This window comes from Babylonia areolata, chromosome 9 (assembly GCF_041734735.1).
Source record: "Babylonia areolata isolate BAREFJ2019XMU chromosome 9, ASM4173473v1, whole genome shotgun sequence".
NCBI lineage: Eukaryota > Metazoa > Mollusca > Gastropoda > Neogastropoda > Buccinidae > Babylonia > Babylonia areolata.
The window spans coordinates 3677509-3821687 of NC_134884.1; the positions used below are offsets into that span (position 1 = coordinate 3677509).

The 144179-nt window shown below is 42.2% G+C and overlaps 4 protein-coding genes across 8 annotated transcripts in view; 1 reads left to right on the plus strand and 3 right to left on the minus strand.

Moving 5' to 3' along the window:
- Positions 1-3915: 3915 nt before the first annotated feature.
- LOC143286009 (protein Jumonji-like) lies at positions 3916-48882 on the minus strand. 3 transcript variants are annotated; one of them, XM_076593505.1, is made up of 21 exons: positions 48783-48882; positions 47076-47200; positions 45955-46238; positions 45113-45264; positions 43351-43559; positions 38446-38853; positions 29123-30116; positions 27420-27687; positions 25622-25706; positions 25018-25143; positions 22509-22658; positions 21688-21780; positions 19993-20111; positions 19025-19095; positions 16749-16863; positions 14012-14120; positions 11723-11905; positions 11125-11246; positions 9370-9565; positions 6269-6376; positions 3916-4825 (listed from the first exon to the last, which is right to left on the minus strand). In XM_076593505.1, exons 2-21 carry the CDS (start codon positions 47178-47180, stop codon positions 4706-4708), a joined length of 4017 nt encoding a protein of 1338 aa, XP_076449620.1. In that variant the 5' UTR covers positions 47181-47200; positions 48783-48882; the 3' UTR covers positions 3916-4705. The 3 variants fall into 3 exon arrangements, with proteins under 3 accessions (XP_076449620.1, XP_076449621.1, XP_076449622.1); XM_076593506.1 differs by having other exon boundaries at positions 3917-4825; positions 9391-9565; XM_076593507.1 differs by having other exon boundaries at positions 3920-4825; positions 38749-38853.
- Positions 48883-49091: 209 nt separating this feature from the next.
- LOC143286011 (GPI-anchor transamidase component PIGT-like) lies at positions 49092-69104 on the plus strand. The gene is made up of 10 exons (XM_076593513.1): positions 49092-49290; positions 52094-52271; positions 53828-54065; positions 54661-54747; positions 54942-55029; positions 55631-55725; positions 56337-56541; positions 57816-57965; positions 58542-58788; positions 59773-69104. The coding sequence occupies exons 1-10, from the start codon at positions 49095-49097 to the stop codon at positions 60146-60148; spliced, it is 1860 nt and encodes a 619-aa protein (XP_076449628.1). The 5' UTR covers positions 49092-49094; the 3' UTR covers positions 60149-69104.
- A 1851-nt stretch (positions 69105-70955) lies between these two features.
- Positions 70956-144179, minus strand: part of LOC143286014 (protein NDRG3-like) — a 201009-nt gene continuing 127785 nt past the window's right edge. The window contains exons 1-15 of one of the 3 annotated variants that reach the window (XM_076593515.1): positions 101748-101781; positions 100331-100404; positions 96461-96565; positions 94348-94447; positions 92214-92334; positions 89786-89824; positions 87218-87280; positions 86240-86300; positions 83497-83583; positions 81063-81140; positions 79452-79552; positions 76622-76687; positions 75540-75639; positions 74465-74552; positions 70956-73032 (exon numbers count right to left, since the gene is read on the minus strand). In XM_076593515.1, coding sequence (XP_076449630.1) covers positions 72938-73032; positions 74465-74552; positions 75540-75639; positions 76622-76687; positions 79452-79552; positions 81063-81140; positions 83497-83583; positions 86240-86300; positions 87218-87280; positions 89786-89824; positions 92214-92334; positions 94348-94447; positions 96461-96565; positions 100331-100369 — 1143 coding nt within the window. In that variant the 5' untranslated portion in view covers positions 100370-100404; positions 101748-101781 and the 3' untranslated portion in view covers positions 70956-72937. Of the gene's footprint in view, positions 73033-74464; positions 74553-75539; positions 75640-76621; positions 76688-79451; positions 79553-81062; positions 81141-83496; positions 83584-86239; positions 86301-87217; positions 87281-89785; positions 89825-92213; positions 92335-94347; positions 94448-96460; positions 96566-100330; positions 100405-101747; positions 101782-144179 lie in introns of those variants that run through there. The other 2 variants (XM_076593516.1, XM_076593517.1) reach the window with 2 other exon arrangements.
- The window catches only part of LOC143285686 (uncharacterized), a 37410-nt gene continuing 4288 nt past the window's right edge, over positions 111058-144179 (minus strand). The window contains exons 5-20 of the mRNA XM_076593086.1: positions 141987-142824; positions 141204-141422; positions 140577-140631; positions 137494-138159; positions 135709-136067; positions 133858-133934; positions 132500-132641; positions 129995-130130; positions 128211-128366; positions 126887-127059; positions 125530-125638; positions 119899-120008; positions 118274-118360; positions 116977-117084; positions 115047-115219; positions 111058-113147 (exon numbers count right to left, since the gene is read on the minus strand). Of these exons, the coding sequence (XP_076449201.1) occupies positions 113030-113147; positions 115047-115219; positions 116977-117084; positions 118274-118360; positions 119899-120008; positions 125530-125638; positions 126887-127059; positions 128211-128366; positions 129995-130130; positions 132500-132641; positions 133858-133934; positions 135709-136067; positions 137494-138159; positions 140577-140631; positions 141204-141422; positions 141987-142824 (3526 nt within the window). The 3' untranslated portion in view covers positions 111058-113029. The remainder of the gene's footprint in view (positions 113148-115046; positions 115220-116976; positions 117085-118273; positions 118361-119898; positions 120009-125529; positions 125639-126886; positions 127060-128210; positions 128367-129994; positions 130131-132499; positions 132642-133857; positions 133935-135708; positions 136068-137493; positions 138160-140576; positions 140632-141203; positions 141423-141986; positions 142825-144179) is intronic.

Sequence of the window (144179 nt, forward strand, 5' to 3'; positions counted from 1 at the left end):
GTTGAGGCCTGTGATGTTTTTACACCAGCCTCAAACTTCTTCACCAAGCCTTTTCAGCCAATGGGATTTGAAGAAAATTAAAGAAAAGGAAAAAAACTACAACAGATCTTGTGGGAAAGGGATAACAATGTTGTGGCTGTGCCTGTCAGCCAGAAATAAACAGAAGGGTTAAAGACAGAATGTAAAAAGGTTCAAAGTTCCATAGCCTTTCATGGCCATCAGGTCGGTGAATTCATGTTCACTCTGTCTAGGGCTCAGCATTGTAACCCTCCACAACCAACATCAGGTACCCATCACACCCGGAGAAAGGAAAATCAGAGTTAAGAAAAAAAACAAAACAAAACAAACCTTTCCCAAGGACACTACCAGCAGGCTGAAATTGGTCCTCGAACCCTGATCACTGGTGAACACTGGACCACAAGTCCCATGTCTAACCAATGTTGCAAGGGCGCATCCTTGGAAAGTATAAAAATCACAAATACCCAGTCAGTACTTTCTAACTTGAGTCCTCGACAGTTGACACAAGTCAATCCCCACGCCTGGGTTAAAACACATCCACTATGTATTGGACAAAACAGGCTCTTCCTCAATTGTCAAATTTGTAACTTGTACGATCATTATATGATTTCCATGCTGCAATAAATCTCCCCCCCCACCCCCACTCCACCCCGAACCTAAACAAAAAAAAAAGATCCTATGTAACAAACAGCATATTAACAATTCATACAACAGTAACAAAAGATTTTAAAAATTCAATTAAAAAAAAAAGAAGAGGATACCTTCACTGATAAAATAAAGAAACTTCAGTGTACAGACACTATTAAAGACCGCATTCCCAGTCAGAACAAGTGGGTTATTTCACTTGCATATGATCAAAATTAAAAAACCCAATTCTGTAACGGAAATAAAACCTATTAGAGCCCCACCGCGCTTGCAGGCAAAACAAAACTTTTCACAATCCATATTACTTGAATACTGTACATTAACAGAGGCAGACAGTACAGAGCTCTTTTTACTGTCTTTGCAAAGAACTAGAACACAGAAATCAAAATGACAGAACAGGACACCCTCTTCATCAGTTAGCTTGGCCACAAAACGGGTTCTGACAGACAATGTTTTTCAGTAACCAATGTTGCAAGGGCGCCTCCTTGGAAAGTGCAAAGCAACATCACTCTCTACAAAATCTTTTCAATGGATCATGTTAACATTTTTTCTTTTCATGTTCCTATTGTTCATGAAAAAGGTACTCTCCAAACTTTCCCCCACCTGAAGCAGGTTGGTCCACCGGTGTTATAATCAAAACTTCGACCGTTTGTCTTCCAACTGTCAGGTTTGTAACCTCCTGGTGTGATGTTATAAAAACTTGGGCTGAGCTGTATTGGCGATCTTTCTCTTTGGAGTTCTAAGTTTGTACTGTATTGTAATGTGTTGTCACAACAGATTTTAAGAGTGCAGTTTTCTACAGAATTTTGCCAGGGACAACCCTTTCGTTGCTGAGGTTCTTTTACATGGACTAAGTGCATGCTGCGTGTTGGAGGTCGATTCATTGTCTCATTCTAATAAATAGCATCCTAACCACTACTCAAGGCCTAGTGCAGAAACTTCTGGCAAGCATGGGATTTGAACCAGTGCGCTCACACTCTCGCTCCTGGTGGATGCCTTACCACTAGGCCACCGCCCAACTCAATTTTCCTAGATCTATGGAATTAGCATAGACAAAGCAAACTCAGCACCATTCACATCACTTATGCAACCCAACTTGCAACAGTGTCTTCATTCCACAGTCACTTCTTGGTTACACATCCCGTTCTCAATTTCTATGCTTCAAAGACAAGGTATAACCGGTTACGTCCATTCACTGGCTGAAATTCTTTACTCTTTCCTTTTACTTTTCAGTGCCTTTTTTCTTTCTTTCCTTTTAGGGCACACCTCTCATCTCTTTTGGGATAATCTAGATTCATTTGAGGATGTGAAGCCTTTCATTTTCTAGACTTGTTTGAACAAGTTTACATGGGACATAAGTTGAAACGAATCAAGAGACAAATGTTGATTTGTCCGACATGCTCATGCAGTTCCCTACTGCCGAGATATTTGGTATTTCCACTTGATTTGATTTGCCCAGAAACGGACTGCCAGCAACTGCCCCAAACGGTGACCAGGAAAGACGAGAAACAACAACAACAAAGTTATAATGTGTGACCCAGGTCTAGTGCGTGAACAGACACACACACACATGCTCCTCAACTGATCCACACAAGGCTCGTTTCACTGCAGTCATGCGCAGACAGGTTCCCAGGAAGTCCACTGCATGTCGTCTTCTATCAGTAACAGGCTGGGCTCAGCAAATTCTTTATCATGACCTTGCCGGTCAGCTTGTAACGAGGACTGAGGGAGCCACCATCATGAACACTGGCCCAAAGCGTTGAAATACTGTTGTTGGATGTCCTGTTCAGACATGCTCTAGTATTCCATTCCTTCTTGTGCACAGTGAATGTTTTCATTTAGCTTGCTGTTGGAAAGAATACTAGTGACATGGAAGAACGATAACAACACAGACTGATTCATAATGTCTGGAATCTGGGGCTGATTCATAATGTCTGGAATCTGGGGCTGATTCATGTCTGGAATCTGGGGCTGATTCATAATGTCTGGAATCTGGGGGCTGGTTCATGTCTGGAATCTGGGGGCTGATTCACAATGTCTGGAATCTGGGGGCTGATTCATGTCTGGAATCTGATTCATGTCTGGAATCTGGGGGCTGATTCATGTCTGTAATCTGGGGGCTGATTCATCTGGAATCTGGAGACTGATTCATGTCTGGAATCTGGGGGCTGATTCATGTCTGTAATCTGGGGGCTGATTCATCTGGAATCTGGAGACTGATTCATGTCTGGAATCTGAGGGCTGTTTCATGTCTGTAATGTGGGGGCTGATTCGTGTCTGGAATCTGAGGGCTGTTTCATGTCTGTAATGTGGGGGCTGATTCGTGTCTGGAATCTGAGGGCTGTTTCATGTCTGGAATCTGAGGGCTGATTCATGTCTGGAATCTGATTCATGTCTGGAATCTGAGGGCTGTTTCATGTCTGTAATGTGGGGGCTGATTCATGTCTGGAATCTGAGGGCTGTTTCATGTCTGGAATCTGATTCATGTCTGGAATCTGAGGGCTGTTTCATGTCTGGAATCTGATTCATGTCTGGAATCTGGGGGCTGATTCATGTCTGGAATCTGGGGGCTGATTCATAATGTCTGGAATTTGATTCATAATGTCTGGAATCTGGGGGCTGATTCATAATGTCTGGAATCTGGGGGCTGATTCATAATGTCTGGAATCTGGGGGGTGATTCATAATGTCTGGAATCTGGGGGGTGAGTCATGTCTGGAATCTGGGGGGTGCATCAAAATGTCTGGAATCTGGTCCCCTCCCTGTCACCTGCTGATGACAGGAGAGTCACAGTGAACCACCAGTTGTCCCTAAAGACGGGTTCCCCTGAACAACCACATGTCCCTACACACAGGTTCATTTAGCTTGCTGTTTGACAGAATACTGCTGTGACATGGAAGAACGATAACAACACAGATTGATTCATAATGTCTGGAATCTGGGGTTCGATTCATAATGTCTGGAATCTGGGGGCTGATTTATAATGTCTGGAATCTGGGGGCTGATTTATAATGTCTGGAATCTGGGGGCTGATTTATAATGTCTGGAATCTGGGGGCTGATTTATAATATCTGGAATCTGGGGGCTGATTCATGTCTGGAATCTGGGGGCTGATTCATAATGTCTGGAATCTGGGGGCTGATTCATAATGTCTGGAATCTGGGGGCTGATTTATAATGTCTGGAATCTGGGGGCTGATTCATGTCTGGAATCTGGGGGCTGATTCGTAATGTCTGGAATCTGGGGGCTGATTCATGTCTGGAATCTGGGGTTCAATTCATAATGTCTGGAATCTGGGGGCTGATTCATAATGTCTGGAATCTGGAGGCTGATTCATGTCTGGAATCTGGGGGGTGCATCAAAATGTTTGGAATCCGGTCTCCTCCCTGTCACCTGCTGATGACAGGAGAGTCACAGTGAACCACCAGCTGTCCCTTCAAACAGGTCCCCCTGCCATCCAGAACAACCACATGTCCCTATAGACAGGTCCCGTCATCCAGAACAATCACCTGTCCCTAAAGACAGGTCCCCCTATTATCCAGAACAATCACATGTCCCTATAGACAGGTCCCCCTGTTATCCAGAACAATCACCTGTCCCTAAAGACAGGTTCCCCTGTCATCCAGAACAACCACATGTCCCAATAGACAGGTCCCCCTGTCATCCAGAACGACCACATGTCCCTGTAGACAGGTCCCCCTGTCATCCAGAACAACCACATGTCCCTATAGACAGGTCCCCCTGTCATCCAGAACGACCAGCAACCCTCTCGTTTCCAAACCCCACCGTCTCCCTGACCAGCCCACCACATGTCTGTAATTCACTTTATCACTCTTTGTCACAGCAGACGTGTCAAGTTCCGGCTGCTGTCCCCAGGGAGAGCGCGTCGCTACAACGCAACGCCATCCTTTTTTTCTCCCCCCTCCCCTGCCTGTCAATGCCCTTGTTGCCCAGTCCACGTCGTCACAATGTCTCCCCACAAGGGTCAGGTGGGCAGAGAGCAGGTGTCACAGCGTGTCATGGTGTGTCACGGCGCGTCACCTTCATGACTTGCTGTCCTGTTTCTTCAGGGTTCGCTTCTTGGCCATGACCGAGCTGCCGGCCCCAGCAGTCAGCGCAGCCAGGCGCTCAGTGGTCGACTGCACCAACTCCGTCAGCTCCTCCTGGGCATGGGCAGAGAAACGATATCATTATTATGTCATTATATTACTATTATCATTATCAATATTATCATTACTGATACTTACAGTAGCGTTTATTAACTCCTCCTGAGCATAGGCAGAAAAGTGATTACTATCATTATCATTCGTAGTTATACAGTCTTTATTAGCTCTTTCGGAGGATGGGGTGCAAAACTATTATCAGTTTTGTTATTTCTTATACTTATATAGCACTTATTAGTTCCTCCTGAACATTGGCAGAAAACTATTACTGTTATCATCATTATTATTTTCACTGATACATTATCATTACTGATACATTATTACTGTTGATACTTACAACAACATCTATTCCTCCTGAGCACAGGAAAAACCGATTATTCATATCATTATCATCATCATTATCATAATTATCATCACTGATACTTATATAGAGTCTATTTGTTCCTCCTGAGTATGGGCAGAAAAACGATTACCATCAAAATTATTACTGATACTTACACAGCCCCTACTAGCTCCTGACCACGGGAAGAAAAGCAATTACTATTACCATTAACTTACATACTGCCTATTAACTCCTCCTGAGGATGAGAAGAACAATTAACATTTTCACTGATACTAATATAATGCCTTTTAGCTTCTCCTCAGCATGGGCAGAAAAAACAATTACTATTACCATTAACTTGTATAGCGCCTTTTACCTCCTCCTGGGGATGAGAAGAACAATTATCATTATCACTGATATTTATACAATGCCTTTTAGCTTCTCCTCAGCATGGGCAGAAAAAACAATTACTATTACCATTAACTTGTATAGCGCCTTTTACCTCCTCCTGGGGATGAGAAGAACAATTATCATTATCACTGATACTTATACAATGCCTTTTAGATTCTCCTCAGCATGGGCAGAAAAAACATTTTCTATCATTATCATTAATACTTAAACAGCGCCAATTATCTCCTCCTGAGGATAAGGAGAACAATTATCACTATTATTATATTGATACTTATACAATGCCTATACAATGCCTTTCAGCTCCTCCTGAGGATGGGTACAAAAACAATTATCAACGTTATCATGAATGATACTTACACAGCACCTATCTTTGATCAGCGACCATCACGTCAGGACAGTTAGGTTTTGAGCCCAGCCAACCGCAAAGTGCTGTGGATTGAGGCTAGAAATGACCGGTTCCACAGCCTAGTGGTCAGACCACTGGACTTATCCTAGTGTCGTAGGTTCGAATACCGGCTATGTCTTGTACGTTAAGGGTGAAGACTGAAGTACACAAAAAGTAGCATCTGCGCTCAAGACTGAAAATTTTCGGTTTCAATTGCTTGAAGCAGACAAGAGAGTATTTTTGAACTGCACTAAACTGATGACTCCTGCCACACTTTTCAGCCGAGCTCAGCAGGTAGAAGGACAGGGAGGGAAGAAGAACTCACCTCTGTGTACCTGTAGAAGAGCTTGGCAGCCTTGACGTGCCGTTTTCGCTGCACATGCCGCAGTCCGTGCTCCAGACACAGAATCTGCTCGTCATGTTCGTTCAGCACCTGCCATGGACACACCGCTGCTGTAAACCGACGTCTGTTAACCATTCTGCTCTGTTCACGTCGACATGGTCAAAATGTGTACACGGAACGCATGGAGATATCTATGTTGTTGATACAGTACTGGTTTTACATAACACATGGAGATATCTATGTTGTCGACACTACTGATTTTACATAACACATGGAGGTATCTATGTTGTCGACACTACTGGTTTTACATAACACATGGAGATATCTATGTTGTTGACATAGTACTGGTTTTACATAACACATGGAGATATCTATGTTGTTGACACTACTGGTTTTACATAACACATGGAGATATCTATGTTGTTGACATAGTACTGGTTTTACACAACACATGAAGATATCTATATTATCGACACTACTGGTTTTACACAACACATGGAGGTATCTATGTTGTCGACATAGTACTGGTTTTACACAACACATGAAGATATCTATATTATCGACACTACTGGTTTTACATAACACATGGAGGTATCTATGTTGTCGACACTACTGGTTTTACATAACACATGGAGATATCTATGTTGTCGACATAGTACTGGTTTTGCATAACACATGGAGATATCTATGTTGTTGACACTACTGGTTTTACATAACACATGGAGGTATCTATGTTGTCGACATAGTACTGGTTTTACATAACACATGGAGATATCTATGTTGTCGACACTACTGGTTTTACACAACACATGGAGGTATCTATGTTGTCGACACAGTACTGGCTGATGACTATATTGCACAATGATTGTCTAGAAATTGCACTCGTTTTTTTCCATGTTCACAAGTCTCAATGGATGTTTTCATATGTACCACCACCAAAAATATGAAAAAGGTAAACACAACCCCTTGCACCCCCCCTCCCATAAACTGAAAGCACTTGACAAAATCAGATATGCCACCTGTACCCAGTGTATGTGTATGCAGGGGAATGGAAAGTTTTATGAGGTTCTGGTTTCATGTTCTACTTTCCCCCAAAGAAATAAGTTTTCATTTTTTCTTTAAAAAAAAATCTTTTATATTTATTATTAGGCACATATGGAAACAGAAACTCAATAATGTCAGTGTGCTTAGGTACAAGTAAGTAAATAATGTGTGCTTTCAGAAAGAAGACAGCCCACTGGCCAATCCAACATCCACTGGCAAACTGATACACACAGTGGATCACCAATGACCTTTTCTTTACAGTAAATGTTTTGAGCACAAGTGCAATGGTGTAATCAAACCAAGTCATATATCATAATGATAAAGCACACCACGTAGATTTGATTATTACAAAACAGGTGCACATCACAAACTCAAGATGTTTTGAGTGCACAAGAACAAGTTCCTAAAGTCTCCAAACCACAATCACCATTCTCCCTCTCTCCCACCTTTTCAAAATACAGTTCAGTTAGGTTTTCTTTTCTCTTTTCTTTTTCAAATTCTTTTCTCCCAGCTCAAACTCAATCCATACCCACTGGATGAAATACTGTATCACTGAAAAGAAAGGTCTCAGTGAGTAAGTTCCAAGCCACTGAGAGTTCTTCAAGAAATGCCAAACAAAGGTAAAGGTGGCAGCAGGTCACAGACAGAGTGTAAGGCACAGGGAACGTAATGTAATGAAACCTTAATGCACAGTTAACATTATGCTTTGCTGTAATGAAACCTTAATGTTTCTAAGTCACAGAAAAGTACATACAAAAATAAACTGAAAAAGGAAAAAAAAAAAAACATGGGGAATAGCAGACAGTGGGAGAGAGACTGTACGCATGGGTACTTGTGCACGGGTAAGATGTAGCCGTTGTTGTCATTCTCTGAATTGATACAATGCGTTCATGTGCTTCAGAATAAGGAAACTGATAAACATGTCAGCACAGATCCATATCATATGATTAATGGATGGTGGTGTTAAAATATCTATACTGTAATTTATTTCTTATTCTTCTTTCTGTTACACTAACAACATTGACCTGCTGACGACTCTGTTGTGGCTGATGCATGCTGGGTATTTTTGTGCTTCCATAACCCACCGAAAACACTGACACTGATTTCCGGGTATCTAATGCGCGTATTTGATCTTTTGCATGCGTATACACACAAAGGGGGTTCAGGCAATAAACAGGTCTGCACGTACGCTGACCTGTAGGGTCCAAAACATTTCCACCCTTCACCCACAAGGTGCACGGAACCAGGGATCGAACTAAGAACACTCAGACGAGAATCAACCACTCTATTCATTCGGCCACTGAACCCATCTTTGGATCTGAAAGAATAGAACCTTTGAGGGGGAAAAAAAAAAAAAGGGGAAAAGAACTGCTAATTGTTGCTTATAGTCCAGCCAACCGCACAGGACCACATCAGGACTGTCACAACAAATGTTCAACTGCGTCAACACAAAAAAAACAACTATAAGATAAAACAGTTCATGACACATTATCCTAACCATCTAGCTCCTTATGACAGAGTGTTAACCATTCCACTTATCATCTCCATATTACAAAAAATTGTTAAAAAGGAAAAAAAACTTCTAAGCCAAACAAAAAAATACATAAAGAAGGCCATATATAGGCAAATAACATTGCAGAAAGGACAAAAAAATACATAAAGAAGACCATACATAGGCAAATAACGTTGCAGAATGGACAGCCAGTACCATCCCAGTGTTTAAAATTTCACTACCTAATTGCCAGAGCAAAACAGCACAGATAGTACATCATACACTGCAGAAAAGAGAAACAGTGTTAAGACTTTCTTGAAAAAAAAAAAACCCAACAGAAAGCGAAATGGACAGGGAAGGCAGAAAAAAAAAAGAAAAAAAAAAGAGAGGCAGAAACAAAGACAGCCATACAAAAGAGATTTCCAGCACAGAATTTTCCAACAGGCAGGGATGCTGTTTCTATAGACAGACCCCTGGCATCCCCCAGCCGAGGAAAAGGAAGAGGAGACAGGTGTGGGACAAAGTCCAAAGCAGCCAACCAACTCACCCTGTCCTTCCTGCCACCTACCATGGACAGGTAGCAGATGCGGTAGCACACCTCGCAGGCACTGTCCTCCGTCAGGTCGTGGGAGCGTTTCCGTGCCAGCGAGGCCGAGATGCCGGGCGAGTCCTCCACCGCCAGACGGCGCTCACACTTCAGGCCGGCCAGGGACAGCTGTCGACGCTCCTCCAGCTCTCTGTCCCTGTGACAACCCAGCGCACACAGCTCTGACTACTGATCCCTCTTCTGGAATCATTCCCCTTCTTCGTTCTTGGGCGACGACTCCCACGTTCATACTTATACACAACCGGTCTTTTTTACGTGTATGACCCGTTTTCGCCCCAGCCATGTAGGCAGTCACACTACGTTTTCAGGGGAACAATTTATCCCTTACAACATCATGAAAGGCATCTTTATCAGTTAATCTCATTCTACTCCACATACGAGTTAACTCACACTAGGATTACTTCCCCTGAGACGGCGCAATCGCCGAATGGTTAAAGCGTTGGACTTTCAATCTGAGGGTCCCGGGTTCGAATCTCGGTGACGGCCCCTGGTGGGTAAAGGGTGGAGATTTTTTCAATCTCCCAGGTCAACATGTGTGCAGACCTGCTAGTGCCTGAACCCCCTTCGTGTGTACACGCAAGCAAAAGATCAAATACGCACGTTAAAGATCCTGTAATCCATGTCAGCGTTCGGTGGGTTATGGAAACAAGTAAACACCCAGCATGCACACCCCGAAAGCGGATTATGGCTGCCTACATGGTGGGGTAAAAACGGTCATACACGTAAAAGCCCATTCGTGTACATACGAGTGAACGTGGGAGTTGCAGCCCACGAAAGCAGAAGAAGAAGAAGAACTTCCCCTGTGGACCAGGTACTAGTGTTCTCATACCCACACACTGTTCTTGTTGAGTTTATTCTAGCTCAGACCCCAAAAAGTGCTGAATGATCAGTATTAACAAGACAGTGACTCTAAAGAGAATATCACTGTGTGCACCCATAGCAAGCACATGTCTAGCGGGCACTGACGGGCACTCAGTTGTAAAAAAAATTGCAGATTTTTTACAGGCACTTAGGCGTAACACGGGTTAATACTGAAACAAAAGTAAAATAAAGCAGAAAAACAAACCAATACTGAAATCTTTATAAAGAAATACACCCATCCATTTTACTGTATGATAATCCTGTCCTACTACGACCGTCAGAACAGCAAAGTAGGCAACTGCTGTCCTGACGACCTGGGCTATGATAGTAGGAAAAGTCTCGCCCAAGTTACATGCCCACTCTTTCAGCCATGAGGGCATAAAGACAGTGGGCACTAGGATAGTCACCAAAGGCCAATTAGCCTAGTTTGAAAGACACACTCAAAGTCCTTCACAAAGACTGCATGACAGTCAGTCGTGTTCTACTATAACCATAAGAGGAGGTAACTGCTGTCCCTATTATCTCGGCTAGAACCTGATCATAGTGGAGAATGTCTTGCCCAAGTTGCATCCCCACTCTCTCGGCTAAGAGAGTTTTCGGACAATCGGCATTGGAATGGTTCCCAAAGGCCAACTAGTCCCCAAGGCTGCAGCACTAAGAGCCAGTGCAATTTTGCCTCCTAGTTTGACAGTCACAGTCCTTCAAAAAAAAAGACTAAACAGTAAATGATTTCCAATTCCGAGAAACCATTTATACACGAAGCTGTGAACGAATCCCAGTGCAGTGGAGGAACCAGGGACGACCCCCCCGTGCCCCATGCAGCAGACAACTCACACAATGATCTGCAGCAGGGGCAGGGCGGCAGTCAGGGTGTCCAGGTCAGAGGAGTCCTGACACAGTCCACACACCAGGGTGTCCACAGAGAACAGCTCCTTCTCCCCGCTCTGACACAGTGCCTGCACACACCACACAGCAAGGGCACACAGTTTAGCAAGGGTACACACACCACACACTATAGCATGGGTACACGCACTTCAACAAGGGTAAACGCACCAAAAACACTTCAGCATGGGTACACACACACACACACTTCAGCAAGGGAAAACTCACACACTTCAGCAAGGGTACACACACACACACTTCAACAAGAGTACACACACACTTCAGCAAGGATACACACACACTTCAGCAAGGGTACACACACCACACACTTCAGCAAGGGTACACACACACACACACATTCAACAAGGGTACACACACCACAAACATTTTAGCAAGCGTTCACAAACACATTCCGCAAGAGAACATACACACTTCAGCAAAGGTGCACACATCACAAACATTTCAGCAAGGGTACACACACACTTCAGCAAGGGTACACCCACACTTCAACAAGAGTACACCCACACTCCAGCACCCACCCAGCACCCACCTTGGCAGCCTCCAGACCCACAGAGAGCCAGTCTGTGGTGGCGTAGTGCACGGACTCCGACACGTTGTAACCACATGACACGGTCGCCGTGTACACGTCAGGGAACACCACCACAAACTGACGCGGCTGCTGCACGCAGCGCACTACACGCACCCCCTTCGCCTTCAATGTGTCAGGGTTCACCTGGCAACCACAGCAGACGCAGTTCACTACATTAAATATGCCAACACTCCCAAGGATGACCTGACAATGCAGTTTGAAAATGTTTTACTACACAATTCTATTTGACCACTTGACAGTGCAGTTTAGAAATATTATCAACACAAATTCTAGTTCTCTATCTGACAATGAGGTTTGGAAATATCATCAACACAATTCTATTTGTCTACCCGACAATGCAGTTTGGAAATACTATCAACATTAATTCTATTTCTCGAACTGATAATGCAGTTTGGAAATGTTATCAACAAAATTCTATTTCTCTGGAAAAATAAAACAAAAAGACAACAACAAACAAAAAACGAAACTGCCACTCAAAAAACAACGGTGCAATGATGTTTTTGAAATGTTTGTGTCATCAAAAAGTAACAAGAGGGGTGAAGTCTTCTTCTTCTTCTTCTGCGTTCGTGGGCTGCAACTCCCACGTTCACTCATATGTACACGAGTGGGCTTTTAAGTGTATGACCGTTTTTACCCCGCCATGTAGGCAGCCATACTCCACTTTCAGGGGCCTGCATGCTGGGTATTTACTTGTTTCCATAACCCACCGAATGCTGACATGGATTACAGGATCTTTAATGTGCGTATTTGATCTTTTGCTTGCGTGTACACACGAAGGGGGTTCAGGCACTAGCAGGTCTGCACACATGTTGACCTGGGAGATCGGAAAAATCTCTACCCTTTACCCACCAGGTGCCGTCACCACGATTTGAACCCGGGACCCTCAGATTGAAAGTCTTCAATGACACACATCACTGTCAAGCCTGACCCCGGTGAAAAATAACCACACATATTACAGAACTCCTTTCCTTCAAAGAGATCTGATCATCACATCAATGGACTGTGGTGTGATTTAGAAAGCTGTCCATACTTCTTTCCAACTCAGAATTTGCAACACAAGCATGCATGCACAGAAACACACACACACACAGAGCTCACGAACACACAAAAAACTGACCAACAGAACACAACAGCGGCGTTCCTTTCAAACAGAACACATGCACAGAGATGCCAACCCCTGTCAAGTGTTTGTAGGAACAATCAGGAAATTTGGTAGGAATATTTTGAATTTGGTAGGAACACTCGCACTCTGAGCCACATCAGCAAAAGGAGGAGTTTGTATTATACTCCATGTTTGGTGTTACATATACTTACCATGTCAAACTGATGCAAACTAGGCCTATCGGTTTGCTCTGCTTGGCCAAATTTCGCGTGGCTAACAGGCAAAATACGAGCAGACTTGGCCCGTTCCGCTCTCAGCCAAACGCCTCTAAAAGCTATAAGCGCTGAATCATTCCTTTGGCCAAGGCTCTCCACGCCATCTTGTCAGGTTTACGCTCTGTCTCGTCTTACGCTTTTTTTCGGCTATTCAGCGTATTCATTTGCTCGGACTCTGAGCCACATCAGCAAACGTACATTTTAGCCACAAGGCATACGAAACAATGTAAACACGCACGTAATTAGCTGAGCATCATCATCAGTCATGACTGCCCCAGCCTCGTGATCGATAGGTCCAGACTGGCTAATGTCATGACAGGAAAGCATGTGGCCATGCTATGTAGTCGTCTTCTTCTTCTTCTGCGTTCGTGGGCTGCAACTCCCATGTTCACTCGTATGCACATGGGCTTTTACGTGTATGACCGTTTTTACCCTGCCATGTAGGCAGCCATACTCCGTTTTCAGGGGTGTGCGTGCTGGGTATGTTCTTGTTTCCATAACCCAACGAACGCTGACATGGATTATAGGATCTTTAACGTGCATATTTGATCTTCTGCTTGCATATACACACGAACGGGGTTCAGGCACTAGCAGGTCTGGGAGATTGGAAAAATCTCCACCCTTTACCCACCAGGCGCTGTCACTGTGATTCGAACCCGGGACCCTCAGATTGACAGTCCAACGCTTTAACCACTCGGCTATTGTGCTGTTGCGCTATGTAGTCGAGAATGAACTCTTCGGAACAATTCTGACGTTGGGCGTAACGTCGGAACAAAATATGATCAAGCGTTACAAAATACAGCGATAATAGTTGGCATCTCTGCATGAAGCGAAACACAAGAAAGCGGTTACCATGGCAGTGTCCTCGCTGAGCCAGATGGGGTCGTTGTGGATGAGGGTGGGACACAGCTCCCTCATGGTCTCATGGAACTTCTCGCCCTCACTCTTGGGGATGCAGTACCTGGGACATCACCTCACCTCATTACACGACTGCTCACAACTCTTTTACTTCACTCTTGTGCCGTAATCAGTCACCTCACATCACCTCATCACACGACTGCTCAATACTCTCTTTTACTTCACTCTTGTGCTGTAATCAGTCACCTCACCTCACCTCATCACACGACTGCTCAATACTCTCTTTTACTTCACTCTTGTGCTGTAATCAGTCACCTCACCTCATCACACACCTGCTCACAACTCTTTTGCTTCACTCTTGTGTCGTAATCTGTCACCTCACCTCACCTCATGACTGCTCACAACCCTCTTTCACTTCACTCTTGTGCCGTAATCAGTCACCTCACCTCACCTCATCATACGACTGCTTCACATGATCTTTTACTTCACCTATTTACTTTAGTCATTCATATGTCTCTGCAACCCCTCCCCCACTCACCATCATCAACACACACACACACACATACAGAGATAAAGAGAGACTGACAAAAAAAACCAACATCCCAAAAAAACAAACAAAAAAAAAACCCCCCCACAACTCCTTTCACAGTGAACACAGCACAGCCATCTCACAGCTGAACAAGTTGTCCCCCCCTGTGCCTCACCAGACACAGCAGAACAAGTTGTCCCCCCTGCCCCCCCGTGCCTCACCAGACACAGCAGAACAAGTTGTCCCCCCCTGTGCCTCACCAGACATAGCAGAACAGAACAAGTTGTCCCCCCTGTGCCTCACCAGACATAGCAGAACAGAACAAGTTGTCCCCCCTGTGCCTCACCACACACAGCAGAACAAGTTGTCCCCCCTGTGCCTCACCAGACACAGCAGAACAAGTTGTCCCCCCTGTGCCTCACCAGAACAAGTTGTCCCCACCCCCCTTGTGCCTCACCAGACACAGCACAACAAGTTGTCCCCCCTGTGCCTCACCAGACACAGCAGAACAAGTTGTCCCGCCTCACCAGACACAGCACAACAAGTTGTCCCCCCTGTGCCTCACCAGACACAGCACAACAAGTTGTCCCCCCTGTGCCTCACCAGACACAGCACAACAAGTTGTCCCCCCTGTGCCTCACCAGACACAGCACAAGTTGTCCCCCCTGTGCCTCACCAGACACAGCACAACAAGTTGTCCCCCCTGTGCCTCACCAGACAGCACAACAAGTTATCCCCCCCTGTGCCTCACCAGACACAGCACAACAAGTTGTCGCCCCCTGTGCCTCACCAGACACAGCACAACAAGTTGTCCCCCCTGTGCCTCACCAGACACAGCAGAACAAGTTGTCCCCCCTGCCCCCCCGTGCCTCACCAGACACAGCAGAACAAGTTGTCCCCCCTGTGGCTCACCAGACACAGCAGAACAAGTTGTCCCCCCTGCCCCCCCGTGCCTCACCAGACACAGCAGAACAAGTTGTCCCCCCTGTGCCTCACCAGACATAGCAGAACAAGTTGTCCCCCCTGTGCCTCACCAGACATAGCAGAACAGAACAAGTTGTCCCCCCCCTGTGCCTCACCAGACATAGCAGAACAAGTTGTCCCCCCTGTGCTTCACCAGACATAGCAGAACAGAACAAGTTGTCCCCCTCTCTGCCTCACCAGACATAGCAGAACAGAACAAGTTGTCCCCCCCCACCCCCCTGTGCCTCACCAGACACAGCAGAACAAGTTGTCCCCCCCCCCCCCCCCCGTGCCTCACCAGACACAGCAGAACAAGTTGTCCCCCCTGTGCCTCACCAGACACAGCAGAACAAGTTGCCCCCCCCTTGTGCCTCACCAGACACAGCAGAACAAGCTGCCCCCCCCTTGTGCCTCACCAGACACAGCAGAACAAGTTGTCCCCCCTGTGCCTCACCAGACACAGCAGAACAAGTTGTCCCCCCTGTGCCTCACCAGACACAGCAGAACAAGTTGTCCCCCCTGTGCCTCACCAGACACAGCACAACAAGTTGTCCCCCCCCTTGTACCTCACCAGACACAGAACAAGTTGTCCCCCCTTGTGCCTCACCAGACACAGCAGAACAAGTTGTCCCCCCTTGCCTCACCAGACACAGCAGAACAAGTTGTCCCCCCTGTGCCTCACCAGACACAGCAGAACAAGTTGTCCCCCCTGTGCCTCACCAGACACAGCACAAGTTGTCCCCCCTGTGCCTCACCAGACACAGAACAAGTTGTCCCCCCTGTGCCTCACCAGACACAGCACAACAAGTTGTCCCCCCTGTGCCTCACCAGACACAGAACAAGTTGTCCCCCCTGTGCCTCACCAGACACAGCACAAGTTGTCCCCCCTGTGCCTCACCAGACACAGAACAAGTTGCCCCCCCCTTGTGCCTCACCAGACACAGCAGAACAAGTTCCCCCCCCCCTGTGCCTCACCAGACACAGCACAACAAGTTGTCCCCCCTGTGCCTCACCAGACACAGCACAACAAGTTGTCCCCCCTGTGCCTCACCAGACACAGCAGAACAAGTTGTCCCCCCCTTGTGCCTCACCAGACACAGCAGAACAAGTTGTCCCCCCTGTGCCTCACCAGACACAGAACAAGTTGTCCCCCCTGTGCCTCACCAGACACAGCAGAACAAGTTGTCCCCCCTGTGCCTCACCAGACACAGAACAAGTTGTCCCCCCCTTGTGCCTCACCAGACAGTGCTGGCCCCGGAGTGGAGGTACTGGACGTAGGGCAGGCGGTGAGGGTCAGTGGACCAGCATGACGTGGAGAACAGCATCCCCACGTGCAGCGTTGGGATCGTCGCACCTGACATCATCATCATCATCAAGCAACTCTGTCAAACCACGTGACGGGAGCAAACGCCCAGCGGTTATCTCACTCAGTACTGCCAGTTAGCTCCCCTGACTTTCCACACAGATGAACCATTTTGCATGGGTAAGAAATAAAATCGTCCAAAAAACAAATGTCAGAATTTATGAACTGAAAACTTCCAAACTGATCAGTAACATAAAAAGTTAGTTGGGGACAAAATATAAAACTTCTTCCCTTCTTATGCTTTCATACGGTGAGACGATGAAAGTATCCATATTTTTTTCTCTCCAAAATTTGCACACACTGATAACTTGTAAAAGAATCCAGGAAAGCACAAAGAGTTTGTAACAGATTAAATTCAGAACGTTATATAACCACGATTGGGCCCCTTTGCCTAATTCTGTTGTCTGCCTTGTGAATGAGACGATTCTGGGTCAGACGCCATTGTCGACACGCACTGTTCACGTGAACCAGCCACCGTGAAAATAACTCTCCTGCTCGTGAGCACAGCAACACACACCGCATTTATTGGTCACAGTGGAGTGTGGAAAGGTCAGTTAAGATACTCTTAGCTCATAATGTCATTATGCAAATTAGGTGCCACTCTGACGGGCGCAATAGCCGAGTGGTTAAAGCGTTGGACTTTCAATCTGAGGGCCCCGGGTTCGAATCACGGTGACGGCGCCTGGTGGGTAACGGGTGGAGATTTTTACGATCTCCCAGGTCAACATATGTGCCGACCTGCTAGTGCCTGAACCCCCTTCGTGTGTATATGCAAGCAGAAGATCCAAATACGCACGTTAAAGATCCTGTAATCCATGTCAGCGTTCGGTGGGTTATGGAAACAAGAACATACCCAGCATGCACACCCCTGAAAACGGAGTATGGCTGCCTACATGGCGGGGCAAAAAAACGGTCATACACGTAAAAGCCCACTCGTGTGCATACGAGTGAACGCAGAAGAAGAAGAAGAGGTGCCACTCTGAAAATTCAAAACTATCTAAGGCCCTGATCAGCGCCCTTTGAAACGGTTGCAAACAGTAGGGCCTCCATCCGGGCCCTTCGTCTGGAGTGAGTTCAAGCTGTGGACTTTCACTCCAAGGGTACTGGGTTCAAATCATAAAGGGTGAACATCTTTCTGGTTTCCCAGGTCGACAGATGTGCAGACCTATCACTGCCTGAACCCCCTTCATGCCAACATGGATGTATAAGACAAAATGTGTACATTAATGATCCTGTAACGTGCGTGCACATATGCACAAAATACTGAAGGACCTGAACTGTCTATGCTGTGCTTTAAAGTTGTGAACTAATGAGTTAGTGCTTATTTTATTATTTTTTAAATACCTAATGCAGACTTCAAAATTTAAGAACAAATCATGTGCACCAGTGGGTCATGGTAAAAGTATGTATAATTAAAAATGTGAATAATCCCAGGATCACTCCATAAAAAACAACAAAAAAAAAACAACAACTCCAAACAAACTAATAATCAAAGAACTTGAGGTTGCAAAAATGCAGCAGAGTAAAGTCATCCTAACATTTCCTTCTTCTAAAAAAACAACAACAAAAAAACGTGGCTTTTTCTTCTTCTTCTAAAACTGTATAGAAAAATAACTTAATAAGCCCTGCCCCCTTCAACACAACCACTCACTCTCACACCCCCTTCACCCTGAGGGGCCTAGGCCTAAAATGAATAAACCATCTGAATCTGAATCTCTCTGTGCGTCTCTCTCTCTCTCTCTGTATGTTTGTCTGTGTGTGTGTGTGTGTTTCTCTCTCTGTCTCTCTCTCTTTCTCTCCCTCTGTGCATCATTACAAAACAGTTTGCTGTTTACCTGTATAAAGCGTTTAAAAAACGCAATACATTATGTAGTTAATTATCTGTTGTGTATTCTCAGCTTGTCGTTGAACATTTACTGACATGTATTGCTGTTAGTATGCCTTTATTGTTGTGAATTGCTGTTCACTGTACCCCCTTCATGAGGGGCCATGGCCTTATTATTGAATAAACCATCCGTATCCGTACCCCCTTCACCCTCTTCCCCATCCATCCACCCAGAAAGCTACCCCCTCCCCTCCCCTGCACCCTCCTTGCCCCAACAAGGACTTTGAGCACCGTTTCACCAAGGGCTGTGGTCCATCTCTCACCCACCTGACACGGGCCCCAGGCACTTCAGGATGCACTTCTTGTTGTCAGGCAGGTTGTTGAGGTTCCAGTTGTGTCTGCACACACACAGACACAGACACAGAGTTAAGCAAAAACCATTCATTGTGTATGTGTTGTTATTTCTTTAAACTTGTTTTTATTCAGTTCATGTGTACAACATGGTAAGCAATCACATTCATTTGTCTTTTCTTGAAATGAAATAAAATAAAATAAAATAAAGATAATACTACATATAAGCGGGAAAGGGGGGGGGGGTAGTGCACGTGCATATTTGTATGGAGAAAAGACAGACAGATGGACAAACAGACTTAACAAAAAGAAAAGACAGACAGATGGACAAACAGACTTAACAAAAAAAGAAGAAAAAATAGGGCTTTCCAAATAACTGGATCATTTCATGTATGAGTGGGACACGATAACATTAAAAAGGTGAACATACTGAATGCAATGATAACACTTCATTTTCTGTGGAAGATACAATGTGGGGCCTTAAGGATAAACACAACGTACTATGGCAAAAACTCTGGTCAAACGAAAATTCAAAAACACATTCCAGCAACAACATAGCCATCCACCTGATGACCAGATGCCTCACCTGCAGCGATTCCAGCAGACAATCATATTCCGACTACGCACGGGGCACTGCCGCCTGCGAGACCACATGTACCGAATGAAGCTGTCACACACTCCTGACTGCCCATGTTAAGACAGGTCCACAAACCCCGGAGCACATCCTGCAGTCCTGCCCCCTGTATCAAGATGCACGGACGCAGCAGTGGCCCTATGGAACCACACTGGCAGAAAAGCTCTGGGGCACCAAAGAAGACCTCATCAAGACCACCACCTTCATTTCCAGCATAGGACTGCAAGGCTGAGACCATGATCACGGGGAACGCAGAAGAAGAAGAAGAAGTACTATCCTTAAAACAAACTGTCATGTCAACAGGACGTACCTGAAGTAGGGACTCTCCCGGCGGAGGGGGAAGGCGGTGGACTGCGTCCTGGTGTTGACGTGGGCACACTGCACTGCCACGTGAGACTTGCCCTCCTCCACGATCTTCCAGTACGCTGCCTGTCGGGGTACAGTCAGTCAGTGTGGTCTTTGTTGTGCAATGTTTCTACTTTTGTGTACATGTATGGAAAGGTATTGTGAAAGCCTCCATTTCTTTTGTTTGAATTCATCCTTTTAATCATGCTGCATAAAGAGACACTGAGCACTGAGCAGCAGGTAAATCCTGTGTCATGGCATTTAGTTTCCTCACATTTGGCCTGAGAGAGTCATTTCATAAATGGGGTGTGGATGTACAGAGTATGGAACTGTACATTCACTGTACTGCTTCTTTACACATAAATGGAGTCTGGAATTAGTGGGAGGAAAAATACTGAAAGTTATTCTGTAGAAATATCTAAAATCTTCAAAGTGAAATGGAGTCTGGAATTAGTGGGAGGAAAAATACTGAAAGTTTTTCTGTAGAAATATCTAAAATCTTCAAAGTGAAATGGAGTCTGGAATTAGTGGGGGGGAAAATACTGAAAGATTTTCTGAAGAAATATCTAAAATCTTCAAACTGATCGTGTCAAATAAACTGAGACACAACTCCTCAGTTTAATTCCAGCCATTGGAGCAAAGACGACTCAACATATCTTTCAACTGATCATGTCAAATAGACTGAAATACAACCCTTCAGTTCAGCCATTTGAGCTGAGACGACTCAACACATCTGAGATATGACCCTTCAGTCTAATTCCAGCCATTAGAGTTGAGACGACTCAACACATCTTTCAACTGATCATGTCAACGGGCGCAATAGCCGACTGGTTAAAGCGCTGGACTTTCAATCTGAGGGTCCCGGGTTCGAGTCTCGGTAACGGCGCCTGGTGGGTAAAGGGTGGAGATTTTTCTCCGATCTCCCAGGTCAACATATGTGCAGAACTCCTAGTGCCTGAACCCCGTCTGTGTGAATACGCAAGCAGAAGATCAAATATGCAAGCTAAAAATCCTGTAATCCATGTCTGCGTTCGGTGGGTTATGGAAACAAGAACATACCCAGCGTGCACTCCACCCCTCCAAAAATGGAGTATGGCTGCCTACATGGCGGGGTAAAAACTGTCATACACGTAAAAGCCCACTCGTGTACATATGAGTGAATGTGGGAGTTGCAGCCCACGAACGAAGAAGAAGAGGAGAAGAAGAAGATGTCAACTAAACTGAGATACAAAAACAGATTTCAGCCCCTCAGTTCACTTCCAGCCATAAGAGCTGAGAGGACTCAACACTTCTTTCAACTGATTGTGTCAAATAAACAGATCAACACAACCCTTCGTTTTCCCATTAGAGCTGAGAGGACTCAATACAAAGGAAAGAAAAACAACAACAAAAGACAAAGACAGCCCCACAACAAAAGACAAAGACAGACACAGCACAGATGGCAGCCCCACAACAAAAGACAAAGACAGACACAGCTCTGACGGCAGCCCCACAACAAAAGACAAAGACAGACACAGCACAGACGGCAGCCCCACAACAAAAGACAAAGACAGACACAGCACAGACGGCAGCCCCACAACAAAAGACAAAGACAGACACAGCACAGACGGCAGCCCCACAACAAAAGACAAAGACAGACACAGCACAGACGGCAGCCCACCTCCACCATCTCGGGGTTGGGTTGTTCCTTGAACCACATGGACTGCACGTTACGAGCGATGCGGCTGAACGTCCCCAGCGTCATGGACTTGCCCTGTGTCACACCGTTCACCAGTCACTGTATTAATTTGTATAGCATTGAACTGTATTGTATTGCATTGTATTGTACTGCCTTGTATTGCACTGTATTGTATTGCATTGCATTATATTGCATTGCATTGTATTGTGTTAATCTTTTGTCACAACAGGTTTCTCTGTGTGAAAATACCAGCTGCTGTCCCCAAGGAGAGCGCATGGCTTCATTTCTTTTTCTCAAAAGCATCCTCAAAACCATAGCTTGATGAAAATGCATCCAATGAATCACATTTTCTCTTGCTCACATATCTGTCCTCCAAAACAAAAACTTTCCAGTCCAAATATACATATACACTGAAAATATAAACACCCTCATATTCACCAACACTAAAAAAAAAGAGAGAAAAAAAAAAAAGAAAAAAAAAAGAGGAAGACAAAGCTTGCATGTGCATGCATACACACATACTTGTGCACTCATGCATGTCAGTACACACACACTAACACATAGCTTCAAACACACACACACACAAACAACATTCTGACACCCAAGTGTGGAAAACACACACATACACACACCCACACCCAATCATGCAGCACTCATACACACACACACACAAACAAAACACCCACACCAAAAAGCGTGCAACACACACACACACACACACCCACCAATGACACCCACACTCAAACATGCAAGACACACACACACACACACACACAGTGTTCCACCGCCCCCAAGCAAGTCACCTTGAGAATAGCATCCTCCTCGGCACTGCTGAGCTCGTAGTGCATCTGAGCGTCTTTCTGAGTCTGCTGCCTCTCCGCCTCACTCAGCATGGCAAAGGGCAGCACGAACTTACAGTACACGTCATACAGCCGTGTCACTCGGTCGTGGGCCTGCACACACACACACACACACGCACACACACACACGCGTTCGTTTTCATCTCCTTCACCATGTATAGAAATCACTTCACAGCGGCAAATATTTAAGAATAAGAATAATTTTATTATCTCCAACTGGAGAAATTTGGTCAGGTGCATTATCACAACACAGACAAGTAAACAACATGGGGACCATAACTGTAAAAGTCAACAACAGTTTTTACGAATATTACGAAGACACAAATGTAAAAAATATCACATACACCGTTTCATACATACATCCACACACTGCAGGTAATAACTAGTATTCTTAACGTAAAAACAGAAAGAATTAAGAAACATTATTTTGAATATAATTATAAGCATAGCCTACTATATTGCACATTGATTATAATAGACAGATAAGAATAAAGATAAATTGCGGAAAACCACAACCAGGTAAACAGCACACACCCGCACCCACCCACCCCACACACGTGGATTACTTGATTAAACAAGAGTAATAAACATATGTTCTCAAATAAAAGCATTTCACATATTCGCTTTTAAAACACTGCAATCAATTATTACATCGTAATTATTAACAGAAATATATTTAGAATAGGGATGTTAGCATTAGACATATTCCACATTTCAGACATGTTGCTTTCAAGTCATAGGCTTCGGTTCATGTCAGGACAATACAATGGACCTGCTCACTTCAAACTTGGCCAGGGGGCAAACGTTAGTCATTGTTCTATTGGTGAGGGGGAAACTGGCTCCAGCTGTCATGCACTGTTACAATGTCAACAAGAGAGGCAAGGCCTTCAAGACTCACTTGTGATAAATTAGCATTAATTACAGAGTAATTTCCCTTTTTTACTAACTGCCCCAAAACGTTTGCAAAATAAATAAAAATTTGATGCTTAGCAAAAGAAGTTCCTGTTTGAACAAAAAATGATAATAATGACTCCTCTTGTTGTTGTGTCAGAATAAGAGGTCAAAGTGCCAAGTTTAGAGAATACACAAAATATAACAGTAAATGCAGTTTGCATATAATTAGGCTTCTTTTTTTATTTTTTTGTGCCCATCCCAGAGGTGCACTATTGTATTAAACAAGATGACTGGAAAGAACTGAATTTTTATCTATTTTTATGCCTAATTTGGTGTCAACTGACAAAGTATTTGCAGAGAAAATGTCAATGTTAAAGTTTACCACGGACACACAGACACACACACAGACAACCGAACACCGGGTTAAAACACACTCACTTTGTTTACACAAGTGAGTCAAAAATGGTCTGGCCAGCATGAACCCTCAATGTCGACTAAAGGAACCCTCAAAGTCGACTAAAGTCGCCTATGGTGGTGCACTGTCTTGTCAACTGAAGTCACCTATGGCAGTGGAAGAGTTAATAACTATGTGTTGTTGTTGTTTTGTTTTCATCTGTTTGAACCTAGTTCTCATGTGCTTTCAGTTAACCAGACATACGCACCACACCATGATATACAACATGCACACACTGCATCTCCACACTGTAGTTTGTTCCAAGTATATAACAGTGTAGTTCGTTCCAAGTATATAACAGTGTATTGTTTTATGTGGTGATGGCATGTTGAATTAAAAGACAAATCAAATGTTCATCAAAAAACATAAACAACCCCCGCACCCCCCAAAGAAAACCCATGATTCAGAATTCACTCTAATGAACAACAGAAGAGGACAGAAAATCCCAGCAGACAAGGTCAAAATAAATCCATAGTTTCAAATATCATGAAAAACCAAAAAAGTCTGAAGTCTGTAAGGTAACAACAACACCAGTAATGACTTTTGTAAAACTGAAAAGGGAAGCATTCCAAGAATAATAAGCACCTGTGTTTTAGATATCATCGTACAAATGTTGTTGAGCAACGCCTGAAAGCAGCTGAACAAAACAAGCAACATGACCAAGTAGATAAAGTCTGAAAGTCCAGAATGCAAAGAACAACAAGGCATCTCCTATTCAATTCACTGTCACAGGCCAAGAAGACCAGAAAGTCTAAGCTCTTGAGTAAGATGCCAAAAGCTGCAGGAATACCAGTTCGGGTGTGTTTATATTTCACATGAACACTGCAACACAATTTCGTTAACTATCGTCTATCAGTATAATATGGTCAGCTTGTTTTAATGTTTTCAACTGGTTCCACATTCACCAGCAGAACCAGAATAATGCCAATTTATTTTAATGAGTAATCTTCATTTCAATGGTAAATTTGCAGGGTTTTACTCTCGTAATGTTTCACTGCATGTGCTTCTGCATGTACTGGATGTCTTGTACATGTTATTTTTCATTCTCATTCATACATAATATATAAACATACATGTATTTCTTGAAGAAAAACACCAAATTACCGCTTTGGGGATTCTCATTGCGTCAGCAACCTTGACCCACTGTTTCTTGTCAACGATGTTCTGCAAACCGCCAAGGTCACGGATCATGTGATACAGCTGGGGAAGGTCGACCTCCACTCCACCGATCTGGTCAACACAGTATCGTCTCGGAAGGTCATCATTACACATAACTTTTTTTTCCCCTACATATTTTCACATCATAAAATTTCAAATCATCATTTTCTTGTTTGGAATATTTGTATCTGTCTGCATTAATGGGCTGCAACTATCCTGTTCACTCGTATAAATTTACAATCGGCTTTTACGTGAATGACTGTTTTTAATCTGACGAACTGCCAGCCATACCCCATTTTCTGGGTATGTTGATGTTTCCATAACTCAACGGACTGCGACACAGAGTAAAGAGTCTATAACACGTGCAGAAAACACACGCACCACAGAGGCCAAGAGAAAACGCACACTGTAGTACACTGGGTTATGTCCCCCACAGTTCTACTTTTACAGCCTCAGCAAAATCAATAATGGAACAGTTGCTATTATATACATATAGATATATATGTATCATGTTCTTGAAAGCCCTCCCCCCCTGCACGATGTGTCTCACCTGTGGTGTACAGGAGTTCTGGGGGTTGATAATATCTCGGAGGTGGTGGACAATGGCTCGGGTCTGCTCCACAATGGATCCCCATCTGAATCAAGCACCCCACATTCTACAAACATCCAACTTTTCATTCTTTTCTTTCTTCTTCAATGCTTGTTTGCTTTACAGAAATGCATTCCTTCCAAGAGCACAATCTCAAGCATGATTTACCACCAAATGTGATGGGTGTTTTTCAGGGTTCAATACTGATCTTTGATTAAAAAAATCTCAAGCATGATTTACCACCAAATGTGATGGGTGTTCTTCAGGGTTCAATACTGATCTTTAATTAAAAAAAATTTCAAAACTTTTCAAGCGTCTTTCAAACACAAAAGGCCAAACATTCTCAAAGTATAAACTATTGCACCAGGAGCCACCAGAAAAGGGTCCCCTTGAATGGAACACTGTTTATAAATAGATACTTCCAGGATCAGTGTTTAAAAAAATATTCTTTTTAACTGTTTTACTTTCAACTTGAAATCCAGGTGCAATAGTTTGCTCCTGTGCTTTTCACCACCGACAAAACTGATAGGAAATTTTCTATCTAAAACTACGTTTAAATAACATACTTACAGTGACCCAACTAGTGCAGACTCTGGCAGGGGTCTGACATTCCTGTCCTGTGCAAACTACTATTCGCCTATGCGGAGAAAATGAAAGCAACTACGGCCGATAACCTCCCGGAAGTAGGTAACCTCCCCTTTGTCCTGCTAGCTAGCGCCCTCTTTTGACGGCAGCCATCTCGACACCTGTTCCTGTGCACTGCATACGGCTAAGTTTTTTTCGTATTTTCTATCTGTCTATCGATTCTTTGGCGTCCTTGTTGTTTGTCTAATTATGCCTTCAAACAGGTCACATGATTATGTAGCTCGATTGGGCGATCGGGCTAAAATTAAGGCGCGATCGCAATCGATTCAAGGACACTGGTCAAACTCCAAGCCAAATTTAAAATAAATAAATAAATGTCAAACTGGTTATTTCTTAAAAAGGAAATTTTCTTTCTAAAATTACATTTAAATAACATACTTACCGTGACCCACTAGTGCTGACTCCAGCAGGGGTCTGACATTCCTGTCCTGTGCAAACTACTACCCACCTATGCGGAGAAAAAAGAAAGTAGCTACGGCCGATGGCATGTCAAAAAAAAATCTTTATATAACTTTTTAGGCCTGTATGAACCTTGTCTTTAAACATGCCTGAGTATGCACCAGTCTGCACAGGTGGGTCAAGTTATTGCATGTGTATTTGAATAACACTCTATATTGAAGGGGGAAAAAAAAAAGGCAGCTCACAGTGGAAGTCAGAATCAATATATTGTATTCTACTATACTGTATTGTATTATTCTTTTTTGTCCCAACAGATTTCTCTGTGCGAAATTCAGGCTGCTCTCCCCAGTGAGAATGCTTCACTACATTAAGAGCGCCACCAATTTTTAAAATATTTTTTCCTGCCTACAGTTTAAAAAAAAAAAAAAAATTTGTTTTCCTATCAAAGTGGATTTCTCTTCAGAATTTTGTCAGGGACAACACTTTTGTTGCCACGGGTTCTTTTACGTGCGCTAAGCCCATGCTGCACATGGGACCTCGGTTTATCGTCTCATCCGAATGACTAGCGTCCAGACCACCACTCAAGGACAAGTGGAGGGGGAGAAAATACTGGTGACTGTGCCGGGATTCGAACCAGTGTGCTCAGATTCTCTCACTTCCTAGGCAGACGCGTTAACTCTAGGCCAACAATCAACATGTATCAACCCCCAGTCACCTGTTGAACAACCGATGCAGGTGCTGCGTCTGCGTGGTGAAGCGGATCTCCTCGTTCACCTTGCTCTCCATCTTCCAGCTGGCAGGGGGGACAATCCGACACATGCCGAACGCCTCCGCCTTCTCGCTGATGCTCTCGATGTAGCCGATGGGGTCCAGGAACTCGTCCTCCGTGGGGTGAAAGGTCGGCACCTGCTCCAGGTGGGACAACCCCACCTCCGGGGATGAGGGGGCAGCCGGTTTCTCCGGGGTCGTCTTCTTCGGCGTCACTGGAGAATGTATGAATGATAATTGATATGGATACTCACACAACGTCTTATCCTCGGTCGGAGACCAAACTCTAAGCGCTTTACAAACTTGGGGTCATTTGAACAACAGGCTGCCTACCTGGGTAGAGCTGACAGATGGCTGCCTTTGGGCACTCATCATTCGTTTCCTGTGTCATTCAATCAGATTTCAGGCACACGCACATACACACTCGGACAGACATGCAACATTTTTAGTGTATGACAGTTTTGTTTATTCACTTCAGCATGAAAGGAACCATACTACGTTTTCAGGGGTGTGCATGCTGGGTATGTTCTTGCTTCTATAACCCACTGAACGCTGACATGGATTACAGGATCTTTAACGTGTGTATCTGATCTTCTACGTGCGTATACACTCAGGAAAAGTAAAAGAGAGAATGAATGAATGAATCTTTATTTTCCAACGGTGAAGATATTAGCACTTTGGCCGACTTACACATCTGCCGTTGTCCTAAGAGACACACAAACATGTACGCATATAAATGTAGTTATACTGAATACTTAATACATGTATAATGTACGAGTATAACACAGCGTCAAACTGAGAGACACAACATCGCTCACATCTGTACGGAACGGAAGCGAGTAACACACACACGCACACACACACTAACACACACACACAGAAAAGATCTTCATTTAACCAATCTTTTGACAGTTTTCTTTACATATGCTTTTCGTGTATGACAAAAGAAATGTTTCTTTACTGTAAAAAATAAAGATAAAATAAAATAAAATAAAATTGTGAACAAACCACACACAGCGCAGTCTTTTCCACAACGTTACCTGATAAAAGGTACTGCTGAACAGCTAATAAATCCTTGATCATTCCTCTTTCCTTATCATTCATTTCATTTTTTGTATTCACCGTGATGTGGACCCAGATCAAAATAAAGACTCTTGCCATGAAGCATTCAATGTTAAAAAAAGTGCTGAAACTTTCACTGAAGTTGTGTCCATTTGCAAGGGCGACAGTATTGAGTATAGTTCCGCATTTGTTTGGTGTTTATGAATAATGTTAACACACACACACACAAATTCTGTATCACTGCACACACACACACTCACACATTCAGTATCAGTCTATCACTGTACTGTGTACACACACACACACACACTCACAATTTGTATCACAGTACACACACACACAATCTGTATCATTGTACGCACACACTCACACAATCTGTATCACTGTACACACACACACACACAATCTGCATCACTGTACACACACTCACAATCTGTATCATTGTACGCACACACTCACACAATCTGTATCACTGTATACACACACACACACACTCTGTATGATGTGTATCACTGTACACACACACACAATCTGTATCACTGTACACACACACAAACGCACACACACACAGAGCAAAACAACACTCACCTTTCCTGGCCTGCTGAGGGGACGCAGACACAGCCTTCCTCTCTCTGGCGCCGCCGCCATGATTCCCTGGGGTCCTTCCCACCTCCCTGTCCCTCCCCTCCTCCCTGCCCCCCTCCCTCTTCAGTCGCTTGGTCTCGATGATGGTGGCCAGAGCAGAAGGATCTTTCCTCCCTGCACTGCTGCTGCTCAATGGTCGCTTCAGGGAGACACCACCACCACCACCCTTCTGCCCCTCTGGTCTCCTCTCCTCGCTGTCTTTGCCGACGCTCAGTGATCGTTTCATGGCCAGCAACCCACTTCGGTCTCTTTCCGATGCTCTCCTTTCCTCTGTTTCTCTCCCTGTTGATGATCTCCTGCCCTTTTCTTTGTCCTCTGTCTCCTTCCCCGTGGCGGTGGAGCTGCGAGTGGTCATTCGTTCCGGCCCCTTGGCTTTCTTCGAGGCGGCCGCATGCTTGGCACTGGCCCTGGCCCGGGCTTCGGCCTTGGCCTTGGCCAGGGCCGACTTGGCCGCCTTCTTCTTCTGCTCCTCCTCGTACTCTTCCATGTCGGCGTAGCCCGACAGCACCAGCGAGTAGTTGGGGCGCTTGCGGCCCAGGATCTTGGCCAGTGTCTTCAGACGCAGGCTGCTCCGTCTCTTGGGCTTCACCTTGGGTGCTCTGATGCTGCTGCTGTTGTTCTGTGGTGTCTTTCTGGCTGATGATGATGTCCGTCTGCTGTTCACCTTCCTTCTTGTCGTCGTCGTTGTCCTGATGGTGTTTGTTCTGTGACTGTTCCTGGCTCGTTCATCCCGCCTCCTGTCCAGACCCCTCCCCCCTGTCGTCGTCGTTGTCGTCTTGAGCGCCCTCTGTCGTGTCTCCGGCCCCTGGGACTTTCTCAGTTTTTTGGACGCCCCCTCCAGGACCCGGCGCACTGGGGAGGAGCTACAGGACCGCACCTCCCGCTTGCCCCTCGACTGGTCCGGCTCCACCGGCTTGAATGTGCCTGTGGGCACCCTCTGAAAGACACAGTGAAACATGAACGTCTCTGAAAGACACAGTGAAACATTTACGTGCCTGTGGGCACCCTCTGAAAGACACAGTGAAACATGAACGTCTCTGAAAGACACAGTGAAACATTTACGTGCCTGTGGGCACCCTCTGAAAGACACAGTGAAACATTTACATGCCTGTGGGCACCCTCTGAAAGACACAGTGAAACATTTACGTCTCTGAAAGACACAGTGAAACATTTACGTCTCTGAAAGACACAGTGAAACATTTACGTGCCTGTGGGCACCCTCTGAAAGACACAGTGAAACATGAACATCTCTGAAAGACACAGTGAAACATGAACGTCTCTGAAAGATACAGTCAAACATTTACGTGCCTGTGGGCACCCTCTGAAAGGGACAGTGAATCATGAACATGCCTGTGGACACCCTCTGAAAGGGACAGTGAATCATGAACATGCCTGTGGACACCCTCTGAAAGGGACAGTGAATCATGAACATGCCTGTGGACACCCTCTGAAAGGGGCAGTGAAACATTTACGTGCCTGTGGACACCCTCTGAAAGGGACAGTGAATCATGAACATGCCTGTGGACACCCTCTGAAAGGGACAGTGAATCATGAACATGCCTGTGGACACCCTCTGAAAGGGACGGTCAGTAAATCCATATATCTGGAAATGAAGTGCAGGTTCTTGTATGTGTGTCACTTCAAAGCTGTTGTAACTTGTATTCAATTGTATTGCATTACTCTTTTGTCACAACAGATTTCTCTATGTGAAATCAGGCCTGCTCTTCTCAGGGAGAGCACGTCACCACAGTACAGTGCCACCCAATTTTTTTTCCTGCCTGCAAGTGCAAGCCTGTTTATTATAGCAAGGAACAACCATTTTGTTGCTGTGGGTTCTTTTACGTGCGCAAAGTGTATGCATCACAAAGCGCATCAGTTTATGGTCTCAACTGGCTGGCCTCCAGTCCACCACCAGAAAATACTGCCTGGTGTTGGGTTCAATCCTGCCTTCCATTATAATTTACAATACATGCACTCACACATGCACAGACAAGCACATACAATTTCTTTTCTCTTTAGTCGATCTCTCTCTCTGTGTCTCACATCCAATAATGGGAAAAAAAAAGGGAAATTAAAAAACAAAACAAAACAGAATTCTAACAACACTCAGCAGACAATCAATGCTATAAAATAAGCATACACAAACCTAAAACAAAAAAGAAATAAAGAGGAAGACATTTTCTTGTTTTCAAGGCAAACTGAAACCAAAAACAAATAAAAAGATACAGCAAGATTATCAGGCGCAGCAGAGGACAGAGCATTCCTTGGCGTAAAAACACACTACATAATCCAAATAAACTTTGATGTGGTTAAATAGTTTTTATTTGATAGGATCTGGTCAAGACAATCAATCAAATCACTTCCAAAAATCACACAATGAAATGCCGTCAACCCACAATACCAAAGGGAATCAAAATTCACTCCGTTCTTTCAATTATCAATGACATGCACGAACGTACGCACAGACACACGCACATACACAATATGACCCAAGATTAAAAAAAAGTTTTTTTGTGATAAGGTGATTGTGGAAAGCAGACAGTAAACAAAAGTGAACCCCAATGGAATGCAGATGTGCAATATTAAAACAACAACAACAACTGTAATCAGTGTAAACCTATGCGAAAGACAAAGAGCAAGGACGGAGAAGTAAGTACAACAAACAGATCATGCAAACAGATAATGTGATATCAACACTCATATCAGTACATACATCAAACAACAACAATGAACCAAGCAGATTACACTGATTAATAGCCACCAACATGCACAGTAAACAGGTCTTACCTTCTGATGAATCACTTATCGATTAACTGACATTCACTGAGGATTATAAAAAAAAAAAAAAAAAAGAAGAAGAAGAAGAAGAAGAGAAAACAACAGAAAACAAAAGAGTCTAAATCAATATGTGTATACTTCACACCCGGTGTACTTATTCATGGTGAAATCAAGCTTGCCACAAACAGGAACACAGTATCTCCTTCAATTTCTTGCAATAATTTGCTGTTTGACTATGAGAAAACACTTCCTTTCCCTCTTTCAATTGCAATTTTTTTCTCTCTTTGTCTAGTTTTATTCTTTTCAAATTTTTTTCTTTATTTCTAATCATTTTGCAAATCATACGAGATTGATGTAACGAGCTGAAAGAGAAAATTAGTTTAGACAAATTAAAAAAACAACTATTTCTCATTTCTTATCCCATCATTACTTTTTGCGTGCAAACACTTGTCTTTTAAAGCTTTGTAACACCTCAGTCAATGTCTCTGAAAGTTTTGTAGATAATAACACAATATCATTTTAAATTGCATCCCATCCCTCTCATAAATGATACTGTCTCATTTTATACCCGTGTACCTGCCCCCCCCCCCCCCCCCCCACACACAATGCACAAATACACAACATGCACGCATGCTAGCAACTAATGCAAGCAACGCAAGACACCACAAACTAACAGGGGTACCTGTCTGTTTAATAAGCACACATTGTGGTGTGTGTGTGCGTGTGTGTGTGTGTGTGCGCGCGGCGCGCAGATCAATGTGTATGTGGGTGCATGCACTTAGCATCTCCACACATAACCTGTGTGCCAGCATGCATGTGTGAGTGACTCACCGAGTGCCGACAGAAAAAAAGGAGAGAGACCGTACATGTGGCAAACAACAAACCAAGAAAGCAAGCACACCATTCACATGCAGTCAGTTTCCCTTCAGTTTTACGCCACAAATACCCCCCCACCCCCACCACCCGCAAACACAAAGGTAACAAGACACAGACACCAACAACAGAAACTTCCTCCACTGCTTTCTCCCTCACTTGTCATGTTCACCCTCAATAGCTTACTTCTTCACTGAGCGGGAAATCTCTCAAAACACTGCCGGATACTGATCATAGTGTGTTCCTGTCTGGTCAACAGTCTAAAAAGTTCTGAACAGTGGTGATTTTTGGGGGTTCTGTTTTTTTTTTTCTAAAACAGCAAACCAACAAAGGGTGAAGAAGAGGAAGAAGAAGAAAAGTAAAGGAAAACTGAAAAGAGAAGAAAAGAAAAGAAAAGAAAAGAAGAAGCCATGCACAACCAACCTTGCAGCAGAGAGAAATTGGGGAGTGAGAGGAGGACGGGGGGCTGGGGGTAGAGGAGGGGTGTCCTGAACACTTCACTACTGCCGCTCCCCCCACCACACATCCGTGGGAGCAAACTGCCTGCCTGCCACGTCCAGCCCCTGGTCAATGCGTCGTCCACCCCATGGCTGGAGACAGCGTTCCTGTTGGACATGAACTTCAGGGAAAGACTGGACGGCTGGGGAGGGGGTGGTGCTGTCACCACGCTGCATCCCTCCTGTGCCGTCAACACCATCCCTGTCTGGCTGGGTGTGACCACAGTGATCCGTCTGCTGTCTTTTGTCCGTGAAGGTTCAAACCCTGTTTTTGTGGCTGACAACTGCCACGATGGACTGATGTCTGTGGGGACAACGTTATTCACAGCTTCCAGCACCGGTCGGTTTCTGGAAGTCTGCGGCTGATCGCAGAGCTCATGTTTACCACCTGCCGGTGACTGGTTTACAGTGACATCACTCTGTAACGTTTCCTGATTTCCTACGGATTTACCGATACTTTCTTGGAGGGGGGATCGTTTTTCTGATCTTGTTCCGTCATCTACCTGTGTCCTCTCTGCTGCACTGATATGGGTCAGCTGTAGTGACTGGTTTTCCTTTCCCATGGATAAAGGCATTTTACAAGATGGACAGTGGTCAGTCTCTGGCAGCTTACTGCCTGCACAATCCACGTTTGTCTGGCTGAAGTGCACACGACAGTGTCCACACATACAGGTGAAGGCTACCTTCTGGTAGGATGGGTACGACGGATCTGAACAATACACGTTGAAGCTACTGAGTGGGGAAGTGTTGACCTGAACAGTGTGTGACTCTCCTGGTTTTCTGTGTGCAGTCACTTCATCATGGACACTGCCTGGTTCCAGTCCTGTCGGGGAGGACTCTGGCTGGACAGTCTTTTGCCCGCACACCGTACCTGAACCTCCGCCCTCCTTTCCCCGTTGTGAAGAGAGGCGTTCACTGAGACCCTGCAGAACACTAAAGGAAGACGACGTCAGAGCAGGGGAGTAGAAATCTACTGCGTTGTCATCCGAACCTTCTCCGTCCTCGTCTGTTCCGTACGCAATTGTGGCGTCAGAATCATAGCAATCAGTGGCATTCTCTGAGGTATTGTCTTCATCAGCAAATTTACCACCGTCACCATCCTCCTCCTGACCATGAGAGACAGGTGTTTCATCACCGCCACACACCACATCAGCAGAACCAGGCGATGGTGTACTGTGGGTTTCACAGAAAACTCCCACACCAAACCCTGGTGACTTGGCTGGTTGTGGGACTGCTGATGATGCTGTTGTTGCTGATAATGCTTGTGCTGATGATGGTGGTGTTGCTGATGATGTTGGTGTTGCTGATGATGGTGTTGATGACGATGTTGGTGTTGCTGATGATGTTGGTGTTGCTGATGATGGTGTTGATGATGTTGGTATTGTTGACAATGTTGGTGCTGATGATGATGCTGGTGTTGCTGACGATGGTGCTGGTGTTGCTGATGACAATGCCGGTGTTGCAGTGTCTGTTGATGACTGTGTGTTCCCCCCTCCATGCGGACAGCGAGAGACGACAGGTCTGTGAGCGAGGAACAGCCCACCCTTCCCTCTTGACAAGGCGTTACAAGTTCCCACACTTTCTCCACCTTCTGTACACAACACACAGCCGACAGACAGCCTGGCGAAGGCACCAGTCAAAGAGTCAACGTCACAGATACGATGCGGGCACTGGAGGAACCCATGACGCTCTCCCTTCCTGGGCTCCACATCACTGGCTGGATCTTCGTCAGAAGGACCAGCGTCTGTCTCGTTCCTGTCCACCTGCAGAGCCGAGATGACAGAGCTGCCATACCTCACGTCGCAGTCCACCGAGCCGCACCCCTCACACGACGGCCGGAACACCTGCTGAAGGCACCGGGGGGCGGTCTGGGAAAAGCTCATGTGAGCGACCATTTCTTTGAGGGTCCGCTTCTGTTTCTCAAACGTCTGTTGCATCTTGTCAAACGCTCTACCTTCCGGCTTCTTACAGCCCTGCGTTTCTAGTCGTGATGAGTACATCATCATCTTTCTGTAAGTCCTTTTGATCCAGCGGCGAGGCACGCTTCTGCTGCTTCTCTTCTTGATGCATTTCTTCAGTAAGCGAATATGTTCAACAAGGCTCTTGCTTGCTTTCTGTATTTTCTTCATTCGCTTTTTGTGGTCTCTCTGTAGGTTCTTCATGACTCTAGTTCCGTTCTGTGTGCTGTGCTGATCCACTGTTGTGCAGGCTGGAGTATCAGTGTCCTGTGAGCTCTGTCCCGTCATCTCCACAGCACAATGCCCCTCCTGTGGCTCGGACAATCCACTGTCACAACCACCATGCTGCTGTCCGGGGACTGGACCTTCCTGCAGAGTGGCGCTACTTTCCTCCCTTTCTTGTCTCCCACCTGTGAAGTCACTGCCAGTACCGTCCTGTCCCTTTTCTTGTTTTACACCTGGCGAATCACTGCCATTACCTTCCCCCGCTTTCTCACAGGACTGCGAAGACAGCTCTGTTGTGGTCACTTTCTTAGAAATACGGGCCAACCTCTTCTTCGCAAACCGACCTGGAACTGCAGGTTTTTTAAACACGCCGTCTGAAGACATTCCACCGTTGTTCATGCTATCCAGACATGCCTGCTGGGCCAGCTCACCAAAAGAGATGGCCTCCACTCTCCAAAAGGGCTTTCCCAGCTCCTCTGCTGTGCTTCCTGTCTTCTCTGGCCTACGTTCTGGTTTGTTACCCTTGACAGCACCACCTTCTGATTCACTGCCACTCTCCTCTATCTTTATCTTCTTTATACCCACGGTAACCTTGTCAAGATGACTTCTGGCAGCCTTCCTCTTCATCTCAAAACCGCGCTTGCTCCTTCCTACTTTAGACAACTGAAATTATGCCAACACAAAGCCATGTAATGGTGATTTTTTTTTCTTCAATATATTTAAAAAAAAAAATACATATTTCATTTGACAACATAATATTTGACCCAGAATACATACTCTGTTATTGTAGTTGGTTTTTTTTCCATTTCTCATAACACAATATTAGATATCATTGATCTGATAAACTACGAAAAGCAGTAAAAAAAAAAAAAAAAAAAAAAAAAAAAAAAAAAAAAAGCAACAAAGAAGAAATACAAATAAAGCTGAAGCCAGTGAAAGAAAGCTATTTCTAGATATATAAATGTTTTACAACTGATGATTACAGTAGTTGTTATATTAAATCATTCAAGAGGATTTTCCTGAGTAAATCCAAACACCTCCCCCTCCCCCTTATAAAATAATACACTACGGTGGGACAGTATGTTTGCCCAAGAACATTAGGTAATTTGTAACCTTGGGCAAGTAACATAACCCCTCTTGTGCCAAGTTCCTTCCAATTTCAAACTATCAAAGACTTCAAGTTAAACAAGAGAAACCGTTCTTGTCATACAGACTGATAACAGCAAATAATACAACAATAATCCATATCCAGGCTTCTCTCATCCAAAAAATGAAAATGTGTATCTGATCACTTGGCATTTTGTCCCATACAATATATTCACTACCATAATTTGAATTTTGTCCCATTCAAAACAATTTCATGTTTTTATTTTGTTCCATACAAAGTATTCTTTGTAATTTTTGAGAATCCTTTTTTGCTCTCCAGACTTTGCTTGAAGAATACCAATCTGTAGATAAATATATATATATATTTCCCCATTATTTTGTTCCTTTTAAGTTATATTCGTAAACTGGATTTGCTACTTTGATCTGCCACCCTCTAGTAACAAAAGTAAGTGCTGCCAACCACCTTCATCTAAATTACTTGAGTAGAGAGCTTATTCTCCCTAAACTTTGAAACTGTACAGTTACATTGTTATCTGTACTGCATTACAACCTTGTCTGCATGCTTTTAGTAAACCCTGTTTGGAATGAACACAGAAGGGGCTAAACAGTGTCCTGAGTTTGTGACAAATCATCACATGCTATCTGTCATTACTGTTACTGCATTTTCTGACAAACACTGAGGGACTGATTTGTACATAATTTATACTCGACTGTTTATTCTCATGTACTTAAAATGACACCTACCAGTACAGGTACCAACACATACCCCTTAATGAAACAACGTCCACCCCTTACCTAAATCTTCACTAAGCCATGCCATGATGATAACATGCAAGTACTCACACCACACAATGCACAGTTTAAGTTCCAAAATAAAACACACAACGGAAACGAGCACAAAAAAAGCCAGCTGAATGAAAAGCAGACAACAGCTATAATCAAGAGACCTATACACAGAAAAGCAGAATAAACTGGGCGTTATTGTACTGTGCAACCAGGCAAGCTACACCAAAAAAAAGAGGCAGACAGTGAAAATAAGCCATTCCCATGGGAAAGAGTTTGAAAGAGTGCTAATGCTATACAAGGGCTACTCAGTTGCCGCACTTTTTTTCTTTCCCTTTTTTTCATTCAATTCTTTATGCTTTTACCAAAGCAGAGTTACTGCCAACCACATGCTGAGAGTTTTTGAATAAAAATTTATTTTTCTACCCCTGGAGAATGGTAAATTGTCTTAACTCTGCCACAACTCCTTTATCAGAATCTGTATTGATCCATGGTACTTTCAAACTGAAAGTGTAACCAGAGGAAAAAGCTTTTTTGACCATTTCAAACCTCAGATTTCACAGTATGTACTCAGTTCATTCAAAAACCTCGGTTACTTGTCACATTGTCAAGCCATAGAAACACAATGTTCTTGTGTCTTTTTTTTGGTTTTTTGTTTGTTTTGTTTTACATAAAACTTTAAATTAATAAGAAAATACTGAAATGTAAACTGTTGTTCCAGATCAGACTTCATACAAATAATGTCTCAACTGATATACTTCTCATGGAACTGCACTTGTTCCTTTTCAAAAATAACACTATTGTTGACTCACAGGACAAACTTTTCTCCAACGTCTTAAAGCCCTTATCTATCAGTACCTAACTGTTCCTTTCATAAAAAAACAACAACAACAAATGGAAGCCAAGAACAGATTAAGCAAGGTCACTGAAGCAAGCACACAGAACACAAACAATAACAGCACATTTTTTTTTTTTTTTTGGTGTTTGTTATGACTGGAAATAGAACTGTCTCCACCGTGCAAAGCGTTACACGAAAAAAGCATACCTGTTGCTGCCCTTGACCCTGGCAATGACTCCCCCTGATCTTACTGGTGCGCAGAGGGGAGGGAGCAGCAGGGGTTTTGTATGGGGTTAGGCCGGGTGAGTTGCCGTTTCGCTCAAGCGCAAGCTTCCCCGCGGGAGAAAACCTTAGAAAGCTGGAAGGCAAGCATTTGACGGAGGCCGATTTTTTAGCGGGCGTGAAATCCCCAAACACAAGCCTGGGTCCCGAAGGCGAGGGGGTCTTTTCCGGGGTGTAGAGGTATTTCTTGCTATGCTGGGAAGGCGGGGTGGAGCCAGAGTGAAGTACCTTTCGGGTGAGGCCCTGACGCAGGCTGACGATGCCCCTAGCCGTCTCTGGGGTGCCGGCGCTGGCTCTGGCTGCCTTTCTGCTGGCCGCCAGCAGTCTGAAGGGCTGTGACCGACACAGCAACACAACACACTGTATTATGGGTTCTGTGCTACCGCTGATATGTATGGGGAAACAGCACACTGTATTTTGTGTTCTGTGCTACCGCTGATATGTATGGGGAAACAGCACACTGTATTTTGTGTTCTGTGCTACCCCTGATATGTATGGGGAAACAGCACACTGTATTTTGTGTTCTGTGCTACCGCTGACATGTATGGGGAAACAGCACACTGTATTTTGTGTTCTGTGCTACCACTGATACGTATGGGGAAACAGCACACTGTATTTTGTGTTCTGTGCTACCGCTGATATCTATAGAGAAACAGCACAGTGTGTGTGTACTGATATCTATAGAGAAACAGCACACTGTATTTTGTGTTCTATGGTACTGCTGATATCTACAGAGAAACAGTACACTGTATTTTGTATTCTATGGTACTGCTGTAATCTATAGAGAAACAGCACACTGTATTTTGTGTTCTATGGTACTGCTGATATCTACAGAGAAACAGCACACTGTATTTTGTATTCTATGGTACTGCTGATATCTACAGAGAAACCGCACACTGTATTTTGTGTTCTATGGTACTGCTGATATCTACAGAGAAACCGCACACTGTATTTTGTGTTCTGTGGTACTGCTGTAATCTATAGAGAAACAGCACACTGTATTTTGTGTTCTATGGTACTGCTGATATCTACAGAGAAACAGCACACTGTATTTTGTATTCTATGGTACTGCTGATATCTACAGAGAAACCGCACACTGTATTTTGTGTTCTATGGTACTGCTGATATTTACAGAGAAACTGCACACTGTATTTTGTGTTCTGTACTACTGCTGATATGTATGGGGCAACAAGACAATACACTATATTATGTGTTTGGCACTACTACTGATATTTATGCGCAAAACAACAGTCTGAAGGGCTGTCGCGGACACAGCAACATAACACACTGTTATGTGTTCTGTACTCCTACTGAGTGATATCCATGGGGAAAACAACACACTGTATTATGTGTTCTGTACTCCAGCTGATATCCATGGGGAAAACAACACACTGTATTATGTGTTCTGTACTCCAGCTGATATCCATGGGGGAAATGACACACTGTATTATGTGTTCTGTACTCCAGCTGATATCCATTGGGGAAACAACACACTGTATTATGTGTTCTGTACTCCAGCTGATATCCATGGGGAAAACAACACACTGTATTATGTGTTCTGTACTCCAGCTGATATCCATGGGGGAAAACAACACACTGTATTATGTGTTCTGTACTCCAGCTGATATCCATGGGGAAAACAACACACTGTATTATGTGTTCTGTACTCCAGCTGATATCCATGGGGGAAACAACACACTGTATTATGTGTTCTGTACTCCAGCTGATATCCATGGGGGAAAACAACACACTGTATTATGTGTTCTGTACTCCAGCTGATATCCATGGGGAAAACAACACACTGTATAATGTGTTCTGTACTCCAGCTGATATCCATGGGGGAAACAACACACTGTATTATGTGTTCTGTACTCCAGCTGATATCCATGGGGGAAAACACACTGTATTATGTGTTCTGTACTCCAGCTGATATCCATGGGGGAAACAACACACTGTATTATGTGTTCTGTACTCCAGCTGATATCCATGGGGGAAACAACACACTGTATTATGTGTTCTGTACTCCAGCTGATATCCATGGGGGAAACAACACACTGTATTATGTGTTCTGTACTCCAGCTGATATCCATGGGGGAAACAACACACTGTATTATGTGTTCTGTACTCCAGCTGATATCCATGGGGGAAATGACACACTGTATTATGTGTTCTGTACTCCAGCTGATATCCACTGGGAAAACGACACACTGTATTATGTGTTCTGTACTCCAGCTGATATCCACGGGGGAAAACAACACACTGTATAATGTATTCTGTACTCCAGCTGATATCCATGGGGAAAACAACACACTGTATTATGTGTTCTGTACTCCAGCTGATATCCATGGGGGAAACAACACACTGTATTATGTGTTCTGTACTCCAGCTGATATCCATGGGGAAAACAACACACTGTATAATGTGTTCTGTACTCCAGCTGATATCCATGGGGGAAACAACACACTGTATTTTGTGTTCTGTACTCCAGCTGATATCCATGGGGGAAACAACACACTGTATTTTGTGTTCTGTACTCCAGTTGTTATCTATAGAGAAACTGTACTCTTACTGATATGTACTTAGAACCAACAAGACAATACAATGCATTATGTGTTCTGTATTCCTACTGATATTCACCGGGGAACAACAACACAACACACTGTTTCTATTTTGTGTTCTGTACTCTTGCTGATATGTATTGAGAAACAGCAATACACTGCATTATGTGTTCTGTACTCCTACTGATATCTATGGGGGAAACAACAACATAACGTACTATTTGTATTATGCCTACTGTACTCCTACTGATATTCAAAGTGAAACAACAACACAACACACTGTCTGTATTATGTGTTCTGTAGTCCTACAGGTGATCATGGGGGAAGCAACGATACAACCAACTACCATGCTGAGAAAGTTGCACATGTCACAACGAATAAGTCATAAATCTTTATAAACAGAAAAACCAATAACTTAAAAATACTATTCCATAAAAAAAAGAAAAAAAGAAAAATGTTGTGTGCTATCCCCCCAGCTCAGCTGCCAATACAGACAGTCTGTGAGGGTGTGGGTTCGAATCCCGCTCTAGCCCTTTCTCCCAACTTTGACTGGTAAAATCAAACTGAGCGCCCAGTCTTTCGGACGAGGCGATAAATCGAGGTCCCTTATGCAGCACGCACTTGGCGCACTTCTTCTTCTTCTTCTGCGTTCGTGGGCTGCAACTCCCACGTTCACTCGCATGTACACAAGTGGGCTTTTACGTGCATGACCGTTTTTACCCCGCCATGTAGGCAGCCATACTCCGCTTTCGGGGGTGTGCATGCTGGGTATGTTCTTGTTTCCATAACCCACCGAACGCTGACATGGATTACAGGATCTTTAACGTGCGTATTTGATCTTCTGCATGCCTTTACACACGAAGGGGGTTCAGGCACTAGCAGGTCTGCACATATGTTGACCTGGGAGATCGTAAAAATCCCCACCCTTTACCCACCAGGCGCCGTCACCGTGATTCGAACCCGGGACCCTCAGATTGAAAGTCCAACACTTTAACCCCTAGGCTGCCTGCATGACGAGATAACTCGTCATGGCAAGCATGTATGCTTCGCTGCCTGCATGACGAGATAACTCGTCATCGAAATATTCTGACTTTTCCCTGGTTTGCATTCACTTCCTTGGCAAAAAATGTGGTAGCGTTAGCCTGGGGAATCTCTCTAGATTCTATTCATAGCTAGAAACCCCATCTACGTCATGAAGCAGTCCTTTATTTGAACGTTTTGGTTGGGTCACTGTCCAAGTGTTTGCCTGACTTCTCTCCTCGCTCGCTCAACAAAATGTCGGACTGACGCCGTGCTCAAGACGTGCGATCGTGACGAACTAAATCAACCATGATTTCTTTCTTTAGCTGATGCTCAGAAAGAATTGAAGCGTAAATTCGAAGGAGAAGATAGAGATGAACATTTATAGGACGATCTGATAGAAAATAAAGGGAGTAATCAAGAGAGTGGCCAAGATGCGACTGTCAGTGAGTGATGCCGGCTGTACAGATGTTAGCAGACGACAGATGACCGAATTAGCAGCAGAGCGATATTCTTGGCACACAGCCAACGCGGTCTGATGAGAACTGAATCAAGTGACCGTGTGAGAGGGGTGAGGAGGAAGGGGGTGGAGACTGAGGGGGCGTGGCCTCACATCCATCTTATCACTTGGAGAAGTCACAATGTATTGTGTATCTATCTCTTAAAAAAAACATATATATTGTGGTTGTTCTAGTATGATTTTGTGTTTGCAGATATCCATTTGTCCAGAAAATATGATGTTTTTGTGCAAATTACCTGACTAATGTTTGTAATTAACAAGTTGAAAATGTGACAAAAAACAAAACACTGATTTCAAAACAACAGCATGTCACTAAAAATATATAAAATGGGAAAACAGCATGTGTTTTGTATTCTTTATTCATTTACCTTTCAGAAAATATATACTTTTATGGGTCTTTCTCCAATAACAAAGAGCACAGAATTTTTGGAAAATTTATACCCGTTTTTTGTGAAAAAACCCTGGCAAATAGATTTCACTTAAATCTTATTTTCCTGGCAGCGAAAGGGTTAACCACTCGGCTATTGCGCCCGTCACTTGTCTTCCGGAAAAAATTATGTAAAAAGAAATCCACTCTGATAGGTACACAAATATATATAAGCATGCACTCAAGGCCTGACAAGCGTTATGCTGCTGTCAGGCATCTGCAAAGCAGATGTGGTGTAGCGTATGTGGATGCGTCCGAACATGGTGACGCCTCCTCGAGAAAGTGACACTGAAATGGACGAATACCGTGGACAAGGGGCTGGTTATCTCCACCAGCTCCTCGTTGACGTTGCTGCCGCTGCTGGACGACTCGGGGGTGCTCTCTCTTGTCTGCTCGCTCTGCGCGCCCTGTTCGCCGGGGACCGGCGTGCGGGGCCGACTGCTGCCCTCCTCCATGGACGACTCGTCACGGGCAAAGTTAAAGTAGTCCAGGTTGGGAGGCAAGAGGCGAGACCCTGGGCAGAGATCGTTAATGAAAATAAAATCATCTTCTTCTTCGTTTGTGGGATGCAACTCCCATGCTCACTCGCAACTACACGAGTCGGCTTTTATGTGTATGACCGTTTTTACACCGCCATGAAGGCAGCCATACTCCGTTTTCGGGGGTAAAATATAATGAATCACCAAATTCTGCCCCTCATGATTAAAAACATATATGTATGCATATAAAATGATGCATGGATGGAATCACATTAACAAATATATATATATAATATATATATATACAATCTTTCAAGAGAGGAATAATTTTTGTAAGCTGTCTGAAGAAAACAAAACAGAAAAACAAAAACAAACAAACTTAGTGATCATAAAAAGTGCTTAAACAGTTTCAGGGCTTTTTTTCTTCTCTCTCTCTCTCTACTTGCATATATTTCAGCCAAGTTAACTTTATATTCTGTTAACTAAAATATATTTGCCTGAAGAAAAGCCCGAGGCTCAATATGTTGCCTCTTTTATCCTATGTAAGTCAAATTTTACCAAGATTCTTTTAGTCTACCTATATCGAAAGCTTGACACTTTACTGATGTATACATGTGTGGTGATATTGACAGTGACAAGGCTGTACATGACAACAGATGACTGGACACATAAAACCAAATGGAATCATATATAACATTGACAAGCACTTTGTAAAATTTCATGATGTTGGCACACAAAAAGCAGTACTGTTGGTAAGAAATTTGCATTTTTTGTGGGAAAAAAAAAGAAAAGAAAAAAAAGAGCAATTCAAATTTAAGAAAAGATGTATTCTCTAGAACTTGTCAAAACAAAGTTTTCATCAAGTCCACAGTCCAATTATGTACCAAATTCTCCCATTCAAACACAGACACACACTTATATTCGACAGTAATTTGAGAGGTGTATGTAAGTAAGTTACCAATTTCTTAAAAAGAAATAAGCTGTAACAGAGGGAAAGAATAACCCCCCCCCCTCCCCCCAAAAAAACCCAACAACAAACAACAAGAAAACAACAGCAACAACAAGACACCACTACACTTGTAAGATAGTACTAAGCTTTCCCATCACAAAGTTTCAAAGTGGAGATCTTCATTGCTGTGCACTGCCAGCCAATAATAAATCGATTAATCAAATCATTTCAATGTCTTCATAAAAAAGACAAAGAAAATTGCTTGTGGGCGATAAGATAGCATAGTACACACTGAATAACAGAATATATAAAACCACTCCAGAAAATATCATTTCTTTCTCTTTATAACATAAACTCTCCCACCTAACCCCCCCTGCCCCCAAAACACCCACCCCCTCTCTTTCAACCACGCCCCATTTCTCCACCATCTTTCATAATTCCCACACATACTCCAACCGTTCATATCACAGCAGTTTAAAACAGTTTCACACACACCAAAGGTTATCGAATAAAACACATTCTTGTTACAAACATTTAAAACAGTTTCACATACACCACATGTTATCAAATAAAACACATTCTTGTTACAAACATTTTTTCTTTCTGCCACCATCTGATCACTCTGGGCGGCAGTCATACCTCTGAGACACAGGAAGGTGAGAAAGTCCTCTGTCTTGGGCACCCTGTTCAGCAAACTCTGGGGGGAGTTGGGGGCCTTCTTCCCAGGGGAGCCCCCAGGTGTCGATGGCAAGGAGCACCCCTGAGCAAACTTTCTCTGGGCATGTATTTTCCTGTGTGTGTGGGGGGGGGGGGGGGGAGGGGGGGGAGGAAAAAAAGAGCAAAAGTTCGCTTTTAACTTTCTTTCTCACACACTGACACACACTCAGTGAAACAATGCACCTCTGTTATGCCTTTCTTTAGTTCTGTTTCGAGGAATCAGTACCCCTCATATACTACAGAAAACATTTCCATTGCCTTGTTCAGTTACTGACTTCAGATGGTCTTTGAGTTTTTCACTTCTAACTGGTTTTTTAATAACTGTGTCACATGTGAGTGAGGTTGGTTTGTGTTTACAATATATACAAGTAACATACGTGTACAATATTGTGTCATGTTATCTGCCCATGCACAAATGATTATACATCCATTTTTATCTCTGCTGTGTTGTTTCTATGTAACATTTAATATAATCCTAAATCAAGTTGAACTTCAGTATGTTTTAAAGTTATCCGCAATACAAAACACTCACACACACACACACCCCCACATGCATGCACACACATTGACTCACAGTGAATCACACATACGCAGTCTCTCTTTCTTATATTACACACAAACTCAAACACAATGACTCTTACAGTCTTTCTCACACACACACACTCTCTCACACAGACACATTCAAACACATGTGCACAAAAAACTTACGCACACAAACAGTGACACTCATAAAGAGTCTCTCTTTCTCACACACACACACTCACTTTTTAAACTCATGGGACGACGCCACAGACGACAGAACTGAGTCCTGGCTGCTCTCATCCATGTTGTTTGTGCTGGACGCTTGGCTGCCGTCTTTCACCCCTGCAGGGTAGGCCTGTGGGGACACGATGTGCCGTGTGGATTTACGTAGCTTGGGAATCTCCTCGCTCGTCGAGCTTTCTTCCTCCAGCTGGGGGGTTCGAGGCCGCCGCGACTCGTGTAACGACGCGTACAGCGCTCTCCTCAGCTCCCTCTCCTCTTTCCTCGACAAACCCACTGCGTCATCCTGAAGGACAGACGGGAAGTATAATAAAATATAAAAACCTGACAATACTGCTTATCCACTTTATTCGTTTACTTATTTATTCATGTGTCATTCAGTGGTATGTATCATTTAGTTGTTTGTTTATTCTTTATTCATGCTCTACAGGGAGAGAAGAGACAAAAAGGTGTGACTTTAAAAAAAGATTAAAAAAAAAACCCAATAAAAACAAACAAAAAGTCATGGAAAAAAAGGTATACGTGTGTTCCTTGCTCTGCCAATTCATCCCCCCCCCCACCCCTCCCTTTCAACATACATACACTGTCTGCAATGCCATTAAAAGTCAAAAAAAGGCTGCAAAGCTGTAAAAATCTGCTGACTGTGACCACTATCTCTGTCTGGCAAAGGTTGCGAAATCATTTTAGCAAATGAGGCAAACACCATTTCCACTTGCGCTTCACCTGCCCCAGTTAGCAAATTATTACGAAAAAGAAAGGGGCCTTTCATGTGAAGCATACTGATACTCATTTGATTATCATCTCTTTTTTTTTAAATTCATATAATCCGGGCACATCAAAATTATGTGAAGCATACTGATACTCATTTGATTATCATCTCTTTTTTTTTTATTTATATAATCCAGACACATCAAAATGATCAGTCTAACTGTTCAGTCTGTTTATCTTCACTGAACTAAACTTCGATAAATGCAAAATCGGAATAAATGCAGTAGATGTGTAGAACGTCAGCTAATCACTCAATGTCTATAACTAAGTTACATTACAGGCACTGAATCAGTTACAGTCATAAACAAATAAATGAACATGAAATAAAATAATAATAATAAAAAGTTGTGCACACCACAGTTTTTGGTGCCACTAAGCGGCGAGGTCTGCGTGCCTTGTGAAGTTCTGACTGCCGAGTGCTCCTCTGCGTCACAGACTGAGTGCTTCTTCTTGAAGTCATCTTGACTTAGTTATACCCACCTGTCAAGGCAAAAGCAATGTCAGTTGCATACAAGTCCAGTGTCAATTGCTCATTTACCCACCTTAATTTTTTCAAAATGGTACACCATAAAAAGAAAAAAAAAAGGAGAAAGTGTTCTGGTATCAAGCATGGACAAACTGATTCAGTATTAAATTCATATTACAATTATCAATTGCAACTTTTAATACACATCATGATCATCCCAGCTCCATTTAATATCTTGCCATTCATGAACCTAATCATTGTGTTATCTCATTATTTATGTCCTGCAAAAGATGTGATGGGTGTGTGTGTGCGTGTGTCTGTGTGCACGTGAATGTGCACCCACTCATATACTGATTTTAGCTGATCCATGTGTGAGTATATTGTGTGTTGTATATATGCATGTATATATGTACATATGCATGTGCATGTGTGTCACTGTCACTGTGTCAGATTGTGTGTGTGTGTGTGTGTGTGTGTGACTGTGTGTCAGTGAGAGAATCTGTGTGTGTGTGTGTGTGTGTGTGTGTGTGTGTGTGTGTGTGAGAGAGAGAGAGAGAGAGAGAGAGAGAGAGTGGTGTGTGTGTGTGTGCATGCTAATGGCAATTATGAACATGTGTATTATATGCCTGCATCTAAGTGTTGCATACATAGGTGTAACTGTAAGTCAGTGTAAGTGACACTGTGTGTAAGCTTGAGATCAGCTTATATCAGTTATAATTAACACAGTCTCAGAAAGATGACTATGTACAGCTATGAATATCATTAGTTAAAAAAAAGACAAAAAAAGACTGCCCATCTCACTATCACCCTCTTCCACTGACCTCAATGAGTCAATCACTGAATGTAATTATTCTAGATAAAATTATTAGTAAATTCTAGCAGGTCTTGACCTGCATCATGTATGTTGCTCAGAATGAAAGGGACTGACATTACCTTAAGGTACCCTGACCCATTCTGTATAATAAAATGGTAATAAAGACATTCTATTCTATTCTCTTGAGTTCTCTCTTTCCCTCCTTGCTCTTCCTCTTTGCTTCCCCCTGCCACAGGTCAGAAACGGCAAAATGGAGAATGGAGTGGAGGATGTGTGTTCACACACACACACACACAAGCTAGGACATACATGTATACAGGACTGGGTTGTTGTTTTTTTAATATTTAAAAACAGAAACAGAAAAATGAGAACATGCCAAATGACCCTTACAATTTTTGACAGGTCACAGAACTCACAAACTATGTCACTTGTCAGACTCAGACTCAGAGGTAAGTGACTCGGAGTTTAAATCCATGGAAAATACTGGAAGCCACACAAATACACAAGAAAGAAAAGAAAAAAAGCGTTACCTCATATAAATCCGTGGACACAAGTCTTAAATTTTCAAAACTGCAACATATTAAAAATAGAAGAATCAATATAAAAGGGGCCAGTTTCCGTTACGTTTCAAAACTAGTACCAAGAGGGTCTACCAGTAAAACATACTCACACGAGTTCGTATCAAGTGGTGTACTAATATTGAATTTTTCAAGAAACAAGCCTTCTTTTAACATATTGGCAGTGTCATACTAACAAATCTTATGCTTAAAATCAGTACTTACTGTCAAAAGAAAAACCACAACATTGAATTCCAAGATTATTTTGCCTGTGGACTGCCCATACAATCCATCACATGTGGAACCGGTGATTGAATGAAAGTTGTCAAAACGAGGGTTGACGCTTTGTTCAAAACATCGAGTTAAAAAAAACAGAAATCAGTGTAAAGATTCCCCAAACTCAATTGTATGATATTTCATAAATATTTTTCGGATGATTATGATTAAAATCATACAAAAATTTGCATTTTTGGAGAAAATGTATCCATTTAATTTGGTGCGAGACTATCAAGCGTCAGATTTGTGCTGGATAACAACATGGCGGATTTTGGGAGATTGATGCTTTCCTGGTTAACTGTCTTAGTCTTTTATTGTTGTCTTCAACATTCCAAAGCTTCAACGAATGATAGATTTTACGAAGAGCTATATATAAAGCCATTGCAAAGCGGGCATGTCTTGTTTGATTTCCAGTTCACAACTAAATGGAACGTTTCTGTCCACGATGTTGAAAAGTGTAAGTAATCATATCATTCAAGTGTCACGGCTTATAAAATTTATCAGCCTTTTGCCTGATCCTTTGGACTTTTTATTTATTTATTTATTTTGTAACTTTATATAAGAGTGCGCAGTTACTAATGTTATGGCTAGCTTCCTTTGGAGAAATTAACTTGGAATCCATAATCCTTCCAGTGTTTATCTAATAAATTCTTAAAATTGTTAATAGTTCATGCAGCGACAATATTACAGGGCAGATTATTACCAGAAGTTAACAACCCTGTTAGTAAAAAAAAGTGTGAAGAAAGGTTTGATTTGGTGAATGTCTTTAATATTAGTTTTAGTGGGTGTCCCCTGGTATGATTACTGTCCTTTTGAGTGAAAAGATTTTGTGTAGTGCTCTTATCATAATGTCCATGTAAAATCTTATATGCCTCAATCATATCACCCCTTAACCAGCAATATTCCAGGCTTGGAAGTTTCAAACTAGTTAGTCTCTCTTTGTAAGACATACAACCTGTTCCTATAATTTGCTTGGTAAATCTTCTCTGTACATTTTCAATCAAGTCAATATGTTTTCTAAGGTAAGGAGACCATACCACATTACCATATTCCAGTATTGGTCTTACTAATGTTTTTAATAATGGCACCATGGCATCTTTATTTTTATGGAAATTATACTGCATAAAATTGCTTTAAAAAAAAAATTATTTACTGTCGCATTAATAGGCTGTTCAAAAGTTAAATCTTTATCCACCAAAATTCCCAAATCCTTTTCTAACTCAGTTTCTTCTATATCATCAGAGTTGATATGATAAGTCATTAAGTGTATTCTGGGTTATCATTACCAACATAAAGTGCTTTACATTTTTCATTGTTAAACTCAATTTGCCATGTCTCTGTCGATTTGACTAGTTTGTTTATGCTTTCTTGGGGCAGAATTTGTTTTTCTTTATTATTCATTTCACAGTAAGCCTTTGTGTCATCAGCAAATTTTTTTACATAACACTCCAACACATCTGGCATATCATAAATAAAGTTGTTGCATTTTTATGTAAATAATGAAATATATGTTATATATATGAAATTGACAAATGTCACATTGTCAGGATGCCGTTCTGGCTTCCGCCTTTAGTTGGGCTATTTTCTTTTTTTTTTTTTTTTCTTTTTTTGCTGCCCCATCATCTACACCGTTTCAGTGGCATTACTCCCATGCCGCTCATTTAGATTCCCCCATACACGGCCACATCCGGGTTCATCCGTTGCAGTTCCAGTGTCAGCAGTCCACAGGGAACCATCGATTTAGGTCACCAGGAGGCCACACACCAGGGGAGACCCTGCACTGCTGCTGAGTCACTTCGGTGGTGTTCAGTGGTGCCTGTTCTGTTTTAACATACTTAGGACACCACCTACTAAGAGGAGGATGACGATGATGATGACGATGTTGCTATGGAGGTCCATTTTGGTTTGGGACTACGTGACAAGGCTGTACTCTACGCTTCCTGTCATAATGATATCCCGGCGTTAACACTTGCAGTGTTGGTCAGGTAATTAGAGCAACACACCCAAAGACGCATCCTTGAAGTGGATGACACTTGATTGTGCGGTCCCAGTCTCCCCATTTAAGCCCACAGCACACTCAACTCTGGGTAGGAGCCGGCCATGGGCTGAAAAACCCACCTCCGCTGGGATTCGAACCCGCGTCCTCCCAGCCGTCAGTCCGTGACGCTAACCACTTCGCCACGGCGGCTGGTAGTTGGGCTATTTTCAGTATGTATTATAAAACATCTTTGGAAGTCCTTAAAAAATGATGGAATAGTTGTTAATCTATTCTATACTTATGTTTTCCTCCACTGCAATCTGATAAAGAGCAGTCAAAAACAGCAAGTGTTTTACAATACCAATCTGCAAAACAGAATAGTGTAAGAACTTATTCTTTCTAAAAACAACAGCAGAATGCAATAACCTGGAAGTAGTTATCAGTGCAGGGACTACTGCAGCATTTAAGACAGCCATTCAAAGTTCCCTGCCAGTTCCTGTTTCCACCACAAAGACTAGTAACACCTTTATTATTTTGTTTTTCAAACATGCACTCTCCCAAGTCCATTGTGGCCCATACAACATATATATATATAGTACCAATTAAACTAAAGTTTCTATTGTTACTCAGCTCACTGTAAACCACACTATAGTATAAGAGTACTAGACCTATGTGAGTGTTCATTTACCTGATAATGCTTGGTCTATAATTGATATGAATATTAAGATAATATGCAGTGAGCTGAGGACATTTGAAGAATATTTATTGCATTTTACATTCACTAATTTAAAGTAATACTAGTAATATTAACACAGAAACAATGTGGCGCATATAGCTATACTATTATGGTACTGGTGTACACAAACATGTACACACAGATTGGTGCACACACAAAATACTCATTGGAATATTCACACACACACAACACAGACACACTCATGCACATGGTCATGAATGCACACTCTTGTGTGCATACTCACACATTCACACATGTATGCATGCATGCACACACACACACACTCACAGTGGAATACACACATACACAGACACAGGCCCCACGTATGCTCATACACCACTTGTTCACACCCACATTCACAGACACACACACGCACACACACACACACAGAGAAAAAAGAAAAAAAAGGTGTCACTTAATGAGTGTAATAACTAATAAAGTAATATATACATCCCATTGTGGGCAATCCACAATGCTGTTGGATCACTTGTTTTTTTAGAATATTATTATTATTATTTAATTTTTTAATTTTTTTTTTTTTACCAGTTCAGCATTACCGGCTGTTTCCCAAGTCACTGGGCGACGTTCTGGCAGCGTATCACGTGCAAGAACTCCACCTGACCCAGACCCAGGGCAGATGGCGCCACCAGTCGTGGGGGTACCCTGTGGAGGATGCACCCGCCGGAGCGCAGCTCTGGGTGTGGTTCAAGCCCACTGTCACGGAGTAGGTGTTTGTCTGTCTGTCTCAAGGCCTGACTAAGCGCGTTGGGTTACGCTGCTGGTCAGGCATCTGCTTGGCAGATGTGGTGTAGCGTATATGGATTTGTCCGAACGCAGTGACGCCTCCTTGAGCTACTGAAACTGAAACTGAAACTGTCTGTCGGTTCACATTAGCGGTGGATCAGGAGCATGTTCATATAAATTTCCTTTCTTTGTATGTCTGTCACCCTGTGTTAGTGTGTGTTAGTGTGTGTGTGTATGTGTGTGTTTGTGTGTGTGTTTTTTGTGTGTGTGTTTGTGTGTGTGTGTGTGTGTTTGTGTGTGTGTGTGTTTGTGTGTGTGTGTTTGTGTGTGTGTGTGTGTGTGTGTGCTGGCATGAAACAGTAAATTAATCTGAATGTGTGTGTGTGTGCTTTTTTTCCCCCCTAGATATGAATTCTTCCTTATCAAAATGCTATAAAAAGAAATGAAACTATAATCTTTTGTTGTGTCCCTTGTCAGAATGCAAGAAAAGACAAAAGAAAAAGAAGAAATTATGAAATAAAACAATTATTTAAGCTGTAGGACAAGGAGTAGGCTCTAGCTTCTTTAAGAGAGTTTTTTTTTCAAGTTTTCTACTTGATCTTGGTCACATTAGTTGAAAATTTGTATTAATGTATGATGTGATGCTGTACACATAAATATGTACTTCCACTAGTTGCAGAATATCAACATGAACATTGTAAAAATCCCAGTGTTTTAAGGATCATTTAACATGAACATACCCAGTTCATAATTCCCTATGTTATTCACAACCATGTTGATGGCAATGATGTTTTTGGTGTGTGTTTTTTTTTTCTTAATGCTCAGTGAAGATTCACAATAAACTTCAGAATAATCTTCGGTTTTTTTTCTTCTGTTGGAAAGCTTAGCAATAGTAATACTTAGATGTTAGAAATGATAGAAGTCTTCGTAATCATAAGTCTTCGTAACATGATAATCAGATGTGAATGATAGAAACTGATCTGTAGTAATGGCTAACAATTTTATTTCAATGGCATGGCTGTAATGTTTTCTGGTCCTCTCAGTTCTTATGATACAGGCTGCCTACCTGGGAAGAGCCTACTGATGGCTGCTGTTGGGCGCTCATCATTCGTTTCATTTTGTCATTCAGTCAGGTTTCAGTCACACACACACACACACATTCTCAGACAGACATATAACATTTCACATGTGTGACTGTTTTGTTTTATGTACCTTGCCATGTAGGCAGCCATACTCTGTTTTCGAGGGTGTGCATGCTGGGTATGTTCTTGTTTCCATAACCCACCGAAAGCTGACATGGATTACAGGATCTTTAACGTGCGTATTTGATAAGAATCTGCATGCGTATACACACGAAGGAAGTTCAGGCACGAGCAGGTCTGCACATACATTGACCAGGGTGATTGGAAAGTATCTCCACCACCTGTCCACCAGGCGCCATTACCCAGATTCGAACCCGTAACCCTCAGATTGAAAGTCAAACACTTTAACCACTCGGCTATTGCATGACAGATTCCAAAATTTTCTGTTGTTCAGTGTGGACAAGACGTGGAAAGAGCTGGTCAATGCCCTGTCAGGGCTGTTCTGCTCCTCCCTCAACTTCCTTGATGAGAAGTCCACAGTGGCGCCGCGCTGGAGTTTCAGACCCAGGGGTGTGGCTTCAAAGGACTACGCCAAGTTCTCGGACTATGTACGCTACGGGGCGCTACCTCGGGAGATTGTCTGCACTGAAAACCTGACACCTTGGAAGAAGCTTCTGCCTTGTGACTCGAAGGTGAGGAAAACGTTTGATCAGTTTTGTTACAGTTTATCATCACACTTTTTTTTATGCTGGGTGGTGTGAATCTGGAACAGACTTTGCCACGCGCTACATTTTCTGCACAGTATATGTGGATGTATTTTTTGAAGGAAACCAATGAAAAAAAGATACGGATGTATATATTATTATGTACAAAGGATAATGTCCCTGCATCTTGAAGTATAATTGACTGATAAACTAAAAGTATGTAACAAGTGAAAAGTGCAGTTTTTCATAAACAAGAGAATGCTGGCCATTAAGGAGAAGCGTGAGCGAAGGAAGCAGGGCTCAACTTCTGGAGACGTTTTCCTCTGCAACACATGCGGGAAGTGCTGCGCATCCAGAATCGGCCTCTTCTCCCATATGAGGACACACACCGACAGATAATCCTGTCTGCCTACTCGTCCGATGGTCCGGCAGGAGACTCCATTATTATTATTAGTAGTAGTATGTTACAAGTGAAAAAAGCAGTTTTATTCATTAAAAGAAAATCAACAAATGTGATAATGGATGAGCACATTATTGTCATTTTTTTGTGGTCCATTGTTGGTGTGGGGTTCTCTGCTTGCAGGCTGGACTGTCCACTCTGTTCAGAGCGGAAAAACTCCATGATGCTGATTATCACTCCCTGTCCGTTCACTTCAGGCCTGTCTGCGCTGTAAGTCTTTGTCTTTAGTGGTGTTTTTTTTTTGTTTGTTTGTTTGTCTGACAGAAATAATCATGTGTTTGATTTTGTCTTGGTGGTATGTGTGTGCTTTAGTGCATGTGTACTTGCGTGTGTGTGTGTGTGTGTGTGTGTGTGTGCAGAAATTGAAATATACATAATTCTTTTTCCTTGTGTTCATTTTGCAGGACAGCAGCTGCCAGTCAGAGGCGGTGGAGCTGACGCAGTCCCTGTCGCTGGTGGTGGACTTGGTTCTCACGGGGGATGGCTTCCAGAGTGAGTCAGGCGTGCTTCCTGAACCAGCCGCTTTACTGCAGGATTAGCTCTTTCAGTTTTACCGCCATAGGCGACTTTAGGTGATAGTGCAGCGCCATAGGTGACTTTAGTTGATAGTGCAGCGCCATAGGTGACTTTAGGTGATAGTGCAGCGCCATAGGTGACTTTAGGTGATAGTGCAACGCCATAGGTGACTTTAGGTGATAGTGCAGCGCCATAGGTGACTTTAGGTGATAGTGCAGCGCCATAGGTGACTTTAGGTGATAGTGCAGCGCCATAGGTGACTTTAGGTGATAGTACAGCACCATACCAAACATCTGGCGTGTTTGTGTGTGATTCCATGTTTGCAGACTGGTCATATGCGTATATTATACCAAACATCTGGTGTTTGCATGTGATTCCATGTTTGCAAACTGGGCATATGCATATATTATACCAAACATCTGGTGTTTGTGTGTGATTCCATGTTTGCAGACTGGTCAAATGCGTATATTATACCAAACATTGGCGTGTTTGTGTGTGATTCAATGTTTGCAGATTGGTCAAATGCGTATATTATACTGAGCATCTGGTGTGTTTGTGTGTGATTCCATGTTTGCAGACTGGTCAATACACAGAGTGTTTGGTCAGACGGTGTCGGCCCACTGCCCTCTGGCCTCGCGCAGTCAGGTGTTTGTGGACACGTCCAGCAACCAGGTCAGCAGAATGACTGACCACTGCTTTGTAGTTTGGTCATCACCTGAAACTGCTGTGTAGATGAACTCTTAGGTAGTCTTTTGAGATGGATGTGGTTTTTTTTGTTTTGTTTTGCCTGGGAGTCTGCCAATAGAAGTGTGTGTGTGTGTGTGTGTGTGTGTGTGTGTGTGAGTTTGCCTCATGACTGTATGAAAGAGGAAAAAGGTTACATGTGTGTGTGTGTGTGTGTGTGACTGACTGAAGCCTGACTGTATGACACAGGAAACGAATGATGAGCACCCAAAAAGGCAGAGCTGTCTCAGTTGGCTCTACCCAGGTAGGCACCCTGTTGTGCAAAATGACTCCGTGTTTTTTTGTAAAGCGCTTACCTTCGAGAGCTTGGGGTCTCTTGACTGAGGATTAGCCACAATACCATGGTTTCCATACCACCGTGAACATGTTCTTTCTTTATTTTAACATCTTTTCACTTTGAGCGATATTAGACATGTCGTGTGTGTGTTTGTGTGATACGGGGTTGGGGGTGGTGGTGAAAGGGGGATGGACAGAAAAAAAAGGATCGACTAGAACAATGGAAGCAACGGTTCGTTCGTAACATGTGTGTGTGTGTACAGGACGAAGAACTGTTCTCGCTGACCCCTGCCCCGACGGAGGAGAGAGCGATGCCGGAGAGCAGGGGAGTGCGGAGGCTGGCGGTCTACAATGTGGCTCAGGTGGTGGCGGCCAGGAAGATTTTGAACCTGGTGGCCACCTACAATGTCCGTCAGCGGTATGGCCGCTCCGTCTCCCCCCCTGTCTACGCTCATCGCTACGTCACTGGTGAGGGAGTGGGAGGAGGGGAGGGGGGCGGTGGGGGACTGGTGTGGTGTCTTGTATTGTCTTGTCTTTGTATTGTATTGTCTTGTGTGTGAATTGTGTTTGATTGTCTTGTATTTCTTGTTTTTATATTGTATTTTCTTGTCTTCTATTGTATTTATATTTTATATTGTGATTTATTGTGTTTTATGGTATTGTGTCGTATTGTATTGTCTTGTATTTATAAATGATATGTATTGTATTGTCTTGTATTTGGATTGTATGGTATTACATTACCTTTTGCCACCACAGAGCTCTGTGTGAAGTTGAGTTGCTCTGCTTGGGGAGAGCATGTTACTAAAGTGCAGCTCACCCCTTTTTATCTTCTGAATTGTGTTGTGTTGCCAATTTCTTGTATTTGTATTGTCTTGTCTTCTGTTGTATTCATATGGTATTGAATTGTGTTGTAATTTATTGTATTATATTATATTCTGTCGTATTGTCTTGTATTTTGTAAACTAAATGTATTGCATTGCATTGCATTTATATTCTTTGTCTTGTATTCGATTGAATTGTATTGTAATTTATTTTATTGCATTGTATCATCTTGTATTTGTAAACTTCTTGTATTTGTATTGTGCTTGTCACGCATTGTATTGTATTGTATTTGTATTGTGTTTCATTACTTTTTGTCACAGCAGATGTGACTGAAATTGGGTGCTTTACCTGGGGGGGGGGGGGGGGGGGGGGGGGAGTATGTTGCTACGGAGCAGCGCACCTTTTTTTATTTCTCTCTTCTGTATTGTATTGGATGGTGTTGTATTGTGTTGTGTTGTATTGTACTGTATTCTTCTTCTTCTGTGTTCGTGGGCTGCAACTCCCATGTTCACTTGTATGTACACGAGTGGGCTTTTACGTGTATGACCGTTTTTACTCCGCCATGTAGGCAGCCATACTGTTTTCAGGAGTGTGCATGCTGGGTATGTTCTTGTTTCCATAACCCACTGAACGCTGACATGGATTACAGGATCTTTAACGTGTGTATTTGATCTTCTGCTTGTGTATATACACGAAGGGGGTTCAGGCACTAGCAGGTCTGCACATATGTTGACCTGGGAGATCGGAAAAATCTCCACCCTTTATCCACCAGGCGCCGTCACCGAGATTCAAACCCGGGACCTTCAGATTGAAAGTCCAACGCTTTAACCATTCGGCTATTGCGCCCGTCATTGTACTGTATTGACTTGTATTGCTGATTTCTTTGTACTAACGATTATTATCATTGTGATTGTTTGCAGGTTATGGGCTGGAGAAAGGGGGAGTAAGTTGCCTGATCTACAACACGCTGAGCACCACGCTGCCCATCCTCTACATGGATTCCCTCCCCTGGTTCACCCGCGTCTTTTTCAAGTCGGTCCGCGTGGAGAGCCGCGGCACCGAAGTGCCCTGTGAGTCGGTCGGTCTCCATGCTCTGCTGTGTTTCGTCGTTTGGTTATCAGCTGGCTGATTTTTTTTTTTTTTTAAATTATTTATTTATTTATTTATTTTTTGTCCATGGCTGGCTGGTTAGTTGTTTTTTTTAATTTTTAGTCATTTTGGAATTTATTATTATGTTGTCCCAAAGTAAATGCATGTAGAAAAAGAAAAAAAATATTGTACAAGAAAAAAAAAACGGAAGTTTTTTTTTTTGCTGTCTTGCGCTCTTTCTCAACCCTGAAAATGAACTGTGGCCGCCTGAATTGCTCAGGTAATCATTTTTTTTTTTTATAACATTTTTGTAATTCTGTCATCTTCCTGCACTTGTAGATAGATGTGAACATGGGAATTTAGCCAACGACGCAGTAAAAAGAATGCTCTTTCTCATCAATCATTGTGCCCGGTGGAGTGCTGTTATGATTCCAAACTCGCTGGCACATATATTGTCAGCCCCAGGCAGAGCGAAAATAAACAAAGAAAGCAAACTTATTTTGAATGAACGCGAGATTCTGAAGTCTTACTGTGTACGCCTCTTTCTGTGCCGACAGACAAGATTCACTACATCCCCGGCAGGGACCGAGAGCGGTCCTACCACTTGGAAATGGCCTTCACCTTGCCGCCCAGGTCAGTGACCAAAGTCAGCCTGCAGTTTGAGCGTGCCTTCCTCAAGTGGACGGAGTACCCGCCGGATGCCAATCATGGTTTTTACATCAACTCCGCTGTGATTTCCGTCAACCTGCCATCAGACAAGACCTTCATTGCACCCTCCCATAATACGTCGACGCTACTGGACATGTGAGGGTTTTTTTTTTTTGTTATTGTTGTTGGTTTTTTTACTTTCTCTACTTACTAAGTAAGTTTCTTCATCAGATACAAAACATGAGTGCCAAAGAATCGATAGACAGACAGAAATACGAAAAAAAACTTAGTCGTATGAAGAGCACAGGATCAGGAGTCAAGATGGCTGCCGGAAAAAGAGGGCGCTAGTCAGGGATGCACAGGGGAGGTAACCTACTTCGGGAGGTTATCGGCCGTAACTACTTTCGTTTTCTCCGGATAGGTGGGTAGTAGTTTGCACAGGACAGGAATCAGACCCCTTCCGAAGTCTGCACTAGTGGGTCACGGTAAGTATGTTATTTAAACGTAATTTTAGGAAGAAAATTTCTTTTTTAAAACAGGGATCAGAGCATTGTGCATTGAATTTGATGTGCGCTTTTTTTTTTCTTTTTTTTTTTATCAGTGGTGATTTTGCATTCCAAGTGCGTGTGTCTGCATTTTTTTGTTTGTGATTTCTGTGTCATTTTACTATTCTGATGGAGGTGTGTCTGGGTTTGAATCAACTTGCCAGCGTCTGGTTCAGATGTCTGTGTTGAAAACCGGGTTGCCCAGTTTTTCTGTTTACATTTTTCTGTGTGTCTGTTAGGAAGGGTTTATTTTTCCCTTTTTTTTTTCCGTTGAGGGGTGGGGGGTGGATTTATGGTATGGTAATCATTTGGAAGAATAGTCAGTAGCAAAACTACCAGGCTGCTGTTTTTAGTTTTGATAATAGTGTGGATCGTACTATTGAAATTTTTTTAGGCGGTGGTTGAGTCCATGAAGTAGAAAAAGTGCTGATTTTGATATATATATATATATATAAAATTTTTCATAGGGTGTCTGAAGAATCGCTGTCCCTACTATAGTTTTTTTGTTGTTGTTTTTTGTTGTTGTTTTTTTACAGGGTGTCTGACAAATCGCTGTCCCAGTTAAAAGTTATAAAAAATTCATTTTATCTCACAGGGTGTCTGACGAATCGCTGTCACACTTTGTGCGGCTGTACACGGAATCCTTGCTGGTGTCTCTGCCGACGCCAGACTTCAGCATGCCCTACAACGTCATCTGTCTGGCCTGCACCGTCGTCGCCATCGCCTTCGGCTCCATCCACAACCTGACCACCCGGCGCTTCATCCTCCTCGACCCCACCCAGAAGAAAGGGGTCGTGTCAAGGGTCAAGGCCTTCTTCAGCCGCTCCAAGAAGGAGGAGGTGAAGGAGGAGAAGGAGGAAGCTGTGGAGAAGACCGCTGAGGCAGGGACAGAAGGGGGTGATGGGAAGTCGGAAGAGGGTTCGGGGAAAGAGTCTGAAGAGGAGAGGGATCTGAGGCAAAGAGTGAAGTAATAATAGTGAGTGTAAGGTTTCTTTTGTTGGTTGGATGTTTTTTTCTTGCTTGATCTGTTGTGTTTGTGGTGTGAGATAGGAAGCTGTTGTTGTGTGGTTCTGTTGGGGGTGTGTTTTCAGGTCAGATGATCAGTTGCTTGAAGGTGCTTAGTGTGAGAAGATATAAAGTCATTAGTGCTGTACGCAGAACGTTTTTGTTGGATTGAAATGCGTGTGTGTGTGTTTATGTGTTTGTGAGCATGCATTTCACGTGTTCTTCTGATGCAGCAGTATTTCAGCAAAGACTGTTCATTCCAACTCTTGATTACTGAATAGTTTGGGGTTGCATTATATTTATTGCTGTTGGCGTTTCTTGTTGGTGTGTTGCATTTTGTGCCCTGCTGAAGGAGGTTAAGTGATGTGTTTCTCTGTGTCTATACAGAATATAAACACATTTATATAACATGTTGTTGACATATATGTTAATAAATTGTACATACATTGCAAGTTTTGTATTTAAAAAAATTAAATGACATCTGGACTATGTGTACATTCACAGTAAGGGTTTCAGTGGACGAAAGTAAATGGGCAAACAATGTGTGGGAGAAAATGTGTGAATTTTGAATGTCTTTTTGGAAGAAAGAGCCTTTGTTAAAGATGCTAAAAAAAAAATCATGCCAATGCTGAATATGAATTAAAGGTACTAGTACTCTAGCTCTCTTCATCAGACGATCTTGAAATCAGTAGTGTCTTTTTGTTAACAGCTGACAAGATTTGTTGGAAAACTAGAGCAGTTGAGTACATTGTCTGTGTGCCATTTTGGATAAGACGAGAAACTGCTGTGTGCATATTTTCTCTGTAAAGTGAGAAAATGAAAACCGAGTGCAGACGTCTTTGTGCAGCAATAGGTATGTGTACATGCACGCTTGTGTTTGAATATACTCAGTCTTATGTGCAGGAAGAACAAACAGGGGTGTGACAATATTTGGTTTGTGTCTGTGAGTGTTATGCCTGCCCTGGTGTTTAATTATGCATTTTTTTAATGTCTTTTTTCTAATGTTTGTTAATTAAACTGTTATGCACCTAAATTCCTTTTTCTTGTCCCTGATAGTGCGTGTTGCTTTTTTTTCTTTTCTATCAGTTGCTTTCTTTCTCCCCGTCTTATCTATACACACACAAACACATGCACAGACACTCACACTGTATCTTTGACAAGCTTCTTAACTATTCTGATTCTGCCACCTTCCTCTTAACTCTCTCCATACGAACGGCGAAAGAGACAACGTTAACAGCGTTTCACCCCAATTATAACCATCAAAATATTACAAGCGGAAGGCTCTTACACTGAAGAGGTGAATGTTGACAAAGAATACCACAATTCTGACGACGGAAGCTAAAGGTTGGGTCATAGAGACACCCACTGGACATCCGAGGGGTCTGTGTAGGGGAGAAGAGAGGACTGGCCGTACTGAGTGAGTTAAGGCGACAGTAAATTGTTGACAGTGGACAGAAGCCGGTCAGTCCACTGCAGACCATCAGGTGATAAGCACTGCCAAGTGGCGTTCATACCAGAGCTGAAGGGACTGAGAAAAAGACTTGTAAAGAGATGACGGGTGCAGTAGCCAGGTGGTTAAAGCGTTGGACTTTCAAACCGAGGGTCCTGGCTTTGAATCTCGGTAACAGCGTCTGGTGGGTAAAGGGTGGAGATTTTTCTGATCTCCCAGGTCAATATAAGTGCAGACCTGCTTGTGTCTGAATCCTCTTCGTGTGTATGCGCAAGCAGAAGGTCAAATACGCAAAATAAAGATCCTGTAATCCACGTCAGTGTTCGGTGGGTTAAGGAAACAAGAACAAAGCCAGCATGCACACCCCCGAAAATGGAGTGTGACTGCCAACATGGTGGGGTAAAAACAGTCATACACATTGAGTCCACTCGTGTACAGACAAGTGAACATGTGAGTTGTAGCCCACCAACGAAGAAGTAGTTCAGAGATGTGGAATGTTGGCTTAGTGGAACCATATCTGCTTAGAAAGTGAGAAAATGTGAGTGCACTGGTTTGAATCGCATACTTGCCAGTATTTCTTCTCCACTCAACCTCGAGTGGTGGTCTGAGCACAAGTCATTTGGTTGAGACAATACACCAAGTTCACGTGTGCAGCATGCACTTAAAAGAACCCATGGCAACAAAAGGGTTGTCCCTGGCAAAATTCCTCAGAAAAATCCACTCTGATAAGAAAATAAATGCACTTGCATGCAGGAAAAAAAAAAAGGGTGGCACTCTCACTGCAGCGACATGCTCTTGCTGGGGAAAGCAGTCCAAATTTCAAAGAAATCTGTAGTGACAAAAGAGAAATATAAAACTGCCTTCACTTCTTTACACTATAATTATAGGGCCACTGATCAAGCCAGTGACACAAAACACCAGGAAGATTTCATTTTACAATATGTGTCTTCGATCATTCCACTCAGAACAAATAAAAAATCAAAAAAATCAGGAAACTACGTCTGACTTTATTACTGTTGCATTGCGTTTTGAAGTCATGATTTGCAATCCTGAAAGCACTCATGTGACAGTAACATCATGTGAACACATTTAAAATAAAGGCGGGGGGGAAAAAAAAAGGAGTAAAATGCGATTGGTAGATTAAAAGAACAAAAGCTGAAGCATAAAATGTAAATGCAGTAAACTGGAAAAAAAAAAAAAAAAAAAAGTTAGGGAGAAGGGGGAACACATTGCAATAGAAAACATAAAGACCAACTAATACATTCCTCACTATGCAATTGTTTTTTTCTCATGTGTTTCACTATTTCTCTCCTACAGAAGGAGGGGGGGTGGGGGGGGGGGGGAAGCTTAAAGATTAAACTGCTGTCAAAGTCTAAGGAAATGAGTTACATCTGTTTGGGTGTTGGTTGAGCAAAAAACAGAAGACAGCAAAGATGTGTCTGATAAAGACAGAAAATAATTAGGAGTATGAGAGAAACTGAAACAAGAACCTTTTCTGAAATGATTGGGGTTTTTTTTTTTCCTACAAAAAGAAGACAGCAGCTGTTAATAACATTCTCATCATGTCAATGGAAAACTAGATAACAGAGAGCCAGTGTTCTGATATCACCACCGGAAAGTGTTAAGGGATTATAAAGGAAGTAGCATAAAAGCGACTGTTACCGAACAGATAAATGACAGCAACAATAAAGATACCTGAGAGCTGGTGTGTGGATATTACCACTGGTGACTACTAAGGAATAATTATTACAGGACCTCTGGAAAGTATCAAGGGAAGCAGCAAAAAGCAATTATTATCAAATGGAGGCAGAACAACTAGAATACTATAGTCATTGATTTTCAGCAAATACCTGAGAGCTGGTTCAAAAGCATTTACTAAAAGCATGTAAGCAAGGTGAAAAAAAAAAGTGAAAAAAAAAAAGCTGTGTGTGGCATATGCAATATAGTTACCAATGAGATTTACGTGGGACATGACAACTGCTGAGCTCTGTTCACTTAAACATAAGATTCCTGTGAATTTACAGACTAAAAAGGCATATTACTGTTGCTTATCGCCTAGCCAACTACATATGAAGTCTAGCTGGTGAGAAGCCTGAAAAGTACTGCCTCCAGTTCCTGAACAATGAGGCATGATGATGACACCCACCTGAAAACCTGATCCCACACGCCAGCTTGCAAATCTCTTCTTCTGATGCTTCTTCACGTTCTGCATTCATGTGCTGTGTCTCCCAAATTTACTTGTAAACCCCATCGCTTCCAAGTTCTCCAACTCTTTATCACAAAAGAAAAAGTCATTGTTGAAACTATCTGATTTCATAAAAATCATTATGCAAGTTTTCTTTTAAACAGTACTTCTCTACTCGGCTAGATTTCTATACACACTGGGTTAGTTTACGTCAGTGCAGTTTGTGTTATTTTGAAATTAGATGCTTATGTGTTCAGATAAAACACAGCAGTATTTCAATTATTCACTTACAAGTTCATCAGGTGTTGTGTAACCTTGCCACATACAGTCACCATGAGTCTGTCTCTTTTGCTTTTTTCCATGTGTTACCATGGGGTCTTTTTGGAATAAATCTCGACTTGCAAAAGAGGGCTGTTACATTATGATCCTAGTCACCTGGCCGTGTACGCAGCCATAACCAGTTTTCAGTATGCACACAAAGGGGATTCAGGCACAAGCATGTCCGTACATCTGCTGACCTGGGTGACAGGAAAAAACATACCCATCATTATTAACCCATCAGGTGCTGAAATCAGGATTTGAATCCTGAACCCTAAGACTTAACTCCAAAGCATTAAGCTTTAAACCCACTTAGCTGATGCACCTGTACTATTCTTCCTCAAATACAATCCTTTATCTTTCAAGACACATGAGACCCAAGGAAAAGCAAGGAAAAAAAAAGGGGGGCGGGGGCAGGGGCGAGGGGGGAAGACTTCCTTCAGCAGGAAAACATCAGCCAGCAAAATTTCCAATCCTGTCATCAAAGTCTTCACCAGCAGAAACCCACAAGCTGACATAAAACTGGTGATTGTTTGGGCGAGAGGTGAAAAACTGCCTCTGACAGTTGGAAGCTGCAGCTGGCTGGTACAAAAACTGTTTGGGAAAGGGGGAACCCGAGAATGCTTACCATGTTTGGACACAACAGACCAAGGTGAGCAGGAGACAGGGGTACTTACACATGATGGGCAAGGACACATCACACAGAAAAAAAAAAAGAAAAAAAGGCAGACCTCTGGCAAGAGTGATCTGCCCATGGATAATGTCAAACAGAAGGAACAAACAAGTCTGCCCCAAAAATATGTTACACGTTTCTTACAATGTTTTAATGATTTATTTCTAGTTCCCTGTGTTTTGGTGAACGGTTATTCGTCAATTTGTGCAGTGTATTCGGCAGGAGAGTGCTTTCAGGCAGTCTTTCATGCGTGGTGCTGTGTTTGGCAAGATCAAAACATTGTGCCATCAACCTTTCAGAGCTGTGCACTCTGACTGGAATTTTGCACACTGCGATTAACTCACAGCTTAAAACTAGTGTTAACTTTCTCCTTCTTGTAGTCACATATGGTTTTCCAGACGTACTTTTTGAATGACAACATTCAAATGTGAAAATTAATAAATTATATAAAATTTAAAAAAAATTCTAGCGTGCACACTACTAAAAAGAAAAGAAAAGAATTATAACCTGCACTTTTCTGAAAGGTAATGATCACACTATCTAATCATAACAACTGCATGTGGATTTAATGATTTTGCAACAGGGTAACTCCTACAATGATGCAGATGGGCATTTTCATGCTGGGGCACTTTTTTTTTTGCACACCAGAAGGGGACGGAAATTTCCCTCCTCCTGGGGCACTGACGGGGTTAAAACAAAAATTCCTCCTCCTCCTCTTGGCAAGAGTTCTTTAACAGTACAAAAGAACAGGTGTGACTCACATCCCTGGGGGGGGTGGCACAGGGTAGGTTTGTGGAAACTCCCCTACAACAGCAAAAGAGAGAGAAACAGCTGTAGTGCTGGTTGTTAAGGAGAAAACCTTTTGTCAGTCTGGACACAAGAAACAGCAAGCATACAGCACTGTGGTCGTGGGGAAAGGAGGAACAGGTGAAAAAGAGTTCCAGTTGTTGTCAAGGGTATTCTGCATGTCTGCAACAGATGTCTTCTTCATCTTGAACTACAGGTGAAAGAGCCACGCTGTGGTTAAAACATCGAAGACACACTTCCACAAAGAGATGACAGAAGCAAATGAAACACCTAAGTACAAAATGCCATTACAATCCAAGCAACAATACATACCTTACACATAAAAGTATTGCTTGCAATCATATTCTGAGAGGAAATAATAATAATAATAAAAATGACATTGCACATTATTTTCTGAAGATTTTTCACACCACAGAAATATATATTTTTTAAATAATCCTAAAACTACAAACAGAGATATAGTCTTCACACACTGATTATTTATAATTCCTCTAATAAATGTTCAGACACAAATATTCAGATTTTTTTTTTTTCAGATTTCAACAGTCAGAGATTCCACTTGAAAAGATTATTGAATCTGGACCCTCCCCCCCACCACAGAAAGAAACACCTAAAGTACTGCACACACCTAAAAAAAAAAATCATTGCAGAGTACTGGGGTACCAAAGACATTCAAACATAACAGATTCTAACAAAGTTCATAAATGCATACACATGGAATTGCGACAAATTCATTTCAACAAAGAGCAACATTTTCTGTTTTCAAATATCAACGACCACTTAATTGATGTACTCAAGAGCACAACAAGTAAACGCAGGTTTGTTTTTTGAAAAAAAAACAAACAACAACCCAAAAAAACAACATAAAATGTAATTTCTTTTTCCAAAACAATGAATACAAGATCAGAGAGTGCAAATGGTCAACATCAACTTGTAAATGTGAACAAGCACAATGGAGAGAGTGAGAGAGAGAGAGAAAGAGAGAGAGAGAGAGGGGGGGGGGTGGTCTGGGCAGAAAAGCAAAGGTTAAACATATGACTGAAATGAAGGAAGAGAGAACGAGGGACGATGAAATCTATGAAGATGACACAAATGAATGATGAAAATAATAGTAAACAAGATCCTTGTTCATCGACACCACCACCTGCACACCTTGAGGCAACATTACAGAAAGCAGCGGAGACTAAACAACAATAACAACAACAACAAGAGAACAACAAAAACTGGTTCACACCCCAAACATAAAAACTATTCTCTGAAAGTAAACCAGTCCTCTTTAGCTGACATACATTGACAGTAACAGAGAGACATAAAGACAAACTGGACACAAAAAAACAAAAAAACAACAAAAAAAACAAAAACAAAACCAGCAGCAGAAATAAAAGATACAACAAAAAGTTAATATAGGGCATAAAATCAATATGTTACATTAACAAAATGTCAACCTCCCCCAAAAAAACAACAACAACAACAACAAACAAAGGAAAAAGCCTTCACTGGTTTTAAAAATTCAAAGATCAAAATTAATTTTGTGGTTTTTATACTTCAAGTTGTCTTAAAAAAATTCAAAGATGTAAATAACAGCCTAAGCAAGGTGCAATATACTTTTTGCTAACTTATCACAAATATTGTCTTCAACACAACACTGGTAACTGTTGCCAAACACACACGGCCAAATCACAAATCAGGACTGCCCAGCTAAATAAAAAATTTTTAAAATGTCAAACAAAAACAGTCACATCTGGAAAAAAAACACAACACAAAATGGAATGACAGATGTAGACACAATAAAACAAACATAATCGCATGTACCTCAAGTAACGTTCCTGAATAATAATGTGTATCACCTGTTCTGTTGATATTATGCAAAGATCTTGATTATATGTGAAAGCAAGGAAACTCCTGTTGGAATGCAAAATATCACATAAAAAAAAGGGTAATAGCTGAACTATTCCTGAACACAAAATCTGGATTAAATACACAGTTGGTGGTTACAATAAATGTCAAATTAAAAATTTCAATAAAAAAAAAGTACATAAAAACAATGAACATGTAATTCAGTAGAAACACAGGTAAATGTCAAAGTGAATACATACAAAAATTGTTTTTTTTCCAAAAACCCAGAGTACAACAAAATTCAACAAGCATACTTGAAACGATTCACCAGTCAAACAAAACACTCGTGCCATTCTAACAAATCTCTGTACCTTCTCTGCTCCTGTAAAAACCTGCACTCAACATGGATGGTGTTCATCACAGGGCAAGGATCACAAACTCCGACTGGTCAGTAAAAAAACAACAACATGACACAGCCACCACAGTGAAAGATTCACAACCCACTGACCAAGATACCGATCATACCTCTCTGCAGTCACCTGTCTGGTAGGACTGCTGGCAGAACGTATCATCACAGACATGCTGACCCTAAAATCTGAACAAAAATGTGTGATCTGATTTGATATGGATAATCATACAGCGCCTATCCTCGGCAAGAGACCCAACTCTAAGTGCTTTACAATCTCGGGGTCATTTGCACAACAGGCAGGCTGCCTACCTGGGTAGAGCCGCCTGAAGGCTGCCTTCGGACGCTCATCGTTTGTTTCCTGTGCCAATCAATCAATATTATGTACTTGCAGAAAAGAAACGTGCACTCTACATACACTGAATAAAAGGAATAGAACTTTTTGTTTCAGTGTAACCTGGACGCTCACCTATCGTGTTTTGACTCCATCATGTGTCTTTTCCCCACTGCTCACAGTCACAGCCATCATGTTAATGGGCCAACAGATTTTAAATTGTACATGTCCAAGTTCATACAATGGACACATGCAGAATCAGTTCCAACCACACAAAAACCTATTCGCCATCTGCTCTCATCTCAGACTGCGTGCGTGCGTGCGCGTGTGTGTGGGGCGTAATTTTATTCTTTGTTGTGTATCATCACACTTGTCCAAAAAAAACAACAACAAAAACTGGTACAAATTATGAAAAAATCCGACTGGTAAACAGGTCTGTCATCATCATCATATTCATGGCCATCTCACATCACTGAACAGATCTCTCACAGACAATGTGATTTCTCAAACAATCTCCGACAGGTTTTTCAGACACTACGTACAGATTCTCAACATTCTCCCTAAACCCTGGTTTTCAGACAGCAGTACCAAACACAGGGATACACATGGTCCCAAGTGTATGTGTTCAACTTTACAACAATGTTTTTGATACAAGTCAATAACAAAAACAGACAACTGTGGTGTGGAACAATTCTGGAAAAGCCTGGCACTTACATTATTTACAACTGTGTTTTCCCCTAGTAGATGCTGAATCTAACATTTATATCTTCACACTTGTGTATTTTCCTGAATCTGACATATATAGATCTACATTTACACTAACAGCGACTGAATCTTTCATTTACACTTTTGTATTTCCCTGAAAGACACTGAATCTTTCTTCATATATTTACACTTGCATATTTTCCCCAAAGAGACTGAATCTAACATTTACTCATTTATACTAGTATACTTTTGTATTTGTATTTGTATTTCTTTTTATTACAGCAGATTTCTCTGTGTGAAATTCGGGCTGCTCTCCCCAGGGAGAGCGCGTCGCTATACTACAGCGCCACCCAATTTTTTTTGTATTTTTTCCTGTGTGCAGTTTTATTTGTTTTTCCTATCCAAGTGGATTTTTCTACAGAGTTTTGCCAGGAACAACCCTTTTGTTGCCGTGGGTTCTTTTACGTGCGCTAAGTGCATGCTGCACACAGTTCCTCGGTTTATCGTCTCACCCTTAAAGAGACAGAATCTATCATTTACATATTCACACTTGCGTATTTCCCCTAAAGAGACTGAACCCGAGGTAGATCATCTTCTCAGTCGCATCCTCCTACCCCTGAACAGTCAAACGTCAAAGCAAACACATGAAACACATTCGCTTAAATGTCTCTTCTTGTGACTTCAGATTTAAGTTCCTCTTCAATAATTTTTCTCTACCAACGCTCTGAAGACTGTCGTGAATACATGCTCGTCCCTGTCTTTTCAGGTGAAAAACGTTATCAATAAGAAAAGAATTAGTTTGAATCTTTCACTAAGTCTTACAACAATCCATGAACGACTGATCATCCCTCTGTTGATTTTCGGCATCTGTTGTTACCAGTTACACCCAGTCTGTGACCCAATTTCATCAACAGTTCTACACACTACGAAGCAACATGTTCCCTTTTTACATTACATATTCTTTGTTACTGGCACACACAAAGTCACTCAGAAAAACGTGCACAATGAATAATCAGAATTAACAATATCCCTTTTCGAGGGAAGGTGAATACAGATAAAGCAAAGAGCATTTAGAAAAGGTCTGATATTTGTTACACGAAAAAAAACAAACAAACAACAGTGCACCTGGAACCAAATGATTTCACAATTAATGAAATAATTTCACAAACAAAATCACATAATGAGACGCATGTTATGTGCCCATTTATACAACAACAAAAAAAATGTCTAAAGCCCTTCATTCACAAAACACTTCATTTTCAACTGGTGTGGAACAGCAAAAGCTTAAATTTTCCTCACCTCACACAGAAAAGTCTACTTGCCAAGTGTCTTTACAGAGAACAAAAAAGACGATGTAACAATATGATGAACTCTATTAATCTGATAAACTATATATAAATCCATATTATGAAACAATGGCTTCACACCTTGATATGCGCACACTGAAAGACACATTCATACACAGACCATATCAACATTGTGGCTGTTCATTTTCTTTGAAAAAGATAGCAATATCACCAACTTATGACTACAATGCAAAGAATAAGATAGCAATGTCACCAAGGTATGACCGCAATGCAAAGAATAAGACAGCAATGTCACCAAGGTATGACTGCAATGCAAAGAATAAGACAGCAATGTCACCAAGGTATGACTGCAATGCAAAGAATAAGATAGCAAGGTCACCAAAGATGTGACTGCAATGCAAAGAAAAGGATAGCAATGTCACCAAAGATGTGACTGCAATGCAAAGAATAAGATAGCAATGTCACCAAAGATGTGACTGCAATGCAAAGAAAAAGATAGCAATGTCACCAAAGATGTGACTGCAATGCAAAGAAAAGGATAGCAATGTCACCAAAGATGTGACTGCAATGCAAAGAATAAGACAGCAATGTCACCAAGGTATGACTGCAATGCAAAGAAAAGGATAGCAATGTCACAACAGTGTGACTACAATGCAAAGAATAAGACAGCAATATCACCAAGGTATGACTGCAATGCAAAGAATAAGATGGCAATGTCACCAAGGTATGACTGCAATGCAAAGAATAAGATGGCAATGTCACCAAAGATATGACTGCAATGCAAAGAAAAGGATAGCAATGTCACCAAAGATATGACTGCGATGCAAAGAAAAAGATAGCAATGTCACCAAAGATATGACTGCAATGCAAAGAAAAGGATAGCAATGTCACCAAAGATATGACTGCAATGCAAAGAAAAGGATAGCAATGTCACCAAAGATGTGACTGCAATGCAAAGAAAAGGACAGCAATGTCACCAAAGATATGACTGCAATGCAAAGAAAAGGATAGCAATGTCACCAAAGATGTGACTGCAATGCAAAGAAAAGGACAGCAATGTCACCAAAGATGTGACTGCAATGCAAAGAATAAGACAGCAATGTCACCAAAGATGTGACTGCAATGCAAAGAAAAGGATAGCAATGTCACCAAAGATGTGACTGCAATGCAAAGAAAAGGACAGCAATGTCAGCTGAGGCCTGCCCTCAGTATGACTGAGCCACACGCAACACACACCAGACAAATACCACACTTGTGAAAAGATGCAAACCAAAAGCACAGCTTCTGCTCCTATTATCTCTCCCTCACTGACACACTCACACGACACAGTACCAGTCTGCACTTATCTCAAGAAACCAGCAAATCACTTGTCTCCGTCCTTCATTTATTTATCAATTTTACGGTACACTTCTTTTCTAGAAGTCCAGGCCACAGTTACTGACAATGGGCATGGCCAATCTGCTGGTACTGTTTCCTGTCAGATCAGTTGTCAGAGTGATACGATCATATTCAAAAAATAGCTCAGAGGCTGTGTTGGTAGCCTTTCACCTACAAATCTCAAATGTGGTAAAAGGACTCTCCAAAAGCTCTGTATTTGCACACAGTCTGACTGATTTCCAACCGTAAACTTACTTTCAAAGCAGGAGCAAAAAGAAAAGGAATATCTAAAATGATATAGTATTCTTCCAAGAAAAGAACTTTCAAAGGATGCATACTGCTTCAGAACTTCCTTGACATAATATTCTTCTGGGATAATAATATCTAAATAATACACTCAGCTTCAGAACTTCCAGTATGTGACAGCAAGCTAATGATTTTCTTTTTTTTAGTCCCTGAATTTTAAACATACAGAAGCACAAAGTCTGTTCCTTATCTTCCCCGTAATGGCACTAAATTTGAGACAGAGCCGAGATCCTACCACACAATTACTAACGTCTCTCAAACATTCAATTAACAAGTCTCTCAGTTATCCCCTTTTTTTTCTCTCTCCAGAAATAAGCCCTGAACAAACTGACATGAACATAAAGCAATATGCACCAGTATTATCATAGCCAGTGTAAACAATCTTATTGCAACTCCACTGAACATTAAAAAAAAAATTGAACAAAACCATGACCGTAAAACATAAATACATGATCATAATTTGGTGTGCTTTTTCTTTTTTTTCAGGTGGGTTTTGCTTCATGAGAAAGATGAAAAGTTTTCTTCCATAAAAGAGCATAACGGGGAACTTTCAATTATGCTTATAACCCCCCCCCACCCCCCCCCCACACACACCCCCTACCATCCCCCAATAAAAAAGAAAAACAACTTACGTCTGATAAAACACACTGGAATATGCTGCAATGGAGTCACCAGCCAGCAGAAACAGTCATCACGTACTCTTCCTTTCATAAACAAACTTACCATTCATCATATGAACGAAATAAAAAAACAAAAACAAAAACAAAAAAACAACCAAATAAAAAAAAAACCCATTAATCCATTATAACTATGGTTTCAAAGTGGTCGAAAACACCAAAAATGTTCCTCACTACAGTTTTTCCACAGTGGTGTCACTATCCTACAGTTTTGACGATGACGGATGTAGTTGCACGACACCATGGCCTGACTAACCAACGAAACACTAACCAAGCGTCTGAGCGCACCCTGCAGATGGAGGTGACCACTGTAGTTGAAGGGTGCAGAGCTGTAGGGGGAGGTGGGGGGATGGTGGTGGTGGTGGAAGGGACGTCTAGCAGCCGATGGGAGTGGCCCTCGTCTCTATGTCCATCTGCAGCTGTGCGTGGATGGCTCCAGCTGTGCTCTTGTTCTGGATCAGTGACGGAACTGAGAAAAAGTCAAAAAAAAAAAAAAAAAAAAAAAATGCTGAAAATTGATTTTTGTTCCACAGCCTTTTATAGCCATCGGGGGCAGCGAATTCATGTTCACTGTGTCTAGGGCTCGGCACAGAAAGGCGGGGCCTAACCCTCTCTGTTTAGACCTTCCACAACCTATGTCAGATACCCGTTCATACGTGGATGGAGTGAGGAAAATCAGAATAAAGTGTCTTTCCTACAGATAGAGCATCGTGCTGAAACAAAGCCTCGAATCCTGATCACTGGTGAACGCTGGATCAGAAAGTCCAACGCCTTATCAACTCTACCACAGCACTTCCACACACAAAAAAGAAACCAATGTGCAGACTTAAAAAAAACCCTGTTTCTTAATAGACCGCTGGACTGTTCTGCGGCCAGCTTGGACCTTGTGCATGTGCATCTAACTTCTACTCGAAATTCGTGCAATGCCAAAAGCAACTGACACAGACAAAAGCAGCAAACATTTCTTCAGTTGATAGCCTCCATTGCTACAACCAAACTCTGGTCAATGAAGTACCATCCTATGCACAACAAAAACTGAAAAATCAAAAAAAGAAGCCTGTTGTTTCACACGTTCTGCCTCTCTCTATTGCCTCTGTTGCTTGAAAATTCGAAGAGCCAATCAACTTTAACAGTACAGATTTATAATTCATGTAATCATGGAACTCTCCAGCAGTTTATTCTTGCACTAATTAAAAAAGAATTGAAATAAAACTTTCACATTTCACGGTCAGAAGACATTCATTTCCAAAAACGTTCATCTAATCTTCATGAAATCTCCATGCAAAATAAAGTGTGTTTATGTGAGCTATGTGTGTGCATTAGTGTGTGTACATACTTTCATGCATTCACTTTATTTATTTTTTTATTTTTTTATTCTTCTCAGTTATCCAATTCATAACACATCTCTTTGTAATTTTTAGGACGGTATGTGTCGGTGTGTATGTTTGGTGTAGAAGTGTGTGTTCAAGCACAAAAGTCTGTGTGTGCTTCTCTGTTGAAGAGACAGTACCATTATAAAAGATGTGGTTGTACAAGCAACCATAAAAAAAAATGCCAGTATCTTCCTCCAAAACTACACACACTTTCTCTCTGAGTTCTCTACAAAATTCACACTGAAAACCAGGATGGACAGCAACGGAATCATTTGAACAGCATGCTGTCTACCTGGGTAGAGCTAACTGAGAGCTGCCTTTAGGTGCTCATCGTTTGTTTCTGGTGTTGTTCACTCAGACTTCTGTCATGCACACATGCTTGCACACACACACACACGCACACACACAAGCAGACACACACATGCTCGCACACACACACACACACACACATGCAAACATGCCCCCCCACCCCCCACACACAAATATGTGTATTAGAGATGACTGTTTTAGCTGTATCAGTCCACTGACCGTATCCCATGCCTTGCAGGAAGAGACGGAAGGCTTCACACACTTTGCCTGGCTGTTCCTCCAGTGGCATGCCCCCGCAGTCGGCCAGCTGTCAACATGGAAAAACACACACTGAATGAAACACTGGGAATCAATTCACACACACACACACACAGAAACTGTCATCTTCAATATCTTTAGTTAATGATGAAAATAATAATATACAGTACTTACATGGTGTAAACTCCCCACATAACGGGTGCCAAGTGCCTCGCATGGGAAAGTACATACACAAAAGCGCATAACAGAATACAACAGAAGAAGAAAAAAAAATCCTCAAAAAACATCTTTCCACCCCAACACAATACTACAAATTACAAATATGAACAATCTCATCAAAGAAGCACAAAATATACCCTGCACACACACAAACACACATAACCACTCACCCACATGTACACAAAACACACACACACAAACGTGTGAATACACACACAATAAACGCCCACCCACAGGTGTTAACACTGATACTGAAAAGTCTATCTGTGTGATAACTTATTTGTTGATCATTTGTGAAAGCAAGTCCAGAAGACTACCTTCAGAATAAAATCAAGATTAGCAACAACAACAACAACAACAAAAAAGCACAAGAAAACACACTGAATTCTCACACCCAAATGTAAAACACCAAATATATTTCAGTTATTCCTCTGCAGTGCACAGATTCTAGTTTTCAAGTCCTTTGATAAGACTGACCCAAATGTACCACTAGTCCTCAGATTGTGACAATAATCAAATATCACATTAAAAAACAAAAAAAAAACAAAAAAAAAACCAAAAAACAGTTTCAGTGAAGTAAAACTAAAACAAATAAATAAGTAAAAAAAAGAAAAGAAAAAAGATACATAGACGGCAAATTCTTTTGGGAATTGGGGGTGGGCCACAGGGGACAGGGGCGGGGAGGGTGTGTGTGTGTGTGTGGGGGGGGGGTGGGTGGGGGAAGGGGTGCGCATGCACACGTGTGCATGTGTGTGTCTGTGAATGCATGCATGCATGCATGTGGTGCGTGTACAAAGCGAGTGTAATGTTGCTGTACCTTAATGAAGTCCGTTTCCTCTGGCATCATGCGCCCGTTCATCTCCACCACCTGGTCAATGTGTGGGGAGTCGTCCCCCACCAGGATCAAGGTGCGACATCTGCAACACAGCCAGCTACCTGTGTCAACTTCAACCTGTTTTATCTACCTTAGCTTCAACTTCAGTGTGTTTTACCTGCCTCAGCATCAACTCCAACGCGTTTTATATATCTTCAATGTGTTTTATCTACCTCAGTGTCAACTTCAATGTGTTTTATCTACCTCAGCGTCAACTTCCACGTGTTTTATCTACCTCAGCGTCAACTTCCACATGTTTTATCTACCCCAGCGTCAACTTCCACATGTTTTATCTACCTCAGCATCAACTTCAAACTGTCTTATCCACCTCAATGTCAACTTCCACATGTTTTATCTACCTCAGCATCAACTTCAAACTGTTTTATCCACCTCAATGTCAACTTCCACATGTTTTATCTACCTCAGCATCAACTTCAAACTGTCTTATCCACCTCAATGTCAACTTCCACATGTTTTATCTACCTCAGCATCAACTTCAAACTGTTTTATCCACCTCAGCGTCAACTTCCACATGTTTTATCTACCTCAGCGTCAACTTCCACATGTTTTATCTACCTCAGTGTCAACTTCAACTTGTTTTATCTACCTCAGCGTCAACTTCCACATGTTTTATCTACCCCAGCGTCAACTTCAAACTGTTTTATCCACCTCAGTGTCAACTTCAACCTGTTTTATCTACCTCAGCGTCAACTTCCACATGTTTTATCTACCTCAGCGTCAACTTCCACATGTTTTATCTACCTCAGTGTCAACTTCAACGTGTTTTGTCTATCTTAGCATCAACGTCAATTCTATCTATCAATAAGACGACATGTGCACGCATACACACAAACATGCTTGCATACATTCCCACATTGTTTCAGCAACAATTTTGCTAAAATGTAACCAGATCATCGGTTGGTTATTCGCAAACCTACTGCTCTTAACATTCGGTGGTAGGACAGGCCATACTGCCTACACATCAAAGGGGAATCCCCTTTCAGGGAAACGGATCTCTCACTCACCTCACAGAACGCGCAGACACTTTCCTCATGGGGTCCATCTCCCTCACGATAGCAAGGTCGGTGCGTCTGAAAAGGAACAACAATTTTTGCACATTATGTATGCATAAATCTTTGCCCGTTTTCTCTTGGAAAAAAAAACCCCAAAACAAACCAATAAAATGATACAATACTGTCCTGAGCTTTATTACAGCAGTACAGAAATTTTATTTCTAAAATATTCAGCTATTGCATGCAACAGTGGGTTTGTAAATATGTCACATGCAATGGTGTGAGGGACTTTTACTGTGATGTTTCCTTTCCACAGTATGGGAGTTTGTCTGTGTACTTGTCTGGGCTTGTCTACTGTCACAGTCTCCTGGATGCTTCACCCAAGTATCTTCCCGAAAAGCCCCAAAAGGTCCGGAACCGCGCTGCCAGGTTGGTCTGCGAGTCACCTTGACAGGAACATGTCATACCTCTCTCACAGTCTCTTCACTAGCTACCAGTTCAACACAGAATCGGCTAGAATCTCGCATCAATTGGCTTTTCTGTTATTTCTGGCACTGCCCCCGATGTATCTTTCAAATATCATCAACATATACATCCCATCCTGTCAGCTCCATTCTTCCTATGTGTGTGTGTGTGCTTCACGTCCCCTCTGTTGGAACAAAGCACTGTGGTCAGCGTCTAACTACCTGGAACCAACTTCCTCTGCAGACAAGACACTTTCCCTCTTCCACTTCATTCGAGACTTCCCTGAAAACACACTTCTTTAAACTAATGTCGAACATCGCTGCACCATTCCATTCTTATTGTTGCATACTTCTTGTTTGTGTGCGTGCATATATGTGTGTGTTTACCCATTTTTGCAGAACATCTACAGCCCTTTTCTGACACAGATCATTTTCTTTTCAATCGCCAAAGACGTGGAACAAGCTCCCTGATAACCTCCGTCATTCTGATTCCCTCGCATCTTTTGAATCTCGTCTCAAAACTCACCTTTTCCCTCAGCAATAAGTTCAATTGTGGCAGGTCCACTTCCTTTGCGTTAGCTGTGCTTGACTATGTGTGTATACATATGTATGTGTACATAACTACATGCATGTCATTCATCATGGCCTGGCTTCGCTGACGAAGATCTAGGAAGGGCGTTGTCCACGTCTGATGCAGGCACGTTCATGGCTGACAAGGCCAATGCGGGAAAAGCAGAGTCGGCCGCAGCGGTTGCAAGGGAAAGTCTGGTCTGGGTTCGCGGCTGCAGCGTCGTGGTTCTTCCTCCTTCTGCGTTTGTCCTCAAGGCTGGCCCTGCGGTTGTTTTCGAAGGAGGAGACAGCTTGGTGGATGGTGCGTCGCCAGGTCTCTCGATCAGCGGCTACTGCGGACCACTGGCGATGGTCAATGTGACAGGCACCGAGAGCTTTCTTCAAGGAGTCTTTGTATCTCTTCTTGGGTGCTCCTCTGTCACGGTGGCCAGTGGACAGTTCGCCATACAGCGCGATCTTGGGCAGGCGGTGGTCCTCCATCCTGGACACGTGCCCTGCCCAACGTAGCTGGGTCTTTAGCAGCACTGCCTCGATGCTGATAGTCTTTGCCTGCTCCAGGACCTCGACATTTGTGATGTAGTCACTCCAGTGGATGCTGAGGATGGTGCGAAGGCAGCGCTGGTGGAAGCGATCAAGCAGTCGTATGTGGTGCCGGTAGGTGACCCAGGTTTCGGAACCATACAACAGGGTGGGCAGTACAACAGCTCTGTACACGCTGATCTTTGTGTCTTTCTTCAGGTGTTTGTTGTTCCACACTCTCTTGTACAGCCTGCCGAATGCGCTGTTTGCCTTTGCAAGTCTGTTGTCGATCTCCTTGTCAATCTTGGCGTCAGACGAGATGGTGCAGCCTAGGTAGCTGAATTGGTGGACCGACTTCAGCTCTGTCTCACCGATGTTGATGTGAGGAGCGTGGAATTCTTCCTGTGGGGCAGGCTGGTGGAGAACTTCCGTCTTTTTCAGACTGACTTCTAGGCCGAAGAGCTGCGCAGCCTCTGCGAAGCAGGACGTTATACGCTGCAGGGCCGCTTCTGTATGGGCGACGAGGGCAGCATGGACGTGTCCTTCAAGCCTGCGCAATGGAATTTTTAGGTGGAGTGCAGTGTGCGCAGTACTGGCCCCACCCTTTACACCCGTGGTTCATCTGCCATAGCCTAGCAAGCTGGGACGGTGACAGTGAGGTCCTCAGGTCGTAGGTTTTATATCAGACTGTCCTTGTCCTAGCCTCTGGCTCAAAAACCTTCCTCGGAGGCACGGGGGCGCGGCTACTGAAAGTCAGGACATGGCCATGGACCCAGGGTCAATGCATGTCGAGACTGTCCTGCATTCCTTAGCACTTCATGGGTTTTACTTCAGACTTTTCCTTGTCTTAGATGGACTGCCTTCCCGGGCTGTCGAGCTCCATCTGCCCGCATGTGACAGGTAGCACAGGGTTACATGGTACCTGTGGCAGGTAGAGACCTGACCTGACCTGACCTACATGCATGTATATGAATGTGCATTGTGTGTGCGTGTGTTAATGTAAGTTTGTGCCTGCCTATGTGTGTGCATGCGTTAGGGTAGCTGTTAGATACACATGTATGTTAAAATGTATGTATGCAGTGTGTGTATGTGTGTGTGTGTGTGTGTGTGTAGTCACATTTTGGTGTGTGTATGTAACATAGATGTAACGTTTTATGTTAACAAAAGCGTTTTTGTAAAGCACCTAGAGCAGATTTCTGGATAGTGTGCTATATAAGTATTCATTATTATTATTATTATTATTAACAGGCGTTATCTAAATTCATATTATCATTATGAAGAAGACTTACTTGAGGTAGGACTCGATGAAGAGAGCCAGGTTCTGGGCATTGATGGTCTTGATGTAGTCTTGGTACACAGTGGTCAGGTCATTGTTCTGCCAGCGTGTTTTCTGCACACATACATAATGCACTGTGATATATTGTAAATATCGTGTTGTGATGTGTTGTGTTGTATTATATTGTACTGTGTTGTGTTCTACTGTTTATACTGCACACCATGATCAGGTCATTGTTCTGCCAGCATGTTTTCTGCACACATGTATAGCGCACTGCGTTGTATTGTACTGTTTATATTGCACTGTGCTGTGTTGTGTTGTATTGTGTTCTACTGTTTATACTGCACACCGTGATCAGGTCACTGTTCTGCAAGCTTGTTTTCTGCACACACACATATGTGCACTGTGTTTATATTGTATTGTGTTGTGCTGTATTGTTTATATTGTATTGTGCTGTGCTGCATTGTTTACATTGCACTGTCCTGTGTAGGACTGTATTGTGTGTATTGTATGGTTAATATTGTATTGTGTGTATTGTCTTGTGTTATTGTATTGTGTTGTATCGTTTATATTGTATTGTGTTGTATTGTAAATTAAAAAAAAAAAAAAAAAGGTTAAAGGCTACATAGCCTTTAACGGCCATCAAGGAAGTGAATTCATACCCACTGTGTCTAGGGCTCAGCACAGGGCAGTGAATTCATACCTACTGTGTCTAGGGCTCAGCACAGGGCAGTGAATTCATACCTACTGTGTCTAGGGCTCAGCACAGGGCAGTGAATTCATACCCACTGTGTCTAGGGCTCAGCACAGGGCAGTGAATTCATACCTACTGTGTCTAGGGCTCAGCATAGGGCAGTGAATTCATACCTACCGTGTCTAGGGCTCAGCGCAGGGCAGTGAATTCATACCCACTGTGTCTAGGGCTCAGCACAGGGCAGTGAATTCCTACCTACTGTTTCTAGGGCCAGCACAGGCCAGTGAATTCATACTGTGTCTAGGGCTCAGCACAGGGCAGTGAATTCATACCCACTGTGTCTAGAGCTCAGCACAGGCTAGTGAATTCATACTGTGTCTAGGGCTCAGCACAGGGCAGTGAATTCATACTGTGTCTAGGGCTGAGCACAAGGCAGTGAATTCATACCCACTGTGTCTGGGGCCCAACACAGGGCAGTGAATTCATACTGTGTCTAGGGCTCAGCATTGGAGGGCAGGGCCCAATCCTCTCCTTCCGCTCTTTTTACTTTCCCTGACTGAAGTCAGGTACCCATTTTATTTTATTTTAATTTATTTATTTATTATTTTTTTTTTTTTCTCAAGGCCTGACTAAGCGCGTTGGGTTACGCTGCTGGTCAGGCATCTGCCTGGCAGATGTGGTGTAGCGTATATGGATTTGTCCGAACGCAGTGACGCCTCCTTGAGCTACTGATAATGATACTGATACCTGGGTAGAGTGAGGGAAATCAGAGTAAACGGCCTATCCCAAGGCAAAACAACAGGCCAAAACGGGGCCTCAAACCTTGATTACTGGTAAAACACCTGATCAGGAGTCCCAAGGCCTAAACCAATTCTGATACCACGCCAGTCATGATAGTGTGATCTGAGCCCCTGTTCCCATGCCTCTCACCTTTCCAAACCAGTGCCACAGGAGGTACTCCTCTGTGAAGTTTGTCACCTGGCCACCGAACAAGTACCACGAGTTCATCTGCACAGGAAAGAAAAACGTGTGGAGTGATGGCCTAGAGGTAACGCGTCCGCCTTGGAAGCGAGAGAATCTGAGTGCGCTGGTTCGAATCACGGTTCAGCCGCCGATATTTTCTCCCCCTCCACTAGACCCTGAGTGGTGGTCTGGACGCTAGTCATTCGGATGAGACGATAAACTGAGGTCCCGTGTGCAGCATGCACTTAGCGCACGTAAAAGAACCCACGGCAACAAAAGGGTTGTTCCTGGCAAAATTCTGTAGAAAAATCCACTTTGATAGGAAAAACAATAATCGCAGGAAAAAAAATACAAACAAATGGGTGGCGCTGTGGTGTAGCGACGCGCTCTCCCTGGGGAGAGCAGCCCGAATTTCACACAGAGAAATCTGATGTGATAAAAAGAAATACAAATACAAATATTATAGCAATGCAATAGCTATTCAAGAAAAAAATGAATAAAAGACCAACCCCCCTAAAAAAAAAAAAAAAAAAAAAAAAAAAAAAAACCTGCCCAAAAGAATAGGATTCATAAAGTATTCAACAAAGTTAAGAAACAATTTATTTCTCCAGTGTAACCTCACCAATTTTTTCACATCAGTTTTCATGGTCTCTTTCATTCGATGATTTGAAAGGACTGAAAAGAACTGCCAATAAGAACATGTCGAATGATTTATAAAGCATTCCCCACATTTATGAAACATTTTGATCACCCTGTGTAACTTACCATTAACTAATCAGGAAAGCTGCTTTGTTTCCTTCAGTGATTACGCAATAAGAAATCTTAAAAATCTTGTAACAACATTAATCATTTAATTTTCATACACAAAGACAACTTTTGTGCTGTTTAATTAATAAAGTCAATGTAGAAATAGATGTGTGGATGTTTAGATTTTAATTTTTTTTTTTATTCATTTATTGTTTTTAATCTTAATGTCACCTTCCCCCCCCCCCCCAGAAATGTCAACTCTCTTCTTCAGTTGATAAAGTATTCTTGCATCACGCACTTGATAAAGTATTCTTGCATCATGTACTTTCCAACAGCAAAGTGAGAGCTGTGTGATCCAAGTTTTCTCCACTGCAATAGGAAACCATTCACAACTTAGTCTACTGTGTAGGACAGTGACTCAAACTAAGAGGCAATACTGCACAAGCTCTTAACTCACTCAGTATGGCCAGTCCTCTCTTCTCCTCTACACAGACCCCTTGGATGTCCAGTGGGTGTCTAAATGACCCAACCTTTAGCTTCCGTCGTCAGAATTGTGGTTTTCTTTGTCAACATTTATCTCTTCAGTATAAGAGCCTTCCGACTGCAATATTTTGATGATGGTAATTGGGGTGAAATGCTGTTAACGTCGTCTCTTTCGCCATTCGTATGGAGAGAGTTAACATTGCAGCCTTGGAAGATCATCCCAATGCCGACTGTCCTACAGGCGTCTTGGCCGAGAGAGTAGGGGATGCAACTTGGGCAAGGCATTCTCCACTATGATCAATTTCTAACCCAGATAGCTGGGACAGTGGTTGCCTCCTCTGCTGTTCTACTGTTGAATTGTATCTTGTTATTAAATGTCTTATGTCTACTTTTTGTATGCTATTTTAAGTGTTCTTCAAATGTGATTTTATACTGTATGACTGTGCTGATTTCCTGACTGTGATATGATTAACAGGAAATTTTCTATCTAAAATTACGTTTAAATAACATACTTACCGTGACCCAACTAGTGCCGACTCTGGCAAGGGTCTGACATTCCTGTCCTGTGTAAACTACTATCCGCCTATGTGGAGAAAATGAAACTACGGCCGATAACCTCCCGGAAGTAGGTAACCTCCCCTTTGTCCCGCTTTTTCCAGCAGCCATTATGATTCCTGTTCCTGTGCTCTTCATACGGCTAAGTTTTTTTTCCGTATTTTCTGTCTGTCGATTCTCTGGCATTCTTGTTTTTTGTCAAATTTTGTCTTGAACCAGGTCACATAATTATATGGTTCGATTGGGAGATCAGGCTAAAATCAAGGCATGATCGCAATCGATTCACGGACACTCTGGGCCCTCTATTTCTGGCCCTCTCAACAACGCCAACCCGCCGCCTCCTCCACTTCCTTCGCTTCCTCCGGTCGACTCCAGACCTCCACCACCTCCTGCACCCTCTCCGGCGACTTTTGAGGGTTTCTGTTATTGTGGTTGTCTACTGTGATTATGGGCTGCCCTGGGTTGACATCTAAACATTTCATGTCTTTTATGTATACATGTTGGAATACTGTAATTTTTGTGTTTTATACCACAATGAATGAATTTCTCTTGTTGAGATAACAAAGTATTCTGTACTCTGGTGGTACAACGGGACAAGACTGACTGTGACACCTACCTTCTGGTATCCCCACTCAACCCAGCCAGCCTGGGTGGCGCTAGGGTTGACCAGAACCAGAGAGTCCACTCTGTCATGGTGAGCCAGCTGAAACCAACACCAACACAGTGAGAAGAAAGAAAAAAAGCAACACCTGAAAAGATCAAGTAGCATTAAAATCAGAGGGCAAAGGATAAACGTCCCATAGCCTTTTACGGCCATTAGGACAGTTGATTCGCATCCACCACGTCTATGGCTCAGCTCGTGAAGCTAGGTCCCAGTGCTCACTTTCCGCTGTTTCAACCTCCCCCATCCAAAGTCAGGTACCCATTCACACCTGGATGGAGAGAGGAAAATCGGAGAACAGTGCCTTTCCCCAAGGACACACCATGCTTCTTCTTCTTCTTCTTCTTCTGCGTTCACTTGTATGCACACGAGTGGGCTTTTACGTGTATGACCGTTTTTACCCCGCCATGTAGGCAGCCATACTCCGTTTTCGGGGGTGTGCATGCTGGGTATGTTCTTGTTTCCATAACCCACCGAATGCTGACATGGATTACAGGATCTTTAACATGCGTATTTGATCTTCTGCTTGAATATACACACGAAGGGGGTTCAGGCACTAGCAGGTCTGCACATATGTTGAGATCGTAAAAATCTCCACCCTTTACCCACCAGGCGCCGTCACCGTGATTCGAACCCGGGACCCTCAGATTGACAGTCCAAAGCTTTAACCACTCGGCTATTGCGCCCGTCCCACACCATGCTGAAACGGGGCCTCGAACCCTGGTCAGTGATGAACACTGGATCACAAGTTCCAATGCCTGACTGACTCCATTTCATAACCCAACCTACCCCCCAAAAACGGAGTATGGTTGCCTACATGGCGGGGTAAAAACGGTCATACACGTAAAAGCCCACTCATATACATGCGAGTGAACGTGGGAGTTGCAGCCCATGAGCGAAGAAGAAGAAGATAAACCAACCTTATTTTGCTGTCCCCATCAAAACACACTATCCATACTCAAAAAGGTGACAATACCTGATATTGCTGCCATTGTCCTAACCTATGTGGAGTAATGGCCTAGAGGTAACGCATCCGCCTAGGAAGCGAGATAATCTGAGTGCGCTGGTTCGAATGACGGCTCAGCCGCCGATATTTTCTCCCCCTCCACTAGACCTTGAGTGGTGATCTGGACACTAGTCATTCGGATGAGACGATAAACCAAGGTCCTGTGTGCAGCATGCACTTAGCGCACGTAAAAGAACCCACAGCAACATAAGGGTTGTTCCTGGCCAAATTCTGTAGAAAAAATCCACTTCGATAGGAAAAACAAATAAAAAAACTGCACACAGTCAAAAACAAAAAAAAGAAAAAAAAAAGGGTAGCGCTGTAGTATAGCGACGCGCTCTCCCTGGGGAGAGCAGCCCGAATTTGACACAGAGAAATCTGCTGTGATAAAAAAAGAAATACAAATACAAAATACAAATGAGGAGAAAGAAAAGCAGGACCTGAAAAATTCAACTCTGATTATAATGCTGTCTGATAAACCAGCTCCTGTTTTGTTTCCCCCATCAGAACACACCATTCATGCTTAACCGGTTCAGTGCCAGAGAATTTTGTAAAACAGTGCTCTCCTCTTACCAGGGAAATTTGGGGATTCAGGGGTAATAAATCATTTTTTTTTAAAATACTGTAGTACAAAAACTATGGTAGATACAGAAAGAAAGTAAACATTTTTGTGAAGGTAAAGAAACGCAGATTTTGAATCAAGGTTTTTTTCCCCCATTTACTTTTGATTGTAGATAACTGTTCATGCATTTGAAAGTGAAGACAATTTTTGTGGAATAAGAAAGTCTATTCCACCTCCACAGAATGGTATTCATAAAGAAAAACAAAATACAGCTGGAAATAGTATGACTATTGTCAGATTATACCTGTAGAAGAATTTAAAACAGGCTGTAGATTTTGAAAACAAATCACAATTTGTGTAGACATGTAAGGGAATAACTGTCCCAACCATGACAAGTGTGGCTGCAGTCAACATAAAAAGTCAATCATGTTCTCAGAAACTGAGCACTAAAGCTTTTTGACAGCTAAGAACTTCCCACAGTTTGAGGGTGAAATTCTTTGATGACGCTCACTCCCTCCAGGCTCCACTTGGACAGAATAAAATTCCGGTTTGCCTCCTCTTCAAACAAGTCAACATTCTGATTCAGTGACAAAAAGCGTTAAAACTAAAAGCACGTTTAACGTTCGGTGCACTTTCAACCCTGCGTTTCATGAAAATCATTAAGCATTGGTGGCTGTCTATTTCCTGCAGTATGCACTGAAAGGAGGAGTATGTATTATACTCCATGTTTGGTGATACATATACTTACCATGTCAAACTGATGCAAACTAGGCCTATCGGTTTGCTCTGCTTGGCCAAATTTTGCGCGGCTAACAGTGAAAAGACGCCCCTTCTTGCCCGGTCTGCTCTTAGCCAATCAAACGCCTCTAAATGCTATAAGCGCTGAATCATTCCTAGTTCACTGACGTCCAACTGCCACATCCACTTCCACACCTTCTGACTGGCATTCGACCTATCGTTTTACATCACTCCTCTCCCTCACCTCCCACTCTTCCAAAGCTCTCTGCATGTACTCTGCCAGTCATAGTCACCTGCTCAAAAAGGCTGTCTGATTGGATAGACGGACTGAATTAGCATCAAATGGGCTGTCTGTTTCGTCACTGTCACTGTCATTGACCATCAGACCTTACCTCATAGCGAGTCAGGATATTGGCCCCTGCACCAACGCCAAACCCAATGATGGACTTCAAACTGTCAACAGAGGTGACAGAAAATACATCATGAAGCATTCTCTGTCAACCCAAACAAAATGAAAACAAAAAAAAACAACAAACAAATAAAACTGTACACTGACAAAATACTGATGCTTTATACATACATGTAAAACAATACAACAAACTCTAAGAGAGTTTGAACACAGAAACAAAAGTCATACAAATTATGCTTGCAATTACTGATACAGGCTATACTCAAAAAATATGATTTTCACCAGCCTCTAATGACAGAACTGTGGCTACGTTTGCAAACTGAAGACTTGGATGTTCACATATGTGAGGTGTTAGTGCATGAATTGTGTCAGTGGAGTATATTCAGCGCACTGAGTTTAATTACACAAAGTCATGTGCTATATAAAAACCAATTCATTACACTCTACACTCCTCTTGTGCCCCCTCCACTGGAGTCTTTCTGAAGAGTGTGTGTGTATGGGTCAGCGTTTACTGTGTGTGTGCACTTGAGTGTGCGTGCGTGTGTGTGTGTGGAGAGCATATTTTGTGTCTTTTCTGCCATTATTCATATCTCCAGTTTGTAGTGTTGTACTGGTGTATCTAGAATGAATATCAGAGTTGGAACAGATGAACGCAGAAGAAGAAGAGGAGATCTTCAAAATATTTATTTCTGTTAAACTGCATGCTTTCTCCTCCTCTGTTGACTGTATTCTTTGTCTGTTGATCTGTCTGTGTGTATGTGTATACGCTGTCGTTGTCTGTGTGTGTGTGTGTGTGTGTGTAAGTGTGTGTGTGTGAAGCAGAATACAGTGCTGTCTCTCACTCATAGTGCTCCACAATATATATGCATGCATGCATGTGTGTGTGTGTGTGTGTGTGTGTGTGTGTGTGTGTGAGTATGAGTGTGTGTGTGGTGAATCAGCCCACAGTGCTGTCCCTTACTCATAGTGCTCCACAATGGTGTGCACAGCCTCTGCCAGCTGATCCACTGTGGGGTACACAAACCTGTGTCAGAAACACAACACGGAATGAACAGTGCTCAAAACACATCACTAACACTAAGCTTAACAAACACCACATTTTTTTTTTATATATAAAAAAATAAACACACTCCTGCAACTGCTCTTAGGCACAACTATTAAACATTCAAACTGTTCCCAGCACCCATGTGAATCAATACAGTATGTGAACTTTTCCTTGTATACATGTTAGAAATCAAGAGCTACATATCAATGGGTAATAATAGATCAAAATATTCTGTGTATCGAAATGTAAAAGGAAACTGATTTTTTTCCTACTGAGAAAATATTTAACGGACATTTTCAGCAAAATGCACGTGGTCTTGTGAGACAATTTCATATGGTGGTGAAACTATGAAAGTTACCCAAATAATCATGTTAACGATAATGAACTATAAATGCAGAACTGTCTTTGATATGGATTTAAATCCAAGACATCAGAAACAATAAAACACAAAGCATAAGCATTCCAATCCGAATAAAACACAAAACATAAGTATTTAATTCCAAGACATCAGAAAGAATAAAACACAAAACATAAACATTTAAATCCATCAGAAAGAATAAAACACAAAACATAAACATTTATATCCAAGACATCAGAAAGAATAAAACAAAAAACATAAACATATAAATTCAAGACATCAGAAAGAATAAAACACAAAACATAAACATTTATATCCAAGACATCAGAAAGAATAAAACAAAAAACATAAACATATAAATTCAAGACATCAGGAAGAATAAAACGCAAAACATAAGCAAGTTGATAACTTTTTATTTTTTCCAGTGTAGTTTTGCTGGTGCTGTTTTTGTTACTGTTTCATCAATGTTGTTGTTTAAGCCTTTCTCAGTATCATGTAGTAGCAGCATTAAAAAGGTTTTATGGAGAATAAGGTCTTTAATATTGCTTTTATTTTTGTTCTTCTTCCTACTGTATATCAAACCTTTCTCAATACTACGAGCTTTGAATACTTTTTCTTGTGTTCATAAATACTAATTTCATCACAGCTTTCTGAACTGTTTGCACTTTTTACAACTATGGTTAAAACACTTTTTGACGGAAGTAAAACTGAAGATAACAAACATGCAACTAACATGCAGACATTTATTTATTTTTTTATTTTACTTATCAATGATAACAAAATGACAACTAGCCCACTAAATGTTAGGTATTCGATCATTCAGTAAACTCATACACCGACTAAGTTAATACAGACCGTTATTCATTGCAAAAGCAAACCCACACTGAGCAACAGTTATCCTTTCTTAGGATAGGAATTAAAACAACAAAGAAAAGCCTTTTCAGCTGAAAAAATCTCCTCTCAAACGCATGCTCAAGTTCAGGGCAAGCCCATGCAGTTAACAACAGCCAGGCGGCGTTCCAAAACACATGCAACATGTTCACAAGACATTGACTTACGAAAAAAACTATAGAGATTTTCTAGCCACCTCCTTCCTTCACTATCTTATCAGGTCTTTCAATCTTCTGATAGCTGCAGCCTCTCTGTCTCTGTTCTGACTCCTTCTTTTTCTGGTTTGTTCACATCTTGGAGACAAATGTAAAAAGAAAGGGAAAGGTAACAAAGACAGCACGCACATTCTCATTCTCTCTCTCTGTCTCACCTGCATGCACAAACACACATACACACACCCACAGACAGACACAGGCACACACATACACATGTGCAAGTACATCACACGGAGGAAGGAGGAGGCAGAAGTACAGGTGAAGGAGACACAGACAAATAGAGAAAGGGAAGTTTTTGGTTTAATATGTTCAGTAGTTCCAAAGAGTAGTTTCAAAATGAACTCTTTACAGTTTTTAACAAAACTTAGGCCATATAAAATTTCCATCATCAGATTAAACCTTTTCTAATCAGATAAAAAACAACAACTAACTGACCTATGTCTTCTATGTATGTATCTTAGAAATCCGTCTTATTCAATCTGGGGTATCTGTTGAGTCAAGCAGTGCTATTCAACTCATTATATCTGCTCTAAAAATCATTACTGTGAGTAGAAGAAAACCATGTTCACCAGAAGTAAAAACAAAACAAAACAACTGAACACACATACACAAACATGCATTCACACTGACACCCCCCCCCCTCCCACCCCCCCAAACCCCCAACACACAGACACCCCCCATCCCTGACAAGACACACAGACACAGACATCAAAACACACACACACCACCACCACCACATACACACATGCACTCTTTCTCTCACATGCAAACACACACACACACATCGCACATACATACACCCACTCAAAATAAAAGCACAGGGAACATACCTCCACATAAACACATGCACTCTTTCTCTCACATGTACACACATGCAAACACGCAAACACACACACACTCAAAATTAAAGCATACTGAACATACCTCCACATAAACACATGCACTCTTTCTCTCACATGTACACACATGCAAACACACACACACACACACACACTCAAAATTAAAGCATACTGAACATACCTGCTACCTAAGGACTGCGGGTTACCCAGCACATCCTGTCTGTTCAAGCCAACGAATAGGGAGAAATCATCACATGACCCATACACTACCAACAACACAACTCAGGCAAACATGCCACACTTCTTCTCTCAAGCCTAGCTTGTTACACAAAGTTCTCAGTTGTTACTGCAAGTGACAATGATGTCAAAGCGTCAAAATGATCTGTGCTCAAAAGTAACTCCTAAACAGAACATGAATGCCTGCACAATGCTATAAACTAGATTACACATGCATGGGTATGCAGCCGCCATGTACAATTTCAAAACATATCAATCTAAAACTTTGTCACAAAGTCCATAATCACACTATATGGAAATCATATCTACCTTTAGCAGACTTGACATATCTTTGCCTTTTAATCCTCATCTCTAGATTTTCGTTTATTAATCTGGTAATGTGTATCAATATTTGGACATCATACATAAATTACATACGTAATGAATTGATTTAAGCCACTGACATCAATGACGCTATATAGGCATCCTTTGATAAAAGTTGTTGTAAAAGCACATACTGGAACTAAAACAAGAACTACAATAACCATAACAAATTTTTAAATCTAGAAAAAGGAAAAACATACCACATACGTTTTGAGTGTTACAATCTATGTTAGTATTTCTTATAAAATTATCATTTTTTCCTGGGATTAACATTTATTTTAGCTATATTTATATTGCTATTCCAACAAGTTTTTTTCAAATACCAGAAAATACATGATAAATGTACTAAATTAAACTAAGATAAAAAAAAAAAAAAAAGATGGTGGTCATACTGATAAATAAAAATTGAAAAAAAGAAAAGTACCCTAGCAAAACAACAAATAAGTGAAAAAAAACGAATCAGCATTAACAGGCATAGTCATGCATTTCTAGCATGATGACAACAAACAGATTAGAAGCACAAAAGACATAAACCGATAAAGTCAATAAACCGATCCCCCTGTAAGCCCACGATTTCTCGCAATCCCACGATTTCTCTCACTTTGTGAGAAAGTGTGGTCGTTCCCCTCCCACGTTTTCTCTCAACTGCGAGAAACCATGAGGGGTCCCCCCCCCCCCCCACAATTTCTCACAATGTGTCAGAAAGTGTGGGAAGTCCCCTTTATTTTGATCACAACTATTTCCTTTATCACTGGAGTTGGTTTCTTGACTTTTCCCAATGCAAATCTAAGAGAAAAATGAGAGAGAGGAAAAGACAAGAGAAAGAAAGGGAGCGACGACAACGACGATCATGATAATGACAGTGGCGTCAGCGAAGACATCAACAGTAATGACATTCAAACACATCTGTTTAATGCATTTCACATAAGATGGATCACTGCAATGCATCAACCTCAAATTCAACATCAAAACCAAAAGCAAACAAAGAAATTAAGGCAATGTATACAACTCAAACAAATATATATATATCTAATGTAATAAGACGTGAACCAAATCTTTCCCGAGAGATGTTTGGATTAAAGTGATTCAACTTTCTATATAAATGTGACAGAAAAAGGTGTTTCACAATGCTTTACTCACACACTGTCATTTGTTGATTGCACAACTCTCTTTAATCATACTGGATTTGTTCGCGAGACTGCTTTGGGGAAAAAGCTATTGGTGAAGTGATTGGTTTTGGTCCAAATACTTCAGTGCCAAAGTGAGAGAAATCATGGGATTTTGAGAAATCGAGGGCTAACACCCACCAACCCACCCTCTCTCCCCGTTGTTATTCACTGCAACCCCATACAAGGTATGAACGTTCACCACCATAAATGACCAAGTGAATAATTCAACAGACCAGCACATCAACTGAGTGAGAGATTAATTCAGGGTGATCAGTTAGCTTCACTGCAGTGATACAACTGTCAGGGGTAGTGGGGAGAGTTGGGGCGGGAGGCTGAGGGGGGGATGGGGGTGGGGGCGTGGGGGGTGGGGGGGTAGCATAATGTTAAGCGACATACTACCATGCAATACTGAAGCATTTTCAGATGTTTATTTTTGAGGCCTCACATCACACTTCTGGTACCCAGTTCTGGAGAACGACCCATAATTGTTCTGAGCATTGCGGCACTAGCGTCAAGTACTGTGATATGAAATGTGCATTATTTGTGCATTATGAGGTATTGTGATGTATGACACATGTGTAATAAGTGTTGTGTGTCGTATACAGTTATTTCTGTGTGAATCTGAACATACTTCAGTGTTTGGTTGGATGTCTGCGCAAGGCTATGGTATGAAGTTTTTCAATCTAGCGCTCAAATGCATGCTTTGCTCATCGGTTTTTACACTGCACAGTGCAATTCAGCATGTTTTACATGGAAAAGCGCTACATAAACTGGATTATTATTGCTGTTATTATCATTATTATCATTACTATCGTTATTGTCATTAAAGTGTCACCATACTCAGGCCTGAGGTGCAGTGCCCCTTCCTCCTGCCCCGGGGCGTTGACATGGTAGACACAGAAGTGTCTGAGGATCGGCTGCATCTCAGCGAAACTGAAGAATCCTTGGAAGCAGGTCACATCTGCAAATACATCACTTTACTGAGACCAAGTCTTTCTCCTGCATTGTTCTGCACTACAGGTGGAAAAAAAAAGAAAAAAAAAAAAAAGAGCGCAAGGAAGACGTAAGGAGACACAGTGCAAAACAGGTCAGTTTCGGTTTCAAGGTGGTGTCGAAGTTTCCGGACTCATCCATGTTCATTTCACTATATCTGCTGTACATAAGAAAAAAAGAAGAAATAACAGATTTCTAAAAAGTAAAGGCAGATGCCTGATCTTTGTATAAACTCAATGCGCTGATCCGACATGCAGAACTGGTCAAAAAGGAGGGAAGAAAAATGGCTATACTTTGGGGAAGATAATACTACAACTAATAATAATATATCGTATCTATATGGCACAAACTCTAAGCACCTCGCATGAAACAGTACATAAACGATAGTGTATTAAACAACACGACAGCACGTAAGGACATGGAAGTGAAAGACAATCTATGTACACCAACACAATACTACAAGTTGCAGATATGAATAATCACATAAATAAAGCACAAAATATGCCCTGCATGTGTGTACACACACACACATGCTAAGACAGCATTAACAGGCAACAATGAAGATCTCTGGTAAAAGGCTTTTGTGAAGCAGGGCATGAAGAGGATAAGTATGTAAGTGTTGTACTGTATTGTACTTTTCTGTACTGTACCGATCTGATGTGTACTGTGTTACTGTATTGTAATATACTGTATTGTGCTTTTTTTGTGTTGTGTTACACATCGGCCACAACAGATGAATGAAATTCAATCTGCTCTTCCAAGACAGAGTGAGCGTATCACCATAATGCAGCGCCACCCATATATCCTGGGGAATGTCCCTGTTTCTGACGGGCGCAATAGCCGAGTGGTTAAAGCGTTGGACTTTCAATCTAAGAGTCCGGGGTTCGAATCATGGTGACGGCGCCTGGTGGGTAAAGGGTGGAGATTTTTACGATCTCCCAGGTCAACATTCGTGCAGACCTGCTAGTGCCTGAACCCCCTTCGTGTGTAGACACAAGCAGAAAATCAAATACGCACGTTAAAGATCCTGTAATCCATGTCAGCGTTCAGTGGGTTATGGAAACAAGAACATACCCAGCATGCACGCCCCCGAAAGCGGAGTATACACGTAAAAGCCCACTCGTGTGCATACGAGTGAACGTGGGAGTTGCAGCTCACGAATGAAGAAGAAGAAGAAGAAGAAGAAGAAGAAGTCCCTGTTTCTATCTGCTATGAATAAATATACGGTACTTGTGTATGTGTCTGCATGACTCAAGCCTGACTGAACGACACAGGAAAAGAATCAGGAGTGCCTGAATGCAGCTGTCAGTAAGCTCTGCCCAGTTAGACAGGTTGTTGCACTACTATGTGTTTGTAAAGATCTTGGCGTTTTGTCTTTGACCAAAGACAGGTGCTATAGTAAGTATCAATAGTAACACTTCCTCACCATCTCAATACTGAAGTTCCATGGTGAAAATATAATGCTTCTTGCAGTTCAGAGCAATCTAATAGCAGTACAGTACAATCTCAATGCCAGTGATGTAAAATGATGGTTAAAAAGAAACACAGGGGGACAGGGGATATGTCTGGTTGAGACTTAAGCTAAAACTGAAAAAAAAATCACCTCAACAAATTCTGATCTTTCACCTCACCAAATTCTGGTAACAGCACATGTAATAAATCACCCTGCTTTACAGAGAATAAATGGAACATTGTGAGTTATCCAGAAAATATGCACACCGGAAATAATCCATCAAAAGTCCAACTAAACTGTAACAAACGATGGACTTACTGCAAATTTATTCTGCTGAACAATACAACAAGATGATCAATATAAACTACTGCACTCACAATAACATACTGACGCATAAATATAGATACAATCTAATTTGATAACCCCTTCCTATTTCTAAATTAAACCACCTTTCATTACAAAGATACAGAAACATACATATTCAAAGCAGTAATTCATGCACAAAGAAAGCAAGCAAAGCATACTCACGGTTTAGACCAATGTCATGAAAGGTCAGGATGGCAGGCTTGGTACGATCGCCTTGAATAGCAACATGCATGTTGCCATAGGGAGTCTCCACATCGTCCTCCTGGGAAGAAGATTAATCAGATAAAGGTGGAAGGTTTCAGGTCCCATAGCCTTATGATATATACGGTCATCAGGGCAGTGAATTCACATCCACTATGTCAAGGGCTCGGCATAGGAACACACGACCCAATCCTCTCCTTCCACCATTTCAACCCTCCCCAACCAAAGTTTAGGTTCTTACACACATGGATGGAGTGAAGAAAATCAATGTAAAGTGCCTTTCCCAAGGACACAACACCATGCTGAAACCATACCTCAAACCCTGATCACTGGTGGACACTGGATCAGAAATCCAGTGCCAAACAATTTCTGCCATGGCTGCCTCCTTTCAACCCTTTCATCCCTTTAACTCTTTGAGCCCTGAGTTCCTGAGCAATTTTAACCCTTCTGCCTGAGCTCCTGAGCCGAAATTTGCAAATAATTGGTATTAAACCCTTTGAGCCCTGACCACCGCTTTACCGGTGGCAGAGAAAAATGACATAATGCCCAGCCACCGGTTGAGCGGTGCGTAAACACTTGAAGCGTGCAGAGTCTCAACCTGGCCCATCAGGGCAGAAATCAGGGACAAAATGTGCGAGAAAACAACTGTACACAATGCAGCAAGTAATTGATATGCTTGATAATTTATCGGAAGTAGAGTATGACAATGATTACTCTGATAGTGAGGTGGAATTCGAATCGGATGATTTTGCTACAGATAGTGATGTTGAAAATGAATCTGAGCATGCAGAATTAGTTGATCAAAGGAGGCGTGTCAGGTTGAGACTGCACGCTTCATGGTAGAAATCAATCTTTTTTTTATCCAAAGCACATGCACGAAACACAGTGAAAAGGCATGGCAATGTTGGTACTACGTTCGCTGACGTCAGAATATTACGGTTTTTCTGATTGGCTCTTCAATATAAGTCAACCAATAGCAAAACACGACACAAGTGTTTATGCACCGCTTAACCAGTGGCCAGGCATTATGCCACCCCACCCCTCCCCACCACCGGTAAAGCGGTGGTCAGGGCTCAAAGGATTAAAGTCATCTGCCTGTACAGCCATCCTGGTCTGGCATGTTTTGGCCCCTCTAAAACAATGCAGAGGGGTGCTTCACTTAAGTCACAATTTCATAACTGCTCAACCAACAGCTCCCAAACTTCACATAATGCTTCAAATATGATTTTGACACGAACTGCTAAAGCTGAAAGACAAGGGGTTCAATACTTTATTTGTACGTTTAAATAAAAAACAGAAATAGTTTAAATCTCACTTACTAACAAATTATTTGTTCAATTCATTTGAAACTTTGCTGCCTAAAAGAAATCTGATCTCTGTCACTTTCCTCAACAATTACTGGATGAATTATGTGTCAATGTCAATGTTATTAACTGGGTTCAATTCACTACCAAAATCCATCACAAATTCTTTAAGCACTTGCTGCGCAGTTGCCATGATGTTTAGCCCTAGCAATGAAGAAAACCGCATAAAAATTGAACCAATCCTTGGATATGAAAGCACTGTCCTGGTGGCCACAAAAGGCTATGAGACATTAAACCTTTTTTTAAACGTTAAACAATTTTTTCAAATATCTTATACAATCATGCACTCCACAAAAACGATAGGAAGCACATCTGTGTAAAGCCATTAGCCATTTTGTTTTTGTGCTCCCACTGTCTGGAATTCACTGCCTGTCAGTCTTCAATACCACACAACACTCCCTCTGTTCAAATTCTACTAAAAACTCATCTGTTGTGTGAGGCATTTTTGTGATTTTTTCCCTCTCCCACTGTTAATATATGCATTTTTCTACTCATGGGTGCTTGTGTGTATGGTTGAGTGTTGTTAGTAATTTTCAGGCATGCCTGCATGTGATTGCGTGATTACCAACGCACTGAGTCCGAATGATCTCAGAGAAATGCGCTGTACAAATGTATTCATTGTGATTATTGTTATCACTTAACTTTTAAACATAAATCTCTTGTTTCTCATACAATATCAATGATGAAAAGTGACAGAAATGCAGTGAAACCTGGAGAAGGACGGCTGCAGCGTCGTTGGCAAAAGATCTGGGCATTGGGTCTGTGGCTTCGATACTCATCAGTTCAATGTCAGTCAGTTTTTCCATCGTACGATTCTGAACAGAGGAGGGGAACATGTCATTTCATGGGCAATGAATGAAAACAAACTCAAACAAGAAGGTATGTCTAATTCTTTCTTACATTCTACACACTGTAAAGGTTTTCAAATTCTGTCAATGCTCTGTGTGCGTGTGTGTGTGTGTGTGTGTGTGTGTGTGTGTGTGTGTGTGTGTGTGTGTGTCTGTGTACTGTGTAGATAAAAAATTTTTTTTTAAATCTCCTACGACAAAAAATGTTGTTTATACAGGAACACATTACCATGTTCACAAATCAACTCCTGAATAACAAACAGATAATCCAAAGTTCCATTCTAAATCTGACAAAAAAGGAAATTATCATATACGATGCAAGAAATATGTAATTTATGATGAATAATAATGAGGATGTTGTCCATGCTGCCATGGGATTCAGAATCAAATTTATCAAACCTTAGACTTAATCTTCATCTAAAATCCAAACAAAAGCTTTTCTTAAATAAGCTTTAGAAAACAAAAACGAACAATATCTTACTGAAAAGATTAAAACATAAGTATGCAATTCAAACTGCCATCAATTTATCTTAAATAAACACACACACACACATTCATATATGACAAATAAAGCAAAATATATTACATGCATTTAAATTACAGCAAACTGTGAGAACACAAAGACAAATACAAATAATGCAGCGCCAGCATTGAAGTAACGACCGAATAACAATGCAATATTGTCAAAGAACTTGCATGCAATGTTCCTACAGCTCTTAACATAAAAATAAAAATGGACCCACATAATTTTTGAGAAACGTTCATGGTGACAACGCAAGTGATTGTGTGTGCATGAAGTGATTACACGTAATTCAAAATGTTTGATTAACACGGATAAAATAAAGGAAAATTGAAAAGGTAATGGAATAAAGTTCACAAAGTGGAAAAAAGGTATTTAAAAACTGAAATACAAAGTAAAATGTTAGATTTCATGATAAATAATCAACTCAATGAACACATAAATGGCCGAGTGGTTGAAGCACTGGACTTTCAATCTGCGGGTCATGGGTTCAAATCCTGGCCATGGCGCTATGTGAGTTAACGATGGTGATTCTTTTCATCTGCCAGAATAAAAAATGTGCACACATGCCAGTGTCTGTATCCTCTTCATGCTTCATGTATATTCACATGCAGAAGATTAATTCATATGTATGCATATCAAAGATCCCTTAAGTTAGTGCTTTTTTTGGTTATAGAAACAAGAACATACCCAGCATGCATACGTCCAAAAATAGTGTGTGACTGCCTACGTCAGTAAATTGCAGGGTAAAACCTATCATGCATGTAAATGCACACTTGTGAGTGAACACATGATTTGAAGTCCACAAACACAGAAAATGAAGAACACACAACGAAACCAACCAATTACAAGCAAAATATGCGGCTTTTTTTTTGGTGATTTCATTAAATACCAACTTGAAAAATTAATTATTTCATGCGATTTTCAACAGACAAAGAATTCATAAATGTTGCTTTTCATGTTTCATTTATTGACAATTTTTTTTTTTTTAACTTTTTTTTTTTTTTTACCAACATCTTATGACCACCATAACCTTTCTTCAAGTATCTTTATGTCTTTCCACTTTTAAGTGATGATAGTTGATTTTACAACAAATAAAACAGAAGAAATCAACACAAAAATTTAGATTTTCACCAGAAAACACAAACACCTATGTGTTCCAAATTCACCTTGTGCAGGACAAATATTTGAATGATAGTTCTTTATGAGAGACTGTGCATGTTACTTCATTTCTGCAAACTCAATACTCCATGGAAATGTGCATAAGAACTGCCAGTTTAAACCACTGACAGTCCATGCGTGCGAGTCAATCTCTGACATGTCTCTGTCATGGGCTTTTAAGGCAAAATACAGCTGTTAAGTGCCAGTGCCATGTGTACACGATTCACATAAAAACTTGCTGAAATTCGCAACTCTTGAGTCCATCAAGTCTGCCACTCACTGCACATAGCCATCACCATCATGATTATACAAATTGTATTCAAGCCATCTTTATATCCACTGGGTATCTAAACTGGCAATTAAGCTGCATATCCAAATCTATTGCATCTCACTTTCACTCATGCACATTATGTAGCATATTAGTTATTACCTTCTTTTTTTTTTCTTCAAATGAATACACTCACATTGTAGAAGAGAAATACTGACATGTATGTTGTAAATGCATTCACACTGCGAAAACAGCACAGAGTACAGTGGATAATGTCAGGTGTCAAAAAGTGATTGCTCACTAGCATGGCATACAACAGAGACAATACTACAATGTGAAAACACCTCAAGTGCACTGAACTCACAATATACCCAACAGCTTGTTTCGGATCTGGTGTTTCCTGAGTATAAGTGATGGAACAAAACAGACAATTATCGGGAAATTAAAAAAAAAAAATTGTTTTCTTACTGCCATACACAAGGAGGGTGGGGGGGTGGGGGGTTAAAAAAAAAAGTCTTGCGCAAAATTGGTTCAAGTAAATTTTGCAATTGTCAGCCACAACTCAAGAGCCCTTCAGTCATTAAATCAATGAATGAAAGTAAAGAGGTACTGTGGAAGGAAATGGCTTGATTCAGTAGATAACTGAAGTTTGATGAAAGGGAGTGAGACACGACTCTTTAAAGGGTACTTCATTCAGACTAAGAAGTCCTCCACAGAAGCAGCAACTGGCATATATGTGTTAAAGACTTTCTCTTCAGTTGTCAACCATGGATGGTTTTATCTGGCTAAGATGTCTGAGTAAATATCACCGAGCTGACAGCTGTTGAGAATTACTGGAACAGGCTCTGCGGAAGATTGGCCATGTCTTCTTTTTAGGTCAGTGCTAAATAACAATGTAGTCTGAATCTTAACTGATTAAAAAAAGAAAAAAAAAAGAAAGAAAAAAAGCTACAAGGTATGATATAAGATTATATATATATATATATATATATATAAAATCTTGTATCATACCTGAAATTTATATAGAAATATAAGAATATATTCAACATTTCAAGCAAAACTTCAGTATACTTTGACATCTATTGTTCTAAATATATTTTTTTCATTTCACATTTTAAAACACACCCACTTAATGTATTATTCTTATTCTTACAGGGTTTTTCTTACCCTCAACTCTATCCTTCGTGCTTGAAATTTTGAACGCAATATAAACATTTTCAGTCGCAGTAATCATAATGCTACTGTCCACATAAATGTGACCAGATTAATTTTCAGTATGATTTACATTGCTACTATGCTGGATCATATATATACATCACAGGATACAAGAACTAAAATCTGCAGCAGATCATCCATTGTCTGTCAGCACTGATATCAAGTGAACCATGGCAAAATAGTGCCTTGACAGACAGCTCATTTTATCATCACAGCCTGTCACTGTTCCATTCTGTGTGATGATCTGTCTTTGATAGCATTACATTCACCTGACCAATGAGGTACTAGCAGCATCATTTTGGGAACATGTTATATAATTTTCAAATGAAAGCACAACGAAGTGATCTGTGTGTCCGTGTGTGCACACGCATGTATGTACCTGATGCACATGCATGCATGTATATGTTTACTGTACATATCACTATCAGTCTGTGTATTGGGTGTGTGTGGGTGGTGGTAAAACATTCTTTACTATCATTTCTTACTAAGGATCTTCTCTTTCCTTAGCAATGTCAAAACAACCAAACCAATAAAGGAAACAAACAGAAACAAAGCAGTGCATGCTAACCTCAAGACGACTTGCAGTCAAAAGACGCTCAGTCTCCATAATTTAACCAAGTGTGCTTCAAAAACAGTAAAATGCTGCAAAAAAAAATCATAACAAACCAAACAGAATTAAAATCAGAATGTTAGGTAAAACCAAATAAAATCATGACTATATGACAAAGCAAAACTGAAAAATACACAACACAGTGATCAATAATCAAATAAAGACACCATGGCATTGAAAAGTAAAGTAATATTAGTGAACTAAACAGTTTTGATAGATCATAATGATGTGACAGAATTTTAACAAGTATTTAGTTATGTCTGCATGCAACTACAATCATAATTTGAAGTGATGACTTAAGAACCCATCTCTGGCAAAGTGTGTACGTGTGTGTGTGTGTGTGTGTGTGTGTGTGTGTGTGTGAGAGAGAGAGAGAGAGAGAGAGAGAGAGAGAGAACTGATATTATTGCCTTAGCTGAACTGAAAAGCATTCACAAAAATGCAAATGTACAATCTTTTGAAAATAATAAAGAAAAACAACAAAACAAGTGTAACTGCTCTGATACCTATCCCTGCCCTTCAAACACCAACTTCTAAGCCTCCTCCAGAATAAAGAAAAGAGAAAGAAAAGAAAACAAAAGAAAGAAAGAAAAAAACACACATACGAAAAGACACACACACACACACAAAAAAAAAAAAAACTACAAAAAAATGTTACATTCATTTGAGAGCTATACATCTGTGCACATATATGAACTGCATGTAAATGGGAGAACAGCAAGCCCTTTTGGTGAAGAAGAAGAACAAGTAAAGAACAGAAAAAGAAAAAGAAAAATATGAAGCAGAAACAAAACCTTAATCAAAACGTTTTTTTCTGTGTTAATGCATGTTTCTTTATCATATTCCTTTGTAAAATAGCCAAGGTCCACAATTTTGATCTTTTAGGTGTGCTAAAACTGTTCTATTACTTTATGGTACCTAATACAGAACTGATCATTCATCATTTTGACAATACTTACTGTACAGGAATTCCTATCAGGTCTGTGAACATCACATTCACGAAATTATTTCGACAGTGCTGTGGTCACTAGACTGGATTATTCTTATGTCAAAAATAGGATATCGTATTCTATTTGAAATACACGTTGACTGAAATAAACGAGCACCTGTTTTCTTTACAATGCATGCAATGCAACAGCTCCTTGATCGTTCCGTTATCAAGTCCTCGAACATAAATGAAATCCATCCTACTCCTAGATCATTATCAGGCTCCTGAAAATGTGATGTGTATACATTAGTTACCCAGCATTGGCCTCCTTTACGCTGCTGCTTTTTTCTGATAAATCGTTAGCATTATCAGACAACAGCACATTATTTTGTCATATAAAGAAAGAACAAAACACCAGTTGACGAGACAGAAAATTCTACGTTTTACCTTATTTGACCTACAGACGTCCACCACGAATTTGACCACAAAGTGGATAACACACGGCGATTGGCTACAGCGTAATTATTCACCCAATCAGATATTGTGAAAATAAAGAAACTCTTTTCAATGTAAAAACACGATTGGTTGGCCGCAAGCAGACGATGACCTCAACTTTCGATCGTGATGCTTCGCTCTCAGCACAAGAGAACCACATGCAAGCAAAGAAGTATCCAAATGAGATTGGAAGCCATAGGTAATTGATCCTGTCTTGTTTATCACCATGTCACGCGTCGTATTAGACAATGCTGTAAAGAAACGTGACTCACTGACGCAGAGCCATCAATTTTTTATGACACCGCGCCCCTTCATGCTCCATTCCTGACCAAAAAGGTTCTTTTTTTTTCGCATGAAAATAACACTGTTGTTAAAGACACAGTAGGCACACACCCTTTTGTATTCTGTGATGGGTATTTTATTTGATCAAACTGAGCGCGCAGCAAAATAGTATGCTCTTTATGCTGCCGTTATGTGGGATGTGAAATAGCCAGCATTTTCCTTTTAATTAACAATAGATGTAGACAGATACTATGTGCGGTTCTAAAGACCCTTTGTGTTAGGCTAATGGTTATTATCGGCAAACATTCTTTCCGGCATTTCAAGCTTCAACATCCAGACATACCAGATGTTATAAAGTTGTTGCAATTAGAGAGATGGTGTGATTTGTCTGCAGTCAGCTTGGGCATTATTGTTTGTAGCGAAGAAAAAGATCTGAGAGTAATTTTTGATGAAATTTTATCCTTTGATCCACACATACAGAAGGCAATTGTTAAAGCAAACCGAAAATAGGCATGATAAAAAGGTCCTTTGATTATATTGATAACACCAGGAATGGTCTCCCAGAAGAGGTGGTAACAGCCCCAACACTAGCTGCTTTCAAGGGCTGCTTCAGCACTCGCTGGGCCAGTATTCCCTCCCTTTACGACCCAGAGTGCTACTACAAGTCAGTAGTCCACGAGTCTTCACCACGCATGCTAGTGTTTAGAATAGTGACGAGCCCAGAACGGCGATCAGGCCACTACCTGGCCTCAAGTGTCTATCAAGAGCAAGATAAAAACACTTTTTCAAAATTGTACAAAACCCAAGTTTGGTCACATCTAAAGAATGGAAAATGTTCAAAGGAGAGCCACCAAAATAATTAAGGAATGCAGAGATATGACATACTTAGATACTTGCAGTTGCCATCATTGAAAGGAAGAAGATTGAGACTCAGAGATTTAATCCAGATATTTAGAATATTGAATAACTTCAACAATATCAATGCAGACAAAATGTTTGTTAAGAATTCTTCTGATAAAGCAAGGAATAATGAGGCAAAACATAATTTAAGACATTGTAAATACTAACATCTGTAAGTTCAGTTTTACAAATTGAGTCATCAAGCACTTGAACAACCAGAACATGAACTGCACAGTCTTAACAAGTTAAAAAATCTGTTCAACAGTGATCCCAAAGTGCAACAGAGTTTTCAAGATTTTGATGAGTTGAATTATCAAGCACTGGAACAGCCTTAACACGAACATTAAAACTGAACCACTTCAAAAATCTGTTTGACAGTGATCCCAAAATGCAACAGTTTTCAAGATTTTGATGAGTGGGATTTTATTTTCATTGATGATAAAAGGAAATTAGTATAGGCAAGCAAAGCAAATCATTAAGAAATTATGTAACAAGGGCATAAAAAAACCAACAAAAAACTTAGAGGTCCAAAAAATTAGCCCCATGCCTTTGGGCATTGGGTCTGCTCCATCCAATGATTGGGCTGGGCACATTTAACTTTTGGGTTGCTGCATCATCTGATGGCACTTCGGTGCACTTTTTTTTTTTTTTTAATTATAAAAAGAGCCTGTGTTTACTGTTGGTGCTGCTGTACTGTCAGTTGCATGGGCTTCAGTGTTGTACTCATGCCATGGTCGCTCATTCCCCCCTCTCCCGCCCAGTGTTGACTTTAGGCCAGGCCAGAATTGGGTGTTGAGGTTGATGAGCAAATGGGGATTCAGTGCAAAGTCACCTTCACAGTGAAGGCACCGAGCAAAAGATCAGCAGAAACTATCTCTCAGAAATAGAGCATTCTAGTTGTTCATGTAAAGTTTGTATAATCAGCTGACAGGTGCAATAGCTGAGTGTTAAAGCATTGGACTTTCAATCTGAAAGTCCCAGGTTTGAATCTCAGTAACTGCGCCTGGTGGGTAAAGGGTGGAGATTTTTCTGATCTCCCAGGTCAACATATGTGCAGACCTGCTTGTGCCTGAACCACCGTCCTCTGTTTTTGCAAGCAGAAGATCAAATAAACACGTTAAAGATCCTGTCATCCATGTCAGTTTTTGGTGGGTTATGGAAACAAGAATATATCTGGTATGCACACCCCAAAAATGGAGTATTGCTGCCTACTTGGCAGGGTAAAAACTGTCATACATGTAACAGCCCACTCGTGAACATGAGTGAGCATGGGAGTTGTAGTCCATGAACAAAGAAGTATAATCAGCCTTGACTGGGGTCCACTCAAATGATTGGGGTTGGGTGTGATGGGCTCTGTGGGGCTGTCCTTTCAGTGGATGGTATTCCACTGCAGCAAGGCTGCCACTGAGGAGTGTGGGTGATTTTGCAGCACATCTGCAGACTTTTAAAGAAAGCCAGTGAAGTTTCTGCAGCATATTTAGTCAACACTTTGTGTCTTGTGCTGTTTCGGGCAAGCAGCCTGGTAAACTTGCTTCCAACATGTTGACATCTCCTCTGTTGGGTTTCACACTGCATGCACACTCTATTACTGGGTACACTGTGTGTCATATATTTGGGACATTTATGGTGGTAGCAAGCTACTAGTGTAGGATGAAGTACACGAATCCTCTTGCTCTGGCCCTACGGTGTCAACATGCTTGTCAAACTTTGCAGTGTTCTTCAGAGTAATGCCAGTAATGTTCCACAGCCAGGACTGTAACACAGAACCCTCAAAATGAAATTCCAGTGCTCAAACCACTGGGCTGTCGTGACTGTCTGGTCCTTATTTCAGATCCCAGTTGTGGTGAGTGTGGGTTAAGGGAGGAGATTAGTTTTTTTCTGATCTCCCAGATCAACATACCTGCTGACCTGTCAGTGCTTTAATCTTTATTTGTATTCACATACATATCAAATGTACATGCAAAAGATCATGTAATCTATGTCAAGGTTTGATAGTTTATGGAAGGCAACCAGCATGCACACCTGCATAAATGTAGGGCAATGATGGGTCATACACTTGTTTGATCAAGTTACCATGTGAGTTGCGAACCACACATCAATGAAGAAGAAAAATCTGCTAGTCCATGTATCAGCATTTCCCCCCCTTTCCTTTCACTCCTAATTTCAAACTGATCTCAGTTGTGTTAATGAAGTAAATTTTGAAAATAACTAGTCATTCTCAGCTGAGATTGATTCAGACTGTTGAAAGCTCTGGGTTTTTTTTGGATTCACTCAATAATTCATTGTGTTGATTGTAATATGTCAGTATTGGATATGCATACTCACTTGACAACCACTCTGTGCTTTTTGTAGGATGGAAGGGTGGGGGTGTCTTCTTCTTCTTCTTCTGCGCTCACTTGTATGTACACAAGTGGGCTTTTATGTGTATGACCGTTTTTACCCTGCCATGTAGGCAGCCATACTCCGTTTTCGGGGGTGTGCATGCTGGGTATGTTCTTGTTTCCATAACCAACCGAACGCTGACATGGATTACAGGATCTATAACGTGCGTATTTGATCTTCTGCTTGCATATACACACGAAGGGGGTTCAGGCACTAGCAGGTCTGCACATGTTGACCTGGGAGATCGTAAAAATCTCCACCCTTTACCCACCAGGCGCTGTCACCGTGATTCGAACCCGGGACCCTCAGATTGACAGTCCAACGCTTTAACCACTCGGCTATTGCGCCCGTCGGTGGGGGTGTCATTGCTGGTTATTATTAATACCAATACATGTTGACTGATCTTGCTGTTGACCATGGTGTAATAGTTACCACAGAATACTTGAAACAGGAAGGTAATGAGTCTAGTTATCTTGAACAAAAATAAATCAGTTTTATAATAATGAATCAAATTTTCTGCAGGACAAAGCTCTGTGTGTGTGTGTGTGCATGCAAGTATGGATGTGTGTGTGTGTGTGTTTGTGTGTGTCCAAACTTCTTTCTCTTATCAGTTAACACATAAAATCTGTGTATAACAATACTGTGTAATTTTCTGAAGATATGAAATATACTGTGGAAGGAGATTTGATAAAACCAAAGGCCACATCTCAGAACATCTCACACTGAAGGTTCACTATGCAATCAGTTAACACAAAAAATCTGTGTATAACAATACTGTGTAATTTTCTGAACATATGAAATATACTGTGGAAGGAGATTTGATAAAACCAAAGGCCACATCTCAGAACATCTCACACTGAAGGTTCACTATGCAATCAGTTAACACAAAAAATCTGTGTATAACAATACTGTGTAATTTTCTGAACATATGAAATATACTGTGGAAGGAGATTTGATAAAACCAAAGGCCACATCTCAGAACATCTCACACTGAAGGTTCACTATGCATTTACCATACTGCCAAACAGCCTTCCAAAAACAACCATCACCAAACAACAATTTGCGTCCTTTATTAAAATACTCAAGCTCAGCCTGTATGTATGCCAAATGAAAAGCAGCAAGAAATAAAAGAAAAGCAAAAGTTGTAAACTGATTTTGCTAACTGGGCAGAATTGCACGTATAACTGAACAGGCGTTGATGATACTGTATTGAGTCACATACTGTGTATTAACTAAAACAGATTAATATGCAAGGCATTTGCAATCAAGAGGTTTAATGCACAAAATAACTGTTCTACAGAATAAACATTGACACAAAAGCAAATGTATTGAAACTGATATTTGTACCACGTAGCATTTATTTACATCCACATATACACATAAATACTGTGGGGGGAAAATCATTTGTTCACTGGTTCTGGGGGAAATATGGTAACTGAAAGAAGATCCCAGTCCACTTCTATTAAAGAAAAATCTGAAATAGGAAACAAAGGTATTCCACACCAAGCTTTTTCTATAAATTCTTTAAGTGTGGTACCTGATTTTGTAATACATCTTCCTTCTGCTCTCTAAGCGAGTGAAAATTTCTGCTCACTCTCTGAACATGAGAAAAGCTATGACACAGATGATAGATAATGCGTGTCAGTTGTGTTTTCTCTATTTTCCTGTATTTGGTCAGTGATTGATCACCATCCAATGGAACAGTTTGAATGCATCATGAACCATTTATGAATTAATCTCTCTTGAAAACAAATGTTTCCCTTGACATTCATCATATTTCTAGGTCTTGTAGCAATAGAAACAGCTAGTTCCAGATTGATTTCACTGAAACAGAGTTTCTTCTCCACTTCCTGTAAATCAACTGCATACAAAAATGAGTTTACTCCATGCCCCAAATGGCCCGGATCCTTTCAGATGACAAATTTTGTTGCCTTGGAGTTCTTCAGATTACTGCCTAGGTGCAGTTCTGATTTGTTGCCTTGCTGGCAACAACATGATCACCACAATCACAGAGATCAAAGAGAAAAAAAAAGTGTCAAGGCTTGCTTAAAAAATGAAAGGGAATGGACTGGGAAGGCAGAATAAAGGAGACAACAGTGAAAGAAGAAAAAAGGCAGAAACAAAAAGAGCAACAGAAAAGAGCAACTTTCTAGCACAGAATTTCCAGAAGGTGGGGATGCTGTTTATACTGACAGACCCACAGGCATCCCATGGGGGGAATTTTCGGCTTGGAGTTCATGCAAATGATGCAGCCTGCAAAGTCTTTCCATGATCCTATTCTTCAGGGTATCATTGGAAAACAAAAGAACTATACACCACAAAACCAAATCTGATAATTTGTGCCTTCTCCTCTGACATCATTTGACAGACTTTGTGATATGTCTATTTCATCATGTGTTGATGAGGCAGAGATCAAACAGGAGAGATATTGTTGTGTGTGTCCATTTACATAAAATGAAACTAGAATTAAAGCTTTTATTCCATTTTGATTAGCACAGCTGTGTCATTGCTTTCCTTGCAGTGACTTCATAAATGATCATATGTTAAACCATTATATACCTTGGCCAGCACAGTCATGCCATTGTTTTCCTTGCACCTGATTTATAAATGATCAAATTATAATTCATCTCATTACTATCTGTATAGCTGATTCATGAAAAGTCTATAAATCATATACCTTGGCCAGCACAGTAATGTATTTATTTTCCTTGCACTGGATTTATAAATGATCAAATTATAAATCATGTCAATACTATCTGTGCCGTTGATTCATAGATAATCAAAGTATAAATCACTATATACCTCAGCCAGCACAGTTTTGTCATAATTATCCTCACACCGGCTGAGCTAGAACTTGGTTAAGAGGTTGGTCTCAGGACTGTATTAGCCCCCACCCCTAAAAACAAAAAAACCCAAAAAACTCCAAACAAACAACAACAACAAAAAAAAACCCCACTCAACAGAGCAGTGCTACTGGCGATAACTTGCACCAGTTTGACACTGGAAGTAAATGATGCAAAATATCAATTCTCACTGGTTAAGCTTATGATAAATTTTGCAGCAGGGTTGAATCACTCATCCTTTCAATCTGAATCCATGATTATCGGTAGCAAAGCAACAACAAAACCTACTAAACAAACAAACAAACAAAAAGACACAGTTCACAATATTACACTTCATTAAAAAAAAAAAAAAAAAAAATCATGCTATCCAAAACACACTCTACCACCACCACCACTGTACAGAGCATGCAGTGTGTTCACACAGGTAACCACCAAGCTTGCATACAACCCTCCATCTCTGACCACCTGGAAACATGTGCCCCAAGAATTGCCACCTTGCCATGGTGGGGGGATCTGCGTGCCTCAAAGACTCCTAGAGCTATGTCAGCGGGCGCTTATGTTCCTGGTAGGGCCACCCAAACCAGGCAGGTTGAAGAGAAGAAGTTTGTTTTTTGTTTTTTTTTGCTGCCCCATCATCTGCACCATTTCAGTGGCATTACTCCCACGCCGCTCATTTAGATTCCCCCATTCACAGCCACACCCGGGTTCATCCGTCGCAGTTCCAGCGTCGGCAGTCCACAGGGAACCATCGATGTTAGGTCGCCAGGAGGCCACACACCAGAGGAGACCCTGCACTGCTTGAAGGGAAGAAGTTGGACAAAGCAAGATCCACTGGTCCTCCAGGCTGGGTGTTGGGACACAGGGCTAACAACTCAGCCCTGTAACAAAGCTTTGTTAAGGAAACAGCAACAGAAGAACTGTCAAGAGAACAACGAAAACATCATCATGAGAAGGCGTTGAAAATGGACTGGACATGTCCTGCAAAGAGAGCAAGATAACATCACCTGGACAGCCCTTCACTGGACACCACAAGGCAGACACAAGAGAAGAAGGCCAAACACCTGGCGCAGATCAGTCGAAGGAGAACTCGGAGACCACGAAGCGGTATCAATCAGAGACGGGGGCCCAAAACAGACCAGATTCTTCATTGCTGCTCTACATGCCAGAGGGCTTTATGGGCAGTAAGTAAAATTGCACACTGCTCTCTACAACACATGCATGGATGACAACAACTCCATACAATACATACATTTTATAATATAAGTTATGGATGACGATATATGACTTACACCAAAACAACAGGCAGCATGATCATGCTTCTGTCCCATTTTCAGCACATTTACATGAAAGCATGCAGTGAGCACAGCAACACACCAGTACACTGGTTAGCCCAGCTGGCAGTAAGAATCATCAAACAGCAACACACCAGTACACTGGTTTATAGCCCAGCTGGCAGTAAGAATCATCAAAGAGCAACACACCAGTACACTGGTTTATCGCCCAGCTGGCAGTAAGAATTGTCAAACAGCAATACACCAGTACACTGGTTTATAGCCCAGCTGACAGTAAGAATCATCAAACAGCAACACACCAGTACACTGGTTTATAGCCCAGCTGACAGTAAGAATTGTCAAACAGCAACACACCAGTAAACTGGTTTATAGCCCAGCTGACAGTAAGAATCGTCAAACAGCAACACACCAGTACACTGGTTTATAGCCCAGCTGACAGTAAGAATCATCAAACAGCAACACACCAGTACACTGGTTTATAGCCCAGCTGGCAGTAAGAATCATCAAAGAGCAACACACGAGTACACTGATTTATAGCCCAGCTGACAGTAAGAATCATCAAACAGCAACACACCAGTACACTGGTTTATAGCCCAGCTGACAGTAAGAATCATCAAAGAGCAACACACCAGTACACTGGTTTATAGCCCAGCTGACAGTAAGAATCATCAAAGAGCAACACACCAGTACACTGGTTTATAGCCCAGCTGACAGTAAGAATCATCAAACAGCAACACACCAGTACACTGGTTTATAGCCCAGCTGGCAGTAAGAATCATCAAAGAGCAACACACCAGTACACTGGTTTATAGCCCAGCTGACAGTAAGAATCATCAAAGAGCAACACACCAGTACACTGGTTTATAGCCCAGCTGACAGTAAGAATTGTCAAACAGCAACACACCAGTACACTGGTTTATAGCCCAGCTGACAGTAAGAATTGTCAAACAGCAACACACCAATACACTGGTTTATAGCCCAGCCGACAGTAAGAATCATCAAACAGCAACACACCAGTACACTGGTTTATAGCCCAGCTGACAGTAAGAATCATCAAACAGCAACACACCAGTACACTGGTTTATAGCCCAGCTGACAGTAAGAATCGTCAAACAGCAACACACCAGTACACTGGTTTATAGCCCAGCTGACAGTAAGAATCGTCAAACAGCAACACACCAGTACACTGGTTTATAGCCCAGCTGACAGTAAGAATCGTCAAACAGCAACACACCAGTACACTGGTTTATAGCCCAGCTGACAGTAAGAATCGTCAAACAGCAATGCACCAGTACACTGGTTTATAGCCCAGCTGGCAGTAAGAATCATCAAACAGCAATGCACCAGTACACTGGTTTATAGCCCAGCTGACAGTAAGAATCATCAAACAGCAATGCACCAGTACACTGGTTTATAGCCCAGCTGGCAGTAAGAATCATCAAAGAGCAACACACCAGTACACTGGTTTATAGCCCAGCTGGCAGTAAGAATCATCAAAGAGCAACACACCAGTACACTGGTTTATAGCCCAGCTGGCAGTAAGAATCATCAAAGAGCAACACACCAGTACACTGGTTTATAGCCCAGCTGGCAGTAAGAATCGTCAAACAGCAACACACCAGTACACTGGTTTATAGCCCAGCTGACAGTAAGAATCGTCAAACAGCAACACACCAGTACGCGGGTTTATAGCCCAGCTGACAGTAAGAATCGTCAAACAGCAACACACAGTCAGAAAGATCACCATGCCATCACAGTTTCAGTTTCAAGGAGACATCAAAGTGTGCAGAGTGATTCATATATGCTTGACCACATTTGTCAATAAGAATATTTTTAAGACAGATAAAACAGTAGATGCCCAACCTACACGCAAACCCAACGTGATGGTCAGGCCTTTAAACAAGTCAACCAACAAAGACTGAATTACAATCTCACTCAGAGTCATGTAATTCTACAACGTTTTCCAGCATTATCGATCTTAACCTGCTGTGTTCAACAAGCAGCATATGTTCACTGAATGAGCACAGCCCATTTTTCTGACCAGTCAATGCTCAGACCAACTGGTTCCAGTTCACAGGTGCAAAAACCTATCAGTTCGAGACCTGACAATCTTTTTTTGATGAATGCGCAGGGCATAAGTGTGGATCACACAAACTGGTAGATAAATGATGTGCGGCTGTTCCTGCAATTTTTCTTGTTTTTTTGTTTTCTTTTTATCATCTTGTTCTTCCTAAGAAGGACAAAACACTTTTGTTTTAACAGCATTGTCAAACTTGTAACTTTTTATGATTCAAGACTGAGAGTGTCCGTGTGAACATGGATATTTCTTTAAACTATTATACCTTTTTGAAAACACAGCAGTAACATTCAGATATATATGTAATGATTGATGACATTCTGGCTAAACTAAAACCCTTTCAGAAACAAAAGACCAACAAAATCTAATACGCATGTATTACTTTAAACTAAGCCGGGGATTTCTGTACAATGAAACAATACTTTCATAAATTACATATAATACATGTACGGGTAACGAATATAATACACACATCAAAGCAGCAAATTATAAGCTGAAATGAACACAACATCAAGAGCCAGAGTGCAATAGAGTGCTGATGGATCCTATGACAGAATATTCAGTCTGTGTATACTGTTGGACAAAGCAAAAATAAAAAAAAGAACATTTTGAAAGACTTGATCAACTACAGTCACACTGTTACAGCCTCTGACACCAGTACCAGAAGCTCACAAACCTAATGATCCTTAACATTTTGAACAGAGATTTCCCAGACTTTCAAATCAAGGATTGGAAATCCACTGCATAGTAGGACACTGAAAACAAAAGGAAAGAAAAAAACGTGAAGAAAAAAAAAAAAAGCCACGGCAGCCACCTGTTCTGTGAACATGTGTATGATAGTCAGTCGTGTCTGACTATGACCATCAGAACAACAGAGGGGGCAACTGTAGTCCCTACTATCTGGGCTGTAGTGTATCTTTGATTGTAGTGGGGAATGTCTTGTCCAAGTCACATTCCCACTCTGTAAGTGTATGTGTGCAAGAAACGAAAGGAAGGCCGAATCAAAGAAAGAGAGACAGGTAAAAGTCATTCAAATTGTACAGTCAGTTCCTGAGCAGTGCTTTGCAAGGGGACTGTGTCATGGTATTCTTGTAGAGCGCTGTTAAAGGTCCAATAGCCATTTATGGCCGTCAGGGCAGTGAATTCATGTCCACTGTGTCCAGGGCTGGGCACAGGAAGGCGGGGCCCAGTCCTCTCCTTCCACTATTTCAACCTTCCCCGACCGAAGTCAGGTATCTATTCACACCAGGGTGGAGAGAGGAAAATGGTAGAAAGTGCATTCCCCAAGGACACAGCACCATATCGAAACGGGGCCATGAACCCTGATCACTGGGATGAACACTGGATCAGACGTCAAAACCCCTGCCACGGCACCTCTTTTCCAGCTTCACATCCAGGAAATCACAGCCGGCATCCTCTCCCAGGAAATCACAGCCGGCATCCTCTCCCATGTGACAGCTACTTGCGGATGGGTCTCATGGCGTCGGAGTGCCAGGTGCGAATGTTGGCCAGGGCCTGGTTGACCTTGTTGCACCACATGATGCGCTCCTCTTTGGTGTCGGCCGACAGCATGTGCCTGAAACAATGCATACTGCTATCCGTTAAGATACCAGAACACTGAGTCAGGCCCACAAAAAATCCTGAGGGTAGTATTCAGTGTGCACATACATATTATTGTACTTAGGTGTAGAGCTTGTGGAGAGGGAGGGGACTGAGTGAGTAAAGGAGACACAGAGAGAGAGTGAGAGGGTGTGTGTGTGTATGTATACCATGCCTCTCTTTCAGGGAATAAGATTTTGTGTGAAGCCATCATGTATGTGTAATATATGTTGCATGGTCTTGTAGGTGTTTGAACATGCCATTGGGAAGAGGACAGATTAAAAACATGAGGAAAGAAAAAAAGAAAAGACAACAGAAAGGAGAAAAATGATGATCGAAGGACAAAAAAGACGAAAGAAAAAAACAAAACACAAACAAACAAACAAAAAAAACAACAACAAAACAACCCCCCACCCCCCAAAAAAAAACACCCCAACAAAACCTTCCAGGGATGCTGAAACTATCCTGCTCACTTGCAGGACTTTTAGGCATCCACTGATTTCTCCTAAAAACAACAACAAAAAACCAAAAAAAAACACAATGCATACTGTATATCATTCCTGTGGACTGGTGGCCTAATGGTAAAGCATCCGCCTAGGAAGCAAGAGAATCTGAGCACACTGGTTCCAATCCCACAGGTGCCAGTATTTTCTCCCCATCCACTAGACCTTGAGTGGTGGTCTGGACGCTAGTCATTTGGATGAGATTATAAACGGAGGTCCCGTGTGCAGCATGCACTTAGCGGACGTAAAAGAACCAACAGCAAGAAAAGGGTTGTCCCTGGCAAATTTATGTAGAAATATCCACATTGATAGGAAAAGAAACAAAATTCCAGGCAGGAATAAAATACACAAAAAATGGGTTGCGCTCTCACTATAGCGATGCACTCTCCCCGGGGAGAGCAGCCCGATTTTCACACAATCTGTTGTGAAAAAAGAGTAATACAATACAACATAATACAACACATGTATCTACAATAGTCAGTCGTGTCCACCTATCACCAGCAGAACAGCAGAGAAGGCAGCTGCTGTCAAGTATCTGGGCAAGTATTCGATTATAGTGAAGAGTGTCTTGCCCAAGTTACATTCCCACCTGAGGGCTTTAGGATAGTCGACACTGGGATTGTACCCAAAGGCCAACTAGTCCCCAAGGCTGCAGCACTAAGAGCCAGTGCTTCTCTTCTTCTTCGTTCGTGGGCTGCAACTCCCACGTTCACTCGTATGCACACGAGTGGGCTTTTATGTGTATGACCATTTTTACCCTGCCATGTAGGCAGCCATACTCCGCTTTCGGGGCGTGCATGCTGGGTATGTTCTTGTTTCCATAACCCACCGAACGCTGACATGGATTACAGGATCTTTAACGTGTGTATTTCATCTTCTGCTTGCATATGCACATGAAGGGGGTTCAGGCACTAAGCACGTCTGCACATATGTTGACCTGGGAGATCGTAAAAATCGCCACCCTTTACCCACCAGGCGCCGTTACCGAGATTCGAACCCAGGACCCTCAGATTGAAAGTCCAACGCTTTAACCACTCGGCTATTGCGCCCGTCAGGCTCTACAACAAACATCTTTTTAACACAAAACAGTGCACATTGCATATCATCCCTGTACAAAGGTTGAAGGCTGATTCACAATAAACATTTCTAAACACAGTAATACAGAAAAGTGCAATAAATCAATTTAATAAATGAAGGAGACGTGTAGGCATGTGTGAAACAAAGGCTTTTGTGACCACTGCTTCATCAGAATGGTTTTCCTTTTGAGCAGTCAGCTATCCATTATTTCAGACTTTCCTTTACGAATTAAAGAAACACACACACACACAGCACCCCCCCCCCCCCCCCCAAAAAAAGAGAGAGGGGTCCAGTACCTGACAGTGGTCATGGTGTTGTAAGTTCTGGAGACCAAGGTGTCCTTCTCGCCTTTGCGAGGCTGACGCACGGTGCTCAGCTCAAAGGTGTGGGGACGGGCACAGATGTCGCGGGAAATCAGACCCACCTTCTCCGTCACACAGCGCTTCAGGTCAATGTAGCCCATAGGGTCCTGGAAAAGCACAGCAAATTATAATGATGATGAATGCTTTATCTGTCTCATCTCAAAACGTTAGAAGGCTCCCATGAGTTTTTTGCACTGCAATTATAAATCAAGTAGAACAAAATTGTCTGCTTGATGGTAACAGGGTTCGAATTTAACTTATTTGTTTGAGTGCCGATCGGGCACTCTGGACAAAACATCTGAGTGCCCAATTTTGGTTTTGGGTGCCAGCATAATAAAATGAAATAAAATCTTCCTTTGTTTCAACGGTGTGCCAAGCAAAGTCTTTCTGTCAAGCTTTGTTGTACAGGCGCTGGCGCTTTGAATCGTACTCCCGCTGCTTATTCTTTTTGTCATCCTGAGTTTTAGTCTCTGTTTCGGGAGCCTTTCTTTTAACATTGAAGATGGGAAACATTTGTTCGTTGCTAATGCACCATGAACGTCAACATCCGATTGTATACATGCAAAGATGCTGCTCTGCAAAGCGAGCTGCAGTAGACGACAGTTTACATTTTGACTGACCGCGTTTGAGCTTGCTTTCTTGGTGTGTCCTTTAATTAATTTTCTTTTGCCTCTATCAATTTTTGAGCATCAACTGGGCAGTCTTGACAGAAAGTCTGCGTGCCCGAGCCAACTTTTCATAACATTTGCACCCGGGCACCCGCTAGATTTGAACCCTGTGGTAATAACAAGAAAATAAAACAAAAACAACAATGAATACTTAATCCAGAGAGTACATTTTGAATTTGGTAGGAACACTCAGACTCCAAGCCACATCAGCAAATGTACATTTTATCTACAAGGCATACAAACACTTGAGAATGAGCCTACCTACAACATGGTGTAACTGCTACGATTAAGTGATTGGTCCACTCAATGCTGTTTCAATGTAAACATGCATGTGATTAGTTGAGCATCATCAAGGGAGACCACGGTTAGAGGCCCTTGCCTCATGATTGACAGGTCTAGAGCGTCTGGGTAATGTCACAACAGGAAAGCATGTGACCATGCTATGTAGTTGAAAATTAATTTATCGGAACAATTTTGATGTTGGTGTAACGTCGGAATAAACTGTAATTAAGTGTAACAAAATACGGCGAAATTGTAACAGCTGGCATCTCTGGATAATGATAATGCACGCTTTATCTGTCTCATCTACAACATTAAGAAAGTCCCCCACCAGATTTTGCACTGCAATCATGAACTGAGTACAACAAAATTAGCTGTATGATGATGATTATGATGAATATTTCATCTGTCTCATCTGTAACATCAAAAGGCCCCCAGGCGTTTCTGCACTGCAATGAACTGAGCAAATAAAATCATTTGTACATTAATGATAAAGATTAATAATTAATGTTTTAGGCCCCTGTGTGTTTTTGCACTGCAACAGTGAAGTGGAACAACCTTGTTTGTACATTAATGACAATAATAGCAACTTTATCTGCATTGTCTAATACATTGAAAGGCCCTGAAGCCTTTTTGCACTGGTCATGAATCATGCAGAACAAAATTACTCATACATTACTGAAACTTGGTGAGCCAGCTACCCAGCTATTTGATATGGTCTGTGTAGAATTTTAAAATTCCCAATAGAAACAGACAAATAAAACATGATTAAAAGGGAGGTCGTAATGTATGCTATACACAATGCACTTTGTGTGTGTGACAGCCACCCAGCAGAATAAGATAAATAAAATATATACAGACAAGAGGAGGGTTGTTGTGAATGTCTAAATTATAAAACAACTGTGTGTGTGAGGAACCTTGCGTGTTTCGTCGTCAGGGTACTTCCAGTACTGCAGTTTGTTGCCGGTGAGAGCGCACCATCGGCGATGCCAGGATCCAAAGCCACTCACGTCCTCAAACATCGTCTGCACAGCAAACCACTGCCTCAGTTAACTCTCTCCATATGAACAGCAAAAGAGACGACGTTAACAGCGTTTCTCCCCAATTACCACCATCAAAATATTACAAGCGGAAGGCTCTTACACTGAAGAGGTGAATGTTGACAAAGAATACCACAATTCTGACGACGGAAGCTAAAGGTTGGGTCATTGAGACACCCACTGGACATCCGAGGGGTCTGTGTAGAGGAGAAGAGAGGACTGGCCGTACTGAGTGAGTTAATATCTGGCGTCCAGTGACTATTTTCTCTCTTCTTCATATCGACATTTAAAAAAAAAAAAAATATTCTGTATATTTCATTGTAAAGCACGGTGAGCCACATAGGGTGTACTGCGCTACATAAGCCTGCATTTATTATCATATTATCATTATCATTTTTTCTTCTTCTTCTCACTGGTTTACTGCCTGTCCACAACAAGGTGATTCAGACACACATTCATTCAATTTAGCACACACATAACACACTCATACAATGGATGAGTGCTGCAAGAAACGGTGCAAAAAACGAACAGGGAACCATAGCACTTTATGTGCCTCTGTCTGTACAAGAGGGTTATCGAATACAAGAAAAAACATCGTGGAACAAAGTCAGAGAATTATACCAGGAAAACGGCAAAACTTTAAACCATAGTGTAATTAATGTTCAACAACCGGGAACTATCAATCAGTCAAATACATACAGTAATTCAATAAGATGAAGGCAAATCCATACCTTATCAAACAGGATAAAACTGAACGCTTTTATAACTAAGTTCAGCAAAGATGTCAGATGCGTATGTGGAGAACATATATCTAGCAATCATATACTATTCGAATGTCAGAATCTAAAATGTTTTTTGCCAGACTTCACCAAAAGTTCTTTTGAATGTGTTATTAAGAAAACTTAGCCGTATGAAGAGCACAGGGACAGGAGTCAAAGAGGGCGCTAGCCAGTGGGACAAAGGGGAGGTTACCTACTTCTGGGAGGTTATCGGCCATAGTTACTTTCATTTTCTCCGCACAGGCGGATAGTAGTTTGCACAGGACAGGAATGTCAGACCCCTGCCGGAGTCTGCACTAGCTGGGTCATGGTTAAGTATGTGTAATTAAAAAAGAGGTTAGTTTTGTAGAAGTGTAAACGTTGCCTGAGCTTTGAAACAAAACCACTGCACTTACTAGAAATCCTCTCTCTTCCACATTGGCTTCCATGAGGCATTTGAGATTCATGTAGATCATCCCGTGAAGAGGGGACAGGTGCGACAGCTGAAACAGCAGCACATCATCACAGGTCCAATGGTATCACACTAACTCACAGTCATTCCGATGAGAGGATAAACCAAGGTCCAATGCGCAGCATACACTTACTTAGCGCATCTGTTCAACCATTTAGATCCTCAGGGCAAACAAGACTAGATCGTGCTGAACACGTCAGTCCTGCTTAATTTATCATCCTCAGATTACAGAAATCGTAAAAAAAAAACCCAACCATAATACTTCAAAGCCAAACAAAAAATACTTTTAAAAATGCCACATAGGCAAATAACACTGCAGAATGGACAGCTAGTGCCCATCCCAGTGTTTACAACTCACTACCTAATCGCCAGAGCAAAACAGCACAGACAGTACATCACAGACTGTGGAGAAGAGAAAAAAAAAAGCGTCAAGGCTTGCTTGAAAAAAGGAAAGGGGAATGGACTGGGAAGGTAGAAAGATGAGACAACAGTGAAGGATGAAGAAGAAAAATAAAGAAAGGCAGATATAAACAGAGCAATAGAAAAAGAGGAAATTTCCAGCACAGATTTTCCTGAAGTCGGGGATGCTATTGATTCTTCTTCTTCTTCTTCTGCGTTCCCCGTGATCATGGTCTCAGACTTGCAGTCCTATGCTGGAAATGAAGGTGGTGGTCTTGATGAGGTCTTCTTTGGTGCCCCAGAGCTTTTCTGCCAGTGTGGCTCCATAGGGCCACTGCTGCGTCCGTGCATCTTGATACAGGGGGCAGGACTGCAGGATGTGCTCCGGGGTTTGTGGGCCTGTCTTACACGGGCAGTCAGGAGTGTGTGACAGCTTTATTCGGTACATGTGGTATGCTACTGATACTGAAAGACTCCCCTGGCATCCCCAAAGGGGGATTCAAACAGCTAAGCCAATCCGAAGGAAACACAACACAAAGCAAGGCAAGGCAAGACGTTTATTTCATGTGCCCCCTGGGGGGACATAGAAACATTATACAGACGTCTTTAACACACATCAGAGTGATCTAAAAAAAAGAAAGAAAGAGAAAAAAAAACACACAAGCAATCAGGCAAATACAGTGGAGTGGAGTGATGGCCTAGAGGTAACGCGTCCGCTTAGGAAGCGAGAGAATCTGAGCGTGTTGGTTCAAATCATGGCTCAGCCACCGATATTTTCTCCCCCTCCACTAGACCTTGAGTGGTGGTCTGGACGCTAGTCATTCGGATGAGATGATAAACTGAGGTCCTGTGTGCAGCATGCACTTAGCATACATAAAAGAACCCACGGCAACAGAAGGGTTGTTCCTGGCAAAATTCTGTAGAAAAATCCACTTCGATAGGAAAAACAATTAAAACTGCACGCAGGAAAAAATACAAAAAAAAATGGGTGGTGATGTAGTGTAACGACGCGCTCTCCCTGGGGAGAGCAGCCCAAATTTCACACAGAGAAATCTGTTGTGATAGAAAGAAATACAAATATATTGTACAAATACACATTAACACTCACTTTCCATCACAACAGAAAAAAAAACTGAAAGAAAAAAGAAATGAAAAACCCAGTGTATTCACCCTCTCCAGGTTGAAGCTGTGCTTGTCCAGAGACCTCATGGTCAGGGGCACGCAGGTCACCTGAGAGAAGCTGGTGGTGCGAGTGGCCACTGGTCCCCCGGGACTCTGAACTGTGCACACAACACATCGACAACACTGATCAGGACAACATCAACAGCACTGATCAGGACAACACGTCAACACTGATCGGGACAACACATCAATAATACTGATCAGGACAACACATCAACAACACTGATCAGGAGAACACATCAACAACACTGATCAGGACAACACATCAACAACACTGAACAATACTGATCAGGACAACACATCAACAATACTGATCAGGACAACACATCAACAACACTGATCAGGACAACACATCAACAACACTGATCAGGACAACACTGATCAAGACAACACATCAACAACACTGATCAGGACAACACATCAACAACACTGACCAGACAACACATCAACAACACTGATCAGGACAACACATCAACAACACTGATCAGGACAACACATCAACAACACTGATCAGGACAACACATCAACAATACTGATCAGGACAACACATCAACAACACTGATCAGGACAACACATCAACAATACTGATCAGGACAACACATCAACAACACTGATCAGGACAACACATCAACAATACTGATCAGGCTGATCCTGCAGGCGTGGAGTGAAGGGCCTAGTGCCACGCTCCCAGTACAAGAAAGAAATTATCTACAAAGTTGTGTCTCTTTGTTTCAAGTCCACTGAGGCGACTGGTCCACAGTATCTTTCCGATCTCGCTCATCCTTACATACCCTCACGCCAACTCCGCTCTTCTTCTGACACCCGCCTGCTTCGATTCCTCCCTGACGGGCGCAATAGCCGAGTGGTTAAAGCGTTGGACTATCAATCTGAGGGTCCCGGGTTCGAATCACGGTGACGGCGCCTGGTGGGTAAAGGGTGGAGATTTTTACGATCTCCCAGGTCAACATATGTGCAGACCTGCTAGTGCCTGAACCCCCTTCGTGTGTATAGGCAAGCAGAAGATCAAATACGCACGTTAAAGATCCTGTAATCCATGTCAGCGTTCGGTGAGTTATGGAAACAAGAACATACCCAGCATGCACACCCCTGAAAACGGAGTATGGCTGCCTACATGGCGGGGTAAAAACGGTCATACACGTAAAAGCCCACTCGTGTGCATACGAGTGAACGCAGAAGAAGAAGAAGGATCCTCCCTGTTTGAACCAAAATGCACGGTCAACGCAGATTTTCATGCTAAGCCTCCAGTCTTTGGAATCAACTTCCTCAGCCTCTCCGTCAACTCATCTTCACTGCAGTCTTTCAAATCCAGTCTGTAGACCCACCTTTTCCCCGTTCTGAATAATTCTCAACAGCTTATGCCTTTCCAGTATGAACTGAAATATTTGACTGTCAGTGAGCGAGTGAGTTTGAGATTTTCAGAATTTGTAGGTTGTATTTTTGATTGTCTACTATTTATGACTGTGCATTATGACTTGTGGGTGTGCATGCATGAGTGCTTGTGAGTGTGTTGTGTGTGTGTCTGTGGGTGGGGGGTGTTTGGAGGGGGGGGGGGGAGAGAGGAGGTGAATAATTTTTTCCTTTTTGATAATGTGTTGTTTTTTCTATTTGTAAACGCCAAGGGCTTATTTTCAAAATCAGGCCTAAATGCTCATAATGATAATAATAATAATAACTTGTCTGCTTAGGAAGCAAGAGAATCTGACAGCATGGGACTGAATCCCACATAGGGCAGTATTTTCTCCCCCTCCACTAAACCTTGAGTTCTGGTCCAGATGCTAGTCATTCGGATGGGATGATAAACTGTGGTCCCGTGTGTAGCCTGCACTTTGTGCACGTAAAAGAACCCACGGCAACAAAAGGGTTGTTCCTGGCAAAATTCTGCGTAGAAATCAACTTTTATCGAAAAAAAAGAAAAGAAAAGAAAGAAAGGTGGCTGTGCACTGTTGCAACGAACTCTCACTGGGGAGAGCAGCCTGACTTTCACACAGAGAAATCTGCTTAGACAAACTGTAATACAATGCAATACAATACCATACAATACAGTACAGGAAAGAACACACACATCATCATGCGAATAATACGCAACGTCAGCATGCATCTGGTCATACAATACAGCACAGGAAAGAACACACACATCATCATGCGAATAATACGCAACGTCAGCATGCATCTGGTCATACAATACAGTACAGGAAAGAACACACACATCATCATGCGAATAATACGCAACGTCAGCACGCATCTGGTCATACAATACAGCACAGGAAAGAACACACACATCATCATGCGAATAATACACAACGTCAGCACGCATCTGGTCATACAATACAGCACAGGAAAGAACATACAGATTAGCATGGGAATAATACACAACGTTGGCCTGCATCTGGTGATTCTTTCAAAGCAAATGCAGCATGCTCACTGGGCAAGTTCAAGGGAGTGCAGCAGGAACACTGAAACAGCAAACTTTGAGGACAAGGGAGCAGAGGGCTGGGGTACATGCCGCTACACTGGCAGTGAATAACACAACCTGTGTTCATGATGTATGAAACTGTTACAATAACTTGTAAATGGCCATTAAGGAGAAGCGTGAGCGAAGGAAGCATGGAGACGTTTTCCCTTGCAACACCTGTGGGAAGTGCTGCGCATCCAGAATCGGCCTCTTCTCCCATATGAGGACACACACCGACAGATAAGCCTGCCTGCCTACTCATCCGTCAGTTCGACGGGAGACTCCATTCATTCAATAGCTTGAGTATTCAGTAAGCCATGCTTAACTGCTTCAGGAATATAAGACAGTTCTGAGTGTGTGTTTTGTGTGTTTGTCAATGTGTGTGCATGCATTATCTGCATGTGGGCAATTGTATGTATAGTGTGTTTGGAGGTATGTGCATGTGGCGCAGAACACACATGCGCATGTGTTTCAATTTTTTTTATAAAGTTCAACAGCTGTTATGAAGTTCATTCTATGCACACATGCAACTGTGCCACAAAGTTTGGTGACGAATGGGACACAAAAAAACTGAGAAGCAGCAGTACATGCAACATGCTGGTGAAACATCACAGAAATACTAAAGTGCTTGTCTGTTAAAGACTAGAAATGGCAAATTTCTTCTTCATTTCATATTTTTCTTGCACAAAATGGTAAAACCAAATGCCTAGGTAAATTCCTGGAACTGAAAAAGTTATTCCTCATGGCAGTGACCTGAAAACTCATTGTTATTTTGCACACTTTGTTATGGATTTCAGAACACATAACTATCAAAAGATATTGAAGACGTAATTCATGTTCATGCTGTGTGAAAATGTTACACTAATTTGAATAAGTTATGATTCACAGTTTGCTGGCTTTGGGACAGTCATGAGTGTGTGTGTGTTTTGTTTGTAAGTGAGCGCACATGCCCTATGTGAGCGTATGCCATACATTTGTCTGTATATATGTGTAAGTTTGACAGCAGTTATGTTCCAATGTAGTTCAGTCCACACACATATATATGCAAATGTGCAACAAAGTTTGGTGATGTGAAGGGACACACTGGAATACATAGAGATACAAACAGAAACACATGCAACAAACTGAGACTCATTACATTCATTCAAACTAGCAAAGGCAATTTCTATCTTCCATTTTTGGTCTCAGTTTCAGTTTCAGTAGCTCAAGGAGGCGTCACTGCGTTCGGACAAATCCATATACGCTACACCACATCTGCCAAGCAGATGCCTGACCAGCAGCGTAACCCAACGCGCTTAGTCAGGCCTTGAGGAAAAAAAAAAAAAAAAAAAAAGTGAATAAATGATAGATAAGCTTACACAAAGAAAGAAAGAAATAATAACTATAATGTAAAAAAAAGAAAAAAAAAGATATTAATTATGATAAGTAAGCAGATAGATGTAAAACATGAAGACACACATTCACATATACACCCACACATGCGTAACATGGTCTCATCATTTCAACAGTGAGACCAATATCAAGATGATCTACTGAAACTTGCGCTGTTTCTGTCGGCAATGATCTGAAATGTGTCTGTTATTTTGCACATTCTGCTATAAATGTTAGAATATGAAATTATCAAAAGGTACTGAGGACTTTGTACCACTGTCTATAATGCACAAACCATGACAAAATGATTCTGATGATACTGCATTTTTTTCTTCATCACACTATCAAACTGTTTTCTTTTTAAATTTGCCTAATGGACATCAGTTTTGGAACGTCAATTATCAGACAGCAAGTTGGTAATTTATTCAACTTAATGCAAATTGAATGATTTTTGTTGTTGTCATTTTTCTCCCTGCAAGCAAAACAGAGGCCTTTCAGTCTTTGGGAATGAGTAACACAAAGCAAATTTGTGCCTGTCAACGTAATCATACAGAGTGGTATATGTCAGGCATAAAGGGAGCTGACAATACAAGGTGAAGAATATTAGCTGATTATACAATTACAAAATGGAAAGCATCAACTGATAACACAAGATGCAGAATATCAAATGATAATATGGCATATCAACGGATGATACAAGATGCAGAGTATCAACTGATAATACAACAGAGATGCCAATGCCTGTTAAGTGTTTGTAGGAACAATCAGGATATCTGGTAGGAACACCTGACTCCACATCAGCAAACGGGCACAGACGCTGTTTGACCCAGACACAACTTGATTTAGCCACGTTACCTCTTGTTCAGGCAAACAATTAAGCTGATTGGTTCACTAGACGGGCGCAATAGCCGAGTGGTTAAAGCGTTGGACTGTCAATCTGAGGGTCCCGGGTTCGAATCATGGTGACGGCGCCTGGTGGGTAAAGGGTGGAGATTTTTACGATCTCCCAGGTCAACATATGTGCAGACCTGCTAGTGCCTGAACCCCCTTCGTGTGTATATGCAAGCAGAAGATCAAATACGCACGTTAAAGATCCTGTAATTCATGTCAGCGTTCGGTGGGTTATGGAAACATGAACATACTCAGCATGCACACCCCCGAAAACGGAGTATGGCTGCCTACATGGCGGGGTAAAAACGGTCATACACGTAAAAGCCCACTCGTGTGCATACGAAGAAGAAGAAGGAGGTTCACTCAATGCCCTTTCAATGTAAACATGCACTTAATTAGCTGAGCATTATCACGTGAGACCAAAGTTAGTAGTGACTGCCCTGGCCTGGATAAGTCTAGAGCATCTGGGTAATGTTAGGACAGAAAGCATGTGACCATGCTATGTAGTCGAGAATGAACTCATCAGAACAATTTTGATGTTGGCGTAACATTGGAACAAACTGTAACTGAGCGTAACAAAATACGGCGAAATAGTAACAGATGGCATCTCTGCAGACCTGCCTAGGCCCCCAAATACCTCTCAGTAGTAGAACCCCAGTTTTCAGTAGTTTTATGGTAGTTTTCAGGAGTATGGGCATGGCGGCATTTCCACTTTAATACACTCTTGTCATCTTCCTTGTGCTAACCAAGATATGGTTTAGGGCTAATTATCAAACACAAGTGAAGCTTTCAGTAATCACGTGCAGAGACTCTGTAATACAAGAAGTGATAATATGAGATGGAGAGTGTCAACAGATAATACAAGATGCAGTGTTATGGCTTACATTCCTCCACCATGCCCAAGTAGGCTGTACCTGTGTGAGCACCCCCTTTCCCGGCCTTCTTGGGCGTCTTCTTCTTCTTCCCCTTCCCCACCGCTTCCCGGGACACAGACTGAAACATACACACACACACACACATATATATATATACACACTGTGAGATCCTCCACTGTACATTGAGGAAGGTGGGATAATGGTTAACTCACTCAGTACGGCCAGTCCTCTCTTCTCCTCTACACAGACCCCTCGGATGTCCAGTGGGTGTCTGAATGACCCAACCTTTAGCTTCCATCGTCAGAATTGTGGTATTCTTTGTCAACATTCACGTCTTCAGTGTAAGAGCCTTCTGCTTGCAATATTTTGATGATGGTAACTGGGGTGAAATGCTGTTAACGTTGTCTCTTTCGCCGTTCATATGGAAAGAGTTAATACGCTCAGCTGCCAATACAGAAAGTCTGTGAAGGTGTGGGTTCAAATCCCGCTCTCGCCCTTTCTCCCAAGTTTGACTGGAAAATCAAACTGAGCGTCTAGTCGTTCGGATGAGGCGATAAACGGAGGCCCGTGTGCAGCACGCACTTGGCGCACTGAAAAAGTACCCATGGCAACTACAGTGTTGTTGTGACTCAGCAGCAGTGCAGGGTCTCCTCTGGTGTGTGGCCTCCAGGCGACCTAACATCGATGGTTCCCTGTGGACTGCCGACGCTGGAACTGCGACGGACGAGCCCGGGTGTGGCCGTGTATTGGGGAATCTAAATGAGCGGCGTGGGAGTAATGCCACTGAAACGGTGCAGATGATGGGGCAGCTAAAAAACAACAAACAAACAAAAAAACAACAACAAAAAACAAAAAAACTACAGTGTTGTTCTCTGGCAAAATTCTGCAGAATAAATCCACTGCGATAGGAACATAAATATACATGCATGCACTCAAGGCCCGACTAAGTGCGTTGGGGTATGCTGCTGGTCAGGCATCTGCCTAGCAGATGTGGTGTAGCGCGTTGATATATGGATTTGTCCGAATGCAGAGTAACAGAGCTGAGTCAACAAGCAGACAAAAACAAGTCAGACACTGATACAGTTCTCCGAAGACGACAACTTGGAAAACAACATCTGCTGTTAGCAGAGAGAGAATGGAGGACTTTCACTTTACTGTAGGTGCAGCTTATCAGATGTGTGTGCCTTATACGAATTCAAAATAACTTTTTTCTTTAAATTCAGGGGGTACGCTTTATGCGATGTAGTGCCTTGTGGGCCAAAAATCATGGTAAATTTTTCAAAATTTACAACCTCCCAGATCTTTCCTCAGTCTGATCTTAGACTATAGTCTGAAGGACTCTCAGGTCTTCCGTCTCCTGACTGACCATGCTGTAGATCTCCAGCTGCAGCTTGAAGGAGCCCGTGATGCCGTTGACCTTGAGGAGGTTGGGGAAGTCCAGGCTGCCCCGCATCATGGGGTCGTGGGTGGACAGCATCTGAGTGCTCAGCAGCTGGGGCCCGTTCCTCAGCAACACGATGAAGTAGTAGGTTGTCGTGTCTGCACACATCCATGCTGACATTTCACACACACAGCCGCAGCAACACAATAAAGTAATAGGTTGTCGTTTGTTACACATTCTGCTAAAAATCTCTCCAAAACAGACCACACTGATCATTCTCATTAGAAATGCAACAAACCGCTTTTTGACTGATGTCACCCATGTAATAAAAAAAAGAAGAAGAAATAAAACAAATAAAAAAAAAAAGAAAAAAAAAGAAAAAAAAAAAAAGAAGTGAAAATCAACACTATTTTGTATGCGTTTAAACATGACATTTGTAATAAAAGCAAGTACACAAGACTACAATCAAATTCTAGTCAAGAGAGTCAAGACAGCAGTTGCCTCCTCTGCTGTTCTGATGGTCATAGTCGGACACAACTGAATTATAATACACAAGACTGCTGTTCTGATGGTCATAGTCAGACACAACTGAATTATAATACACAAGACTGCTGTCCTGATGTTCATATATGTAGAGTCACCGTTATTTCATACAATAAAATGACAGACTCGATGTTCAACTGCAATCTGTTTAATGCCATCCCTTCAGTAACGTCAACAATATACGGGTTCTTACACAGCCTGGGTTACTAACAATCAATTTCATTGTAATGTCTGTTTATACAAATAGACTGATATAAAACATGTGGACATTACAATATAGTCGGACATGACTTGAGTTATCATGATGATGGAGTCTCCCGTCGGACCGACGGATGAGTAGGCAGGCAGGCTTATCTGTTGGTGTGTGTCCTCATATGGGAGAAGAGGCCGATTCTGGATGCGCAGCACTTCCCACAGGTGTTGAAAGGGAAAACGTCTCCAGAAGTTGAGCCATGCTTCCTTCGCTCATGCTTCTCCTTAATGGCCAGCGTTCTCTTGTTTTCAAACGCCTTTATGACACTAGAGCATAGCATCCTCCAGCGAGAACGGTCAAGGACATCAGTTTCCCAGGAAGTGATGTCTATGTCACAGGTTTTGAGGTTTGTCTTCAAGGTGTCCTTGAAGCGCTTGCAAGTGTGCTCTTCCAAGTTTGCGGTGGCCATCCTTTAGCTGGCCAAACAAGAGCATCTTCGGGATCCTGCTGTCTGTCATGCGGACAACATGTCCTGTCCATACAGGTTATTATACGCAAGACATTGACAAGTACCGTGGGAGGTTCCGATCTTGGTGACGAACTCTTTCTTCAGTGGCAGACGGATGTCACTGATGGTCAGGGAGCCCTTGGGCCCGGGACCTGACGGATCCAGAACCTTGGTGTCCCGCAGTCGTTGGATCTCCATCAGGTACGACTGCCGCTTCTGGCCTGGTGGAAAAAAAAAAAAAAAGAAAAAAGTTCAAACTGGTTATCTGATGGGCGCAACAGCCGACTGGTTAACCCCTAGGCTGCCTGCATGACGAGATAACTCGTCATGGCAAGCATGTATGCTTTGCTGCCTGCATGACGAGATAACTCGTCATCGAAATATTCTGACTTTTCCCTGGTTTGCATTCACTTCCTTGGCAAAAATAGTGGTAGCTTTAGCCTGGAGAATCTCTCTAGATTCTATTCATAGCTAGAAACCCCATCTACGTCATGAAGCAGTCCTTTATTTGAACGTTTTGGTTGGGTCACTGTCCAAGTGTTTGCCTGACTTCTCTCCTCGCTCGCTCAACAAAATGTCGGACTGACGCCGTGCTCAGGACATGCGATCGTGACGAACTAAATCAACATGATTTCTTTCTTTAGCTGATGCTCAGAAAGAATTGAAGCGTAAATTCGAAGGAGAAGATAGAGATGAACATTTATAGGACGATCTGATAGAAAATAAATGAATAATGAAGAGAGTGGCCAAGATGCGACTGTCAGTGAGTGATGCCGGCTGTACAGATGTTAGCAGACGACAGATGACCGAATTAGCAGCAGAGCGATATTCTTGGCACGCAGCCAACGCGGTCTGATGAGAACTGAATCAAGTGATCGTGTGAGGGGGGTGAGGAGGAGGGGGGTGGAGACTGAGGGGGCGTGGCCTCACATCCATCTTATCACTTGGAGAAGTCACAATCTATTGCGTATCTATCTCTTAAAAAATATATATATATATTGTGGTTGTTCTAGTATGATTTTGTGTTTGCAGATATCCATTTGTCCAGAAAATATGATGTCTTTGTGCAAATTACCTGACTAATGTTTGTAATGAACAAGTTGAAAATGTGACAAAAAACAAAACACTGATTTCAAAACAACAGCATGTCACTAAAATATATATAAAATGGGAAAACAGCATGTGTTTTGTATTCTTTATTCATTTACCTTTCAGAAAATATATACTTTTATGGGTCTTTCTCCAATAACAAAGAGCACAGAATTTTTTGAAAATTTATACCCGTTTTTTGTGAAAAAACCCTGGCAAATAGATTTCACTTAAATCTTATTTTCCTGGCAGCGAAAGGGTTAAAGCGGTTGAAACTCACAAGCACTAATGTCTAAAGGGCCTGTAACTCACAGGAGACAAAGTCTACAGGGGCTGTAACTCACAGGAGACAATGTCTACAGGGGCTGTAACTCACAGGCAATAAAGTCTACAGGGGCTGTAACTCACAGGCAATAAAGTCTATAGGGGCTGTAACTCACAGGAAGCAAAGTCTACAGGGGCTGTAACTCACAGGAAACAAAGTCTACTGGGGCTGTAACTCACAGGAAACAAAGTCTACAGGGGCTGTAACTCACAGGAAATAAAGTCTACAGGGGTTGTAACTCACAGGAAACAAAGTCTACAGGGGCTGTAACTCACAGGAAATAAAGTCTACAGGGGCTGTAACTCACAGGAAATAAAGTCTACAGGGGCTGTAACTCACAGGAAATAAAGTCTACAGGGGCTGTAACTCACAGGCAACAAAGTCTACAGGGGCTGTAACTCACAGGCAACAAAGCCTACAGGGGCTGTAACTCACAGGCAATCAGCAGAATCCTGTTGCACTCCACCTGCTCGGAGGAGCCGGCGAAATAGGCCGAAGACGTGCACTGGTTGAGCGCGTTGCTGGTCTGCATGATCACGCTCTGCTCTTGTTGAATCAGCTCCTGCAGCTCCTGTGTCGTACATTCATCAACACCGCGTCAAAACTGCATGTGCTTCATCACACACACACACACACACACATGCGTAAAACTAGTCATCTTTGATCATGTACACGTGCGTTAAAACTACCAATCTATGATCGCATACACATGAACAAAAGCAGACATATCTGATCGCACGTACAAAACTAGTCATCTCTGATTACACACACATACATGTAAAAAAAAAAAAAAATTAGACATCTTCGATCATACGTGTGCATAAAACTACACATCTTTGATAACACACATATGCATTAAACTACACATCTCTGATTTCACACAGGAGCATTAAAACTACACATCTTTGATCAAACACAAATGCAAAAAAGCGGACATATTTGATTGCACATACATATGCGTAAAACTAGACATATTTGTTTACACACACACACACACAAAATTTGACATATTTCATCGCGCACACATACGCACTGAACTGGACATCTTTGATCACATACATATATCTGCATCAAACAATACATATTCAATCACACACACACACACATACACACACACCTAGACATCTTTGATCTCACACACACACATACATGTATAAAACTAGACATCTTCAATCACACACATGTGCATAAAACTACACATCTCTGATTACACACATATGTGCGTGTATGAAATTAGACTTTGCTAACACACACACATGCATAAAACTACACATCTTTCATCACACACATACACATGCATGAAAGTAGATGTATCTGATCACACACAATTATGTACTGAACTGGACTTTTTTTTTCACATTCATACACATGCATAAGATTAGACATCTTTAATCTTTCTCTCTCTCTCACACACAAATACCTAGACATCTTTGATCACAGTTCACACACTCACATGCAGAAAACTAGAAATCTTTGATCACACACTCACATGCATAAAACAAGACATCTTTAATCACACACGTGTATGCATGAATCTGGACAACTTTGATCACACACACATGCACAAAACAACACATATCTTTGAATTCTTCACATTACATGTCTGTGTTATTCTTGTAAGGAGTTTTGCTGGTATATTTGCTTGCATTTCAACAAATTCATGTTCACATTCTTTTTCTTCATGAACATGAAGTCAAAAGTAAAGCAGATCTGTATTGTATCAGTTATTTTGGTGTCTCAATTTGAAGTGTGAAAAAGTATTTCAAATGGATTCAAAAGCACATTCAAAACCCAAGAGCGAATGCTGTTCACGCTTGCTAATAAGTCTGAATTAAAGTGCCCCGTGATGTCAATTTTTGCATCCATTCCCCCCCACACACACACACTGATGTTAACTGTTAGTGCTCATGGTCCCTTTGCTGAGGAGGTAGAGCGCATTATAAAAAAAACCATGATTGGATTCAGGGCTTCTGATATGAAGAAAAGATATATAATATCCATCCATCCATCTTTATCAAAAGATGCTGAGTAAAATGGTCGGCCGAGACTGTGTGGCTGATATGACTAATCAAGAACGACGACAAAAAGGCTGACCCAGTCTTATACACTGTTCAAAACACATGGGGTCACACAAGGCAAGGCCCCTGGGTGCACTGAGATATTATACATCAACTCACTCGGGATGACAAGTTTTCTCCCTTGCTTTTCCCCACAGACGGTCCATTTGTAAGGGTTTGGAAAAAAATTACAAAAAATACAAAATACAGAGTAAGAAAATGAAACTTTCAGAACTGGTTTATTACTTGTTGAGCTATTACATATAAACAAAAATCAAATTTCTCATCTTATTTTTACGGTTTTGCCATATGTAGAAAATACTGCCAATTTTTCACCCTGAATCACCATACCCATGCTCGCTTTCTGCATTAAATTCGCTTTCTTCTTTGTCATCATCCACCTCTTCAATGTCTGACCCTTCAGCTTGTACCATTTCAAGTACTTCGGCAACCCTAAAACGTTGCCGTCACTGCCTTGTTCGCTTCACAACATTCTGAGAAGAGCCCGCTTTGCTAACAGGCTGGCACGCGAGCAGACGACCGGTCAGTGACTTTGTCAGCGTGTGTGCGAGACGGGCCACACATGCCAGGCTGACCAATCATACCGTTCAATTGTGGAGTGACCCAGAATAGCACACTCTGCTTGGCTAATCACAAAATCACCTGTACAGCGCGTGATGGAATTTTACTTTCGGAGAATGCTATTCCATTCCTTCGTCCGAATACGTTTTGTGTAGGAATGCATGAGCATTCCTTCGTCCGGAGAGAGTTAACTCCTTTGTTACACACCCCCCCAAAAAAAAAAAATGAAAAGAAGTGATGTCAAAAAGTAACCAAACACGCACGCACACAATCAGCGTTCCGTTCCTCAGCACTCACTCACCCGGACTCTTTCCTGGACGGACTGACGGGGGGCGGGGGTGGGGGCGTGGGTGGGCATCTCCACCCTCTCCTCCCTGACCTCTGACCTGCAGTGCTGACTGTTGCGCACAATGGACTGCTTCACCTCCAGCACTTGCAGGTTTCTGTCGACAGTTTCAGTTTCAGTTTCAGTTACTCAAGGAGGCAACACTGTGTTCGGACAAATCCATGAATATGCTACACCACATCTGCTAGGCAGATGCCTGACAGCAGAATAACCCAATGCGCTTTGGCCTTGAGTGCATGCTTATATATATATATATTTCAGTGTACCTCCTTCTTCTTCGTTCGTGGGCTGCAACTCCCATGTTCACTCGTATGCACACGAGTGGGCTTTTACGTGTATGACCGTTTTTACCCCGCCATGTAGGCAGCCATACTCCGTTTTCGGGGGTGTGCATGCTGGGTATGTTCTTGTTTCCATAACCCACCGAACGCTGACATGGATTACAGGATCTTTAACGTGCGTATTTGATCTTCTGCTTGCATATACACACGAAGGGGGTTCAGGCACTAGCAGGTCTGCACATATGTCGACCTGGGAGATCGGCAAAAATCTCCACCCTTCACCCACCAGGCGCCGTCACCGTGATTCGAACCCGGGACCCTCAGATTGACAGTCCAACGCTTTAACCGCTCGGCTATTGCGTCCGTCTAGTGTACCTATCAGTGTGGATTTCTGCCGCAGAATTTTGCCAGAGGACAACACTCTCGTTGCCATGGGTTCTTTTCCAGTGCACCAAGTGCACCTTGCACACGGAACCTCTGTTTATCGTCTCATGCGAACGGCCAGACGCTCAGTCTGATTTTCCAGTCAGACTTGGGGAGGAAGGGTGAGAGCAGGATTCGAACCCACACCCTCCTGGACTCTCTGTATTGGCAGGTGAGTGTCTTAGTCTTCCTTCCTCTGGTGACACCAGTCAGTGAACACGCCAACTTGATCTACATTATCCTTAGATGTGCTGACCTGCTGGCTCCTGAACCCCCTTCGTGTGTATAAGTACTATTAAAAAAAACCCCAAAAAACAACAAAACAACACAAAAAAAACAAACAAAAAAAAAAACAACTTTAAAAGAAGGAAGGTAAGGGGGGTTGGGTGGGGGGAGGGGTGGATAATCCATCAACCACAAACAGAATCACATACACACTTGCACACTCGGGGAAACAAATGTTACAAGAGGAGATAGAAAAAAAAATTAAAGAAAGAAAGAAAAAAAAAAAAAGAAGTCAGGCATGATATACTACCATGACATGTACACATATTCCGGTAAGATACACAGCAATGGCAATATGATCTACAGTTACTGATAAGTATGTACCTGCTGGCACGGTATTCGTTGATGCTGAAAGGAAGCTGCCCATCTTCTGTTGCCTTTCTATGACTTGATCTCTTACGCTGTGGAAAAAAAAAAGCAACAAAATAACCAGCTTTACTAAGGTTAACATACTGTTAAATCATAGCATTTAAATAAACAAATTATCAAACTATTGTAACAAACAGGTCAACTGGTATTTTGGGAAGTAATTTGAACACAACACCATACTGTAAACTGCAATGAAATTTAAATTAAACTAGTAAGAGCTGAATAATCAATTGTGAGAAAGTTCCTGAATGAGTACTCTGGAAGTCTTTTGCAGCAGTCCTCATAAGTCATCAACTCCAGTCTTTTTAGCCAGCTGAAATTAGACGTGAAAAGGTCCTATCTTGTCAACAGCGACAGCTACCATAACAGACTCTCCACAAAATTTGTCTTTTTTCATCATTTGGCAGACTCAGGGCACAGTTTTCCTTTTTTTCTATTTTCTGTGGCACATTTCATCACTGCCCTACATGCCAGACAGCGTAATGGGTGGTAAGTTAGCAAGTAAGTTTTCAGTGACTCAGTCGTCTTAACTCATTCTGACCACACACCTACTTTCTATATGACAGTCAGTCGTGTCCGACTATGACCATCAGAACAGCAGAGGAGGCAACTGCTGTTCCGACTATTTGGGCTAGAATTTGATTACAGTGGAGAGTGTCTTGCCCAAGTACATCCCCACTCTCTTGGCCAAGAGGGTTTTAGGACAGTCGGCGTTGGGATGGTTCCCAAAGGCCAACTAGCCCACAAGGCTGCAGCACTAAGAGCCAGTGCAATTTTGCCTCCTAGTTTGAGAGTCATGGTCCTTCACAAAAGACTAAGCTGTAAATGGTATCCCATTGACTGGAGAAACCATTGATAATACAGCTCTCACTCTGCTGTTGGCCCAAATGTAAACTTTGTATTTTTTTGTTGTATTTTTGTATTTCTTTTTATCACAACAGATTTCTCTGTGTGAAATTCGGGCTGCTCTCCCCAGGGAGAGCGCGTCGCTATACTACAGCGCCACCCATTTTTTGGTATTTTTCCTGCGTGCAGTTTTATTTGTTTTTCCTATTGAAGTGGATTTTTCTACAGAATTTTGCCAGGAACAACCCTTTTGTTGCCGTGGGTTCTTTTACGTGCGCTAAGTGCGTGCTGCACACGGGACCTCGGTTTATCGTCTCATCCGAATGACTAGCGTCCAGACCACCATTCCAGGTCTAGTGGAGGGGGAGAAAATATCGGCGGCTGAGCCATGATTCGAACCAGCGCGCTCAGATTCTCTCGCTTCCTAGGCGGACGCGTTACCTCTAGGCCATCACTCCACTAATATGTCAATCTGTGATATAAGCCGAGTGTTGGGCCCACCCCACAGCTACATGCCTGTTACAACTCCCCTGGGCCAGCACTATATGAGACCACTGCAGAAAAAAAACAAAACAGGGTGGTTCACTAAAATTGTGAAAATCGATGAAGAATTATTGATTTATTCGGTTGAACAAAGCTTTGTTTTCATGCTTCATGAATCCATAAATGGTTCAGTTCAGAATGCCAACTGTACCAAGCAAGAATGAATGAAATCAGAATAGTGTGTTGGCACGAGAATACCCCCTGAAAGTGGAGTATGGCTGCCTGCATGGCAGGGTAAAAATGGTCATACATGTAAAAGCCCACTTGTGTACATATGAGTGAACGTGGGAGTTGCAGCCTACGAACACAAAAGAAAAAGAAATACGAGACTACTTGTACCTGGTCCACAGGGGAAGTGTAATCATGGTAAGAGTTAACTCGCACCAGGCGTAGAATGAGTTAAAGACGTCAGCTTACCATGACGGGTGCTTGTGGCTTCTCTGAAGCGTACATGTCCTCGGAGTCTGAAGAGTCCATGGCTTCATCCAACAGGTCCCCAATGGCCTCTCGATCATCCACGGAGTCCTCGGTGTCGTCGGGGCAGTAGCCCGACTGTGGTTTGGTCTCAAAGCGGTCAGGGTTACTGTTGACCGAGCTGTGACTGGTCTCAAAGCGGTCAGGGTTACTGTTGACCGAGCTGTGACTGGTCTCAAAGCGGTCAGGGTTACTGTTGACCGAGCTGTGACTGGTCAGACTGCTGGAGCTTTCTGTGTCAGCGTAGGTCTGCTGCCGCCTGCCTTGGCCCCTTGAACTCCCCTGACCGTAATACGGTGCCCCTGACAACAGTAAGTGTATGTGTTATCGTCAAGAAGTCATACCCAACTATGACCATCAGAATAGCAGAGGATGCAACCGCTGTCTCGACTACCTGGGCTAGAATTTGAATATAGTGGATGGTGTCTTGCTTAAGGTACACCCCTACCCTCTTGGCCAAGAGGGTTTTAGGACCGTCAGCACTGGGATGGTCCCCAAAGGCCAACAGGATCCCACAGCTGCAGTGGTAAGAGCCTGCGCAATTTGGCCTCCTTGCTTGAGAATCATAGTCCTTCACAAAAGACCAAGTTAACTAATGTATGAATTGAAAACTAAAATCAGTATAAAAATACAGTTCACATAAAAATATCGTTCAAAGAGCTGATCGCCTGGGGTATGAAGATGACTGATCAACTTCAGATGGAACAATGCTCACAGTCCAACTTTCAAGACCACAAATATTCAAAAACGACAACAACAAAACAGTATATCACTGTAAAAAAATTCTGACCTTTCAAATATGGTCTAGATGGAACAGTATCAAACTGAATCATTTTTCCAGAACAATATCTTCCCTCGGTAGTAAGTTTTGAATTTGTGAAAAAAAACCTAACACAAAAACATGAATCTCAGAGTGCTAATGATCATGTTAATTCAGTATCTTTTTGAATACTTGTGTCCATACTCTGGCAGCCTGTTGTGCAACAGACTCTGTGTTTATAAAGCGCTTAGAGTTAGAGTTTGGTCCCTGACCGAAGATAGGTGCTATTAAAGTATCTTCTTCTTCTTCTGCGTTCACTCGTAGGCACACGAGTGGGCTTTTACGTGTATGACTGTTTTTACCCCGCCATGTAGGCAGCCATACTCCGTTTTCGGGGGTGTGCATGCTGGGTATGTTCTTGTTTCCATAACCCACCAAACGCTGACATGGATTACAGGATCTTTAACGTGCGTATTTGATTTTCTGCTTGCATATACACACGAAGGGGGTTCAGGCACTAGCAGGTCTGCACATATGTTGACCTGGGAGATCGTAAAAATCTCCACCCTTTACCCACCAGTCGCCATCACCGTGATTCGAACCCGGGACCCTCAGATTGACAGTCCAACGCTTTAACCACTCGGCTGTTGCGCCCGTCAAAGTATCCATATTCTCACCATCATCATATAATTGAACTGTACATACAAGCAACCAGTATGATAACTAAACATGAAATATGCTTGGACTCATTAAGGTAAAGCAGGGTATGATTTGTTAAAAACAACAGCTTGACTCTATGAGAAAATATTGTAAAAAACAAAAAAGAAGAAAACGAATGAAAGAAAAACAACAACAAAAGAATGACCAAACATACAAATAACAGAGAAAATAAAAATGACAAGAAACTTCATGCAGAGCTAGAAACGTCCACAAACACACACAAAACCAGGTATGTCCATTCAACTCACTTGGCTCCCTGTCCGAACTTTCAGTGCTGGGGTCACGACCTTGACCTTCCCCACGCTGTTGCTTGGGTGACGGCAGCACGCTCTGTCGGCGCACAGAGGCCGGCACAAACGCGCTCAGACTCAAATCGTCATCATCCTCACTCGGCTTGGCCCTCTGCTGTGCAGTCCCAGGACGAGGCCGTCTCAGAACAACCTCGACCTCCGCATCGTCTTCTGTTGGGGAATCCTCCGAAGTGTCCGACTCGGAGGAGTCTTCTTCTTCTTCAATTCGAGTCTCAGGTTTTGTCTCTTCACAGGCTTTCTTTTGGGGCATGCAGGCTTCAGAGTCGTCGTCGTCGTCATCGTCGTCGTCGCTCTCAAAACTGTCGTCAAACTTCACCCTGCGGCCCGACTTGCTGGGACTTTGGGCCGGCACAGGTTTGGGAGAGCTGGCAATGCCTTGCGCTTTGTTCTGACTGATGATCCTGTAGAGCGAGTTTGACTGTGGGGGCTTTGTGGTGACCTTGTTGGTGGAGGAGGGGGCGGGGGCGGGGGCAGGAGGAGGCAGAGGAGGGGGCTTGGGGGTGCCGGTGCTGGTGTTGGTGTTGGACTGCTTCATGGACTGCCGGCCACAGCTGACTTCAGTCGCTTTGTTGTCACCACGACTCTCCAGCTTTTTATCAAAACCTGTGACAGACAGCAGGTATTTTAGTGTACATAACAACAACAGCAACAAAATGTTATCTGATGATCAAACAATCAAAATCTGTGGAAAAAAACAACAAAAGTTAGTTTCTCTAAGTCCAATACAGATCACACACGCCCAACTTACAAACAGCTTGTATTTTCTTTCTCATCAAAATGATAGCATGCACTCTGCATTGTAATATGAAAGCTGAATTCCTTTTTTTTTTTTAAACCCAAAACAACACATTTATTTGAAAAAAAAAAAGAAGAAAAAAAAAGAAGGAATATTCAGTTGCAATATTCAACATGAATTTCAGATAAGAGAAATGACATGGGCAGCTTTGCTCTGTTGTTCAAAACAAAAGATGATGATAGCTGTTCAAGCATCTTAAACTGTTAACGACCAAAAAGGAAAAGCAGAAACCATCATCATACAGGATAAAAACAATGCACATGATTGTAAAAAAAAACAAACCCAAAACAACAACAACAACAACAAAAAACCCACCCCAAAATAAAACAAACTAAAAACCTGAAAAAAAGAAAAGCAATTAATACCTCTTGAAAGCTACAAATTTCTATATTCACTGTCATTTTTTAGAACTGTCAGTCCATCTAGAAAACACAATAAATCAACTGCAGCTTACTGAAACCACAGAAAAAGTAAAACACAACAAAATGTACTCACTCACCCAGTCACTGACTCAGTGTAAAGCAAACATGTACAAAGAAAGAAAATAAATCAGTCGAACGGAAACAAAACATACAATAAAAAGTCAACAACAATACCAAACACACAGAGAAAAATCAAAACCCAACACTGCCTGTAAAACCCGAACTGATCAAGCTCCAACACAAACGCTGCCAAACAACACATGTCTCGACGGGCGCAATAGCCGAGTGGTTAAAGCGTTGGACTGTCAATCTGAGGGTCCCGGGTTCGAATCACGGTGACGGCGCCTGGTGGGTAAAGGGTGGAGATTTTTACGATCTCCCAGGTCAACATATGTGCAGACCTGCTAGTGCCTGAACCCCCTTCGTGTGTATATGCAAGCAGAAGATCAAATACGCACGTTAAAGATCCTGTAATCCATGTCAGCGTTCGGTGGGTTATGGAAACAAGAACATACCCAGCATGCACACCCCCGAAAACGGAGTATGGCTGCCTACATGGCGGGGTAAAAACGGTCATACACGTAAAAGCCCACTCGTGTGCATACGAGTGAACGCAGAAGAAGAAGAACACATGGCTCACTTGTACCACTGTTCACACACACTGGCTTTGTGTGCTCAGAGGCGGCGCCCTTCAACAGGTCAGAACCGTTACAACAGCTGTTAGTCACACCATCAGCAACAATCCCTCAAACAGGTCAACAAAATAATAGGATCTTCTGCCCTTCCTGGCACTTATAAATTCTTGTGGCGTTGAATCGAAACGGAAAGAAAAATCAAACTAAAATAATCCATGCACAAGCAATGGAGAAACAACTGAATTAGATTTGAATTTTTTGGTCACTGTTTAAAGAAAAAAGGAATTTTAAAAAGCCTAAGAAATACATAACATGAAAAAAACCCACTTAATTCTTTTCTTAATTCTTTCTGTTTTTACATTAAGAATAGTTATTACCTGCAGTGTGTGGATGTATGTATGAAACGGTGTATGTGATATTTTTTACATTTGTATCTTCGTAATATTCGTAAAAGCTGTTGTTGACTTTTACAGTTATGGTCCCCATGTTGTTTACTTGTCTATGTTGTGATAATGCACCTGACCAAATTTCTCCAGTTGGAGATAATAAAGTTATTCTTATCTTATCTTAACGAAAGAATGTGCAGATAAAAGTGTGGGTAGTGTGTGGACTTAGGAATATTTAAAAGGTAAAAGGCTGACATGCTCAACAGTTAACTCTTGTGCTTTTGGATATAACCACAATAAGTGAGCATGTTAATTGTTGTATTCATGAGAGTGTGTATAAGTGCTTGCATGTAACATGTAACTTGTAAGAGAGAGAGAGAGAGAGAGAGAGAGAGAGAGAGAGAGAGAGAGAGAGAGAGAGAGTGTGTGTGTGTGCGCGCGCGCGTGTGTGCGTGTGTGCATGAATGCATCTATTTCTAATCAAGTCAACGGAAATTTTTTGTGTGCATGTGCGTGTGCATGAACACATCTATTTCTAATCAAGTCTAATCAAGATTATTTGCTTTTTTAGAATCACAAAAATCTTTTGATGTCAGTAAATTGTGCTGGATTTACAGTAGATGTATCCTTAACTTACTGACATGCTTTTTTTTTTCCTTCTGAATTTTTTTAAAAGTGTTTATAAGTCAATTCCTAAGAAAACTAAAAAGATACTGAGCACTTTGTAACTGCACTTGACAAAGCCAAAAGACCTGCCATTTGCTATATACGCTTCACATACCTGCATGATCTTGCCCTCTGATACCTGGTCTTTCGGAGGCCGACTCTGCAGGTGTCTGCACATGTACACATATATCATTTTTTTTAACTTACAGAACACCTGAATGAACACAGCAAATCAAAAATTACAAAACAAAATGCGACCAATTCACATGCTTCGATAAAACATCACTGAATACTATAATATAGACAAGAAATTCTTTGTCACAACTTGCATTGTATGTATTTGCCTGCAAGCAAACACCCATACACACACAACAACCCATTCATGATTCAATATCACATACCCAAAACGAAAATGAAAAATTATCTTCATGTACACACCCATACACTCAAAACAACTGTGTCAAACTCTCATACCCAAAACAAAACTAAAAAAATCTTCACACGTTTGCCTCTTCATTACGTCATTCATCCTTCAAAAATGTTTACAGACTGAAAATTTGCGTATTTGTTTTATGGTATTATGGTTTTAGTTTTCTGGTGTGTGTTTTCTCTTCAAACACATTTACCTCTTCATTGTCATTCATCCTTGAAAAAGGTCTTTAGACCGAAAATTTGGATACTTGTCTTATTGTATCATTATTCTGGTTTTTTTGGTGCGTGTGTCTTGTTCAAACATGTTTACCTCTTCGTTCAGAATGCCGTTCTTCCACCGCTCCTGAATGGACTGCAGTTCGGCCATGCGTTCCTGCCGGATGCGTTCCGCCATGCTGGTGCTCTTTGTCTGCTGCACCAGCTGCTCCTGCACTGCCTTCATGGCGGAACTGGCCTTCTTTGGAGACAGGCCCTTCGTCTTGCCTGGTGAGGGGCCCTCATTGGCTTCCGCAGCAGTGATGGGGTTGACCTGAAGAAGGTGGCCGAATGGTTAAGGTGTTGATCTGCCGATGAAGTGTTTGTGAGTGTCTGGGATCAGATCCCTCCCCCCCCCCCCCCCCCCACAGTTTTTTTTTTTTTACTGGAAAATCAAATTGTGTCTAGTCATTTGGATGAGACAAAAAAAGGTCCTGTGTGCAGAATGCACTTACTGCAGTAAAAAAGAACCCATGGCAACATAAGTGTTGTGTTCGTGAGTGTCTGGGATCGAATCCCTTTCTCCCCAGTTCGACAGGGAAATCAGACTGAGTGTCTAGTCATTCAGATGAGACGATAAAGTAAGGTCCTGTGTGCAGCATGCACTTATTGCAATGAAAAAGAACCCATGGCAACATAAGTGTTGTCCTCTGTCAAAATTCTGCAGAAGAAATCCCCTCTGATGGGTACACAAACATACATGCATGCACTCAACGCCTGACAAAGCACACTGGGTTATGCAGCTGGTCAGGAATGATCAGCAAACTACAAAGATGTGGTGTAGCGTATACCGATTTGTCCCAGCGCAGTGACAGCACCCTGAGAAACTGAAACTGACCTGTGCTGCTCGTTCCCTGATGCTGTCCTTGAAGCTTTTGCTGGGCGTGACGGCACAGTTCCTGCCCGGTGTGGTGGTGGCTCTCACGGAGGCCCTCAGCGGGGACTGTCGGGCGGCGGAGGACAGGCTGGGCGTCTGCACTGGCGTGGCGCTGCCGGGCTTCACCTTCTTGATGTCGCTCACAACCTGCGCCGAGGACATCTGTTCCCAGGCCGACATGCGGGCGGACACGGAGTGGGCGGTGGGCTCATCGTCGATGGACTTGCGAACCTTGGGTCGCATCCGGACTACGTTGTCGTCACCGCCCTGTGTGGGTGGGTTTTCTGGCCTGGCTGGGGTGCGTGCCTGCTGCCTCACAGCGTGAGACACTGGTGTGGAGGCTGCCAGTCCCGACCTGGGAGTAGCGGTGGCGTCTGAACCTTTGTGCTCCCTGCTGGCAAGGCATGCAGACAGGGGTTTGGCAGGAGGCTTGGGGGCCACCTTTGGGGTGTCCTTGCCTTGCTGAGACGCTGGGCAGTCCCCTCTCTGGGCAAGGTCGGACCTGGAGGCTGCAGGGGACTTCACAGGGGCCAGTCGGGTGCTACGTTCGGAGTAGGGCTGGAAGGGTTTGGGTGTGCTGTTGAAGCCCGCTCTGCTGCCTGATCTGCCTGGGGTGTTGTGGGACAGCTTGCCACTGAGGGACGGGGAGGACGTGGTTTTCTTGGGACTCTCACTGTGACTGACGCTTGCGGGAGGGGGCGGAGCTCGGGTCTTCTTTGGTGAACTGATGTGTGATGCTGTTTTTGAAGGTGTCACCGCTTTTGGGGGCTGCCATCTGGGCTTCTTCTCCTCCTCTTTTCTGGAAAAACACATTTTCTGAGTCAGTTATCAAATTCCTTGCCTAATCCATACTGCACCACATGGATGTACAATACTCTTCTACCCCACCCCCCCCCCCAAAAAAAAAACAACACTGAATATTTGCAAGCACATTGGAAAAGCCTTACAAAAAGAAAGAAATCATGCACGTGAAATAAACATACTAACGATGAAGTGTCAACTGTTCAATTAAATTATTGTTTTGACATTTTCATGTCTCACTTTAACTTCCACACACACTCTATAGTATATAAACCTCCATATTTATTAACACAAATGCATGCAGGTACATGCTCAAAGAAAACAAACCAACTCAATTTAAACAGCTTTCTCAATAATGACTACCATTTACTCAAGGAACACATTGATAATCAAAACTTTTACTGAAAATAAACAATGAATTCCTTGTCATAAAATCAAACATGGGTTCTGCGGCCACCAGATTTTGACTTGCCCAAGGACGGGCGCAATAGCCGAATGGTTAAAGCGTTGGACTTTCAATCTGAGGGTCCCGGATTCGAATCTCGGTGACGGCGCCTGGTGGGTAAAGGGTGGAGATTTTTCTGATCTCCCAGGTCAACATGTGTGCAGACCTGCTAGTGCCTGAACCCCCTTCGTGTGTACACGCAAGCAAAAGATCAAATACGCACGTTAAAGATCCTGTAATCCATGTCAGCGTTCGGTGGGTTATGGAAACAAGTAAATACCAGCATGCACACCCCCGAAAGCGGAGTATGGCTGCCTACATGGCAGGGTAAAAACGGTCATACACGTAAAAGCCCACTCGTGAATATACGAGTGAACGTGGGAGTTGCAGCCCACGAATGCAGAAGAAGAAGAAAAAGAAGAAGACTTGCCCAAGACACGTCACATCACAAACCATCTGCAGAGACCCAGACTTTTCACATACAACTAAAAGACCTGGAGGAATCTTGGTGAACAGGTCTTCTGTGCAGTGCCCCAATAACTCCTCACTGGGTTGAGGGAGAAGAAGAAGAGATGAAGAAAAATCAGTATACGCAATATAAGTGGAGTGATGGCCTAGAGGTAACGCGTCCGCCTAGGAAGCGAGAGAGAATCTGAGCGTGCTGGTTCGAATCACGGCTCAGCCGCTGATATTTTCTCCCCCTCCACTAGACCTTGAGTGGTGGTCTGGACGCTAGTCATTCGGATGAGACGATAAACCGAGGTCCCGTGTGCAGCATGCACTTAGCGCACGTAAAAGAACCCACGGCAACAAAAAGGTTGTTCCTGGCAAAATTCTGTAGAAAAATCCACTTCGATAGGAAAAACAAATAAAACTGCACGCAGGAAAAAATACAAAAAAAAAAGGGT

Coding starts and splice junctions, on each gene's coding strand:
- LOC143286009 (XM_076593505.1), bottom strand. CDS start 47,180: ATGACTTCAAGAAGAAGCACTCAGTCTGTGACGCAGAGGAGCACTCGG. Junction 20,112..21,687: donor CCAACCCCGAGATGGTGGAG/GTGGGCTGCCGT, acceptor GTACCCCGACAG/GCAGCGTACTGGAAGATCGT. Junction 14,121..16,748: donor TCCGGGGCCAGCACTGTCTG/GTGAGGCACAAG, acceptor GTGATGTCCCAG/GTACTGCATCCCCAAGAGTG.
- LOC143286011 (XM_076593513.1), top strand. CDS start 49,095: ATGGCGGATTTTGGGAGATTGATGCTTTCCTGGTTAACTGTCTTAGTC. Junction 52,272..53,827: donor TTCAAGCCCACTGTCACGGA/GTAGGTGTTTGT, acceptor TCTGTTGTTCAG/TGTGGACAAGACGTGGAAAG. Junction 54,748..54,941: donor ACTTCAGGCCTGTCTGCGCT/GTAAGTCTTTGT, acceptor TTCATTTTGCAG/GACAGCAGCTGCCAGTCAGA.